We start from the raw sequence: 144,179 nt of genomic DNA, 5'->3' as shown, positions 1-144,179 counted from the left end.
AGCACCTTTCGGATTTCACAGGTCATTTTTTACACATTTTGATTTCAAACTACTTACCACACATTAGGGCCCCTAGAATGCCAGGGCAGTATAACTACCCCACAAGTAACCCCATTTTGGAAAGAAGACACCCCAAGGTATTCTGTGAGGGGCATGACGAGTTCCTAGAATTTTTTATTTTTTGTCAAACGTTAGCGGAAAATGATGACTTATATATATTTTTTTTTTCTTACAAAGTCTCATATTCCACTAACTTGTGACAAAAAAATAAAACATTCTAGGAACTCGCCATGCCCCTCACGGAATACCTTGGGGTGTCTTCTTTCCAAAATGGGGTCACTTGTGGTGTAGTTATACTGCTCTGGCAATTTAGGGGCCCTAATGTGTGCGAAGTAGTTTAAAATCAAAATCTGTAAAAAATGGCCGGTGAAATCAGAAAGGTGCTCTTTGGAATGTGTGCCCCTTTGCCCACCTAGGCTGCAAAAAAGTGTCACACATGTGGTATCACTGTACTCAGGAGAAGATGGGGAATGTGTTTTGGGGTGTCATTTTACATATACCCATGCTGGGTGAGATAAATATCTTGGTCAAATGCCAACTTTGTATAAAACAAATGGGAAAAGTTGTATTTTGCCAAGATATTTCTCTCACCCAGCATGGGTATATGTAAAATGACACCCCAAAACACATTCCCCAACTTCTCCTGAGTACGGCGATACCACATGTGTGACACTTTTTTGCCGCCCAGGTGGGCAAAGGGGCACACATTCCAAAGAGCACCTTTCGGATTTCACAGGTCATTTTTTACACATTTTGATTTCAAACTACTTACCACACATTAGGGCCCCTAGAATGCCAGGGCAGTATAACTACCCCACAATTAACCCCATTTTGGAAAGAAGACACCCCAAGGTATTCCGTGAGGGGCATGACGAGTTCCTAGAATTTTTTATTTTTTGTCACAAGTTAGCGGAAAATGATTTTTTATTTTTTTTTTTATTTTTTTTACAAAGTCTCATATTCCACTAACTTGTGACAAAAAAATAAAACATTCTAGGAACTTGCCATGCCCCTCACAGAATACCTTGGGGTGTCTTCTTTCCAAAATGGGGTCACTTGTGGTGTAGTTATACTGCTCTGGCAATTTAGGGGCCCTAATGTGTGCGAAGTAGTTTGAAATCAAAATGTGTAAAAAATGACCTGTGAAATCAGAAAGGTGCTCTTTGGAATGTGTGTCCCTTTGCCCACCTAGGCTGCAAAAAAGTGTCACACATGTGGTATCGCCGTACTCAGGAGAAGTTGGGCAATGTGTTTTGGGGTGTCATTTTACATATACCCATGCTGGGTGAGATACATATCTTGGTCAAATGCCAACTTTGTATAAAAAATGGGAAAAGTTGTCTTTTGCCAAGATATTTCTCTCACCCAGCATGGGTATATGTAAAATGATACACCAAAACACATCCCCCAACTTCTTCTGAGTACGGCAATACTAGATGTGTGACACTTTTTTGCAGCCTAGGTGGGCAAAGGGGCCCACATTCCAAAGAGCACCTTTCGGATTTCACCGGTCATTTTTTACAGATTTTGATTTCAAACTACTTCTTACGCATCTGGGCCCCTAAAATGCCAGAGCAGTATAACTACCCCACAAGTGACCCCATTTTGGAAAGAAGACACCCCAAGGCATAGTGAGTTCATGGAAGTTTTTATTTTTTGTCACAAGTTAGTGGAATATGAGACTTTGTAAGAAAAAAAATTATAATTTTCCGCTAACTTGTGACAAAAAATAAGAAAATTCTTTGAACTCACTATGCCCATCAGTGAATACCTTAGGGTGTCTACTTATCGAAATTGGGTCATTTGTGGGGTGTTTGCACTGTCTGGGCATTGTAGAACCTCAGGAAACATGACAGGTGCTCAGAAAGTCAGAGCTGCTTCAAAAAGCGGAAATTCACATTTTTGTACCATAGTTTGTAAATGCTATAACTTTTACCCAAACCATTTTTCTTTTTTACCCAAACATTTTTTTTAAATCAAAGACATGTAGAACAATAAATTTTGCAAAAAATTTATATATGGATGTCGTTTTTTTGCTAAATTTTACAACTGAAAGTGAAAAATGTCATTTTTTTGCAAAAAAATCGTTAAATTTCAATTAATAACAAAAAAAGTAAAAATGTCAGCAGCAATGAAATACCACCAAATGAAAGCTCTATTAGTGAGAAGAAAAGGAGGTAAAATTCATTTGGGTGGTAAGTTGCATGACCGAGCAATAAACGGGGAAAGTAGTGTAGTGCAGAAGTGTAAAAAGTGGCCTGGTCATTAAGGGGGTTTCAGCTAGGGGGGTTGAAGTGGTTAAAAGTAAAAAGCAGGCACTCAGCATCTGTTAGGCTTCTTTCACACTTGCGTTGTCTGGATCCAGCATGTACTCCACTTGCCGGATTTACACGCCGGATCCGGAAAAACGCAAGTGTACTGAAAGCATTTGAAGACGGATCCGTCTTCAAAATGCGTTCAGTGTTACTATGGCAGCCAGGACGCTATTAAAGTCCTGGTTGCCATAGTAGGAGTGGGGAGCGGGGGAGCGGTATACTTACAGTCCGTGCGGCTCCTGGGGCGCTCCAGAATGACGTCAGAGCGCCCCATGCACATGGATGACGTGCCATGCGATCACGTCATCCATGCGCGTGGGGCGCCCTGACGTCACTCTGGAGCGCCCCGGGTGCCGCACGGACAGTAAGTATGCCGCTCCCCACTACACTTTACCATGGCTGCCTGGACTTTAGCGTCCCAGCAGCCATGGTAACCATTCAGAAAAAGCTAAACGTCGGATCCGGCAATGCGCCGAAACAATGTTTAGCTTAAGGCCGGATCCGGATCAATGCCTTTCAATGGGCATTAATTCCGGATCCGGCCTTGCGGCAAGTCTTCAGGATTTTTGGCCGGAGCAAAAAGCGCAGAATGCTGCGGTATTTTCTCCGGCCAAAAAACGTTCCGTTCCGGAACTGAAGACATCCTGATGCATCCTTTTTTTTTTTTTTTTATTATATTTTTATTGAAAATTTTCCAAGTATAACAGAAGGTAACAGGGAGTACCAAGGTATATGCTCGCAGGCTACATCAGAATACAATCAATATTCAGAGTGACATCATATCAGTAAGACAGTACAACACATCAGATGGGTGAGTGTACATGACCACAATGGAGAATAAGACTATCCAGTTACAGATGATAGAGGTAGTTTGTAAAGAGCGCAATGTCCGACATTCAAAAAGATAATAACATCAGAAGCCAGAGAATTTTGTCCACACTTATGCTGAGGTCTGATAGTCAGAACATGGAGTGCATTGAGAGGATGTTGAGGAAGGTTGCTTGTGCCCAACAAAAAATCTAGACACCAGCAGTGCTCAGAGATTTAGGGGCTCTATAATTGGACCATTTGTTCCATTTTTTGAGGAACTTTATGTGTGTACGAGTCTCCCAAGCAGAGAGTTCCTCAAATCTGTGAATCTGGTCGATCTTTTGGATCCACTGATCTATAGGGGGAGTTGTCGATTGAAGCCAGAATTTAGGGAGTTGGAGACGGGCCGCCAGTATCATTTGTGAGAATACAAATGGCTGTTTAAGGGTCTCCTTTCCCTGGGAGAAGGAGAGAAGTGCAATTTGAGGGGAAGGTTGGATCGAGGAACCACAGACCTTGTTGGCAGTTGAGAACACCTCGCACCACCATTTATATATAGGCGGGCACGTCCACCAAATGTGTAAGAAAGATCCCTTTCCCCCCTGGCACCTCCAGCAGGTATCTGACATGGACCCAGTATATTTTGCTGTCCTATCCGGTGTGTTGTACCACCTAGTTAGAATTTTGTACCCGTTTTCTTGAATCCTGACACATCGGGAAACTTTGTGTGGGGATTCTAATAATTTAGGCAGGGACGCATAGGGAATTGTGATGTTTAAGTCCGATTCCCATTGCCTAATAAAGGATGGCTTAGCTATCATGGGAGGTAGGCGGAGCTTACCGTATACCAGTGAGATGATCTTTCTGGGTAGAGCTTGTGAGGAAATCAAAGCCTCCAGCCAAACTAGAGGGCGGAATAGGTCGCCCGCTGCGATGTGCTGCTTAAGATATGCTCTAAGATAAGCTACAGAGAGAAAATCTCTTGGATGAGGGTTTAGCAGAGCGTTGGTGTCCTCCAAGTCCATCCATATTCCATCGGGTAGGGCGAGGGATATTATTGGGATTGAGGAGGAAATCAATTCTTGGGAAATTGAGCCTCTTAAGGGGGGGTTAGCTGTATTGATGACATCAGTTATGGACAGTAAGGGCGAAGGGAATGGGATCGAACAATGTGTGGATGATAACCATTTCCATGCCTCCAGAGTGGCCCTAATAATTGGATAGTGAGACATGCGGCCAGGGAAGACCGCCTTATGTCCCAAAATAAGTGCTCTAGGTGGACTATTCAAAATGTCCAATTCCATCTGGACCACAGCGGAAGCAGGGGAGGGGCTCAACCAGGCAATTGCGCGCGAGAGAAGAATAGCTTTCCCATGCAGCTCTGGATTTGGAAGGCCTATACCCCCTGCATGTCTAGGCTTGGTAAGGAGGGCAAACGAGAGTCTCGCCTTTTTTCCACTCCAAATAAATGCTCTAAATTTTTTCATAAGTTCTTCATAATAGTGTTTAGGGACAGGAATGGGAAGGGCCTGCTGTAGGTAGGTCAGCCTGGGGAGGATTAAAGAGGAAAGGAGGTTTTTTTGACCGAACCAAGAAAGCGTAGGGTTTGTACGGGCTAGATTATCGATTGATTCGATGAGCAACTTTTTCAAGGGAGTATAATTTAGAGAAAAAAGGTCATCTATATCAGGGCTAATCCTGACCCCCAAAAACGTAATGTTAGGAGAGGACCAATTGAATGGGAAGTCGGCCATCAATCGACTTTTAATTGTCTGTGAAATCCCAGAGCAAAGGGCTAGTGTTTTGCTAGCATTAATTTTGAAATCTGATATGGCACTGTATGCATTAAGGTGAAGTTGAATTCGCGGAAGGGATATTTTCGGGTTAGTCATCATCATAAGTACATCGTCCGCAAAAGCGGCGACCTTTTGTTCCTTACCCCCGACACATAGACCCACAACCTCTCTGTCTAGTCTTATAGTTGCTAGCAGTGGCTCAAGAGCCAAAATAAATAAGAGGGGTGAAAGTGGGCAACCTTGGCGGGTCCCATTTCCAATAGCGAAGGGAGCGGACAAGCTTCCGTTAACTAGGACTGAGGCAGTTGCATGTTCGTACATCGAAAATGTTGCTTTGACGAAAGGATCAGGCAAACCAAAGCTTGGCAAAACTTGCTTTAGATATGACCAGTTCACCCTATCGAATGCTTTCTCAGCATCCGTGCTGAGTAAAAGCAGAGGGGAGGATATCTGTTTAGCGTGACAGAGTGCATTGATCACTCTGGCGGTATTATCTTTGCCTTCTCTGTTTCGTACAAAGCCCACCTGGTCCCCGTGGACAAGTTGAGGAAGCAGTAATGCCAATCTATTAGCTAGCATTTTGGCCAATAGCTTGAGATCTACATTTAGGAGGGAAATGGGCCTATAGCTGGGGCATAATTTGGCGTCTTTCCCTTCTTTAGGGATTAGAGTGATTTGGGCTGCCGTCATATCTCTTGAAAGGGGGATACCCTTCAGGGATTGATTACAGACTTTGAGGAGATGGGGGAGAAGTAGCTCTTGAAATGTTTAATAATATGTCAGCGGAAGTCCATCAGGGCCTGGACTTTTCCCAGTCGGCATTTGATGTATTGCTGTTTTGAGCTCTCTTAGTGAAAAGGGGGCTTCCAAACTCGATTTTTGGTTTACGGAGATGTTAGGTAGTTTGGCGGCTACTAGAAATGATGATGTGAGTGAGGCTCGAACTTCGGGGTTCATTGTTGTGGGAAGATTGTAAAGATCCCTGTAAAAGGAGCGGAATTGGGCTGCAATTTGGTTGACCGAAAATATTGGGGTCCCATCATCTGCGGAAAGCTGGTGGACGTAATTTGCCGACCTCCTCCCTTTAACCCTGTTCATCACAAACTTGGTGGCCCTGTCGCCGTGCGCAAAAAATTTATGTTGGGCGCTCATGTAATATTTGGCCGCTCTAGACGCTAGAAGGGTTTTAAGTTTGGCCCTATATTCTGACAACTCCTGAAATTTGGTGCCCGAGGGGGAATTTTTGTGCTGAGATTCAAGTCGCCGAATATTTCCTAGTGTGTCGTCTATTTCTCTTTCCCTCAATCTTTTGTGATACGTGCCTATGTTAATGAAATGTCCCCTAATCACAGGTTTGTGAGCATCCCACATGGTATTGACTGATAATTCGGAGCTTTCATTTAGGGAGAAATATTCAGCCAGATGTTTGGAGATTTGTTCAACTGAGTCCTTGTAGCCCAAAAGGGATTCGTTTAATCGCCAGTTAAAACACTTAGGCGTTTCGTTAGGGGCCACAACCTTAACATAAATTGGGGAATGATCTGACACATGTATTGAGCCAATAGAAGGCTCCCTGCACAGGTGGATGTGTTCTTTGGAAATGAACAGATAGTCCAATCTGTGGTAGGTGCCATGTGTTGGGGAATAGAAAGTGAAATCTATGGTGTTAGGGTTGTGAGATCGCCACACATCCACCAAGTACAGATCCCAGAAGACATTTCGAATATGTTTGAGAGATTTCTCAGAGTGGACTGATTTGTGTGTGGAGATGTCCAGCCGCGGAAAAAGTGCCACGTTTAGATCACCCCCAGCTATCACCACCCCCTCTTTAAAGGATTCTATTACAGGGAAGATGTCAGAGAACCAACGGGAGTGGTTAGAGTTTGGGCGTATATGTTGATAAAAGTATATATTTGCGGCCCTATAGTACCTTTGAGCAAAATAAACCTACCCTCTGGGTCTAAAGTTTGGCTAATAAATTTAAAAGGGATTTTCCTTTGAAACCCTATGCTAACTCCACAAGAAGCAGAGGAGCTGCTTCCACAGTGATACCAATTGGAGTAGTGAGAGAACCGCATGTCAGGATAGTGGTTGAAGCGGAAATGTGTCTCTTGTAGGAATAACACTCCGGCCCCAGCTTTCCTCAGAATGGCAAAGATTTGGCTCCGTTTTGAGGGGGAGTGAAAACCTTTGACATTGTAGGAAGCAACTGACAAATCAGCCATTTGCTGTGGTGTGTGTTAATTTACCTTGCGGCTGGTGCTGCTTTAACTGAGAGATAATGTCAGGTTTGTGATGGTCAGTTGTTTTGTGCGTCAAAGAAGTTGAATAAGAAAAGCATTCACTCCATATCGGTGAAGTAAGCGGACACCTTGGATTAAAAGAAGGGGAAGGAAAAGGAAAAAAGGGGAACAGAACATAACTGGTTAAACAAACGGTAAATAATAGAACATACAGCATAGGATGCTCTATAATCCTAATCAAGGAGAACGTATAACGCCTAGAACAAGGTTATGCTAAGGCGAAAATGGAAAGGCTCTATGAGCAATGAAGCAGGCTATATATGCGGGAACAAATTAGCAAAGGAATCTCGTGATCTAGTTTAACATTATAACGTGTCATTCGACTGTTATCGTAGCCTAAACCTATAAGAAGACAGGCATGTAGGACCATCTATTGATCCTGAGAGAGACTTCTTGGAGTGAGCTGAAGACTTCTTTTCTTGGAACGAGAGGACTTCGGGGTACGCGGCGCCTCAAAGGGGGTCACTTTGGGAATATCCGGCAGTGTACATAGATCTTGAAAAAGTTCCCAATTTTCGATCGGCATAGGGGGTATTTTCAGAAGATCATAGGCGACTGTAAGATCTGTAAATGAGGCAATATTAACTCTTTTGCCCTCATAGGTGAAGGACAGGCCAAATGGGTAGGACCACCTATACAAAATTTTTTGGGACCGAAGCCAATCTGTTAAGGGCTTGAGGGACCTGCGTTTTCTCAATGTTGAAGGGGCTAAGTCCTGATATATGTCAATCTTGGACTCCTCAAACAAGAGGTCAGGATGGTTGCGTGCAGCATCCAATATAGCCGTTTGAACTTGAAAGTTGAGGAACTTACAAATTATGTCCCTGGGTGGGTCAGCTGGCTTGGGCTTGGGCCTCAGGGCTCTGTGCGCTCGTTCTATGATCACTTCTTGTGAAAAGTTAGGGCCCAGCAATAGCCTGCAAATTTCAAGTATGGAAGCTGCGATGTCACCGGTGGGGACTGATTCGGGAACACCCCTGAATCTCAGGTTGTTTCGGCTCCCCCTATTTTCCTGGTCTTCTAATGAGTTATGGAGGTCATTCAAATATACTGCGCACCGACGGAGGGAGTCCGATACCGCAGTCTGGTGGTTCAAGATCTCCGTCTCATGCAGCTCCAGGCTTTCTACCCGGTCTCCTATCTGTCTCACTTCGTGCCTGCACGCCGACAGCTCTGCGAGGATTGGTTCCATTACTCTGTTCAGAGCATTGTCAAGGTATTTCCTCGTGATCGGGAGTTCTGCTCTGGGTTGCGGATCTTCTGCATCGCTATCTTCCTCCGCTTGTGCTGACGCGCGCTTCGGAGCCTTTGCCTGTGGTGACGGCGCCATCTTAGATTCCCGTGCAGCCACCGTTGAGGCGGCTTTTTTCAGGAATTTCTCCATGTCTCCGCTTGTAATTTGATTTCTGGAGGGAGCAGGGGTGTCTCCATGCCTGGCATTCCCGATCTTTACCATTTTCGCCACTGTTAGCTTATGTTAGCTGGCGTTAGGGACGATTCTCTTTACAGAGCCGAGAGCTATGCGTCCATTCTCATCCGGCGCAAGCTCCGCCCCCATCCTGATGCATCCTGAACGGATTTCTCTCCATTCAGAATGCATGGGGATAATCCTGATCGGGATTCTTCCGGCATAGAGCCCCGACGACGGAACTCTATGCCGGAAGAAAAGAACGCAGGTGTGAAAGAGCCCTTAGTAGCATAGTAAGTTTAGTTTTTAAAACATCACATTTATTAACTAAAAATGTAAATATGTAAACGAATATAAGTGAAGAGATATAGATAAGATACTTTATAAAACAAAATATCCCCTTAAAATAAATATTTAAAATTGAGAAACTTGCAAACATATGCGGATTCCATCACATATTCAATGATAGTTAATGATGGTTAGTAATCAGTATACAGTAATGTTTCCGTATAAGTGAGACTGAGCGATCTTTGTTTCAGCTGTAGGTAACAACAGTCTTTGTTTATAACTTCTACTGTAGCAATTATTTAGTCCGCTGCAGACTGACCACTTTCATATAAGGAAGCAAAGTTCAGCTTAATCGACCAAAGTGACTTGTGAATGCGGAACAAAGTCAGTTAGTTCAAAATAACAAATAAATACATAGTTGAATTCATATACAACTTGTGGAAGCCTAAATTTATCTTGAATCAGTTTGTCTCCATATAGTGGATGATCAAGAATGCACTTTGAGAATTGATAAATCAGAGATAGCCACTAAATAGCAGAATTCATATAGTGTATTATGTTATTAAGTCCTGGACTGCTGCAGAACCTATACTGGGGGAGGCAGGGTTTGGTAACTATATTAATAGTTGTTAGTATATTTCTACTCACTTGAATGTTGTATACATTTAGGCTAACATCAGTGGCATCCCACTTGATGTTTAGCTACTCACCCGGCTTCTGCTCTGATTCCCTTGTTTGGAAGGCCGGCGTCACGCTGACAAGTCTGGCCGTGATGGGTTGTGTGCTTAGGTCAGTGTCCCACGTGGTTCTCAGGATGTCACGTGGTTTCCCGTTGAGGGATTGAAAGCTGTTCATCCGCTTGTTGCAGCTGGTTGCTGTTGCCGCTCCTATGCCCAGAATGTGCAATATTGATATTATTAAGTCTGAGGTGTGGGCAAGTGATTGTTTGAATTTTGATGGGCAGTCCAGTCTGTATGCTTGCCAGATGCGTTTCGAGGTATCCCCACCTCTTCCTCAGTGGCCATAATGAAAACTGTGACCTACCTACTTTTATATCCATGTTAATTGGACTACCACCAAAACCCAAAATGGATCATCTCCAAATGATAAAGAAAGTGATTTTCAAAAGTCTTATGTTATAATATCTCAGACAAAAAGGTTCTCACATACATATATTTCTATTATTCATCAAAAAATGTGCATAAGAATCCAAAAATATGAAAAAAAACGCATCTGTGATTCTTCTGCGTTTTTAATGCGTTTTTTGCCTATTAATGCATATTTTTTTGTTTTTCATTATCATTATGCATTTACAACCTAGTCTATACCTTTTATTAAGTCACTAAAACCTAAACAATAAAAAACACAGCAAAAACGATATATCTTCCCCAAAGTATTATTATATTTGTGAATAAAGGTTTTGAATAAAGGTTTACATCTCCATGGGACCCGAAGAGATTACAATAATGCTCCCACGTCTATAATTCCTCTGTCTTCCATATGTTTTTACCCAACCTAATGTATTTAATTTGTATTTATTTTCTTTTTCTTTCATTATTGCACTTGTTCCCCCTAATAATATTATTCTTATATTTTTATATATATATATATATATATATTATTTTTTTTTTTTTTTTTTTTTATTATTATTATTTTTTTCATGACTATGAAAATTGTAGATTCACACTGAAGGCATCAAAACTATGAATTAACACATGTGTTAATACATAATTATATACAAGAGTAATTATATCAAGAGAATGCCAAGAGTGTGCAAAGCAGTAATCAAAGCAAAAGGTGGCTACTTTGAAGAACCTAGAATATGACATATTTTCAGTTGTTTCACACTTTTTTGTTATGTATATAATTCCACATGTGTTAATTCATAGTTTTGATGCCGTGTGAATCTACAATTTTCATAGTCATGAAAATAAAGAAAACTCTTTGAATGAGAAGGTGTGTCCAAACATTTGGTCTGTACTGTATATATATACTATATATATATATATATATATATATATATATATACATATATATATATATATATATATATATATATGTTGGTAAGGCTGATTAGTCAGCCTGCATTTGTGGGAGGGGCGGAGGCTCTTCATATACGAGCCACAGCCTCACTCACAGGCGTGTGTTTTTAGGTGCACAGCTGCCGCTGGGTGTCATTAGCAGACTAGCTTCTCTGGTGGTAGGAGTCTTTCTTTGCAGCATTGAGCTTGTTATTTTGCTCTCTGCTTCCGTAGCATGCACGCGCCATACTACGTAAGTAGGTTGGTCCGGAGCCGTCTCTCCTGGCCGGTCGGAACCGACTTTGCTAGCGAACGGGAGGCTTTGCCTCAGAATCTGCTACCTCAGGTTTGCTTGTTGGGGCTAAATACTTCTATTTCTTTTCAACTTTGTTCATTGGTAATAGGAGTTAGTTCCTATAAATCTTACAAGTTTTACTTCGCTTTGTTCGTCTCGTACGAAAATTCAGCCGGTTTGCTGTAAAGGAAGAGTTACCCGGGCTGCACGTGACGTCATGTTTGGAGATCGGATGCAGCGTTTATTGTTTAGGCCTCTTGCTGTAGCTGTTCCTTGCCACGTGTCTCTCCCCTCCCCCGCTATCACCATCTTTAGACTTCACGTATTTCACTGCTCCATGTACTTAAAAACCCTGCCGCACTTTCATGCTCTGCTGTTATCCTGAGCGGCATTTACACTTTCGGCTTTTATTTCATGTCTTATGCTGCATCCGCACGTCCTTACTGTCCTTCACTTTCCTACTCTTGGTTCGTATTCACTCAGATTGGTCTCTCATTCAAGCTGCGTTCACCTGTTGGCTGTTACATCTCATTCCGTACCCAGCCGACAGCCAGATCCGTATTACACGCCTGTTACTACATGTTGTATACTCGCCTTACAGCCATAGCTGCTACTGTTACTCCGTTTTCATGCTCTGGATGCACCACCCTGGTGTTCACACCTTGCTCCACTCACAACCAGAGCTGCGTTCATGCGTCGACTGGTATACCATGTTTGCTCTGCTCACTGTGAGAGCTGTTTTTACACGTCCGCTGTCGCAACATGTTCATACTAGGCTTGTTTCAGAGCTGCATTCAAGTTCACTATTACATCATGTTTATGCTTCACTCACATTTAGAGCTGCTATGCTACCAATTTCATTCTCTGCCACACCCAGAGGTGCATTCACACTATGCTGTCAAATCATTTTTTACACTACAACCCACGAGCAGAGTTGCATTCATACGTCTATCGGCATATCATGTTTGCTCTACTCGCACCCAGAGCTGCGTTCACACGTCCTGTGCTACTACAGGTTATTTCGAGGCCCATTTCAAGAACTGCATTCAAGTCGCTGTTACATCTATGTTTTGCTCTGTTCACAACCAGAGCTGCTGTTATACCAAATGTAATGCTCTGCTTATACCCAGAGCTGTGTTCACACTTCTACTGCTACGCCAGGTCGTATACCCCACTCACCAAACCCGCTTTCCACGTCTGCTGTTGCATCAAGTTAATATTCCGTTCACATCCAAAGCTGCATTCGCGTGTCTGCTTTTACATCTTGTCCTATACTCCATTCACTACTAGAGCTGCGTTCACGTGTCTGCTTTCGCATCACGTCAATACTCTGCTCACTTTCAGATTGCATTTTTACGTCTGCTTATACCATGCTTTTCATGCACTACCCATACTCGGAGCTGCGCCTATACCATGTTTTTTTAGGTACCACTCACATCCAAAGCTCCATTCACCCATTAGTTGTTACATCACGTGTTGATACTCTGCTCCCACTCAAAGCTGCATTCTCCTGTTCATTGCTACTGTACGTCATGGTTTTACTCAAAAATCTCACAGGGGCAGTCTGCACCCACCACTCTGGTACCTCTCTCCCGACAAACATAATTGCGTTTTTTTCAGGCTTACGCTCCTTTCCTCGGTGGTCTATTACATTCCATAGGCCTACTTTTCTGTTCACCTTAGTGAGACTTTTTTTTATTTTTTTGTCTTCTTTAATCCTGGTTCATGATCACTCAGACTGGTCTCCTTTTACTTCTGGTTCGTATTCACTCAGATCAGTCTCCTGCCCCAGTTCACCAAACAGCTCCTCAGCGGAGGCCAGTGAGCCAATAGGAGTAAGTTTCCTGCTATGTTTTCACAAGCTGTTCATTTGTTTGTCGCGATAAGAGACTTCTCTTAGCGAACTTGCAATGCCTCAGGCTTTTGCTTTTCTCCCATCTCTGTTTCAATTTCATGTTTACATTTTATGGTTCGCGGTGGTTAGTGTTATATATGCACGTGCTTCGGATTACTAATGTCTTTATTTTCAATGCCTGTTGGCAGTTATGTTCCTTAGACCACCTTCTAGCCAATCCAATCATTCAAGTTGCTGCATATCCCATCAGGTCCGGCTTACGTTTTAATTACTTATCGTCACCGCAACGTCATCCATCTGGCTTCGGGGGCCCCTATGACTGATCCAGCCTCATGGCTCCGGGGGCCCCATGACCGTTTTTCATGTTTTGTTTGTTAGGGGTACGACATGGCTGTAGGCTGGTTAGTGTCCCAGGTTTGTTGTTGGAGGGGGTCATGGTTATACGAGTCCCCAAGGCATTCTGGTGCTGCATAAGTGGTTTATAAAAATCATAAGAGGCTCGCATGAGTGGCTCTTCGCTTATAGGACCTCACAATTGGCACCGACACTTGTAGTTCTCACGGCCATCCGAAACTTTTTTCCGCCATAAGAGTCTCGCACGCATGGTTCCTGCCATAAAAGACTCGCACGAGTGGCTGTTCGCTTATAGGACCTCACGACTGGCATTGTCATTCGTAGTTCGCACGACCATCTGATACTTTTTCCCGCCATAAGAGACTTGCACGCATGTCTCCCGCCATAAGAGATTTGCACGCATGTCTCCCGCCATAAGAGACTCGCACGCATGGCTCCCACCATAAGAGACTCACACGCATGGCTCCCACCATAAGAGACACGCACGCATGGCTCCCGCCATAAGAGACACGCACGCATGGCTCCCGCCATAAGAGACTCGCACGCATGGCTCCCGCCATAAGAGACTCGCACGCATGGCTCCCGCCATAAGAGACTCGCACGCATGGCTCCCACCATAAGAAGCTTGCAGGAGTGGCTCTTGGCTTAGAGAATTTCACAATTGACATTGACATTGGTAGGTCATACGGTCATCTGATACTATTTTCCATGGCACACCTTTCAGAAGTTTTCTTTTGTTCATTTATATTTTACAGATTAGTATTTGTGGTTCATTTCAGCCTTATTTGATTAAGAAGCTTTACCCCATGTCTTTGTCTTTCTAGGTTATCGAGTCCCGATTGATTACTAAACCCATCGGGTTAAGCCCCAATCTTTTCCCCAGCCGTCCTTAATTCTTAAGGTTTAAATCCCGGCGGCTGCCCGGCCCATGGGCCCCTGGTGGTTGCTTCGGCCCCATGGCTTCAGGGGTCTTACCAATAGAGTTGAGCGGACACCTGGATGTTCGGGTTCGAGAAGTTCGGCCGAACTTATCGAAAATGTTCGGGTTCGGGATCCGAACCCGATCCGAACTTCATCCCGAGCCCGAACCCCATTGAAGTCAATGGGGACCCAAACTTTTCGGCACTAAAGAGGCTGTAAAACAGCCCAGGAAAGGGCTAGAGGGCTGCAAAAGGCAGCAACATGTAGGTAAATCCCCTGCAAACAAATGTGGATAGGGAAATGAATAAAAAAAAAAAAATTAACCAATATCAACTGGAGAGAGGTCCCATAGCAGAGAATCTGGCTTCACGTCACCCACCACTGCAACAGTCCATTCTCAGATATTTAGGCCCCGGCACCCAGGCAGAGGAGAGAGGTCCCGTAACAGAGAATCTGTCTTCATGTCAGCAGAGAATCAGTCTGCATGTCATAGCAGAGAATCAGGCTTCACGTCAGCCACCACTGCAACAGTCCATTGGCATATATTTAGGCCCAGCACCCAGGCAGAGGAGAGAGGTCCCGTAACAGAGAATCTGGCTTCATGTCACCAGAGAATCAGTCTTCATGTCATAGCAGAGAATCAGGCTTCACGCCACCCACCACTGTAACAATCCATTCTCAGATATTTAGGCCCTGGCACCCAGGCAGAGGAGAGAGGTCCCGTAACAGAGAATCTGGCTTCATGTCAGCAGAGAATCAGTCTGCATGTCATAGCAGAGAATCAGGCTTCACGTCAGCCACCACTGCAACAGTCCATTGTCATAAAATTAGGCCCAGCACCCAGGCAGAGGAGAGAGGTTCCGTAACACAGAATCTGGCTTCATGTCACCAGAGAATCAGTCTTCATGTCATAGCAGAGAATCAGGCTTCACGCCACCCACCACTGTAACAGTCCATTTTCATAAATTTAGGCCCAGCACCCAGGCAGAGGAGAGAGGTCCCGTAACAGACAATCTAGCTTCATGTCAGCAGAGAATCAGTCTGCATGTCATAGCAGAGAATCAGGCTTCACGTCACCCACCACTGTAACAGTCCATTGTCATAAATTTAGGCCCTGGCACCCAGGCAGAGGAGAGAGGTTCCGTAACACAGAATCTGGCTTCATGTCACCAGAGAATCAGTCTTCATGTCATAGCAGAGAATCAGGCTTCACGTCAGCCACCACTGCAACAGTCCATTTTCATAAATTTAGGCCCAGCACCCAGGCAGAGGAGAGAGGTCCCGTAACACAGAATCTGGCTTCATGTCACCAGAGAATCAGTCTTCATGTCATAGCAGAGAATCAGGCTTCACGTCACCCACCACTGTAACAGTCCATTTTCATAAATTTAGGCCCAGCACCCAGGCAGAGGAGAGAGGTCCCATAACAGACAATCTGGCTTCATGTCGGCAGAGAATCAGTCTGCATGTCATAGCAGAGAATCAGGCTTCACGTCACCCAACACTGGAACAGTCCATTGGCATATATTTAGGCCCCAGCACCCAGACAGAGGAGAGGTTCATTCAACTTTGGGTAGCCTCGCAATATAATGGCAAAATGAAAATAAAAATAGGATTGAATGAGGAAGTGCCCTGGAGTCCAATAATATATGGTTAAGGGGAGGTAGTTAATGTCTAATCTGCACAAGGGATGGACAGGTCCTGTGGGATCCATGCCTGGTTCATTTTTATGAACGTCAGCTTGTCCACATTGGCTGTAGACAGGCGGCTGCGTTTGTCTGTAATGACGCCCCCTGCCGTGCTGGATACACATTCAGACAAAACGCTGGCTGCCGGGCAGGCCAGCACCTCCAAGGCATAAAAGGCTAGCTCTGGCCACGTAGACAATTTAGAGACCCAGAAGTTGAATGGGGCCGAACCATCAGTCAGTACGTGGAGGGGTGTGCACACGTACTGTTCCACCATGTTAGTGAAATGTTGCCTCCTGCTAACACGTTGCGTATCAGGTGGTGGTGCAGTTAGCTGTGGCGTGTTGACAAAACTTTTCCACATCTCTGCCATGCTAACCCTGCCCTCAGAGGAGCTGTCCGTGACACAGCTGCCTTGGCGACCTCTTGCTCCTCCTCTGCCTTGGCCTTGGGCTTCCACTTGTTCCCCTGTCACATTTGGGAATGCTCTCAGTAGCGCGTCTACCAACGTGCGCTTGTACTCGCGCATCTTCAGGAAGCAGGAAGTAAGGTGGGCACATTGTCTTTGTACCGTGGATCCAGCAGGGTGGCAACCCAGTAGTCCGCACACGTTAAAATGTGGGCAACTCTGCTGTCGTTGCGCAGGCACTGCAGCATGTAGTCGCTCATGTGTGCCAGACTGCCCAGGGGTAAGGACAAGCTGTCCTCTGTGGGAGGCGTATCGTCATCGTCCTGCCTTTCCCCCCAGCCACGCACCAATGATGGGCCCGAGCTGCGTTGGGTGCCACCCAGCTGTGACCATGCTTCATCCTCATCCTCCTCCATCTCCTCCTCATCCTCGTCCTCCTCGTCCTCCAGTAGTGGGCCCTGGCTGGCCACATTTGTACCTGGCCTCTGCTGTTGAAATAAACCTCCCTCTAGGTCACTTCAAAGAGACTGGCCTGAAAGTGCTAAAAATGACCCCTCTTCCTCCTCCTCCTCCTCCTCCTCCTGGGCCACCTCCTCTTCCATCATCGCCCTAAGTGTTTTCTCAAGGAGACATAGAAGTGGTATTGTAACGCTGATAACGGCGTCATCGCCACTGGCCATGTTGGTGGAGTACTCGAAACAGCGCAACAGGGCACACAGGTCTGGCATGGAGGCCCAGTCATTGGTGGTGAAGTGGTGCTGTTCCGTAGTGCGACTGACCCGTGCGTGCTGCAGCTGAAACTCCACTATGGCCTGCTGCTGCTCGCACAGTCTGTCCAGCATGTGCAAGGTGGAGTTCCACCTGGTGGGCACGTCGCATATGAGGCGGTGAGCGGGAAGGCCGAAGTTACGCTGTAGCGCAGACAGGCGAGCAGCGGCAGGATGTGAACGCCGGAAGCGCGCACAGACGGACTGCACTTTATGCAGCAGCTCTGACATGTCGGGGGTAGTTGTGAATGCAAGGGATGTGCGTCAAACTGGCTAGTCCCAGAGCTGCAACGAGATTTCGCCCATTATCGCACACCACCAGGCCGGGCTTGAGGCTCACCGGCAGCAACCACTCGTCGGTCTGTTGTTCTATACCCCGCCACAACTCCTGTGCGGTGTGGGGCCTGTCCCCCAAACATATGAGTTTCAGAATGGCCTGCTGACGTTTACCCCGGGCTGTGCTGAAGTTGGTGGTGAAGGTGTGTGGCTGACTGGATGAGCAGGTGGAAGAAGAGGAGGAGGAAGCTGAGTAGGAGGAGGTGGCAACAGGAGGCAAACAATGTTGCCCTGCGATCCTTGGCGGCGGAAGGACGTGCGCCAAACAGCTCTCCGCCTGGGGCCCAGCTGCCACTACATTTACCCAGTGTGCAGTTAGGGAGATATAGCGTCCCTGGCCGTGCTTACTGGTCCACGTATCTGTGGTTAGGTGGACCTTGCCACAGATGGCGTTGCGCAGTGCACACTTGATTTTATCGGATACTTGGTTGTGCAGGGAAGGCACGGCTCTCTTGGAGAAGTAGTGGCGGCTGGGAACAACATACTGTGGGACAGCAAGCGACATGAGCTGTTTGAAGCTGTCTGTGTCCCAGCCTAAATGACAGCATTTCATAGGCCAGTAGTTTAGAAATGCTGGCATTTAGGGCCAGGGATCGAGGGTGGCTAGGTGGGAATTTACGTTTTCTCTCAAATGTTTGTGAGATGGAGAGCTGAACGCTGCAGTGTGACATGCTTGAGACGCTTGGTGACGGAGGTGGTGGTGTTGGTGGTATATCCCCTGTTTGCTGGGCGGCAGGTGTCAACGTTCCTCCAGAGGCGGAGGAAGAGGAAGAGGCCGAGGCGGCAGCAGTAGAAGAGGCCGAGGCGGCGGCAGCAGCAGAAGAGACCGAGGTGGCAGCAGCAGAAGAGGTAGCAGGGGGAGACTGAGTGACTTCCTTGTTTTTAAGGTGTTTACTCCACTGCAGTTCATGCTTTGCATGCAGGTGCCTGGTCATGCAGGTTGTGCTAAGGTTCAGAACGTTAATGCCTCGCTTCAGGCTCTGATGGCACAGCGTGCAAACCACTCGGGTCTTGTCGTCAGCACATTGTTTGAAGAAGTGCCATGCCAGGGAACTCCTTGAAGCTGCCTTTGGGGTGCTCGGTCCAAGATGGCGGTGGTCAGTAGCAGGCGGAGTCTCTTGGCGGCGGGTGTTCTGCTTTTGCCCACTGCTCCCTCTTTTGCTTCGCTGTTGGCTCGGTCTCACCACTGCCTCTTCCTCCGAACTGTGAAAGTCAGTGGCACGACCTTCATTCCATGTGGGGTCTAAGACCTCATCGTCCCCTGCATCGTCTTCCACCCAGTCTTGATCCCTGACCTCCTGTTCAGTCTGCACACTGCAGAAAGACGCAGCAGTTGGCACCTGTGTTTCGTCATCATCAGAGACATGCTGAGGTGGTATTCCCATGTCCTCATCATCAGGAAACATAAGTGGTTGCGCGTCAGTGCATTCTATGTCTTTCACCGCTGGGGAAGGGCTAGGTGGATGCCCTTGGGAAACCCTGCCAGCAGAGTCTTCAAACAGCATAAGAGACTGCTGCATAACTTGAGGCTGAGACAGTTTCCCTGGTATGCATGGGGGTGATGTGACAGACTGATGGGGTTGGTTTTCAGGCGCCATCTGTGCGCTTTCTGCAGAAGACTGGGTGGGAGATAATGTGAACGTGCTGGATCGGCCACCCAATTGACTAATGCCTGTACCTGCTCAGGCCTTACCATCCTTAGAACGGCATTGGGCCCCACCATATATCGCTGTAAATTCTGGCGGCTACTGGGACCTGAGGTAGTTGGTACACTAGGACGTGTGGATGTGGCAGAACGGCCACGTCCTCTCCCAGCACCAGAGGGTCCACTAACACCACCACGACCATGTCCACGTCCGCGTCCCTTACTAGATGTTTTCCTCATTGTTATCGTTCACCACAACAACAAAAATATTATTTGGCCCAATGTATTGTATTCAATTTCAGCTGGATATAAATTTGAGGCCTAGTATTTAGGCGCTGGATGACAGGTATGGGTTTACTGACAGAATTAGACTTGGAAATGCACAGCAGCGGGTGTGTGAAGTTATTCTGAATGACCCTATGTGCACCTTCAATATGATCTACCCTTTTTGGGATAGATTTCAAATAGCTCTGATACAGCAGAAACCACAAAATTTTTAAATTGCTAAATTGGGAATTGTATTTCAACCCAGAAAAGGAAATGTGCTTGAACGGACACTAAATAACTTGCCCAGCTACAGCACTAACGACAGATTTAGCTGGATATAAATTTGAGGCCTAGTATTTAGGCGCTGGGTGACAGGTATGGGTTTAGTGACAGAATTAGACTTGGAAATGCACAGTAGCGGGTGTGTGAAGTTATTCTGAATGACCCTATGTGCACCTTAAATATGATCTACCCTTTTAGGGATAGATTTCAAATAGCTCTGATACAGCAGAAACCACTACATTTTGAAATTGCTAAATTGGGAATTGTATTTCAACCCAGAACAAGAAATGTGCTTGAACGGACACTAAATAACTCGCCCAGCTACAGCACTAACGACAGATTTAGCTGAATATTTGAGGCCTAGTATTTAGGCGCTTGGTGACAGGTATGGGTTTACTGACAGAATTAGACTTGGAAATGCACAGTAGCGGGTGTGTGAAGTTATTCTGAATGTCCCTATGTGCACCTTCAATATGATCTACCCTTTTAGGGATAGATTTTAAATAGCTCTGATACAGCAGAAACCACTAAATTTTTAAATTGCTAAATTGGGAATTGTATTTCAACCCAGAACAAGAAATGTGCTTGAACGGACACTAAATAACTCGCCCAGCTACAGCACTAACGACAGATTTATCTGGATATAAATTTGAGGCCGAGTATTTAGGCGCTGGGTGACAGGTATGGGTTTACTGACAGAATTAGACTTGGAAATGCACAGTAGCGGGTGTGTGAAGTTATTCTGAATGTCCCTATGTGCACCTTCAATATGATCTACCCTTTTATGGATAGATTTCAAATAGCTCTGATACAGCAGAAACCACTAAATTTTGAAATTGCTAAATTGGGAATTGTATTTCAACCCAGAACAAGAAATGTGCTTGAACGGACACTAAATAACTCGCCCAGCTACAGCACTAACGACATATTTAGCTGGATATAAATTTGAGGCCGAGTATTTAGGCGCTGGGTGACAGGTATGGGTTTACTGACAGAATTAGACTTGGAAATGCACAGTAGCGGGTGTGTGAAGTTATTCTGAATGTCCCTATGTGCACCTTCAATATGATCTACCCTTTTAGGGATAGATTTTAAATAGCTCTGATACAGCAGAAACCACTAAATTTTGAAATTGCTAAATTGGGAATTGTATTTCAACCCAGAACAAGAAATGTGCTTGAACGGACACTAACTAACTCGCCCAGCTACAGCAGTAATGACAGATTTAGCTGGATATGAATTTGAGGCCTAGTATTTAGGCGCTGGGTGACAGGTATAGGTTTACTGACAGAATTAGACTGGGATATGGCCAAAAAATAACCACACTATTGATGGTTAAATGCACTTGGTGTGACAGCTTGACAAACCACACTACTGAGGGTTAAATGCACTTGGTGACAGGCGCAGCTTGCCCCTGATGTAGTATATGGCCAAAAAATAAACAGACTATTGCTGGTTAAATGCACTTGGTGTGACAGCTTCACCCTGATGTAGGATTTAGCCAAAAAAACAACCACACCATTGAGGGTTAAATGCACTTGGTGACAGCTTGCCCCTGATGTAGTATATGGCCAAAAAATAAACAGACTATTGCTGGTTAAATGCACTTGGTGTGACAGCTTCACCCTGATGTAGGCTTTAGCCAAAAAACAACCACACCATTGAGGGTTAAATGCACTTGGTTGCAGCTTGTGCTAGCACACCACAAGACACAAAATGGCTGCCGATCACCCCAGTAAAAAGTGACTGACAAACGGTCTGGGCAGCCTAAAAACAGTGAGCAATTGAATTTCAGCAGCTCAATGATGCACAGCTGCAGATCGATCGATTAATCAAGTCCTTTGGAGGAGTTAATCTGCCTAATCTCGCCCTACTGTCGCAGCCGCAACCTCTCCCTACGCTAATCAGAGCAGAGTGACGGGCGGCGCTATGTGACTCCAGCTTAAATAGAGGCTGGGTCACATGGTGCTCTGGCCAATCACAGCCATGCCAATAGTAGGCATGGCTGTGATGGCCTCTTGGGGCAAGTAGTATGACAATTGTTGATTGGCTGCTTTGCAGCCTTTCAAAAAGCGCCAAGAAAGTGACGAACACCGAACCCGAACCCGGACTTTTACGAAAATGTCCGGGTTCGGGTCCGTGTCACGGACACCCCAAAATTCGGTACTAACCCGAACTATACAGTCCGGGTTCGCTCATCCCTACTTACCAATGGTTGTCTGTCCACCTGTGCAGCCATGCTTTTGGTTTTGAATGACTCACATATTTACCTGTTTGCCAGCTTATGTTATTTAGGTTTAATTTTGGTTAATGTCCGATATCTCCATTTTCTGTCACGTTTCCCTTCGTCTTTTCAGGTCATGCAGTTGAATTCATGTTGGGGGTCACCTTCCACGTCAGTCAGGTCTCGTTCCTAATAATATTTTGCCTTGCATGTTATTCAGGCCACGTAGTTTATCTTAGGTATCGCCTGCAACATCGGTCAGGCTCATGATTTAATTTCACCTGCACCATATTCAGGTCACAAATTATAGTTATGATTTCTTGATAAAAAAAAAAACGGACTCGGCCAGATGACGGCTTTGGCCCCATGGCTTCGGGTGCCCGAATACGGCTTTGGCCCCATGGCTTCGGGGGCTCGATGACAGCTTTGGCCCCATGGCTGTTTTCAGTCCTGCTGGGCTGATTGCCTGGTTGGTGTCCATCTGTGCATCTGGGCTGATTTGGCCCGTATGTATCACATATATACCTGCTTCCCTAATTTCCTAATAATCCATGTTGATCGCTCACTTTATGTTTTGACTGCAAACTGGTCTGGTTCGCCCTACAGCATCATTGTCATGTCTTACGCAGATATTTTGTCTTTCTTTAATTGTTCATGCTTTCGTTCAGGTCCTGTCAGGGGAGGAACAAGTAGGGTAATTCCCTCAAGCATTTCAGTCTCTGATCATAGTCGATCATATCTTGTCAACCAGGTCCCCGCGCAAAGTCTTTGCCTTTTTACCACGACCAGGAATTCATGTTCGCCTGTATCTTCATTGCAATTGCATTCCCTCACTCCTGGGAGGGCATATATAGAATCTTGCATGATATGGCTTCGTAGCTTCTTGCCGCACTAACCTCAGACTCCCTACAACCACTTTGAATCAGGTTTTAGACAAGGTCCAGCATTTCCTCACGGTAGAAGATTCAGATAGTAGGTCGGTCTTCACGTCTCAAGCGTTAAAACAATTCTCAGGGGCGCACAGTAGAACAACGCGCGGACCACGACTAGCAGATAGCTGTTGTCTGGGGAACTATTCAAGGATTATCTTCCTATCTACATAGTTCTTTTTGGCCCTCAATCCTGCATAGTCCAGGCAGTTAGGTTTTGGTCCCATGATCTCCTGAGGCTAGGGCATTGCTAGTACTCGCACTAGAACGAAAACTTTACAAGGTTCAGTTGGTTTTCATGATCCATTTCACAAGGGATTTTGTGTGACGAATAGGATGAATTAGTGGGTGGGGGCCTCCCACCAAGGGGAGATCGGGGTTCTGGTAGAACAGGGATGGAACTGAGCATTTGCGACTACCTCAGTAGGTGGATATGCACATAAATATACAGATTGAACACAAGGCAATGCCATTATAATAAAGTAAATTTAATATCTTACAACTAGAGTGTTTTGATACAGAAAGTACATTTCATAAGTAGTTTTTCATGCTGAGTTATATTTAAATAGCATTTAATAGTGACACAACCTGCTTAGATGATTTTTTATGTGTATTGTATATTGACAGTTCATATTCTCTGTACCAAAAGGTATCTTGCTAACGAGAAGCCAGTCCTGTGATATTTGCTGTATAATCCTTACAATTATATGCTTTAAGTTTAGTACACTTGTATATAGATATGATAAACATTATCTTACATGAGCATAGACGAGAAAAGCATACAGATATGATAATGGAATATATAAGATTGAATTGCCTAATTGAATACACTAGTGAAAAAAAGAAGCAGCAGACCTTTCTAAACAGTTCTATCAAATCATCAGCAGTAATGTGCGGAAAGCACATGCATTAATCAAATAATTAAAAAGGCACAAGGGAGATTTATTTGTGTAAGTATTTCAGAATGTAAACCATAATCAACTTTTGTCTGGTGCCTCTTTGGAGACTATTTATTAGTGTCTCCCAGTAGTCTAGAAAGGATTTGAGAGCAAAAAATAAATAAAAAATCTAGATACTACTGAAGTTTAGTGTTATTTTCCATCACAAAGAATAACATTAGACTGACACCAATGTGTCACGTCTGCTACTGGGCAACATTCCCTATTCTTCTAAGGTGCGAGAAAAACAATACAAATACACAGACAACACAAGGACAGGACAGTACAGAAATGGGTCAGAATCAGGAGAACCAGAAAGTACCAAATTGAGACACAGAAGGAAATCCAAAAACCAAGCCAAGATCAGAAGTAGATGGGAAACTCAGTACCAATACACACTAAGACAGAGAGTGGTCAAAAGTGAAGCCGAGGTCAGTAACCCGAACAATCAAAAAGCACACAGAATTGAAATCGGGAGCATAGCTAGGGAGTTAGAGACTATTACTGGCAAAGCTGCATAACTAGGAAGGACTTCATATAGAGCACTGAGTCCCGGACCCAGAACCTGATAGATCCATTAGTTCAGCACTGATTAGAACATGGATTAAAGTAAAGCCAGAATTATCATAGCTACCAATTGGAAATCACATGGCCCTATACCCGAGACACTCTGGTTTCTCAAAGTTGGCTCAATTTCCAGACTTGAAGAACTGTCACACTGGGAATTGAGATCACATCATAAATACAAAAAAATCTGGTCTCCTTGGCGCAACTGGAGTTCCTCTTTACCTTAATCCCCATTTACGGCCCAGACCTGACAGACCACATACTCTGACTCTAGTTAAAAGGATATTTCCCTCGGACTATAGGATGTAGTTTACTACTTCCCTTCCATCAGACACATGTGTATCTTGCTCTTGCTATATTAAGGGTACCCCCCTCCCCCTCCTCTTCCCTATCTTCTACCTGTTAAGTTCCTTTTTGTTCTTATCAATGTAACTTGCTGTTGATGTCATTGCCTCATATCGGTCATTACATATATTACATATATTGTCTCCTGATATAAGTCAATAGACGAATTACCATTGTTTAATTACACATTGCGGGCGTAAAAGTCCCATTTATCTATTCTAGGCGACTAGGGTTCATTGATTGATATGACTCTGGATATGATTTTTGTATGCACAGTATCTCTGTTACTATTCATAATGCATCTGTAACGATTCAATGTATTAAGGAGAAAGACCATTGATAGCTCGATTTACAGACTGTTTGTAATCCCCTATATGTTTATCTTTGAAAATAATAAAAAGATATTAAAAAGAAAGAGAACATGGATTAAAGAGTAACTAAACCTTTATGTAAACGTTTAATATGTTGTCCCTAATGCCCTAATAAAATGATCTCTAATATACTTTATTAATCAATTTTATATTTTTACTACACTTTTCTCTGCCTGAAGCGCAAAATTCACTGTGTGCTTAAAACTCTGTTCTCTGTACACCGCTGACAGCTCAGCAGTGTACGAAGTACACATTTTATCAATTGTGCCGCAGCAGCGCTATGAGTATGGGCAGGAGCGCATATTGCTGCTCCTGCCCGTGCTCCCCGGTGCATTACTAACTCCTGGTATAGCACATGGGTTTCCATGTACTATGCCAGGATTAGCTGAGCAGAGAGGACTCCTGCTTCTGCCGGCTCCGCTAAGCTAAGAGCCGTCATGCAGTTCTCTTAGCTTAGTGGAGCAGACAGAAGCAGGAGCCCGCTCCGCTCAGCTAATCCTGGCATAGTACATGGGTACAGAGTACACAATACAGAGTACCCATGTGCTATGCCAGGAGTTAGTAATCCTCCAGGGGGCACGGGCAGGAACAGCAATATGCGCTCCTGCCCGTACTCCCTGCACTGCTGCGGCCCCATTGATAAAATGTGTTCTCCATACTCCGTACACCATTGAGCTGTCAGCAGTGTATGGAGAACTGAGTTTTAAGTGCACAGAGAATGGTTAATAAAGCATATTAAAAATAGTTTTATTAGGGTATTAGGGACTACATACTAAAAGTTGATATAAAGGTTTAGTTACTCTTTAAACTATAAACCTGATTGGTGAGCTGGGCTTTAATTCAGCTTATCTCCCCGAGTGTGAGTACGCTGCAGGGAGAGAAAGAGCATTGCTCTGCTACCAAAAAGACAATGTCACTGAGGATGTGGCCTGGAAGCTTGTCTCGCACGGCATAGCCATGCCGAAGCCAGAGACCGCAGCACTGAAGTAAATTTGTGACAGCTTACATGTCTCAAATGTATAAAAATTTAAATTGATCCCCACAAATTTTACTTTTGTGAGGAGGACAGTGATATTTTGAAATGTCCCATTTTTCAACGAGAATTTTTTTTATTTTATTTCTGTTCACATAAGGGTCATGGAACTTCAAAATAGCATTCATGATGGGTCTTAAAGGTGGTTTATCCAGTTTTCCTATTATATTAGATTTTGGGGTACACTACCACGTTCAAAAATGGCTACATCTGACAAGGAATAACATCAAGTCACTGGTGGACTCCCAGAAGTAGCAACTGGTTGCATCTTACTAAAGAGTTGGCAGCCTTCAAGTGTCTTATTTTTTTGCACAGTTGTCTGTTGTAAGTGTCAAAGCAGGGTTCATTGGACCACAGAAAGAAAAAAGATCCTGTAGTGCAAGGCATTTCACAAGAAGCTTAGAGTTGAGCGAAGTATTGAAAAATTCGATTTGGCCACTTTGTTGAATTTTCCAAAAACATTTTTGTAGTGAACTACTTCATCACAAAAGGCCTTTCTTTGTAAGTTGTGGGTACAATGACAGGGAGCGGAGATTGTGCCGCTCCCTGTCATTGTACCCCTCATATGCCGCATTTATAGCTGAGGCATTATATGTTGAATCTAGTTTCAACTTACAGTACAGACCAAAAGTTTGGACACACCTTCTCATTCAAAGAGTTTTCTTTATTTTCATGACAATGAAAATTGTAGATTCACTCTGAAGGCATCAAAACTATGAATTAGCACATGTGGAATTATATACATAACAAAAAAGTGTGAAACAACTTAAAAAATATGTCATATTCTAGGTTCTTCAAAGTAGCCACATTTTGCTTTGATTACTGCTATGCACACTCTTGGCATTCTCTTGATGAGCTTCAAGAGGTAGTCACCTGAAATGGTCTTCCAACAGTCTTGAAGAAGTTCCCAGAGATGCTTAGCACTTGTTGGCCCTTTTGCCTTCACTCTGCGGTCCAGCTCACTCCGAACCATCTCGATTGGGTTCAGGTCCGGTGACTATGGAGGCCATGTCACCTGGCGCAGCACCACATCACTCTCCTTCATGGTCAAATAGCCCTTACACAGCCTGGAGGTGTGTTTGGGGTCATTGTCCTGTTGAATTAATAAATGATGGTCCAACTAAACGCAAACCGGATGGAATAGCATGCCGCTGCACGATGCTGTGGTAGCTATGCTGGTTCAGTATGCCTTCAATTTTGAATAAATCCCCAACAGTGTCACCAGCAAAGCACCCCCACACCATCACACCTCCTCCTCCATGCTTCACGGTGGGAACCAGGCATGTAGAGTCCATCCATTCACCTTTTCTGCGTCGCACAAAGACACAGTGGTTGGAACCAAAGATCTCAAATTTGGACTCATCAGACCAAAGCACAGATTTCCACTGGTCTAATGTCCATTCATTGTGTTCTTTAGCCCAAACAAGTCTCTTCTGCTGGTTGCCTGTATTTAGCAGTTGTTTCCTAGCAGATATTCTACCATGAAGGCCTGATTCACACAGTCTCCTCTTAACAGTTGTTCTAGAGATGTGTCTGCTGCTAGAACTCTGTGTGACATTGACCTGGTCTCTAATCTGAGCTGCTGTTAACCTGCGATTTCTGATGCTGGTGACTCGGATGAACTTATCCTCCGCAGCAGAGGTGACTCTTGGTCTTCCTTTCCTGGGGTGGTCCGCATGTGAGCCAGTTTCTTTGTAGCGCTTGATGGTTTTTGTGACTGCACTTGGGGACACTTTCAAAATTGTCCCAATTTTTCAGACTAACTGACCTTCATTTCTTAAAGTAATGATGGCCACTCGTTTTTCTTTACTTAGCTGCTTTGTTCTTGCCATAATACAAATTCTAACAGTCTATTCAGTAGGACTATCTGCTGTGTATCCACCTGACTTCTCCACAATGCAACTGATGGTCCCAACCCCATTTATAAGGCAAGAAATCCCACTTATTAAACCTGACATGGCACACCTGTGAAGTGAAAACCATTTCAGGTAACTACCTCTTGAAGCTCATCAAGAGAATGCCAAGAGTGTGCAAAGCAGTAATCAAAGCAAAAGGTGGCTACTTTGAAGAACCTAGAATATGACATATTTTCAGTTGTTTCACACTTTTTTGTTATGTATATAATTCCACATGTGTTAGTTCATAGTTTTGATGCCTTCAGTGTGAATCTACAATTTTCATAGTCATGAAAATAAAGAAAACTCTTTGAATGAGAAGGTGTGTCCAAACTTTTGGTCTGTACTGTATGATGAGTTGTATGTTAGAAAATATTGTATCCAGCAGCCATTGTATCTTGAGGGATCACTGTAGATGGTATTAACTCAAGACCATACAGACTATCTAAAAAGCCAGAAAAGAAAGGCAGCAATGATGAGCCAGGGATGGAACGATTGCCTAAATGGGAGAGTTCAACCTTATAACCTACTATGTAGGTACCACCCTGTAACGATTACTAGGGAAATGTATCTGCAACACTATAGCAGTATAAAAGTCCTTAAATCGTAGAGGAGCAGCTATACAAATTAATGTTGACAATAATAAGAACATGAAAAAACTGTGAGTTTGCAGTAAAAACGCAGGCACGGTGTTCATTTGCTTATCATCACACCTTGGCCACACCATGGCTGCTACATATGTCTATACTTTATGAGGAGATTTATCAGAATTGATGTAAAGAAAAACTGGCTTAGTTTCCCATAGCAGCCAATCAGATTCTACCTTTCACTTTCCAAAAGAGCTCTGAAGAACAAAAGATGGAATCTGATTGGTGGGTATAGGCAGCTAAGCCAATTTTCCTTTTCACCAGTTTTTTATAAATCCCCCCCTATGTCTCCTTTTTTAAATTGCAGGCGCTACTATTGTTGCTCCAAAGACTGTTGCAATTAAATCAATAAAATAGAGTGGGCTTTCAAAAAGGATTTAGCATCCTTTTTGAGCATATTTTCATTTGGCCTCATATGAATGCTGTAGACATTTAAATGTTCTTTTCAGAAACAAATATATTTCTAAAAACAAGTATTGATTACATGGATACTGACTAATGAGCTGAACGAAGTAGTGATGAAAGTCATTAATTGCTTATCTGCCTCCTTTGGGTTTCCCCCAAGGGACTCTATATGGGATGAATAATTCAGCAATAAATAACACTTTTCCACCCCCATTCTGCAATCATTCTTTACTGAAAATAATGGCAGCAGCACATAAGAATCATCGAGGACATTAATACTATGTAGATTTAATGCAGATGACATTTTAAGAATGCTTAGTACAAAATGAGTAAAGACAAGCCCGCTTTTCATCTAGTGCACATCCATTGTTTATGGCGCTGAAGGTAAAGCTGTTTTGCTGCTGGCAATTCACATATTCTGCTGTCATTAACAGAGAGGCAGAGATTTTTGCGCGGATGCTGACAGTTCATAGAACTCAATGTGGGAGAGTCAATTTCATGTACTATCAAATGTGTTATATGTGGTGCTTGATTGGCCCCAGAAAGCGTACAGTAATTTGTATGTTATAATAAGTTGAATGTGATTTTAATTTGCATGTGCAAGGAAAGAAAAAGAAAAAACAAATAAGTGATCCTATAATGAATCATTCCAAGTACATTTACATAAGTCATTTGGTAAGTTAAGAAAGTAATTTATTTCATGCATCCAAAGCAACTCGGAATTTAAGGTCAGTTTACTGTAGTTTCAGAAACAGCGCTGTTCTTCTGAGAATGAGGGACTATACCAAGAACAGACCAAGGACAGAAATGGCACTGACTCTAGGGAAAATATTTATTTTTAAATCCTTTTAATGAACTGGTTACATCATGATAGTGATGTACACTTAGGGGGTCATTTATTATCGTTTTAATCCAGAAATCCCGGCACTTCGCTATCTTCATTTAGCAATTATTTTTTTTATCAAACAAGGATACGTTTCAGCCGGTCCTGAGCTCAGGATGGGCCGAAACGCATTCTTGTTTGATAACAATAAAAAATAATTGCTGAATAAAGATAGCAAAGTGCTGGGATTTCTTGATTATCCTATTTGGGCTTTACCTGCCACATGCACTGCTACAGCCTCTGAGTGGCAACCGGAACTGCTTGTTGTATTTATTATAGTTTTGACACCACTTTTTGACATATTGTCGTAGCAGATTTTGTCGCAAAGCGGGTTTTGCGTAAAAATCTGTGACTTTTCCTCTCTAACAAGATGGCGGAAAAGGGGACATGGAGTTCATTCATCATTTTCCATGACAGTTTCCCCCTTAATTACAGCTTTATTTTAACCCCTACAATATGAGGATCTTCTCAAGATGGATCCTTTGTCAGTTATCAGAGGTCAAAACTACCTTCCCTCACTTCACATACATACTTCCTTTATCCAGCAGCTTCCTGCCAGCCAATCAGATTAAATTACTGAGAGACACACCTCATCTTCTGTTTATACTAAAGTGAAGACATACATGCCATAGCAACTAGAGATGAGCAAATTTTTTAAAAATTTGATTAGTCGGTTTGCCGAATCTTTTGGGAAAAAATTGGTTTGATATGAATTGATTTGCAGCGAATTACATTTAAAAAAAAGGCTATTTCCTGGCTGCAGAGAGCCTTTAAAGTGGAGTAGAACACTGTGTTGTGCAGCTCATTTTTCCTTTCTTCTGACATATCAGAAGAAAGGTCAAATAAATGATTATGTAAGCCAGGCCGAAACCAAAATAGTGGACCAGTCATGAAGTGGGGAGGGTGGGACCAGCATGAGAAGTCTACAGAGTGGACCTAAGACATAGTGGTGAAGTGGAAGCAGCATGAGGAGACCACAGAGTGGCCCAATGACAGGGTCTGGAGGTGGAAACAGTATGAGGAAGCTACCGAGTGGCAAAATGACACAGTCCGGAGTTGGCAGCATCAAGAGAAGGCCACCGATTGGCACAATAACAGAGTCTGGAGTTGGCAGCAGTATGAGGAGACCACCAAGTGTCACAATGACAGAGTCTGAAGTTGGCAGCAGTATGAGGAGGCCACCGAGTGGCACAATGACAGAGTTTGGAGGTGTCGGCAGCAGCAGCATCAGGAGAAGGCCACCGAGTGGCACAATGACAGAGTCTAGAGTTGGCAGCAGTATGAGGAGACCACCGAGTGGCACAATGACAGACTTTTGAGGTGACAGCAGTATGAGGAAGCCACCGAGTGGCACAATGACAGAGTCTGGAGGTGGAGGCAGTATGAGGAGGCCAGCGAGTGGCAGAATGACAGAATCTTGAGGTGGCGGCAGCATGAGGAGACCACAGAGTGCCCAATAACAGAGTGTGGAGGTGGCATCAGCATCAGGAGGATACCACAGAGTGGCAAGGTGACATAGTGTGGACATGGCAAAATCATCATCAGGATACCTCAGAGTGGCAAGGTGATATAGTGTGGAGATAGCAGCAGCATCAGGATACCACAGAGTGGCAAGGTGACAAACTGGGGAGATGGCAGCAGCAGCATCAGGATACCACAGAGTGACAAGGTGACATAATTTGAAAATGGCAGCAGCAACATCAGGATACCACAGAGTGGCAAGGAGACATAGTGTGGAGATGGCAGCAGCAGCATCAGGATACCACAGAGTGGCAATATGACATAATGTGGATATGTCAGCAACAGCAGCATCAGGATCCCACAGAGAGGCAAGGTGATATAGTGTGGAGATAGCAGCAGCATCAGGATACCACAGAGTGGCAAGGTGACATAGTGTGGAGATGGCAGCAGCATCAGGATACCACAGAGTGGCAAGGTGACATAGTGTGGAGATGGCAGCAGCATCAGGATACCACAGAGTGGCAAGGTGACATAGAGTGGAGATGGCAGCAGCAGCATCAGGAGACCACAAATTGACCAGGTGACAGAGTGGGGCGGTGGGTGGCAATACCAGTACCCGCTGACGAATGTGGGTGAAAGAATGCACACTTGGTATCAGATGTGTGGCATCAGGCAGGTAGCCAGAAGAAACTGGTCTCTTTTTTTTCAAGGTTTAGGTTAGGCGGCATGGATGATCTAATCATATCAATCAGGCATTGGTGGGTGGAAATCCTGGCTGATCCACGCCTGATTCGTCTTGACAAAGGTCAGTCTCTCTACATTTTGGGTGGACAGGCAAGTTCTCCTTGGGGTAACTATGGCCTGCGCTCACTAAACACCCACTCTGATGCCACACTACTGGCCGGGCAGGACAGCTTTTCAAGGGCAAACTCTGCTAGTTGCGGCCACAAATCCAGTTTGGCTCACCAGTAGTCCAGTGGATCTTCAATGTGGGTTGGCAGGGTGCTGTACAACTATGCCACCACCTGCTGGTTCAGGTCCTGCTCCAGGTCTACCTGCTGCTGCTGCTGGTGAGTAGTTTCTTCACTATGCGGGTGAAGAAAGCTACTCATTAGTGACTGTAGACTCAGGCTGATGCTGATGAAGGTGGTACTGCTCCTGCCATCCCACCCCTCCCAGCAGCCATGGTAGTGGAATTTGAGCACAGAGGGCCCCTCGGTCAGACATGCAAGAGGATGGACGATGGCGCAGATAGATGTGGCTAACTAACTACATAAGATGTCTCTATAGTAGTTCAGTTTGTCCTCCTTCTCAGAGGGTGCAAAAAAGGCCCCCATTTTGGGCCGATAGCGAGGGTCCAGCAAGGTGGAGAGAGAGAAGTCATCCCTCTGCCGAATGGTGGCAATTCGGCTGTTATTGCCCAAACAAGTGAGCATGCAGCTAGCCATTTGAGCAAGTGACTGGGAGGGACTCCCTGCCTCCATCTCCACTGCATACCCAATGTGTCTGGGTCATCTGCCTCATCTACCTCATTGCCTTGTCACCTGTGCAGCAATACCACCCATTTCGCTAGATATTGCTTGTGCTCCAATGTCCTTCTCCTCCAGTTGAGCCACCATAGGGCTCATGTGGCCATGAGATCTAGGTGCCACTTCTCCAGTCCCCTGACCAGCCATATGTAGCAGCATCTGTTTAAGAACATGAAGCAGTGGAATGATGTGGCATCCTCAAAGGGCCTGAGCAAACGGCAGGTGTCATGCATGAGCTGCCACTGGCTGACATCGAAGTTACACAGGGGAGTATTCCTGTCCACTTGGATCAACCGGATATTGTTGATGGCCTTTCTCTGTTCGTACAGTCTGTCCAACATATGGAGAGTGGAATTCCAACGGGTGGAAACGTTGCATATCAGCCTATCTTGGAAAAAGCTGTTCTGCAGCTCAAGGAGGGTGTGCTTTGTGGTGTACGAGCGGCTGAAGTGCATGCACTTTTTAGGATGCCCATTTTTAGGATGTCTTGCAGATGGGTGGAAGATTTAGGGAACTGCTTGGCAACCAGATTGAACACGTGTGCCGACACAATGTTCTTCCAGTTGTCGGTCATTATGGTTCTGATTTTGAGTTGTCGGTGAGAAAACCAGGATTCGATTTCTTGCTGAAGAACACGGAGCAGTTCCTCCCCTGTGTGACTCCGTGACGAGATCAAGAACAGCATGACACGCTGTGGTATGCTGGAGGGGCACTGTGACTTGTCCCTGCAGTGGAGGCTGAGGACATGGTGGAGGATGAGGAGGCAGAGCCGGACAATGTCGCAGGACCAATGGCGTGACAACGTGGAGGCGGAAGCGGCATGACATGGCCAAGTTGCTGGTGTTGCTGTGCAGGAAACACATTCACCCAGTGGGCCGTAAAGGACATGTTTTGTCCCTGACCGTAGTTACAGCTCCACATGTCGGCGGTGCTGTGCACTTTGGCAGACACCGACAGGCTCAAGGACTGGCCCACCTTCTGTTCTACATATTTGTGCACGGCTGGAACTGCCTTTTTCACAAAGAAATGACGGCTTGGGACTCTCCATCTCGGCTCGTCAAAATACATCAGTTCTCTGAAAGGTGCAGAACCCACCACTTGAAAAAGGAGGGACTGCGGCACCAGCAACTTGGACAGGAGCACTTCAGCTTCTGCACTGTTGGATGAGTGCACAGATTCTGTTGTCGCTTTGGTGATCGATTGCTGATGGAATGACTGATGAGGAATAAGAGGAGCAGGAGCATCTGGACCAGCAGAAGATGGGAATGACAGACAGCTCCATTTGGCTGAAGTGGTGGAGCCTTTACTGCCTGAAACCGGTTGCGTGCCACTGGGTGATGCAGCGGTTGCTACGGCAGGCTGGATCACCACATCGGAGCCATGGTTCTCCCAGGCCACTTTATGGTGACGCTGCATATGTTGACGCAGGGCAATGGTGCCAACATTGGCACCCTGGCCACGCTTAACCTTCTGCCCACATATTCTACATATGGCCATGTTAAACTCATCCGGCGGCTTAACAAAAAACTGCCACACCGTGGAATAGGTGATTTTGCCCCAACTGTCTGCACTGACTGACTGCTACCACCACTGCCTCCATGAACCCCTGCACCACTACTTTCCGGGCAGGTAGACTGCTGCGAAGCAGGTGGTCTATCCTGGGCATGTTTGGCTCCCAACCTCCCACTGCTGCCATCCATCTGACTCCCAGCAATGCTACCACCTTGCTGGCTCAGCCACTGCCTCATGGGCAAGCTGCCCCTTCTCCTGATTATGATGAAGCCCCTTCTGTATCCGGCTCCCATCGTCATCGAGTACTGTCTGCAAGTTACTGATGTCCTCCTCAACGGTTTATGGGTCAGGAGCCTGACCGCTTGCAACACCACTTCCCATGTCACTCTCTTCATCACTACTTGCCTGCCTAGCGGAGGAAGTAGCGAATGTCTCTTCTAGATCTTGGCTAGGCAGTAGCTGCTGAATGTCCTCTAATAGCTTGTCCTTGCCCAATCAGCTGCACCCCTGCTGTATGCACAGGCATCGGTGAAAACACTGATGCCGGCGCATTAACCCTCACTACGCAGCGGTCACCACTGACTGCAGCATGTGCCGGGTGTGTGGAGGGAGCTCCATCCTGCGGGGACCCGATGGCAGGGAAGGCTGTGATGGGGACCCGATGGCAGGGAAGGCAGCCCGATGCCTTCCTTAGGCATCGTGGCTGCCTTCCATGTAAGCCCATTAGATCCAGCCCCCTGGATCTTACAGGCAGGAAGGCTGTAAGTGTATTACACTGGTAATACACTTACAGCCAATGCATTACAATACAGAAGTATTGTAATGCATTGTAAAGGGGATCAGACCCCCAAAAGTTGTGGAGAAAAAAAGTTTAAAAATAAAGTAAAAAAAAAAACAATGTCACGTTTCAAGTTAAAAAAAAAATGCATCCTTTTCCCAAAATAAAGTAAAAATATGGGGAATTGCAGTATTCAGGAGAAAATGGGCAACACATTATGTGGTGCTTTTTCTTCTGTTACCCCTTGTGAAAATGAAAAGTTTGGGGCTAAAGCAACATTTTATTGGAGGAAATTAAACTTTTCATTTTCACAGCCAAGTGTTTTTTCTGTAAACCGCTTAAGGGGTCAAAGGGCTCAGTACCCCCCCCCTTATATTATATTATTTGAAGGGTGTAGTTTCCAAATCAAGGTCACTTTTTGAGGGTTTCCACTATACGGGTACACCGGGGTCTCTTCAAATACAAAATGGTGGCCAAAAAACATTCTAGCAAAATCTGGCTCCAAAATCCGTATGTCGCTCCTTTCCTTCTCACCATTGCCACGTGGCCATAGAGCAGTTTACCACCAAATATGAGGTACTGTATTTTTCGCCCCATAAGACGCACTTTTTCCCCCCAAAAAATGGGGGGGGGAAATGCCCCTGCATCTTATGGGGCAAATGCTGACATTTTTACATCGCAGGCTGCGATGTATGAGCGAGCGGGGAGGGACTGGGAGGAGGAGCTGGGGGCCGGCAATTGTGGCGGGGCCGCTGCAGTCACTGAACTCCGTCCCTGCAGCTCCAGTGTTGCACTATACAAATATTAAATGTCTCATTCAATTAAAAGTGATTAAACATGCCCCCCCACTTTTAATATTACCGTACACCCTAACAGCTTCTGTAGAATGCAGACAGGCAGGCCGGATGGGGGCGGCAGCGTAACTCCCTGATATCACGTGCCTGCGCCACCTACTTTATGAATTAAGCAAGCGGCGCAGGCACGTGACGTCAGTGAGTTACAAACCTGCCTGCCTGCGTTGTACAGAAGCTGTTAGGGTGTACGGTAATATTAGGAGTGAGAGGGCATGTTTAATCACTTTTAATTGAAGGAAACATTTTTATGTTTGTATACTGCAGCACTGGAGCAAGATTATTTCATCTTGTGTAGGATATTTTTGTGGTGCATGTGGTCCGCTGCCGGCATCCTCCACTTTTTGTTGGGGATTGCCGTTAGGAATGGATCACTTGGAAAGGAATTGCTCCCCCGAATATAAACACGTTACAGTGTTTGGGGTTGAGGATTTCCTCCCATTTAGGCCACTTTATTCAGTATTTTTTTTTTTTTTTTTTGCTGTTTACCCTCGCTGTGTTGCAAGAAAAAAATGATTAACATAAAAAATTTGCATATAATACTTTTTTTTTACATTTAGCCTCCATTTTTCTTTAATTCTTGTGGAATATCTAGAAAGATTGTAACATCTTTTTTGAATAATTTGAGGGGTGTACTTTCTAAAATGGGGTCATTTATGGATTGTTCCATTATGTAATCCCCTCAAAATCACTTTATAACTGAATTGGTGCTTAAAAAAAGTGGTTTTGGAAATTTTGTTCAAAATTAGAAAAATGGCTTCTAAACTTCTAAGCCTTCGAACGGCCTACAAAAATAAAATGACATTTACAAAATGATGCCAACATAAAGCAGACATATGGGGAATGATGACTGATAACTATTATATGGGGTATTATTATCTAGAGATGGCCTTGCGGTTTGCCCGCTAGTCGTTTTGCGGCAAACTTTGCTCGTTCGCGATTCGCCGAACATGCAAAAATAGGTGATGTTCGCATGCGCCATATTATTTTGCATTGCGCTGAAATTTGACCCATGACACATCCATCAGGTGGTACAGGACAGCCAATTGAGATGTTTCAGCACTTGGACACACCCCCACCCTATAACAGAACCCTATCTGGCAGCCATTTTACATTCTGTGTTTTGCCAGTGTAGAGAGGTTGCTTTGTGGAGCAGGGACAGATTGCTAGGGACACCAAATTATAGCTAATATGGCTACAAAAGTCCTTTTAACTGGTATAGGTGTGGTATCGATAGGTGTGATTTAATGTGGGTGTGATATACTTATAATATACTTTCTAACATAGAAAGTATATTATAGTGCATTTGTATTGTGCAGCAGTTGTGTGCAGTTCTGCTGCGATACTGCAGGTACAGTACAGACCAAAAGTTTGGACACACCTTCTCATTCAAAGAGTTTTCTTTATTTTCATGACTATGAAAATTGTAGATTCACTCTGAAGGCATCAAAACTATGAATTAACACATGTGGAATTATATACATAACAAAAAAAGTGTGAAACAACTGAAAATATGTCATATTCTAGGTTCTTCAAAGTAGCCACCTTTTGCTTTGATTACTGCTTTGCACACTCTTGGCATTCTCTTGATGAGCTTCAAGAGGTAGTCACCTGAAATGGTCTTCCAATAGTCTTGAAGGAGTTCCCAGAGATGCTTAGCACTTGTTGGCCCTTTTGCCTTCATTCTGTGGTCAAGCTCACCCCAAACCATCTCGATTGGGTTCACGTCCGGTGACTGTGGAGGCCAGGTCATCTAGCGCAGCACCCCATCACTCTCCTTCATGGTCAAATAGCCCTTACACAGCCTGGAGGTGTGTTTGGGGTCATTGTCCTGTTGAAAAATAAATGATGGTCCAACTAAACGCAAACCGGATGGAATAGCATGCCGCTGCAAGATGCTGTGGTAGCCATGCTGGTTCAGTATGCCTTCAATTTTGAATAAATCCCCAACAGTGTCACCAGCAAAGCACCCCCACACCATCACACCTCCTCCTCCATGCTTCACGGTGGGAACCAGGCATGTAGAGTCCATCCGTTCACCTTTTCTGCGTCGAACAAAGACACGGTGGTTGGAACCAAAGATCTCAAATTTGGACTCATCAGACCAAAGCACAGATTTCCACTGGTCTAATGTCCATTCCTTGTGTTCTTTAGCCCAAACAAGTCTCTTCTGCTTGTTGCCTGTCCTTACCAGTGATTTCCTAGCAGATATTCTACCATGAAGGCCTGATTCACACAGTCTCCTTTTAACAGTTGTTCTAGAGATGTGTCTGCTGCTAGAACTCTGTGTGGCATTGACCTGGTCTCTAATCTGAGCTGCTGTTAACCTGCGATTTCTGAGGCTGGTGACTCGGATGAACTTATCCTCCGCAGCAGAGGTAACTCTTGGTCTTCCTTTCCTGGGGCAGTCGGCATGTGAGCCAGTTTCTTTGTAGCGCTTGATGGTTTTTGTGACTGCACTTGGGGACACTTTCAAAGTTTTCCCAATTTTTCGGACTGACTGACCTTCATTTCTTAAAGTAATGATGGCCACTCGTTTTTATTTACTTAGCTGCTTTTTTCTTGCCATAATACAAATTCTAACAGTCTATTCAGTAGGACTATCAGCTGTGTATCCACCTGACTTCTCCACAAAGCAACTGATGGTCCCAACCCCATTTATAAGGCAAGAAATCCAACTTATTAAACCTGACAAAGCACACCTGTGAAGTTAAAACCATTTCAGGTGACTACCTCTTGAAGCTCATCAAGAGAATGCCAAGAGTGTGCAAAGCAGTAATCAAAGCAAAAGGTGGCTACTTTGAAGAACCTAGAATATGAAATTTTTTCAGTTGTTTCACACTTTTTTGTTATGTATATAATTCCACATGTGTTAATTCATAGTTTTGATGCCTTCAGTGTGAATCTACAATTTTCATAGTCATAAAAATAAAGAAAACTCTTTGAATGAGAAGGTGTGTCCAAACTTTTGGTCTGTACTGTATATAGGTATATAGAGGGATATGCATTATTGGAACAACTATTTGCAACGGGTGTGATATACCTGTTCCCCCCCAAAAAAAATGACTGAGGGGTGCAATATAAATACCTGCTTCCACAAAATACTGATTAAAGGGTTTGATATACCTGCTTCCACATAATACTGATTGAAGGATGTGATATACCTGCTTCCACCAAATATTGATTCAGGGGTACTATATATCTGTTTCCACAAAATACTAATTGAGGGGTGCAATATAACTGCTTCTACAACATACTGATTAAAGGTTCTATATACCTGCTTCCACAAAATACTGATTGAGGCCTGCGATACACCGGCCTCCACAAAATACTGATTGAGGGCTGCAATATACCTGCTTCTATAAAATACTAATTAAGGGGTTCTATATACCTGCTTCCTCAAAATACTGATTGAAGGGTTCTATATACCTGTCTCCACAAAATACTAATTGAAAGGTGCGATATACTGTACCTGCTTCCACAAAATATTGATTGAGGTCTGCGATACACCGGCTTAAACAAAATACTGATTGAGGGGTGCAATATAACTGCTTCCACAAAATACTGATTAAGGAGTTTGATATACCTGCTTTCACAAAATACAAATTTAGGGGTGCAATATACCTAGTTCCACCAAATATTGATTCAGGTTTTCTATATACCTGTTTCCACAAAATACTGATTGAGGGGTGTGACATACCTGCTTCTACAAAATACTGATTAAGGGGTTATATATACCTGCTTCACAAAATGCTTATTGAGGGGTGCGATATACCGGCTTCCTTTAAATACTGATTGAGGCCTGCGATATACCTGCTTCCACAAACACTGCTCTTCTATAGGACTTTGGCATAGGGTCATTTTGAAAATGACAGGAAGAGGAAAAGGTAGGCTGTTCCGCTGGGGTTTTAGGGGTCGGGCAGGTGCACCAGGCTGGAGCCTATCTGGGAATTTGGAGAAGGTGCAGACGCACCAGATTTGATTGAGTGGCTCACTTAGCCTTCCTCTTCTGCACCCTCCTCATCCTCTGTATCTACACCCTCCTCACTCTCTGCTGTGTGCACCCCCAATAACTCACAGTGCACAGGAGTCAAAAAACCGAAAAATGTATCTGGAGCGATCCATCTACCATGCACGGTCACATCTTGTGCTCCCAGGACGCCGGCACATGGCTTTGCAGTTTGGGCTTTTTTTAACATGTCTGCTGCTGACAATAGTGTTACCATCAGCAGCCTGTGCTGTCAACGCATAAGTCGCGGTAAGCCAAACACTCACCTAGAGACGACCACCTTAAGAAGGTGCCTGGCCTCCCATCACTGTGCCCAGTGGGAGCAATGCCCACAGAACCCACAAAGCCACACTCCCAGCGTTCCACATCCTGCCTCTTCTCCTTCTCCTCCCATTTGTGCTCCACTCTACCTTCCACTGTGCCATCGCCGCATTCACCTGGCAAAAGGCATGTTTGAGCGTAAAAAATTGATGATGCCGGATAACCCTCTTGCCTAACAGCTTACCTAAGCCTTGTCGGAACTGCTAGCCCACCAACAACTGCCATATAAACTGGTGGACTTGGAGGCCTTTAGAAAATTTGTGGCCATTGGCACACCGCAATGGAGGGTCCCCGGATGGAAATATTTCCCAGAGCTATATGGCCACAGTCAGCGGCAGATGAATATGTCTCTGGCACACAGTGTCGATGCCAAGATACATCTGACCACAGACTAGTGTTAAGCGTGAATATTCAAATTATGAATATTTATCGCAAATATTGCAACTTCGAGAATTAGCGAATATTTTGAATATAGTGCTATAATATAGTGCTATATATTAGTTTTTTACTCAAAAAATCTGGAAAGTAATGATCGCGTAATATGCAAATATTACGTGATCAATACAGGCATTGGTCAAAAACAAATATATAGCACTATAGAAGATAGTGCTATATATTTGTTTTTTAGAATATTTGGAAAAAAAAAATTCTGAAGTTTTGAATCCTACTTGCTTAAGTTGCTTGTCAAGCAACTTAAGCAGGGAGGAATAATGACTTCAGATCGAAAAAAAATGACAAATATTCTAAAAAACAAATATACCGTATATCACTATATCAAATATAGTGCTATATATTCATTTTGACCCACGCCAGTTTTGATTGCGTAATATTCGCATATTACGAATCATTACCTTGCCGATTTTTTTAGTAAAAAAATGTAGGATATAACATATATTCGAATTCGCAAATATTAGATTAATATTCTACAAAATATTTGCGAAATTCGAATATGACCCCTGCCACTCAACACTACCATAGAGGCGTGGTCTAGAAAACACGGGCAGGGAAGGTACATAACTTTTACTGCCCACTGGGTGAACCTTCTGATGGCTGTCAAGCATGTAACGGGTTGGCACCCGTGTGGATTTGGTGTTACTGACACGGATTGCATGCAGGCCTGCCTCTACTTCTCCTCCTCCTACTCCATCCTCCGTCTTCTCCTCGGCTGACTCCTCCTTTTCCACTGCTACAGCCTCTTCATCTGCACCCCCCAAGTTCCCCAGAACCTATTCAATGTGCCAGGTGAGCCACACCGGTCCTGCAGTGCTTTCAGCTCTGCGGTCACAGGCCGATCAGTGGCTAACCCTGCCCAATTTGACAGTTGGTAAAGCGGTGTGTGACAACGGTGCCAATCTGCTGAGCGCACTGAAACAGGGCAAAATGATACACGTGCATGGCACACGTCCTGAACTTAGTCATGCAGTGATTCATTGTCAAATACCCCGGGGTCCAGGATGTCTTGCGGCAGGCCATTTTCGAAGATCTTACACGGCCATGGCTTGTCTTGTTGACGTTCAGTGGCGACACCACCTGTGACATTGTACATTAGGCATTCTTTCTGGAGCATGCATTGTGTCTTGTCATTAATCAAGCCATCGAGAAACAGGAGCTGGAAGATGAGGAAGTTGCAATGTTGAATGAATTCCCAGGGGGAGCTACTCCATCTGAGACAAGTCAACAGGAATCTGAAGAGGAGTCAGAGAAGGATGTTGGCTGGGGGAAGGAGGAGGAAGTAGAGCAGGCTTTGAGGGAGACTTTAAGCTTTTCTTGCATCCCTGGTGTTGTCCATGGATGGGGGGGAGGAGACCAAAGATGACATTCTCCTGGGTGATGAGCAGGAGCCAGGCTGCTCCACTGCTTCTAATTTAGTGTAAATGGGGGCCTTCATGCTCCAGTGTTAAAAGATAGACCCCCGTATAAAAATCGTAAATGGCAAGGACCAGTACTGGGTGGCAACAGGTGCAAACACAAAATGGTGGACATGTTACTAGCATCACAGAGGGCTGTCAGAATGCAGCATTTCCAGGCCTTGCTGTGAGATATGCTGCATTCTGCTGTTGTGGGCGCTGGCAGAGGAATTTCCACCCACAGCGAAACAGGTGCGGGTACCAATCCTACCACGCCTGCAAGAAGAGGGTGGTTTGAAGTTTTGTTGGTCACTTCAGTTATGAGATCATTCTTGCAGCAGACCCATCGAAAGCCGCCCTCCAGATCCAGCCTCAGGGAACACCTAGACCAACAGGTGTCCGACTACATCGGCCGATGTTAAAGGTCGGTTAACGGCCAATGTGGATGCTATGAGAAGTAAGGAAACCCTGGACTACTGGTTGTGAAGGCTTGACCTATTGCCAGAGCTGGCACAACTCTTGGCTTGCCCCTCATTGAGTGTCCTGTCCAAAAAGACATTCAGCGCTTTCAGGGGGGATCGTAACAGTGTGGACTACCTCACATTTCTAATTGACGTCAGAGGAATTTAACATCTGTGACAACCATGTGTAATTCAATTTCCTCATGCCAGCCCACAAATATCCTCCACCACCCAGAACTAAGAATGGTCCTTGTCTTATGTATATACAGCGGCATGAAAGCATTTTCTGTCAGGTGAATGCCTAACTTTTGGGGCCTGTACTGGCCTACAGTAAAATTATTATTCACTGACCGTGTAATATACCTCCAGACGCATAATCACTTGTTCTTTTCTGTAAGGTAAGTACCAAATTTTTGGGGCCTGTACTCCACTGGACTACCGCTTAATTTCTATTCAGTGACTTCTTAATGTACCTCCAGCCACATAATCACTTATTATTTTCTGTCAGGTGAATACCAAATTTTTGGGGCCTGTCCCTCCACTGGCCTACAGTAAAATTGTTATTTAGTGCCTGCCTAATGTACATCAAGCCACATAATCACTTGTTATTTTCTGTTAGGTGAATGCATGATTTTTGGGGCCTATACTCCACTGGCCTGCAGTAAAATTGTTATCCACTGGTCGCCTAATATACCTCCAGCCACATAATCACTTGTTCTTTTCTGTCAGGTCAATGCCTAATTTTGTGGGCCTGTACTCCACTGGCCTACAGTAAAATTGTTATCCACTGACCACCTAATATACCACCAGCCACATAATCACTTGTTCTTTTCTGTCAGGTGAATGCATCATTTTTGGAGCCTCTACTCCAGTGGCCTATAGTAAAATTTTGATCCACTGACCGCCTAATGTATCTTCAGACACATAATCACTAGTTCTTTTCTGTCAGGTGAATGCCTAATTTTTGGGGCCTGTACTGGCCTACCGTAACATTTTTATTCAGTAACCGCCTAATGTACCTCCATCCACATAATTACTTGTTCTTTTCTGTCAGGTGAATGCCAAATATTTCGGGCCTGTGCCTTCACTGGCCTACAGTAAAATTGTTATTCAGTGACCACCTAATGTACCCCCAGCCACATAAATTACTTTTTCTTTTCTGTCAGATGAATACATAATTGCTGTGGCCTGTATTCCAGAAGCCTTCAGTTAAATTGTTTTCAGTTACCGTCTAATATAACCATCTAATATACCTTTCTTTCAGATGAATGCCTAATTTTTGGGGCCTTTACTCCACTGGGGCATGTACTGGCCTACAGTAAAATAGTTATCCACTGACCGCCTAATAAGACTCCAGCCACATAATCACTTGTTCTTTTCTGTCTAGTGAATGCATAATTTCTGGGGCCTGTACTCCACTGGCCTACAGTTAAATTGTTATCCACTGACAGCCTAATACAGTTCTCATCAAAAGTTTAAGACCACTTGAAAATGGCAAAAAATCATATTTAGCATGGCTGGATCTTAACAAGGTTCCAAGTAGAGCTTCAACATGCAACAAGAAGAAATGGGAGTGAGACAAAACATTTTTTGAACATTCAATTTAATGAAAACAACGAATAAACTGAAACAGGCTGTTTTTCAGCTGATCAAAAGTTTAGGACCACACCTCCCAAAAAAAACTAAAACCCCCCAAAACAGAAATCCAACTTCCAAACATGAACTCAGTAATGAGGAGCTCCGCCGTTATTGTTTATCAGTTCCAAAATTTGTTTTGGCATGCTTGATGCAAGCGTTTCCATGAGGTGAGTGGGAACATTTCTCCAAGTGGTGAAGACGGCCTTACAAAGGCCATCTACTGTCTGGAACTGTTGTCTATTTTTGTAAACTTCCCTTGTCATCCATCCCCAAAGGTTCTCAATTGGATTTAGATCAGGGCAACACGCAGGATGGGCCAAAAGAGTGATGTTATTCTCCTGGAAGAAGTCCTTTGTCCTGCAGGCATTGTGTACTGTAGTGTTGTCCTGTTGAAAAACCCAGTCGTTACCACACAGACGAGGGCCCTCAGTCATGAGGAATGCTTCTGCAACATTTGGACATAGCCAGCGTCTGTTTAACGCCCCTGCACTTCCTGAAGCTCCATTGTTCCACTGAAGAAAAAAGCACCCCAGACCATTATGGTGCCCCCTCCACTGTGGCGTGTATAAAAAATCTCAGCTGGGATCTGCTTGTCATGTCAGTAACGTTGGAAACCATCAGGACCATCAAGGTTAAACTTTTTCTCATCATGTCCTATGTTTGGTGCTCTCTTGCAAAGTCCAAACAGGCAGTTCTGTGGCGTTCAAGGAGACGAGGTCTTTGAAGACGTTTTATGTTTTTGAAGCCTTTCAGTATCAGATGCCGTCTGATGGTTATGGGGCTGCAGTCAGCACCAGTAAGGGCCTTAATTTGGGTCGAGGATCGTCCAGTGTCTTGACGGACAGCCAATTGGATCCTTCGACTCATTGCTGATTACATTTTTTTGGGTCTTCCACTTGACTTTTTTGTTCCATAACCCTCAGGATCATTTAAGAAATTCCAAATGACTGTCTTACTGTGTCCCACCTCAGCAGCGATGGCGCGCTGTGAGAGACCCTGCTTATGCAGTTCAACAACCCAACCACGTTCAAAAAGAGAGAGTTTCTTTTTTGCCTTTGCCATCACAACGTGTGACTACCTGACAGAAAATGACAATGAATCCACATCTTTGCACAGATTTGGCCTTTTAAAGGCATGTGGTCCTAAAATTTGGATCAGCTGAAAAACAGCCGGTTTCAGTTTAATCGTTATTTTCAATTAATTGAATGCTCAAAAAATGTTTTGTCTCACTCTCATTTTTTCTTGTTGCATGTTGAAGCTCTACTTGGAACCTTGTTAAAATCCAATAATGTAAAATATGATTTTTTGCCATTTTTCAAGTGGTCTTAAACTTTTGATCAGGACTGTATAACTCCAGCCACATAATCTCTTAATCTTTTCTGTCCGGTGAATGCATAATTTTTGGGGCCTGTACTCCACTGGCATACAGTGAAATTGTTATGCACTGACCATCTAATATACCTCTTGCTATATAATCACTTGTTCTTTTCTGTCAGGTGAATGCATAATTTTTGAGGCCTGTACTTTACTGGCTTACAGTAAAATTGGCACATTTTTAAGCATAGCAATTTTTTGAGAGTTTCCCTTTAAGACTCATAAAATAGCCCCTGATTAAAATATATATTTTTTGTGGGAATTTTTGCCATTGATCCCCCTCTGGTATGTCACTGTCCATGTGGTGGGACTATTTGTGCACTTCTAGTAAGTATTTGGTGGCTGCAAATATGACCTAAAGGTTTTTTAGGTTCACCTCCTATTAAAGTGAATGGGGCCCGCCGCAAACGCGCAGTTCACAAACATTTAATCATGAATGCGCGTTCACGAAATGTCCCGGCCAATGTTTGTCCATCACTATTACTATCTGTCTTAAAAGTAGAGAAATTAAAACTTAGAAAATTTTGAATTTAAAAAAAAAATTTGTAAAGAAAAAAATATATTGACTCAAATTTAGCACTGTCGTAAAGTACAATGTGTCACGAGAAAACAATCTTAGAATGACCTGGATAAGTAAAAGTGTTCAATTATTATTACCATTTAAATTGACATATATCGGGTTTGCAAAAAATGGCCTGGGCAGGAAGGTGAAAACTGGCCCAGGGTAGAAAGCTTTAAATTGTGCAGTGAAAAAACACAATTTGTCCTACAACAAACAAACACTAATCCAGCTATGTAAACAGAAAAAGAAAAGAAAAGAAAAGAAAGAAAGAAAGAAGTTATGGCTCTTGATATTTAAGTAGAAAACTAAGTTATTTTATAGTTTTTATAGTAAAAAAAAAATACTGAAAATTTGTACAAAATGGAAAAACCAACAAAGGATATAACATTAATACAAATCATTACCTAACACTGGTGGGTTCCAAGAGCAATATAATAATCTAATAACTAAATTTGTACTTAAAATTACTTGATAAACCATTTCCAGCTGCATTTAAATCTCAAAGTGAGCTGTGTTTAAATTCTTTATTGATTCAAGTGGAAAATTTGACCAATTCATTCAAGTAATTGAAGAAAATTGATTCATCTAGATCAGCAGGACTTCAGTCAAACTGAAGAGGGACTTAAATGTAGCCTACCCACACAGAATATGGCTTTAACAAACAGCAGAGAAGAAATACTGTACAAGCCTGGTAATGTTATTTCTAGAGATGAGCAAATTGAAGCTGACAAAGTGGAATTTGTTACGAATTTCAGGAATAATTTTATTTGCACTGAATGTGAATTTCCTTGTGCTTCGTAGTAACAAATCACATTTTTCCTAAAATGGCGGCTGCACGTGTGAGGACATGGAGAAAGGAAGTCTGGGAAGACGGGATCACCCATACTGACATGCATGCAGCCAATCAGCAGCCAGCCAGCCCTGTGATGTCACAGCCATATAAATACGGCAGCCATCTTAGATTCTGCCATTCACCAGCGTACTTTGTACAGGGAGAGACGTGTCTGCAGGTGTTAGGGACAGTGATAGAAAAAACATTATTGTGATAAAAAATAACTATTTACAAGTGCAGGGAAAGATTATTCAAGATGTAGGGAAAGGATAGGGAAGAATTATTCTACAGCATTTATGTTGAACAGGGTTCAGTCGGGAAGGTGACGGCCTGGGTAATAGGAACACTCCTATTACACCTTGCAGCACTGACAGAGAATAGAAATTGCCATTATACAGCTCTGTAATTCCAGCAAACCGTTCTTATTAGGATGCAAGTGATTTTTGGTACCGGCATTAACAGGGTTCATTACAAGGAAATATTTCTACGTTTTATTTGCCCTAGTGCGGTGCAGTTATATGTTCTAAAATATTTTTTGGGCTTTTATTAGACATTGTGTAGTGAAGTGTGAAAATTACAGCCCTTTTTGTCATGTAATAGTGGCAAAAGTAAAATATATTTGCCTCCTAGCGGTGCAGTTATCTGTTTTATAAGCCTTTTTTCCTTGTATCAGTGGAAAAAGGAAAAATATATTTGCCGCTTAGCAGTGCAGTTATCTTTTTTAAAGCCCTTTTTTGCGTGTATAAGTGGAAAAAGGAAAAATATCTTTGCCACTCAGTGGTGTGGTGAGATATTTTACAGCCCACTTTGCAGTGTATTAGTGGCAAAATAGAAATATATTCGCTGTTCATAGTTGTACTTATCTGTTGAAAAGCCTTTTGTGTAAAAATAGAAAAAAAATTGTGCCTATTTGCCGTTCAGCGGTGCAGTGAGATATTTTACAGCCCACTTTGCCTTGTATTACTGGAGAAATACAAATATATTTGACGTTCATAGTTGTACTTATCTGAAGAAAAGCCTTTTGTGTAAAAATAGTATAAAATTTGGGCCTAATTGTCGTTCAGCCGTTCGGTGAGTAGTGATGGATGAACATCAGTCGGGACGGAGCGGCAGTCCGGGGGCACACGTGAACTATCCGACAGGCTGTTCACCCACCGGAACAGCCTGCTGGAGTCCCCTACCACTAATGTGAAAGTACCTTTAAAGGGAAACTCTTGTGCCCTGCTGGAGCATAGAAAAATTTTATTTTAGGCCACGGGTGTACAGGCCCCAAAAATTAGGCATTCACCAGACAACAAAGAACTTGTCATGATGTGGCTGGAGGTACATTAGGCGGTCACTAAATAAAATAAAAAATTACTGTAGGCCAGTACAGGCCCCAAAAATTAGGTATTCATCTGACAGAAAAGAACTTGTGATGATGTGGCTGGAGGTACATTGGGCGGTCAATGGATAACAATTTTACTCTAGGCCAGTACAGGCCCCAAAAATTAGGCATTAACCTGACAGAAATGAACTTGTGATTATGTGGCCGGAGGTACATTAGGCGGTCACTAAATAAATAAAAAAAATACTGTAGGCCAGTACAGGCCCCAAAAATTAGGCATTCACCTGACAGAAAAGAACAAGCGATTACCTGGCTGGAGGTACATTAGGCGGTCACTGGATAAAAATTTTACTGTAGGCCAGTACAGGCCACAAAAATTAGGCATTTACCTGACAGAAAAGAACTTGTGATTATGTGGCTGGAGGTAGATTAGCGGTCACTGGGGAAAAAAAATACTATAGGCCAGCACAGGCCCCAAAAATTAGGCATTCACATGACAGAAAATAATTTGTGTTTATGTGGATGGAGGCACAATAAGCGGTCACCGTATAAAGATTTTACTGTAGGCCACTGGAGTATAGGCCCCAAAAATTAAGCATTTACCTGACAGAAAAGAACTTGTGATTATGTCGCTGGATGTACATTAGGCTGTCACTGGATAAAAATTTTACTGTAGGCCACTGGAGTAGAGGCCCCAAAAATGAGGTATTCAACTGAAAGAAAGGGCCTTTTATGCCGCTTATATACAATACAAAAAACATTCTTTGTTCTGAGTGGTAAAAGATATGTGTGGGCTGGCAGGAGGAAATTCAATTACATGTGGTCATCACAGATTAATTGAATTCATCCGAGATCCATGCCTCATTAATTTTTAGAAATGTGATGTAGTCCACACTGTCGTGAGCTAGACGAGTGCACTTATCGGTCACGATCCCCCCTGCTGACTGAACGTCCTTTCAGACAGGACACTCAACGAGGGGCAAGCCAAGAGTTCCATGGCAAATTGTGCTCTAGCCACAGGTCAAGCCAGCACACCCAGTAGTCCAGGGGTTCCTATCTTTTCAGAGCGTCCACATTGACCATTAACTCGATGTAGTTGGACACCTATCATCTAGACATTCCCTGAGGCTGGATCCGTATGGCGGCTCTCGATGGGTTGGCTGCAAAAATGATCTCATAACTGAAGTGACCAACAAACCTTCAAACCGCCCTCTTCTTGCAGGCGCAGTAGTATTGGTACCCGCACCTGTTTCGCTGTGGGTGGAAATTCCTCTGCCAGCGCCTGTAACAGCATAATGCAACATTTCTCGCAGCAAGGCCTGGAAATGCTGCTTTCTGACAGCCCTCTGTTATGCTGGTAACATGTCCGCCATTTTGTGTTTGTACCGGGGGTCTAAGTACGTTGCACCCAGTACTGGTCCATTCCCTTTATGCTTTTTTATACGGGGTCCCTCTTCAAATTCTGGAGCATGAAGGCCCCCATTTGCACTAAATTGGAAGCTGTGGAGCGCCCTGGCTCCTGCTCATCACCCAGGAGAACATCGTCCTCTGTCTCCTCCCTCAGCCACGGACAACACCAGGGATTCAAGAAAAGTTTAAAGTCCCCCTCAAAGCCTGCTCTTCTTGCTCCTCCATCTTCCCCCAGCCACCATCCTTCTCTGACTCCTGCTGACTTGTCTCAGATGGACTAGCCCCCCTTGGAATTCATTCAGCATTGCAACTTCCTCATCTTCCTGCTCCTGCTCCTCGACGACTTGATCAATGACATGATGCAATGCATGCTCCAGAAAGAAGGCGTAAGGTACGATGTCACCGATGGCGCCCTGGCTGCAATTGACCAGTTTGGTGATCTCATCAAATGGCCGCAGAAGTCTGCATGCATCATGAATGAGCAGCCACTGGCGCGGTGAAAAGAAACCAAGCTCCCAAAACCTATCCTGCTGTAGAGTTCGTACAGGTAGTCGTTAACGGCACGTTGCTGCTGGAGCTGCCAATCAAGCATATATAAGTGTTTCTTAGCTCTATGTTTTGTACAAACCGGATTCCAAAAAAGTTGGGACACTATACAAATCGTGAATAAAAACTGAATGCAATAATGTGGAGGTGCCAACTTCTAATATTTTATTCAGAATAGAACATAAATCACGGAACAAAAGTTGAAACTAAAAAAATGTACCATTTTAAGGGAAAAATATGTTGAATCAGAACATGGTGTCAACAAATCCCCAAAAAGTTGGGAAGAGGCCATTTTCACCACAGTGTGGCATCTCCCCTTCTTCTTACAACACTCAACAGACGTCTGGGGACCGAGGAGACCAGTTTCTCAAGTTTAGAAATAGGATTGCTCTCCCATTCTTGTCTAATACAGGCCTCTAACTGTTCAATCGTCTTGGGCCTTCTTTGTTGCACATTCCTCTTTATGATGCGCCAAATGTTCTCTATAGGTAAAAGATCTGGACTGCAGACTGGCCATTTCAGTACCCGGATCCTTCTCCTACGCAGCCATGATGTTGTGATTGAAGCAGAATGTGGTCTAGCATTATCTTGTTGAAAAATGCAGGGTCTTCCCTGAAAGAGATGACGTCTGGATGGGAGCATATGTTGTTCTAGAACCTGAATATATTTTTCTGCATTGATGGTGCCTTTCCAGACATGCAAGCTGCCCATGCCACACGCACTCATGCAACCCCATAACATCAGAGATGCAGGCTTCTGAACTGAGCGTTGATAACAACTTGGGTTGTTCTTGTCCTCTTTGGTCGGATGACACGGCGTCCCAGATTTCCAAAAAGAACTTTGAATCGTGACTCGTCTGACCACAGAACAGTCTTCCATTTTGCCACACTCTATTTTAAATGATCCCTGGCCCAGTGAAAACGCCTGAGCTTGTGGATCTTGCTTAGAAATGGCTTCTTCTTTGCACTGTAGAGTTTCAGCTGGCAACGGCGGATGGCACGGTGGATTGTGTTCACTGACAATGGTTTCTGGAAGTATTCCTGAGCCCATTCTGTGATTTCCTTTACAGTAGCATTCCTGTTTGTGGTGCAGTGTCGTTTAAGGGCCCGGAGATCACGGGCATCCAGTATGGTTTTACGGCCTTGACCCTTATGCACAGAGATTGTTCCAGATTCTCTGAATCTTCGGATGATGTTATGCACAGTTGATGATGATAGATGCAAAGTCTTTGCAATTTTTTCGCTGGGTAACACCTTTCTGATATTGCTCCACTATCTTTCTGCGCAACATTGTGGGAATTGGTGATCCTCTACCCAACTTGGCTTCTGAGAGACACTGCCACTCTGAGAAGCTCTTTTTAGACCCAATCATATTGCCAATTGACCTAATTAGTGTTAATTGGTCTTCCAGCTCTTCGTTATGCTCAAATTTACTTTTTCCAGCCTCTTATTGCTACTTGTCCCAACTTTTTGGGGATTTGTTGACACCGTGAAAATTTGAATCAACGTATTTTTCCTTTAAAATGATAAATGTATCATTTACTTGGATTAAACATTTGATCTTTCATCTACGTTCTATTACAAATAAAATATTGACATTTGCCATCTCCACATCATTGCATTCAGTTTTTATTCACAATTTGTTTAGTGTCCCAACTTTTTGGGAATCCGGTTTGTATATATATATATATATATATATATATATATATAATGGTGTGCAGCCATTTTATTTTTTGCATACATAAGTGTAGCTACAGCGCATCTGGCTGTCAGAACTCAGACATCTACCGGGCAGGTGGTGTCGCCGCTGAACGTCAGCAAGGCGATCCATGGCCTTGTAAGATTTTCTTAAATGGCCAGAGATCTTCCCCTCCTGCTGCAAGACGTCCTGGACCCCGGGGTATTTGACACCGAATCGCTGCACGATTAAGTTGAGGATTTATTCAGGATTGTGTGTCATTTTGCCCTGTTTCGGTGCTCAGCAGAATGGCACCGTTGTCGCACACCACTTTAACAACTGTCAAATTGAGCAGGGTTAGCCACTGATCAGCCTGTGACCGGAGAGTTGAAAGCAGTGCAGGACCGGTATGGCTCTTGGCTTCCAGGCAGAACAGCCGCAGCACAGCATGGCAATGTCTCACCTGGCACGTCAAATAGGTTCTGGGAAGCTTGGGGGGGGGGGGGTGCAGCGGAAGAGGCGGTAGCAGTGGAAAAGGAGGAGTCAGCCGAGGAGAGTAGGATAAGGAGAAGAAGAGGCAGGCCTGCATGCAGTTCGTGGTGGTAACATCAAATCCACACAGGTGCCACGGGTAACATGCTTGACAACCGTCAGAAGGTTCACCCAGTGGGCAGTAAAAGTTATGTACCTTCCCTGCCTGTGTTTGCTAGACCATGTGTCTGTGGTCAGATGTATCTTGGCAATGACACTGTGTGCCACAGATATATTCACTTGCCGCTAAACGTGGTCATATAGCTCTGGGATGCCTTTCTGTGAAAAAAAAAATTCCTTCTGGGAACCTTCCATTGCAGTGTGCCAATGGCCACAAAATTTTCTAAAGGCCTCTGAGTTTACCAGTTTATTTGGCAGTAGTTGGGGGCTAGCAGTTCCGACAATCCAGAGGTCAGCCGTTGGGCAAGAGGGTTTTCCGGCACCATCAATTTTTTGCACTCAAACATTTGGGCCACGGAAGCCTGCCTTCTGCCAAATGAATGCGACGACAGCAAGGTGAAGTGGAGGACGGAGAAAAGGCAGGACGTGGAGCGCCGGGAATGTGGCTTTGTGGGTTCTGACAGCGCTGCTCCCACTGGGCTTGGTGATGGGAGGTCAGGTGCCTTCTTAAGGCTGTCGTACCTAGGTGAGTGTTGGGCTTACTGCGACTTATGTGTTGACAGCACAGGCTGCAGATAGCAACACTATTGTCAGCAGCTGACACGTTAAAAAAATCCCACACTGCAGAGCAATGTTCCGTCGTCCTGGCAGCTCCAGAAGTGAATGTGCATGAAGGATGGCTTACTCCAGATATAGTTGCAGTCTGCTTTTTGCCTCCTGTGCCTTGTGAGCTGTGCCTGCTTCTCCTCCTTCTCCCTCTCTGCTGCTCGGTCTTTCCCTCTAAACTCCCCTCCTTTTCCTCTCTTGTGGGCACCCATGTGACATCCATTGACACATCATTATCGTCACCTTCACCACGACTGACCTTTGAAATCTCAGAGTAGGCAGCAACAGCGGAGACCTCCCTCCTTGGGCTGATCTGGGTACTTTTGTCAGACCGCTTGGTGGCGGTTGTTGCTATCTCCTCTTAATCATTCGATGTCAAGAATGGCTGTGCACCGGTAAGGTCTGGGAATTGATGGCAAAATAATTCCTCGGACTCCATAGATGGGCTATGGTGGTTGTGGTGGTGTCTTTGGAGGTGCACACAGCAGAGTGAGGAGGGTGCAGATACAAAGGATGAGGAGGGTGCAGAAGTGGAAGGCTGAATGAGGCACTCAACCAACTCTGGTGCGTCCTTTGAAGTAATCACATACGCCTTCTCCAACTTCCCATTTAGGCTCCGGCCTGGTGCAGCTGTCCAACCCCTACCACCCCTGGGGGATGTACTGCATCTTCCTCTGCCGGTCATTTTCAAAATGACCCTGCACCTAAGTGCCTAGAGAAGAGCAGTATTTGTGGATGCAGGTATATCACAGGCCTCCAATCAATATTTGGTGGAAACAAGTATATCGTATCCCTTAACCACTACAGGACCGCCGCACGCAGGATCGCGTCCTGGCGGCAACCCTGTTATTCCTCCTGGACGCGTCGGTGTGTCCTCTCGCGAGACGCGAGATTTCGGGCAGAGCAGGCCCGCGCATGCGCATTGCGGGCCGGCAAAAGTTAAAGGAGTATTTCGTCACCAGCCTGCCAGCCAATGATCATCGCTGGCAGGCTGGTGATTTTCAAAAATACGAATCAGAATCCATTTAACACCTTATATTTATAAATATAAGGTGTTAAATGGCTTCTGTGCTTCTCTGCTGGTCCTTTTCGTCGGTTGGTCCCAGCAGAGGAGCACACATCACAGTGAGTACACACCAAACACTACACTTAGTCCCAGATCACCCCCCATCACCCCAATTAACCCCTTGATCACCCCTGTCAATCACCTAGTGAAAGGGAAAAAAGTGATCAGTGTAAACTGTCACATTTTTTTTTCCACTAGTATTGACGGTTAGGTTTAGGATAGTTTAGGCCCCTTTGTTATGCAGTTAGCGTCGGCTAGCGCCCAGCCCACCGCACCGCAGTCACTGATTCGCTGATTAGCATATCGGTAATCAGCATTTGTACTTTTATAGTATCTGTGAGTGATCAGAACTGATCACAGTCAGATCTATGATAGTATTAGTGTCACCTTAGCTCGCCCTCCACCCAAAACGCAGTGTTTGCCCGATCAGGCCTGATCGGTCGCCCACACTGTGCGTTCCTTTCCTTCTGCGCCCTGCCGTGTGGCCATACAGCAGTTTATGACCACATATGGGGTGTTTATGTAAGCTAAAGAATCAGAGCAATAAATATCAAGTCTTGTTTGGCTGTTAACCCTTGCTTTGTTACGGGAAAAAATGGATTAAAATGGAAAATTTGCCAAAAAATATCTGTTTTGGCACCGTTTTCATTTTTATTATTTACAACGTACATCTGACAGATTAGATCATGTGCTATTTTTATAGAGCAGGTTGTTACGGATGCAGTGGTACCTAATATGTTTACTTTTTAAAATGTATTTAAGTTTTACACAATAATATCATTTTTGAAACAAAAAAATCATTTTAGTGTCTCCATTTTCTGAGAGCCATATTTTTATTTATTTTTTGGGCGATTTAATGGTATGATTTTGGGGTGCGTATACCTTTTTGATCGCTTGCTATTACACTTTTTGTGATGTAAGGTGACAAAAATTATGTATTTTTTTACACCATTTTTATTAATATTTTTACGTTGTTCACCTGAGTGGTTAGATCATGTAATATTTTTTATAGAGCAGGTTCTTACGGACACGGAAATACCTAATATGTATACCTTTTTTTATTTATTAAGGTTTTGCACAATAAGATCATTTTTGAATCAAAAAAAAAAACTTGTTCTAGTGTCTCCATAGTCTGAGAGCCATATTTTTTTTTTTTTTTAGGCCATTGTCTCATGTAGGGGCTCATTTTGTGGGATGAGGCGACAGTTTAAATGATACTATTTTGGCGTACATACAACTTTTTTTTTCACATTTATTACCTTTTTTGGAAAGTAAGGTGGGCAAAATTTATTTTTATCATAGTTTTTATTTTTTTATTTTTTATGGCGTTCACCTTGCAGGGAATGTAACATGACGGTTTTATAGATCAGGTCGTTATGACGCAGTGATACATAACATGTGTAGGGAATTTTTTATTTTATTTTTAATCAGGGATAAATGTTTTCTTATTTTTACTTTTTTTCACTTTTTTAACATTTTTTTTTTTTACCCAGACCCACTTGGTTCTTAAAGATCCAGTAGGTCTGATGTCTGTATAATACAGTACAGTACACGATATAGTGTACTGTACTGTATTTAAGTTACACTTTGTCTGAGCTGATCTCTGCCTTTAGCACAGATCTGTTCAGCACCATGGACAGCAGGATACCTGAGAAGGTGTCCTGTTGCCATGGGAACCTTCCCCGTCTGCCACAACTGAGCAGACGGGGAAGGGGAGGGAGAAGGGCTCCCTCCCTCTGTGACCCCATCTTGTCCAAGGGCTGCAAAGGCACAGCAGCCCCCCGATGGGAGAGGGAGGGAGCTCCCTTCCTGTTAACCTCTTCTATACCTACGGACCGCAGCATGGAAGGGGTTAAAATGGCTGACATTTGCACAGATGTCAGCCGTTTGAATTAGAGTGTCAACTGCTGAGAATAAATGGGGGGCAGGTGCCCGCCCCCCCCACACTGCCACCCACCTCCCGCACCGCCCGCAATCCTCCTCCCCGCTGCGCCCGCAGGCACAAAAACACAGAGGGCTGCAGGGGAGGGGGTTAACTTTGAAATACAGGCACTTCGAGGTTTCTGATCCCTGCTGTCACGGACCGCAGGGATCAGAAACTTGCATAAGCGCTACAAATCTCAGGTCTGAATTGACCTGCAGTTTGTAGCGATCGGCAATGCGCGGGGGGGGGGGGGGGTACCAATGTATTTTCAATACAAGATGTTGGCAGATTGACTGGGTCAATTATAGAAAGTGACCCAACATTTTGCTAAGCGAATCAGTCACTTATTTATGTTTCCCTTAGTTAGAACACCATAAAACTGGTGACAGGTTCCCTTTAAATACCAGGAAATTCACCAATTTTTGGGTGTGATTATACTACTGCTACACTTAGTAGACAGGTAAAAAAAAAAACTAATTTGTCTGTTACATTTTCGGGTAAAATTTACAAATTTTTGGGTGTGATATACCCCTGTTTTACCTAGTTGACAGCTTAATAAATTTCACTAATTTTTCTGTTACATTTTCAGGTGACATTCAATAATTTGTGGCTGTGATAGACCCTGTTTTACCTAGTAGACAGGTTAATAAATTTCACAAATTTTTCTATTACATTCTTAGGTTGACATTTTACAATTTTTGCTGTGAATAAACCTCTGCTCTGCATAGGTGACAGGGACCAACATTTTTAAAAATAATCTGTTCCATTGGTGGGTGACATTAAACCATTTCTGCAGATGAAAAACACCTGCTCTGCACAGGTTACAGGGACTTAAATTTTAAAAAAAAGAATTATTTGATCCTTCTGCTTTAATAACTTGTCCCACATTTCCGCTTCATCCCATTGCAGCCATTGACCTCCCTTGCATGAGGTCTCCCTTTCTTATGCTCCCACTCCGGCGTGGTAGGCTCAGAAAAGAACATCGAAAGTCGATAGAGAAGATATCCAAATGGATCGTGGACGTCACAGGGATGTGCGATCAGGCAGAAGTTATCTAGAGTCAACAAAGCGGGAGCAGGGCCTCTCCTGGCTAAAGTTTTCAAATCCAAAATACCCCTGTGATTAAGGCCTCAATCAATATTTGGTGGAAATGGGTATATCAAAGCCCTTTGTCCAGTATTTTGTGGAAGCAGGCATTTTGCAGGCCTCAATCAATACTTTATGGAAGCAGATATATCAAAACCCATAATCAGTATTTTGTGGAACCAGGTGTATTGCAGGCCTCAATAAACATTTGGTGAAGCAGGTATATCAAACCCTTTAATCATTATTTTGTGGAAGCAGGTATTTTGCAGGCCTCAATCAATATTTTGTCTAAGCAGGTATATCAAACCCATAAATCACAATTTTTTGGAAGCAGGTATCTCGCAGGCCTTGATCAATATTTGGTGGAAGCAGGTTTATCAAACCCCTTAATAAGTATTTTGTGGAAGCAGGTATATCGAAGGCCTCACTCAATATCTGTTGGAAACAGGTATATAAAACCCCTTAATTAATATTTTGAGTTAGCACATATATCGCAGGCCTCAATCTGTATTTGGTGGAAGCAGGTATATCAAATCCCTTAATTAATATTTTCTGGTAGCAGGTATATCGAAGGCCTCACTCAATATCTGTTGGAAACAGGCATATAAAACCCCTTAATTAATATTTTGAGTTAGCACGTATATCGCAGGCCTAAATAAATATTTGTTGGAAAGAGGTTTACTAAAGCCCTTAATCAGTATTTTGTGGAAGCAGGTTTATTGCAGGCCTCAATTAATATTTTGTAGAAGCACAAATATCAAACCCCTTAATCAATATTTTGTGGAAACAGTTATATAGCAGGCCTCTATCAATATTTTATGGAAGCAGATATATTAAACCCCATCATCACTATTTTTTTGGAAGCAGGAATCTCCCAGGCCTCAATCAATATTTTGTGGAAGCAGGTTTATCAAACCCCTTAATCAGTAGTTTATGGAAGCAGGTATATTGCAGGCCTCAATCAATATTTGGTGGAAAAAGGAATATCGTACCACTTAATCAATATTTGGTAGAAGCAGGTATATCGCAACCCTTAATCAGAATTTGGTGGAAGCAGGTATATCAAATCCCTTAATCAATATTTTATGGAAGCAGGTATATCGAAGGCCTCAATCAATATTTGTTGGAAACAGGTATATCAAACCCCTTAATTAATATTTTGTGGAAGCAGGAATATTAAACCCCTTAATCAATATTTTGTGGAAACAGGTATATAGCAGGCCTCAATCAATATTTAATGGAAAAAGGAATATCGTACTACTTAATCAATATTTGGTGGAAGCAGGTATATCACAGCCCTTAACCCCTTATGGACCCATGACATACCAATACGGCATAGTTCCCGAGTTCTTAAGGATTTATGATGTACCGGTACATCATGTATAGTTCCGATCACCGCCACCCGGCCGGCGGTGATCGGAACCCGGTGCCTGCTCAAATCATTGAGCAGGCACCTCGGCTAAATACGCGGGGGGTCCCGTGACCCCCCCGTGTCGGCGATCAAAAAGGCTTTTGCCCACCAAAATAGTACCAATCTAACTGTCACCTCATCCCGCAAAAAATAAAAAAACTACGGCTCAGAATATGGAGACACTATTTTTTTTTTGTTTTAAAAAAGCTGTTATTGTGTAAAACTTACATAAATAAAAAAAAGTATTCATATATGGTATTTCCGTGTTCGTATCGACCGGCTCTATAAAAATTTCACATGATCTAACCCCTCAGATGAACACCGTAAAAAATAAAAACTGTGCTAAATAAACCAAAGCCCTTTAATCAGTATTTTGTGGAAGCAGGTATTTCGTAGTCCTCAATCAATATTTTGTGGAAGCAGGTATATCAAGCCCCTTAATCAATATTTTGTGGTAGGAGGTATATCAAACCCCTTGATCAATTTTTTTTGGGAAGTAGGTATTTTGCAGGCCTCAATCAATATTTTGTGGAAGCACGTATATCCAACCCCTTAATTACAATTTTTTGGAAGCAGGTATCTCGCAGGCCTCAATTAATATTTGATGGAAGAAGGTTTATCAAATCCCTTAATTAGTATTTTGTGGAAGCAGGTATTTCGCAGGCCTCAATTAATATTTGGTGGAAACAGGTATATTGTACCCCTTAATCAATATATAGCGGAAGCAAGTATATCTTAGCCCTCAATCAGTATTTGTTGAAAACAGGTATATCAAATCCCTTAATTAGTATTTTGTGGAAGTAGGTATATCACAGGCCACAATTAATATTTGGTGGAAACAGGTATATTGTACCCCTTAATCAATATTTGGTGGAAGCAAGTATATAGTAGCCCTCAATCAATATTTTCTGGAAGCAGGTATCTCGCAGGCCTCAATCAATATTTGGTGGAAGCAGGTATCTTAAACCCCTTAATCAGTATTTTGTGGAACCAGGTATATCGTAGGCCTCAATCAATATTTGGTGGAAACAGGCATATTGTACCCCTTAATAAATATTTGGTGGAAGAAGGTATATCACAGCCCTCAATCAGTATTTGGTGGAAGCAGGTATATCAAATCCCTTAATCAATATTTTCTGGAAGTAGGTATCTCGCAGGTCTTAATCAATATTTGGTGGAAGCAGGTATATCAAACCCCTAATCAGTATTTTGTGGAACCAGGAATATCGTATGCCTCAATCAATATTTGGTGGAAACAGGTATATTAAAGCCCTTATTCAGTATTTTGTGGAAGCAGGTATATTGCAGGTCTCATTTAATATTTTGTTGAAGCTGGTATATCAAACTCCTTAATCAGTATTTTGTGGAAGCATGTATATCGCAGGCCTCAATAAATATTTGGTGGAAACAGGTTTATCAAAGCTCTTAATCAATATTTTGTGGAAGCAGGTATATTGCAGGCCTCAATTAATATTTTGTGGAAGCAGGTATATCAAAACCTTTATTCAGTATTTTGTAGAAGCAGGTATATCGCAGGCCTCAATCAATTTTTTGTGGAAACAGGAATATCAAACCGCTTAATCACTATTTTTTGGAAGCAGGTATCTTGCAGGCCTCAATCTATATTTTGTGGATGTAGGTCTATTATACCCTTTAATCAGTATTTTGTGGAAGCAGGTATATTGCAGGCCTCAATTAGTATTTGGTGGAAGTAAGTATATCAGAAATATGAATCAAAAATCTAAATCTGTTCAGGCTTTACTAGCACTCCAATGATAAATAGGCAAAGAAAGGGCCCCCTAAGGGGGGAGTATAATTATATTAAAACATAACTTTTAATGTGATCTAGAAATGAAAGAATAATATGACTCACTTTAATACACAAACATACATGCATTGGGGGACCAAACTTATGGTACCCTGGTTGCTGGTAGAGAAAACAAATCTGCTCCACCTAATGAAAGGTGTGAGCAGTCTTACCAGACCCTTATAGACAATGGGATCAGTCAGGGAAGGTATTCATGAAGCGATGGATGTATACCACATGGGGAGTTGCGATCTTGCTTGGTTTCTGTATAGTAGATGCAGAACTTGCCCTATATAGCCCTACCAGTCAGGAAGGGGGCTATTTTACTTCTACCTACCTATACAGAGCACCCGCCCCGAAAAGGGCGACCCTGTCCGGATACCTGCCCCTATCTTGGACCTGATCCCTGAGTCTAAAAAATTGCCAGTGAAAAAATGCTTCCAATGACCTCCCGACGTGGCACATTTCTGTCAGTGTCGACTCTTCAGGGGAGTAAATGCAGAAGATGGAAAAGACGGATAAATAACTGCAGGTATGTAGCCTGTGGCTAGAAAAACACTAGAAAAAGCAAAAAAGCTTAAAAAGCAAAAAAGCTTTTATCCGCTATCCCAAGATGGTGGGATGCAGTATTGCAGAGGAGGGGTGGTCCTATGCTGGACGGTCAGGGGGATACAATGATCCAGTATCTAGTGGATCCCCAATGGTTGGGGGAAAAAACGATATCTACCAGCTGCAGTTGTGTACCTGATTAGTGGACTTTAAATCATTGTGCCTTTCCTTTGTCATGCTTCCTCTCCACATGCGTCGTCAGGCAGGAGCGCTGCAAGTCTCCTAAGCACGAGGCCCATGCCTGGGATCAGGCGCAAGCCGAACGTCACCCAGGCACAAACATTGCGCCCGAGATCCAGCGCGGGTGCAGCGCATGACGTCATCAGCCGGTGACGAAGTCACGTGGGAGGGGCGGTACTAGAGCCAATGTGGAGAGGCGGAACAAAAGATTGCCTAGCCATTCAGGTAGGCCGGCAATCACGTGGGATGCATAGTGTATGCATCTCTATGGTAACAATTAGAATACATTGCCGTAACAGGCTAATGGCATTTCATGCAGGGGAGGAAGCAACAGGCCATAAGTGATGCATATATGATAGGAGCAATGCGCAATCCTAGCACTCCATGGACAATATTCAATAGAACGATGCGCAGTAGGTATATCAAACCCCCTAATCAGTATTTTGTGGAAGCAGGTAGATCGCAGGCTTCAATCAATATTTGGTGGAAACAGGTAAATTAAACCCCTTAATCAGTATTTTGTGGAAGCTGGTATATCGCAGGCCTCAATTAATACTTTATGGAAGCAGGTATATCAAACTCCTTAATAAATATTTTGTTGAAGGAGGTATATCAAACCCCTTAATCACTATTTTTTGGAAGCAGGTATCTCGCAGGCCTCAATCAATATTTGATGGAAGAAGGTTTGACAAATCCCTTAATTAGAATTTTGTGGAAGCAGGTATATAACAGGCCTCAATCAATATTTGGTGAAAACAGGTATATTGTACCCCTTAATCAATATTTGGCGGAAGCAAGTATATCTTAGCCCTCAATCAGTATTTGGTGGAAACAGGTATATCAAATCCCTTAATTAGTATTTTGTGGAAGCAGGTATATCACAGGCCTCAATTAATATTTGGTGGAAACATGTATATTGTACCCCTTAATCAGTATTTTGTGAAACCAGGTATATCGTAGGCCTCAATCAATATTTGGTAGAAGCAAGTATACACAGCCCTTATTCAGTATTTTGTGGAAGCAGGTATATTGCAGGCCTCATTCAATATTTTGTTGAAGCAGGTATAACAAACCCCTTAATCAGTATTTTATGGAAGTAGGTATCTCGTAGGCCTTAATCATTATTTGGTGGAAGCAAGTATATCAATCCCCTTAATTAGTATTTTGTGGAATCAGGTATATTGCAGGCCTCAATCAATATTTTGTGGAAACAGTTATTTTAAACCCCTTAATTAGTATTTTGTGGAAGCAGGTATATCGCTGGCCTCAATCAATATTTGGTGGAAACAGATATATCGAACCCCTTAATCAGTATTTTGTGGAAGCAGATATATCGCAGCCCTCAATTATTATTTTGTGGAAGCAGGTATATCGCAGGCCTCAATCAATATTTGGTGGAAGCAGGTATATCGCAGGCCTCAATCAATATTTGGTGGAAGCAGGTATATCGCAGGCCTCAATCAATATTTGGTGGAAGATGGTATATCAAAACCCTTAATCAGTATTTTGTGAAAGCAGGTATATCAAACTCCTCAATCAGTATTTTGTGCAAGAAGGTAGTGATGGATGAACATCCGCTGGGAAGATTCGCAAATACGATAGCGCGAACACGATCAAATGTTCATGAACCGCAACTACGCAGTGGGCCCAATTAACTTTAATGGCAGGCCAACCTGAAAAAAATTCAGGTCATTATTGTAGCCACCAAATACAAGAAGTGCACAAATCATCCCAAAACATGGACAGTGACATACCATAGGGGGGATAAATGGCCACAATTCCCCCCAAAAAAATATTATTTTAATTAGGGGTCATTTTTATGTTTTATCTTAAAGGGAAAATGTCAAAAATGTGGCCTGCTGGAGCCTAGAAATTTTTTATTTTAGGCACCTCGGGAGTACAGGCACCAAATATTAGGCATTCACCGGACAGAAAACATCAAGTGATTATGTGGCATGAGGTATAATAGACGGTCATTGGATAACAATTTTACTTCAGGCCAGTGGAGTACAGGCCCCAAAAATTATTCATTCAATGTACAGAAAAGAACAATTCATTATGTAGCTGGAGGTATATTAGACGATCATTGGTTATCAATTTTACTGCAGGCCAGTACAAATAAATGTCAAATACATATGTTTAAAGAACAAAAAAATATAAAATTTGATAAAAAAACATGGCTAACAAAATCCCCCCTCTTGTATAATCCCCAAATGATAATAGATGAAATTCGATAACACGTGGTCGTCAAGGGTGTTGAATTCCTCCGAGGCCCCAACAATTAGGCATTCACAGTACAGGAAAGATCAAGTGATTTTGTGGCTGGAGGTATATTAGACGGTCAATGGATATCAATTTTTTGCAGGCTAGTGGACTACAGGCCCCAAAAATTATTAATTCACCATACAGAAAAGAACAATTGATAATGTGGCTGGAAGTACATTAGGCGGTCACCGTATAACAATTTTACTGTTAACCAGTTAGATTACAGGCCCCAAAAATGATGCATTCACCGTACATAAAAGATCAAGTGATTATGTGGCTGGAGGTATATTAGATTGTCAATAGATATTAATTTTACTGCAGGCCAGTGGACTACAGGCCCCAAAAATTATTAATTCACCGTGCAGAAAAGATCAAGTGGTTATGTGGCTGGAGGTATATTAGACAGTCATGGGATATCAATTTTACTGCAGGCCAGTGGACAGCAGGCCCCAATATTATTCATTCTCCGGACAGAAAACATCAAGTGATTATGTCGCTGGAGGTATATCAGACGGTCATTGAAAATCAATTTTACTGCAGGCCAGTACAAATATATGTCAAACGAATTCCCCCCCTCTTGAAAAAAAAAACTAATAATAATAGTTGAAATTCGATAACACGTGGTCGTCATAGGTGTTGAATTCCCCCAAGATCCATTCTCAGCTAGGCGAGTGCGCTTATCGGTCACGATCCCCCCTGCTGCGCTGAACGTCCTTTCAGACAGGAGACTCGACGAGGGGCAAGCCAAGAGTTCCATGGAAAATTGTGCCAGCTTGGCCACAGGTCAAGACTGCACACTCAGTAGTCAAGGGTTTCCTCGCTCAGAGCGTCCACATCAGCCATTAACCCAATGTAGTCAGGCACCTGTCGGTTTAGGCGTTCCCTGAGGTTGGATCCGTCAGGCGGCTGTGGATGGGTTGGCTGCAAGAATGATCTCATGTCCAAAGTGACCAACACATCTTCAAACCGCCCTCTTCTTGCGTGCGCTGTAGGATTAGTACTCGCAACTGTTTCTCTGTGGGTAGAAATTCCTCTGCCAGAGCCCGCAACAGCAGAATGCAGCATTTTTCGAAGCAAGGCCTGGAAATGCTGCATTCTGACAGCCCTCTGTGATGCTGATGCTGGTAACATGTCCGCCATTTCGTGTTTGTACCGGGGGTCTAAGTACATTGCCATACAGTACTGGTCCTTTCCCTTTATGCTTTTTATACTGGGGTCCCTCTTTAAACACTGGAGCATGAAGGCCCCCATTTTCACTAAATTGGAAGCGATGGAGCGGCCTGGCTCCTGCTCATCAACCAGGAGAATGTCGTCCTTGGTTTCTTCCCCCCATCCAAGGACAACACCAGGGATCCCAGAAAAGATTAAAGCCTGCTCTTTTTGCTAATCCTCCTTCTCCTCCCCCCAGGCACCCTCCTACTCTGACTCCTCTTCAGACTCCAGCTGTCTTAGATGGAGTAGCCCCCCTGGGAATTCATTCAGCATTGCTACTTCCTCTTCTTCCTGCTCCTGCTTCTCGACAGCTTGATCAATGACACAACGCAATGCATTCAAAAAGGGCATAAGGTACGGGGGGTGGAGCTAGCGCCAGACCGAGATGGCAGCTTAGTCAGGAGCTCTCCGCTACAGATCCTTCAAAGCACCAGCATACATTAGCCGACAGCCAGAGAAATGGTCAAGATAGGCCAAGCAAAGTATGGAGACTCGTCCAGCTCCAACAAAACGGCAAACCCGAGTGGAGAAATGGACAAATTTATCAGAAAAGCAGCCGCCACAGTGGCAGCCCGGGAACCCAAGATGGCGCTGACTCCTCACTTAAGGTCAGTGAGCGCGCTGCAGATCCCTCTGAAGGAGAATCGGATGCTGAAGATTCTCACAACAGAACGGCACTCCCGATCACACGCAGATTCCTGAAGCAGGTGCTTAGCAAAGCGATGGAGCCTGTTCTGATAGAGTTAACAGCCATGCGCCAGGACATGCTGCATGTTGGGGACAGAGTAGTCTCCTTAGAGTCCCACCAGACCGCGATTCTGGCCCACCAAACAGCCACAGCATCCTCCCTGCAAAAATGCCATGCTCACCTGAACGACCTCCACAGCGCTATGGAGGATCAGGAAAATTGTGGACGGAGGAATAACCTCCGATTCAGGGGGATACCTGAGTCAATCCTCGCCGCTGAAATACCAGGTACTCTCATGGAGATATGTCAGTCCCTGCTAGGCCCGGAACATCAGATGGACATTATCATCGAACGCACCCATAGAGCGCTGAGGCCTAAACCGAAACCATCCGAACCCCCCAGGGATGTCATATGCCGCTTCTTAAACTTTCAAGTCAAAACGGCAGTGTTGAAGGCGGCCAGAAATCAGGAAACTATATCGTGCGAGGGATCGCCTGTTACGATTTTCCAGGACCTAGCTCCATCAACTTTGAGAAAACGACGATCCTTGAAGCCCTTGACCGATTGGCTTCGGTCCAACAAGATCTTGTACCGGTGGAATTTTCCATTTGGACTTACCTTCACACATGAGGGTCGTCGTCTCACGATCTCAGCGTTCACTGATTTAGCTGGAGTTTTTGACCATCTTCAGATTCCACACATGGACATTGAGAACTGGGAATTATATTGAGACATCCTGGAGTTACCGGAGCTTCCAGTGATCACTCCATTTGAGCACGGCAAAATCGCAGAAGTCCAAACGTAGAAATATACAGTTTACCCCATAAGGACCCTACACCGTGATATCTTGATTCCTCATTATGCGTTATTCACGTGTCTGGTCTGAGCTCTATTCTACCTACTCTCTTTATACAAGACTCCCATGTTCTCATATTTCTAACCCTATCCTGCCTACTTCCTTCCATCTCCCACTACCCTGTCTCTCCTACTCAGCTATAATACGCGTGTCTAACAAGAGGCCATCCTTGGCATTTCTCATGTGCATGTCTGGGAACCTCACTTGTGAGGCTTCATACAGTGTGTTGGGGATCACAAATGGGTTATTCAACCTTTTACCCCCTACGACCTTTATTTCATTCTGTGATGACCCGCTCTTTAAGGTCTATCTCACAGATAGTTTTCTTTTCCGTTTTTTATTATGTTAATTGTTGTTTTGTTTACCCTGTTATGAAGGTACATGTACTCTGTGCCCCAAGGTCCCATCAGATGCAAGAGCTCCCTCTGGGTCCCACCTTACTCTCCCAATTTTCACCTGGTATTTTCAACAAAGTCGTGCTCTCCTGGAGGAGGATTGACATTGAGAGAGGTAATACGCAATACATTAAATACATTAAACACAATGGCTGACCTATCTTTTGCGTCCTACAATGTCAAAGGCTTTAATTCTCCCTCAAAGCGGAGTCAGGTTTTCTCATGGTTACGCAAACTGGGAGCTACTGTCCTTCTCCTCCAGGAGACGCACTTCAAATTTAACCACTACCCCAATCTTTCGTATGGTCACTATTCACAGTGGTTTCACTGTGGCGGCAACTCCTCTGCCTCAGGGGGGGTGAGTATCGGGTTCCAGAGGAGAGTCCCTTTTCAATACAATTCTCACTTGCAGGATCCTGACGGTCGTTACCTATTTGTTAAGGGCAACATTGGCCCTCAGACCTATACATTTATCAACCTTTACGCACCGAATACTGGCCACCACAGTTGGTTTTCTAAGGTTTTTCCCATTATTAACGCCTTTGCAGAAGGCTTGACCGTAGCAGGAGGGGATTTTAATGCTACCTTAAACCCTCAACTTGATTCCTCAACTTCAAAATCGACCCTAGCCCTTAAAACCTTACGATACATCAGAGAGGGATTGTGGAACCTTCACCTCATAGATGTCTGGCGTACGCTACATCCCACTACAGCAGACTATACTTTTTACTCAAATGTCCACGGCTCGTACCAACGCTTGGACTACCTATTTGTATCTAAAGAGCATCTTCAATACTGTCGTAACCCTCAAATAGGGTCTATACACTTATCTGACCATGCCCCTATTTCCCTATCACTCTCTGCCCCGGGCCCCAAAACATACAAATTTAAATGGCGTCTAAACGAATCTTTATTGGGGAACCAGTACACTAGAGATAAGATTGCTGAACTCCTTGAGGAATACTTTACCTTAAATAAAAACCCTGATATCTCGGCCCTATCCCTATGGGATGCCCACAAGCCCTTTGTTAGGGGACACTTCATAAGTATGGGAGCTCACCAAAAAAGAGAGAGGGCTAAAAAATTAGACTTCCTTTGCCAGAAAATACAAGCCTTGGAATTAGAGTTGAGCGAACACCTGGATGTTCGGGTTCGAGAAGTTCGGCCGAACATCCCGGAAATGTTCGGGTTCGGGATCCGAACCCGATCCGAACTTCGTCCCGAACCCGAACCCCATTGAAGTCAATGGGGACCCGAACTTTTCGGCACTAAAACGGCTGTAAAACAGCCCAGGAAAGGGCTAGAGGGCTGCAAAAGGCAGCAACATGTAGGTAAATCCCCTGCAAACAAATGTGGATAGGGAAATTAATTAAAATAAAAATTAAATAAATAAAAATTAACCAAAATCAATTGGAGAGAGGTTCCATAGCAGAGAATCTGGCTTCCCGTCACCCACCACTGGAACAGTCCATTCTCAGATATTTAGGCCCCGGCACCCAGGCAGAGGAGAGAGGTCCCGTAACAGACAATCTGGCTTCATGTCAGCAGAGAATCAGTCTTCATGTCATAGCAGAGAATCAGGCTTCACGTCACCCACCACTGTAAGAGTCCATTTTCATAAATTTAGGCCCAGCACCCAGGCAGAGGAGAGAGGTCCCGTAACAGAGGATCTGGCTTCATGTCAGCAGAGAATCAGTCTGCATGTCATAGCAGAGAATCAGGCTTCACGTCAGCCACCACTGCAACAGTCCATTGTCATAAATTTAGGCCCAGCACCCAGGCAGAGGAGAGAGGTCCCGGACCCGTAACAGAGGATCTGGCTTCATGTCAGCAGAGAATCAGTCTGCATGTCATAGCAGAGAATCAGGCTTCACGTCAGCCACCACTGCAACAGTCCATTGTCATAAATTTAGGCCCAGCACCCAGGCAGAGGAGAGAGGTCCCGTAACAGACAATCTGGCTTCATGTCAGCAGAGAATTAGTCTGCATGTCATAGCAGAGAATGAGGCTTCACGTCAGCCACCACTGCAACAGTCCATTGGCATATATTTAGGCCTAGCACACAGGCAGAGGAGAGAGGTCCCGTAACAGACAATCTGGCTTCATGTCAGCAGAGAATCAGTCTGCATGTCATAGCAGAGAATGAGGCTTCACGTCACCCACCACTGCAACAGTCCATTGGCATATATTTAGGCCTAGCACACAGGCAGAGCAGAGAGGTCCCGTAACAGACAATCTGGCTTCATGTCAGCAGAGAATCAGTCTGCATGTCATAGCAGAGAATGAGGCTTCACGTCACCCACCACTGCAACAGTCCATTGGCATATATTTAGGCCTAGCACACAGGCAGAGCAGAGAGGTCCCGTAACAGACAATCTGGCTTCATGTCAGCAGAGAATCAGTCTGCATGTCATAGCAGAGAATGAGGATTCACGTCACCCACCACTGCAACAGTCCATTGGCATATATTTAGGCCTAGCACACAGGCAGAGCAGAGAGGTCCCGTAACAGACAATCTGGCTTCATGTCAGCAGAGAATCAGTCTGCATGTCATAGCAGAGAATGAGGCTTCACGTCACCCACCACTGCAACAGTCCATTGGCATATATTTAGGCCTAGCACACAGGCAGAGCAGAGAGGTCCCGTAACAGACAATCTGGCTTCATGACAGCAGAGAATCAGTCTGCATGTCATAGCAGAGAATGAGGCTTCACGTCACCCACCACTGCAACAGTCCATTGGCATATATTTAGGCCTAGCACACAGGCAGAGCAGAGAGGTCCCGTAACAGGCGATCTGGCTTCATGTTAGCAGAGAATCAGTCTGCATGTCATAGCAGAGAATGAGGCTTCACGTCACCCACCACTGCAACAGTCCATTGGCATATATTTAGGCCTAGCACACAGGCAGAGCAGAGAGGTCCCGTAACAGACAATCTGGCTTCATGACAGCAGAGAATCAGTCTGCATGTCATAGCAGAGAATGAGGCTTCACGTCACCCACCATGTCCGACCATGTCCACGACCATGTCCACGTCCGCGTCCCTTACTAGATGTTTTTCTCATTGTTATGGTTCACCACAACAACAAATATATTATTTGGCCCAATGTATTGTATTCAAATTCAGCGGGATATAAATTTGAGGCCTAGTATTTAGGCGCTGGGTGACCGGTATGGATTTAGTGACAGAATTAGACTTGGAAATGCACAGAAGCGTGTGTGTGTGAAGTTATTCTGAATGACCCAATGTGCACCTTGAATATTATATACCCTTTTAGGGATAGATTTCAAATAGCTCTGATATAGCAGAAACCACTAAATTATGAAATTGCTAAATTGGGAATTGTATTTCAACCCAGAACAAAAAATGTGCTTTGACGGACACTAAATAACTTTCCCAGCCACAACAGGACAGCGTTAACGAGAGATTTAGCAGGATATAAATTTGAGGCCTAGTATTTAGGCGCTGGGTGACAGGTATGGGTTTAGTGACAGAATTAGACTTGGAAATACACAGTAGCGGGTGTGTGTGAAGTTATTCTGAATGACCCAATGTGCACCTTGAATATTATATACCCTTTTAGGGATAGATTTCAAATAGCTCTGATATAGCAGAAACCACTAAATTATGAAATTGCTAAATTGGGAATTGTATTTCAACCCAGAACAAAAAATGTGCTTTGACGGACACTAAATAACTTTCCCAGCCACAACAGGACAGCGGTAACGAGAGATTTAGCAGGATATAAATTTGAGGCCTAGTATTTAGGCGCTGGGTGACAGGTATGGGTTTAGTGACAGAATTAGACTTGAAAATACACAGTAGCGGGTGTGTGAAGTTATTCTGAATGACCCAATGTGCACCTTGAATATTATATACCCTTTTAGGGATAGATTTCAAATAGCTCTGATATAGCAGAAACCACTAAATTATGAAATTGCTAAATTGGGAATTGTATTTCAACCCAGAACAAAAAATGTGCTTTGACGGACACTAAATAACTTTCCCAGCCACAACAGGACAGCGGTAACGAGAGATTTAGCAGGATATAAATTTGAGGCCTAGTATTTAGGCGCTGGGTGACAGGTATGGGTTTAGTGACAGAATTAGACTTGGAAATACACAGTAGCGGGTGTGTGAAGTTATTCTGAATGACCCAATGTGCACCTTGAATATTATATACCCTTTTAGGGATAGATTTCAAATAGCTCTGATATAGCAGAAACCACTAAATTATGAAATTGCTAAATTGGGAATTGTATTTCAACCCAGAACAAAAAATGTGCTTTGACGGACACTAAATAACTTTCCCAGCCACAACAGGACAGCGGTTACGAGAGATTTAGCAGGATATAAATTTGAGGCCTAGTATTTAGGCGCTGGGTGACAGGTATGGGTTTAGTGACAGAATTAGACTTGGAAATACACAGTAGCGGGTGTGTGTGAAGTTATTCTGAATGACCCAATGTGCACCTTGAATATTATATACCCTTTTAGGGATAGATTTCAAATAGCTCTGATATAGCAGAAACCACTAAATTATGAAATTGCTAAATTGGGAATTGTATTTCAACCCAGAACAAAAAATGTGCTTTGACGGACACTAAATAACTTTCCCAGCCACAACAGGACAGCGGTAACGAGAGATTTAGCGGGATATAAATTTGAGGCCTAGTATTTAGGCGCTGGGTGACCGGTATGGATTTACTAACAGAATTGGACTTGGAAATGCACAGTAGCGTGTGTGTGAAGTTATTCTGAATGACCCTATGTGCACCTTGAATATTATATACCCTTTTAGGGATAGATTTCAAATAGCTCTGATATAGCAGAAACCACTAAATTATGAAATTGCTAAATTGGGAATTGTATTTCAACCCTGAACAAAAAATGTGCTTTGACGGACACTAAATAACTTGCCCAGCCACAACAGTACAGCGGTAACGACAGATTTAGCGGGATATAAATTTGAGGCCTAGTATTTAGGCGCTGGGTGACCGGTATGGATTTAGTGACAGAATTAGACTGGGATATGGCCAAAAAATAACTACACTATTGCTGGTTAAATGCACTTGGTGACGGGCGCAGCTTGCCCCTGATGTAGTATATGGACAAAAAATGAACAGACTATTGCTGGTTAAATGCACTTGGTGTCACAGCTTGACCAACCACACTACTGAGGGTTAAAAGCACTTGATGACGGGCGCAGCTTGCCCCTGATGTAGTATATGGCCAAAAAATGAACAGACTATTGCTGGTTAAATGCACTTGGTGACGGGCGCAGCTTGCCCCTGATTTAGTATATGGCCAAAAAATGAACAGACTATTGCTGGTTAAATGCACTTGGTGTGATAGCTTGACCAACCACACTACTGAGGGTTAAATGCACTTGGTGACGGGCGCAGCTTGCCCCTGATGTAGTATATGGCCAAAAAATAAACAGACTATTGCTGGTTAAATGCACTTGGTGTGACAGCTTCACCCTGATGTAGGCTTTAGCCAAAAAACAACCACACCATTGAGGGTTAAATGCACTTGGTGACAGGCACAGCTTGCCCCTGATGTAGTATATGGCCAAAAAACAACCACACCATTGAGGGTTAAATGCACTTGGTGACAGGCGCAGCTTGCCCCTGATTTAGTATATGGCCAAAAAATGAACAGACTATTGCTGGTTAAATGCACTTGGTGTGACAGCTTCACCCTGATGTAGGCTTTAGCCAAAAAACAACCACACCATTGAGGGTTAAATGCACTTGGTCGCAGCTTGGATGCACTTGGTCGCAGCACCGCACAAGACACAAAATGGCCGCCGATCACCCCAGAAAAAAGTGACTGACAAACGGTCTGGGCAGCCTAAAAACAGTGAGTGAGCATTTGAATTTCAGCAGCTCAATGATGCACAGCTGCAGATCGATCGATTAATCAAGTGAAGTCCTTTGGAGGAGTTAATCTGCCTAATCTCGCCCTACTGTCGCATCCGCAACCTCTCCCTACGCTAATCAGAGCAGAGTGACGGGCGGCGCTATGTGACTCCAGCTTAAATAGAGGCTGGGTCACATGGTGCTCTGGCCAATCACAGCCATGCCAATAGTAGGCATGGCTGTGACGGCCTCTTGGGGCAAGTAGTATGACGCTTGTTGATTGGCTGCTTTGCAGCCTTTCAAAAAGCGCCAAGAAAGAGTCACAAAAGCGCCAAGAAAGCGACGAACACCGAACCCGAACCCGGACTTTTACGAAAATGTCCGGGTTCGGGTCCGTGTCACGGACACCCCAAAATTCGGTACGAACCCGAACTATACAGTTCGAGTTCGCTCATCCCTACTTGGAATCCCTACATAAGCGCTCCTTCTCTGCTATACAACTCCAGGAGTTGTCTGGCTACAGGGCTGAATTGAAATCCATGTTACAGCAGTCCACAAATAAGCTTTTCTTAAATTTGCAAAACAAGTTTTTTGCTCACGGAGATAAAACATCCAAATTTATGATGAGTAGAATAAGTAATAGAAGAGCAACAAACTATATCCACCAAATATCATCCCCTCAAGGCTCTCCCTTATATTCCTCTAAAGAAATAGGTGCTCAATTTAGAGAGTTTTATGAAGCCTTATAAAACCTGCCCCAAACACTCTCCCCTGAGGCCCATACGTCTATCCTCTCCTCCTTCCTGGACTCACTCTCAATTCCGACCATTCCTGATGACCAGAAACAGAAGCTGGCCTCCCAGTTCACTCTTAAGGAACTCAAAACTGCCTTAAAACAGACACCTTCTGGAAAAAGCCCAGGCCCTGATGGCCTACCGGTACAATATTATAGAACATACCAACAGTGCCTACTCCCCCATTTACTTGAGGTGTGTAATCTAACCCTACAAGGGGTGAAACTATCCAGGGATATGACACAAGCCCATATTACCTTGATCCCTAAAGAGGGAAAAGACCCTAAACAATGTGCCAACTACAGACCCATTTCCCTCCTCAATATTGATCTTAAGCTGCTTACAGGTAGGCTTTATCAAAGGTAGAGAGCGTAGAGACAATACAGCCAGAGTATTGAACGCAGTGCAATTTTCTGCCAACCGCTCCAGACCCATCCTCCTGCTGAGCACGGATGCAGAAAAAGCGTTCGATAGAATTAATTGGCTTTTTCTGAGATATGTCCTTTATAGATTTGGCCTGCCTGATCCCTTTGTACAAGCTACCTTCGCAATGTACGCTCAGGCCTCAGCTTCTGTTTTGATCAATGGCGATCTATCTGACCACTTTTTTATCCAAAACGGTACTAGGCAGGGATGCCCCCTTTCCCCTTTGCTTTTCATACTGGCTTTGGAGCCGCTTCTCCTGAAAATGAGAGCAGACAAAGGTATTCGAGGAGTGATTTTGGGAGGCAAGGACCATAAAATTGCTGCATTTGCGGACAATATCATGATCATGACATCTAACCCTAAAGACTCATTGCATATCATCCAAAAACACTAAGATAGCTACAGGTATTTTTCGAACTTTAAAATTAATAAGCAAAAATCACTAGTAGTATGTGTGGGGATCCCCCAATTGACCCAAAATAGCTTAAAAAGAAACTCCCCTTTCAACTGGTCCTCCCCTTATATAACATATCTAGGGATAAAAATTAGCCCAAATACAACGGATTTGTTTTCATTAAACTATACCCCTTTATTAAATGATATCTCCTCTAGTATAGATAAATTAGATATCCCAACTATATCCTGGTTTGGCCGGAAGAATTTACTAATGTCCTTGATACTCCCCCGCCTTACATACTTACAGCAGGTTTTACCCATCCAGGTTCCCAAAACCTATTATAACTACTAAAGGAAACTATTTCGCTCATTTATATGGAGAGGGAAAAAGCCAAGATTGTCTTATGAACTCCTGTCGCGCCCTAAATGTTTTGGGGGTATTGCCCTACCAGACCCAGAGTTATATGGGAAAGCAGTCCTGCTATCCAGAATAATAGAATGGCTCAGACCTAGTAGCACAAAACCTTGGGTTGCAATGGAGCAAGAATTAGTGAACAAGTCCTTTAGATCCCTATTATTAGGTAACAAAAGCACATGTAATATACCTCCCTCACCATATCCTATCATTCAAGCCACCTTGAATGCATGGAAATGGCTTCAATCATCCCACTGTTCAATACCTTTCCCCTCTCCTCTTCTTTCCATTAGGGATATTCTGGGAACAGCACTGCCCGAGGTAATAGAATGTACCCCCAAGAGATTTGAGGGATTCAGCACTCCCAATTCTAAAATTTTTCGACCACAATGGTTTCTTAGTCCAGCTCAAGGAGTTCCAAACGATTTTTAATGCTGATCGCCGACATATCTCCTCCACATCCTATATACATACATTCCTCTCTCAACACGTATCAATCAGCGACATTCTTAGACCTTTACTTTGGTCTGAAGCCTTAATCTCAAACCCTATCCCCCCTAAGAAATTAATCTCACAACTCTTCAAAAGGCTAAACATTCCACCGATCCCCACTAAGCCAGCGTTTATCCGCCATTGGGAAAGGGATTTAGAATAGGAGCTCTCAAGCACCACAATCCCGGACATATTATCTTCTCCACACTACTCATCCAGATGCGTCCGCATACAGGAAAATGGGAAAAAGATCCTAACCAGGTGGTACAAAACCCCCGATACAACCTCGCTGTATTCGGCAACAGCTTCTGACCTATGCTGGAGGTGCAGTATTAGTAGGGGAACTTTTTTCCACATCTGGTGGGATTGCCCAACTATTAAAGCATGGTGGGAAGAAATATTCCAGATTAGCAATTCAATATGCAAGACCAAGGTGCAAATGTCTGCAAGTAAAGCCCTACTGAACCTTGATTTGGATAAGGCAACTCACTCTATGCCTTTTCTCTTCAAACAGCTTCTGATAGCAGCTCGACTTTTAATCCCAAAATGTTGGCTGTCATCTGCCCCTCCATCCATAGAGCAATGGAAAATAAAAGTGGATCAAATTTTTCGCTTTGAAGAATTATCCTCATGGGAAGCTAGGAATTATCCTAAATTTCAACGCCACTGGCATTTATGGCAAAAGTATAGGCACCCGAGCTACACATAAGGTCTTGCTCTACACCCTGTCAGACAGGGATGTCCTCTAAGGTTTTTCTTGGGCCTACTGCGGAGGAAAATAAACCACACATCATCAGCTCTATACGGGTGAACCCGGTTATGGGTGTTATGTCATTTATGGTTAAACACTAATGTTATAAGTAAATGTAAATCTGATATAATGAGAATGTCAAACATTTGTACCTGTGAATTTACCCTTCATTATTGTATCTGATGTGTACCACATGTATTAACATTTCTATAAGTGCTGCACGCCTTGCAAGGTGTGTAAGCGCGTATTAATGTACCTTGTTACGTTATAAAAATAAAATAAAAAATTTAAATAAAATAAAAAAGGGCATAAGGTACAATGTCACTGATGGCACCCTTGCTGCGACTGACCAGTTTGATGTGTCGCGCATGAGCAGCCACTGGCACAGTGAAAAAACCAAGCTCCCCAGAACCTGTCCTGCCGCAGAGTTCGAACAGGTAGACGTTAACGGCATGTTTTTGCTGCAGCAGCCTATCAAGCATATACAAGGTGGAGTTCCAGCGCGCCGGGCAGTCACAAATCAGACGTCTGATGGGAAAAATGGTGTCGCCACTGAGCTATGGCCATGTAAGATCTTCTAAAACGGTCAGAGATTTTCCTGGCCTGTCCAAGACGTATTGGACACCGTGGTATTTTGCAACAAATCGCTGCACTACAAAGTTCAGGACGTGTGCGATGCATGGCACGTGTGTCATTTTGCCCTGTTTCAGCATGCTCAGCAGATTGGCACCATTGTTGCACACCACTTTACCAACAGCCACATTGAGAGGGATTAGCCACTGATTGGCCTATGGCCGCAGGGCTGAAAGCAGTGCAGGACCGGTGTGGCTCTTGGCTTCCAGGCGCAACAGCCGCAGCACAGCATGGCAATGTCTCACCTGGCATGTCGAATAGGTCCTGCGGGGTGCAGCGGAGGAGGCGGTAGCAGTGGAAAAGGAGGAGTCAGCCGAGGAGTAGATGGTGGATGGAGTAGGAGGAGGAGGAGGAGAAGAAGAGGCAGGCCTGCATGCAATCCGTGGCGGTACCACCAAATCCACACGGGTGCAACCAGTTGCGTGCTTGACAGCCATCAGAAGGTTCACCCAGCGGGCAAAAAACTTATGTACCTTCCCTGCCGGTGTTTGCTAGACCACGTGTCTGTGGTCACATGTATCTTGGCACCGACACTATGTGCCAGAGATACATTCACTTGCTGCTGAATATGGTCATATAGCTCTGGGATGCCCTTCTGGGAGAAATATTTCCTTCCGGGGACCTTCCATTGTGGTGTGCTGATGGACAAAGTCCTCCAGTTTATAAGGCAGTAGTTGGCGGGCTAGCAGTTCCGACAATCCGGACATCAGCAATTAGGCAAGAGGATTATCCGGAGTCATCAACTTTTTACGTTCAAACATTTGGGGCAAGCAATCCTGCCTGTTGCTAGATGAACGCAACGACGGCACGTTGGAAGGTGGAGTGGAGGACAAATGGGAGGAGACAGCAGAAGGAGAAGGAGAAGAGGCAGGACATGGAGCACAGGGAGTGTGGCTTTGGGGGTTCTGATGGTGTTGCTCCCACTGGGATGGAAGGCCAGGTGCATTCTCAAGGCAGTCGTCCCTAGATGAGTGTTTGGCTTGCCAAGACTTATGTGTTGACAGCACTAGCTGCAGATGGAACACTATTGTCAGAAAGCTGACATGTTAAAAAAAAGCCCACACTGTAGAGACATGTGCCAGCGTCCTGGGAGCGCCAGATGTGACCGTGCATGGTGAATGGCTCGCTCCAGATACATTTGCAGTCTGCTTTCTGACTCCTGTGCACTGTTCTGCCTGCTTCTCCTCCTTCTCCTCCCTATCTGCTGCTCAGTCTCTCCCTCTGAACACTCTTGTGGGCACCCACGTGAAGTCAATTGAAACATCAGGCCGAACTTGATAGACAAATGTCTATTTTCGGCCTTATCTACTATGTTATGTACTATGTCATTATTGTCAACTTCACCACTACTGACATTAGTGATCTCGGTTTAGGCAGCAGCAACGTGGACCACCCTCCTTGGGCTGATCTAGGTACTGTCGTCAGACCGCTGGGTGGCGGCCGTTGCTACCTCCTCTTTCTGATCCGATGCCAAGAATGGCTGCGCATCGCTAAGATCTGGGAATCAATGGGAAAATAATTCCTCTGACTCGAGTGAAGGGGCTATGGTGGTGGTGGAGGTTTCTTTGGGGGTGCACACAGCAGAGGATGAGGAGGGTGCAGAAGCGGAAGGCTGAGTGAGCCACTCAACCAACTCTGGTGTGTCCTTTGACGTAATTGCACGCAACTTCTCCAACTTCCCACTTAGGCTCAGGCCTGGTGCACCTGCCCGACCCCTACCACCGCAGCGGAATGCCTGCATCTTCCTATGACTGTCATTTTCAAAATGACCATGTGAAAATGTCACTATAGAAGAGCATTATTTGTGAGTATTTTGCTGGAAGCAGGCATATCATACCCCTTAATCAGTTTATTTTGGGGCAACAGGTATATCACACCATTTGCAATTAGTTATTCCAATTGTGTTTGTATCTCTGTATAGCAGCGGTATCTCAACAGAACCGCACACAAATGCAACATAATACAAATGCACTGAATGGAAAGTATATCATAGGTATATCACACCCCTGCCTCAATCAGATTTTTGGGGGACAACTGCTATATCACACCAGTTGCAATTAGTTGTTCCAATAGTGTTTGTCCCTCTGTATAGATACGGTACCTCATCAGAACTGCACACAAATGCTGCACAATACAAAAGCACTATATAGAAATTATATTATAGGTATATCACACACATGCCTCATTTTTTTTTTTTTAGGGGGGGGCAACTGCTATATCACACAGGTTGTTATTAGTTGTTCCAATAACATTGGTCCCTCTTTATATCTGCGGTATCTGAGCAGAACTGCACACAAATGCTGCACAATAGAAATACACTATATAGAAAATATATTATAGGTTTATCACAATCCTGCCTCAATCAGTTTTTTAGGGGGGCAACGGATATATCACACCAGTTGCAATTAGTTGTTCCAATAGCATTTTTCCTTTATATCTGCGTTATCTGAGCAGAACTGCACAGAAATGCTGCACAATAGAAATGCACTATATAGAAAGTATATTATAGGTATATCACAATCCTGCCTTAATCAGTTTTTTTGGGGGGGGCAACGGGTATATCACACTAGTTGCAATTAGTTGTTCCAAAAGCATTTGCCATTCTTTATATCTGCAGTATCTCAGCAGAACCGCACACAAATGCTGCACATTACAAATGCTGCACATTACAAATGCACTATATAGAAATTATATTATAGGTATATCACACCCCTGCCTTAATCATTAAAAAAAAAATTAGTTGCAATTAGTTCTTAAATATCATTTGTCCCTCTTTATAGCTGCTGTATCTGACCAGAACCGCACACAAATTCTGCACAATACAAATGCTCTATATAGAAAGTATATTATAGGTATATCACAACCCTGCCTCAATCAGTTTTGTTCGGAGGCAACTGCTATATCATACCTATATAGAAAGTATATTATAGGTATATCACACCCCTGCCTCAATCAGTTTTGTTCGGGGGCAACTGCTATAGCACACCAGTTGAAATAGTTGTTCCTATAGCGTTTGTCCCTCTGTATAGCTGCGGTATCTCAGCAGAACTGCACACAAATGCTGCACAATACAAATGTACTATATAGAAATGATATTATAGGTATATTGCACCCCTGCCCCAATATTTTTGTATTTTTTTTTTGGGGGGGGGACAACTGCAATATCACACCAGTTGCAATTAGTTGTTCCAATAGCGTTTGTTCCTCTGTATAGCTGTGGTATATCAACAGAACCGCACACAAATGCTGCACAATACAAATGCACTATATAGAAAGTATATTATAGGTAGATCGCACCCCTGCCTCAATCAGTTTTGTTTGGGGGCAACTGCTATATCATACCAGTTGCAATAGTTGTTCCGATAGCGTTTATCCCTCTGTATAGCTGCAGTATCTCAGCTAAACCGCACACAAATGCTGCACAATACAAATGCACTATAATATACTTTCTATGTTAGAAAGTATATTATAAGTACAGTACATCACACCCCTTCATTATATCACACCTATCAATAGCACACCTATACTAGTGCTTAAAAGTACTTTTGTGGCCAGGGCCGTTGCAAGGATTTTTGCCGCCCTAGGCAAGATAAAAATTGCCGCCCCCCCCTTATCAGATGATCTGCCCATATCATGACATCACATATGTTCCACCCGTTTCTCAGCATTTAAATTAAAAGAGAGTTATATGTTGCAATAAAGCCCTCTATTAAGAATGGTGGAGAATACCATAACTTAAGCCATAGCTAAAGAAACAAGCCTGGGGCGAAAAACAATAAGACCCCCCCCCCCCCCATGAAACTTGATGACTTTTACAGAAGAAACTGTATATTGTGTGGCACAGTGTAGGCTATATGTGTATAACATAAACATATTTCACATGAATACTTACAGTTACTTGGCTTGGCCCTTGGGGATCTCGGACACCACTTCACTAGTTTGGCCGGGGGCTCGGCGGAGCTGATGTTGTGTTTTATCCTAATGAGAAAGATTTCATAATAAGGATTTGGAGAAGGGGCAGAGGGATAGCAGAGCAGGGAGAGGCTGGTGCTGCTACTAGGGGGTCATACCATGGAGGAGTAATAAAGCCCACCATAATGCCCGCCCCAGTAGAAATAATTCTCCTTATAATGTGGCAAAAATACCCCCTTGTAATGCCCCCAGTTGAGCTAATGTCCCCATAGTGCCCCTATAATTTGTAAGTATAAAATACCCCTTCTCAGTGGCCCCGTAGATGACTCCATAGTGCTCCTGTCCCACCTTCCCCATAGTACCCACCATAATGTGTCCCAGTATAAAATTCTACTGTACAGAGCCCCCATATAAAATAACCGTTCTTTGTGGCCTCAGTAGATGCCCCTTTAGTGCCCCCAATAATGTGCCAGTAAGAAGTGCCCCCAATAATGTGCCAGTAATAAATGCCCCATAGATGTCCCCCAATAATGTGCCAGTAAAATGCGCCCTCATAGAGGCCCCCAATCATGTGTCAGTAATAAGAGCCCCCCCACCATCATGTGTCAGTAACAAGAGCCCCCCATATCATGTGCCAGTAGCCAGAGCCCCCCCTATATCATGTGGCAGTAGCCAGAGCCCCTCCTATATCATGTGGCAGTAGCCAGAGCCCCTCCTATATCATGTGGCAGTAGCCAGAGCCCCCCTATATCATGTGCCAGTAGCCAGAGCCCCCCTATATCATGTGCCAGTAGCCTGAGCCCCCCTATCAACATGTGCCAGTAGCCTGAGCCCCCCCATCAACACGTGCCAGTAGCCATAGCCCTCCCCCTATCATGTGCCAGTAGCCATAGGGCCCCCCTATCATGTGCCAGTAGCCATAGGGCCCCCCAATCATGTGCCAGTAGCCATAGGGCCCCCCCTATCATGTGCCAGTAGCCATAGGGCCCCCCATCATGTGCTAGTAGCCATAGGGCCCCCCCTATCATGTGCCAGTAGCCATAGGGCCCCCCTAGCTAGCATGTGCCAGAAGCCATAGGGCCCCCCTATCCCTATCATGTCCCAGTAGCCATAGGCCCCCCCGATCATGTGCCAGTAGCCAGAGCCCCCCATCATGTGCCAGCCCAGTAGCCACCAGTATTGACAACAACAAAAAAAAAAAAATTAAACTTACCTCCATGTCAGCGATACGATGCAGGCCTCTTCCGGCCTGTGTCCCGCGCTGTACAGCTCAGGGCTCAGGCGGCGAGATGACATCATCGCACCGCCTGCACCGGCCTCTGTGCCTGCAGCCTATCAGAAGAGGGGGAAGGGACACACCTCTCCCTCCCCTGCCCTGCTGCACCGCCATCTGTATCGCTGTCCTGAGGACGGCGATACAGATGACTGGAGATCAGCACTTCCACAATGGAAGTGCTCATCTCCGTGTGACACGTGTCCTGCCTATAGTTAGTAGCGGACCGGCGCCCCTAAGGACTCTATGGTAGCATCAGCCGTGGTTACTAGAGCGGTGGCGCAGCATGAGGGGCCACTTATTTTTTTTAAACCTCACGGTTTCGGCGCCCCCTGCTAAATTGCGCCCTAGGCGGCTGCCTAGGTTGCCTTACAGGTGGCGCCGGCCCTATTTGTGGCCCTATTAGCTATTGTTTGGTGTCTCTAACAGCCTGTCCCTGCTCCACAAAGCAACCTCTCTCTACACTGGCAAAACACAGAATGTAAAATGTCTGCCAGATCGGATTCTGTTATAGGGTGGGGGGGGGGTGTCCATGTGCTGAAACATCTCAATTGGCTGTCCTGTCCCACCTGATGGATGTGTCATGGGTCAAAGTTCTGCGCAATGTAAAAGAATATTCCGGCGGTGGACATTGCCATATGTTTGCATGTTCGGCCAATCGCCGTGAAACGACCGCTGGGCGAACCATAAGGTCATCTCTAAAAAAGAAATATTTTATAGCCCACTGTGTATTAGTGGGAAAATACATATATATTTGCCGTTCATTGATGTACTTATCTGTTGAAAATCCTTTTGTGTAAAAATATAAAAAAAATTAGGGCCTAACTGCCATTCAGTGGTCGAGTTAGATATTTTACAGATCAGTTTGCCGTGTATCGCTGGCGAAATAAAAATGTATTTGCCGTTAATAGTTGTAGTTATCTGTTGAAAAGTGTTTTATGTAAAAATAGAAAAAACTTGGGCATAATTGCTGTTCTGCAGTGCTGTGAGATATTTTACAGCCCAGTTTGCTGTGTATTAGTGGCAAAATACAAATATATTTGCCGTTCATAGTTGTAATTATCTGTTAAAAAACCTTATGTGTAAAAACAGAAAAAAACTTGGTCAGAATTGCCATTCATCTGTGCGGTGAGATATTTTACAGCCCAGTTTACCGTGTATTACTGGCGAAATACAAATATATTCGCCGTTCATGGATGTACTTATCTATTGAAAAGCCTTTTCTGTAGAAATTGAAATAAATTAGGGCCAATAAGCTGTGCAGTTATATATTCTAAAGCCCTGTTTGCTGTGTATTAGTGGCAAATTATATATTTTTTTCGATCATTGGGTTATTTGATCTAACAGTATGTCAGGCAGAGAAGTGCGAGGCCCTGCACAGGGCAGAGGCCTAAATGTTTCTGGCGCAGGCAGAGGTTGCAGCAGAGTAAGGGGCCATGTCAGTAGGAGTCACTTTGAGAGGCCTAAGCTACCAGTGTAATCAAGCGGCCGTGTCGTGACCAGCAACCCAGCGATTTTTGAATGGTTGACTCGATCTTCGACTTCATCGCAACTTATATCAGACACCCCCAGCCAAGAGTCAGTGGATTCATCAGACACAATCCTTAGTTGGCATGGACCGGAAGAAGGCCCTGTGCCCTCACCTGTTCTCAACCTGCCTCTGTCGTTTTTCTGTTCCCTCACCGCGAGAAGTATCATATGCTGTAGGCTCTGCTCCCCTTTTTTTAAGTGAGAAAGAGCTACTAGAGGACAGTCAGCAGCTACTGCCCAGCCAAGATGTGGAGGAGACATCCGCCGCTTCCTCCGCTAGGCGGGCAAGTAGTGATGAAGAAAGTGGCGTGGGAGCTGATGTTGAGAAAGGCCAACGTTGGTTGAGGAGGACATCAGTGACTGGCCGACACTACTCGATGATGATGATGATGATGATGATGAAGAAGCTGATCGCACTTGGGAGCCGGGTCTCAAAGGGGCTTCATCACCATCAGGAGAAGAGGGCGGCAGCTTGCCCGTGAGGCAGTGGCTGAACCAGCAAGGTGGTAACATGGCTGGGAGTCAGCAGGGTGGCAGCAGTGGGAGGTCAGGAGCCAAACGTGCCTGGGGTAGACTACCTGCTTTCTGGGAACCTATCTGCCCGGGAAGTAGCAGTGCAGGGGCTCAAGTAGGCAGCAGATGTAGAAGTCAGTCAGTGCATAGTGGTGGAGGTAAAATCACGTACTCAGCGTTGTTGTAGTTTTTTTTTTAAGCCTCCAGAGGAGGTGAATGTGGCTGTATGTAGATACTGTGGACAGATAGTGAAGCGTGGCCAGGGTGCCAATGTTGGCCCTGCGTCAACATATGCAGTGTCACCATAAAATGATCTGGTACAACTGTGGCTCCGATGTGGTGGTCCAGCCTGCCACAGCAACAGCTGCATCACCCACTGGCACGCACCCGGTTTCTGGCAGTCAAGGCTCCACCACCTCAGCCGAAGGGAGCTGTCTGTCCTTCCCATCATCTGCCAGTCCTGATGCTCCTGCTCCTCTTACTCTTACTCCTTGCCACGCATTCTGTCAGCAATCGATCACCGAAGCGATTGCCAACAGACAACAGTATGCGTGCACTCATCCAACGGAGCAGAAGCTGAATGTGCTCCTCTCCAAGTTGCTGGTGCTGCAGTCCCTCCCTTTCCAAGTGGTGGACTTTCAGAGAAATGATGGCTTGTACCGAGCTGATGTCGAGAGTCCCAAGCTGTTATTTCTTTGCCAAAAAGGCAGTACAAGCCCTGCACACAGGGCCGGCTCCAGGTTCATGTGGGCCCTTGGGCGATAAATCCCAGTGGGCCCCCATGAGGCATTTTTTTACATTGACATGTCCCCCTGTGGCTCCCACACGGTATAATGACTACTAGTGGCCCTTCACACAGTATAATGACTACTAGTGGCCCTTCACACAGTATAATGAACCCCCAATTCCCCCCCCCCCCACTGTATTATGACCACCTGTGGCCCTGCATTCAGAATAATAACCCCCAGTCGCCCCCATTCAGAATAATTACCCCCAGTAGCCCCCACACTGGGGGAATACTGTATGGAGTGGGCTCTGGGGGTCATTATACTAAATGGGGGACACTGGGGGTCATTATACTATGTAAAGGGCCCTCACAGTACAGGGAGTGCAGAATTATTAGGCAAGTTGTATTTTTGAGGATTAATTTTATTATTGAACAATAACCATGTTCTCAATGAACCCAAAAAAAACTCATTAATATCAAAGCTGAATATTTTTGGAAGTAGTTTTTAGTTTGTTTTTAGTTTTAGCTATTTTAGGGGGATATCTGTGTGTGCAGGTGACTATTACTGTGCATAATTATCAGGCAACTTAACAAAAAACAAATATATACCCATTTCAATTATTTATTTTTACCAGTGAAACCAATATAACATCTCAACATTCACAAATATACATTTCTGACATTCAAAAACAAAACAAAAACAAATCAGTGACCAATATAGCCACCTTTCTTTGCAAGGACACTCAAAAGCCTGCCATCCATGGATTCTGTCAGTGTTTTGATCTGTTCACCATCAACATTGCGTGCAGCAGCAACCACAGCCTCCCAGACACTGTTCAGAGAGGTGTACTGTTTTCCCTCCTTGTAAATCTCACATTTGATGATGGACCACAGGTTCTCAATGGGGTTCAGATCAGGTGAACAAGGAGGCCATGTCATTAGATTTTCTTCTTTTATACCCTTTCTTGCCAGCCACGTTGTGGAGTACTTGGACGCGTGTGATGGAGCATTGTCCTGCATGAAAATCATGTTTTTCTTACCTTGCAGACTTCTTCCTGTACCACTGCTTGAAGAAGGTGTCTTCCAGAAACTGGCAGTAGGACTGGGAGTTGAGCTTGACTCCATCCTCAACCCAAAAAGGCCCCACAAGCTCATCTTTGATGATACCAGCCCAAACCAGTACTCCACCTCCACCTTGCTGGCGTCTGAGTCGGACTGGAGCTCTCTGCCCTTTACCAATCCAGCCATCTGGCCCATCAAGACTCACTCTCATTTCATCAGTCCATAAAACCTTAGAAAAATCAGTCTTGAGATATTTCTTGGCCCAGTCTTGACGTTTCAGCTTGTGTGTCTTGTTCAGTGGTGGTCGTCTTTCAGCCTTTCTTACCTTGGCCATGTCTCTGAGTATTGCACACCTTGTGCTTTTGGGCACTCCAGTGATGTTGCAGCTCTGAAATATGGCCAAACTGGTGGCAAGTGGCATCTTGGCAGCTGCACGCTTGACTTTTCTCAGTTCATGGGCAGTTATTTTGCTCCTTGGTTTTTCCACACGCTTCTTGCGACCCTGTTGACTATTTTGAATGAAACGCTTGACTGTTCGATGATCACGCTTCAGAAGCTTTGCAATTTTAAGAGTGCTGCATCCCTCTGCAAGATATCTCACTATTTTTGACTTTTCTGAGCCTGTCAAGTCCTTCTTTTGACCCATTTTGCCAAAGGAAAGGAAGTTGCCTAATAATTATGCACACCTGATATAGGGTGTTGATGTCATTAGACCACACCCCTTCTCATTACAGAGATGCACATCACCTAATATGCTTAATTGGTAGTAGGCTTTCGAGCCTATACAGCTTGGAGTAAGACAACATGCATAAAGAGGATGATGTGGTCAAAATACTCATTTGCCTAATAATTCTGCACGTAGTGTATAATGACCCCACAGTGACCCTCCATTCAGAATAATGACCCCCAATCGCCCCCACACTGGGGGTTATACTGTATGGAGGGGGCACGAGGGGTTATTATATTTAATGGGGGCTCTGGTGGTCATTATGCTAAATGGAGGGTCAATGGGGATCATTATACTAAATGGGGGGCACTGGGAGTCATTATACTGTGTAAGGGGCCCTCACAGTGTGATGAATGACCCCCCCAGTGGCCCCCTCACATACCTATCATTGCAGAGGAGCCGGCGGTCCTGTCATTCACTAACCGCAGCTCCCTGCGCTCCTTCTCTCCGGCGGCCCGCTGCAGCAGTGAGCCAGGCCTGGAGGAGAGAAGGAGATGTGCAGTGATGTAGCTAGAACTGACTGGGCCCCACAGCAAATTTTTGTACGCCCCCCTCCCCCCCAATGTGAGTTCACATCACGTTTTTCCTATCGGTTTGATGTATACAAATGTGCAGCACTCCACGTTTTTGTATCCTGCAGAGTCAAGTAAAAAATGCATACGTTAACGTATATGTTTTTCTACCATGGAACTGTACGGTGAACGGACGCCACTGTACGGCATCAGTCTGGGGCATCTGGTAACGCATATATTTTTGGTATACATTAACCACTTCAGCCCCGCTAGGTGAAACCCCCTTCATGACCAGGCCACTTTTTACACTTCGGCACTACACTCCTTTCACCGTTTATCGCTCGGTCATGCAACTTACCACCCAAATGAATTTTACCTCCTTTTCTTCTCACTAATAGAGCTTTCATTTGGTGGTATTTTATTGCTGCTGCCATTTTTACTTTTTTTGTTATTAATCAAAATGTAACGATTTTTTTGCAAAAAAATGACATTTTTCACTTTCAGCTGTGAAATTTTGCAAAAAAAATGACATCCATATATAAATTTTTCGCTAAATTTATAGTTCTACATGTCTTTGATAAAAAAAAAATGTTTGGGCAAAAAAAAAATGGTTTGGGTAAAAGTTATAGCATTTACAAACTATGGTACAAAAATGTGAATTTCCGCTTTTTGAAACGGCTCTGATTTTCTGAGCACCTGTCATGTTTCCTGAGGTTCTACAATGCCCAGACAGTAGAAAACCCCCACAAATGACCCCATTTCGGAAAGTAGACACCCTAAGGTATTCGCTGATGGGCATAGTGAGTTCATAGAACTTTTTATTTTTTGTCACAAGTTAGCGGAAAATGATGATGATTTTTTATTTTTTTTTTTTTTCTTACAAAGTCTCATATTCCACTAACTTGCGACAAAAAATAAAAAATTCTAGGAACTCGCCGTGCCCCTCACAGAATACCTTGGGGTGTCTTCTTTCCAAAATGGGGTCACTTGTGGGGTAGTTATACTGCCCTGGCAATTTAGGGGCCCAAATGTGTGAGAAGAACTTTGCAATCAAAATGTGTAAGAAATGACCGGTGAAATACGAAAGGTGCACTTTGGAATATGTGCCCCTTTGCCCACCTTGGCAGCAAAAAAGTGTCACACATGTGGTATCGCCGTACTCAGGAGAAGTTGGGGAATGTGTTTTGGGGGGTCATTTTACATATACCCATGCTGGGTGATAGAAATATCTTGGCAAAAGATAACTTTTCCCATTTTTTTATACAAAGTTGGCATTTGACCAAGATATTTTTCTCACCCAGCATGGGTATATGTAAAATGACACCCCAAAACACATTCCCCAACTTTTCCTGAGTACGGCGATACCAGATGTGTCACACTTTTTTGCTGCCAAGGTGGGCAAAGGGGCACATATTCCAAAGTGCACCTTTCGTATTTCACCGGTCATTTCTTACACATTTTGATTGCAAAGTTCTTCTCACACATTTGGGCCCCTAAATTGCCAGGGCAGTATAACTACCCCACAAGTGACCCCATTTTGGAAAGAAGACACCCCAAGGTATTCTGTGAGGGGCACGGCGAGTTCCTAGAATTTTTTATTTTTTGTCGCAAGTTAGTGGAATATGAGACTTTGTAAGGAAAAAAGAGAAAAAAAAAAAATCATCATTTTCCGCTAACTTGTGACAAAAAATAAAAAATTCTAGGAACTCGCCGTGCCCCCCACGGAATACCGTGGGGTGTCTTCTTTCCAAAATGGGGTCACTTGTGGCGTAGTTATACTGCCCTGGCAATTTAGGGGCCCAAATGTGTGAGAAGAACTTTGCAATCAAAATGTGTAAAAAATGCCCTGCAAAATCCGAAAGGTGCACTTTGGAATATGTGCCCCTTTGCCCACCTTGGCATCAAAAAAGCGTCACACATCTGGTATCGCCGTACTCAGGAGAAGTTGGGGAATGTGTTTTGGGCTGTCATTTTACATATACCCATGCTGGGTGAGAGAAATATCTTGGCAAAAGACAACTTTTCCAATTTTTTTATTCAAAGTTGGCATTTGACCAAGATATTTTTCTCACCCAGCATGGGTATATGTAAAATGACACCCCAAAACACATTGCCCAACTTCTCCTGAGTACGGCGATACCAGATGTGTCACACTTTTTTGCTGCCAAGGTGGGCAAAGGGGCACATATTCCAAAGTGCACCTTTCGGATTTTGCAGGGCATTTTTTACACATTTTGATTGCAAAGTTCTTCTCACACATTTGGGCCCCTAAATTGCCAGGGCAGTATAACTACGCCACAAGTGACCCCATTTTGGAAAGAAGACACCCCAAGGTATTCCGTGAGGGGCATGGCGAGTTCCTAGAATTTTTTATTTTTTGTCGCAAGTTAGTGGAATATGAGACTTTGTAAGGAAAAAAGAAAAAAAAAAGAAAAATCATCATTTTCCGCTAAATTGTGACAAAAAAAAAAAAATTCTAGGAACTCGCCGTGCCCCTCACGGAATACCTTGGGGTGTCTTCTTTCCAAAATGGGGTCACTTGTGGCGTAGTTATACTGCCCTGGCAATTTAGGGGCCCAAATGTGTAAGAAGTACCTTGAAATCAAAATGTGTAAAAAATGGCCTGCGAAATCCGAAAGGTGCCCCTTTGCCCACCTTGGCTGCAAAAAAGTGTCACACATCTGGTATCGCCGTACTCAGGAGAAGTTGGGCAATGTGTTTTGGGGGGTCATTTTACATATACCCATGCTGGGTGAGAGAAATATCTTGGCAAAAGACAACTTTTCCCATTTTTTTATACAAAGTTGGCATTTGACCAAGATATTTTTCTCACCCAGCATGGGTATATGTAAAATGACCCCCCAAAACACATTGCCCAACTTCTCCTGAGTACGGCGATACCACATGTGTGACACTTTTTTGCAGCCTAGATGCGCAAAGGGGCCCAAATTCCTTTTAGGAGGGCATTTTTAGACATTTGGATCCCAGACTTCTTCTCACACTTTCGGGCCCCTAAAAAGCCAGGGCAGTATAAATACCCCACATGTGACCCCACTTTGGAAAGAAGACACCCCAAGGTATTCAATGAGGGGCATGGCGAGTTCCTAGAATTTTTTTTTTTTTTTGCATAAGTTAGCGGATATTGATTTTTTTTGTTTTTTTTCTCACAAAGTCTCACTTTCCGCTAACTTAGGACAAAAATTTCAATCTTTCATGGACTCAATATGCCCCTCACGGAATACCTTGGGGTGTCTTCTTTCCGAAATGGGGTCACATGTGGGGTATTTATACTGCCCTGGCTTTTTAGGGGCCCTAAAGCGTGAGAAGAAGTCTGGAATATAAATGTCTAAAAATGTTTACGCATTTGGATTCCGTGAGGGGTACGGCGAGTTTATGGGAGATTTTATTTTTTGACACAAGTTAGTGGAATATGAGACTTTGTAAGAAAAAACAAAAACAAAAACAAACAAAAAATGTCCGCTAACTTGTGCCAAAAAAAATGGCTGAATGGAGCCTTACCAGGGGGGGGTGATCAATGACAGGGGGGGTGATCAATGACAGGGGGGTGATCACCCATATAGACTCCCTGATCACCCCCCTGTCATTGATCACCACAGAACGCATGCGGACGTCTGAATGGAGCCTTACAGGGGGGTTATCAATGACAGGGGGTGATCAGGGTAATCAGGGTGATCACCCCCCTGTCACTGATCACCCCCCCTGTAAGGCTCCATTCAGACATCCGCATGATTTTTTATGGATACATGGATACATGGATCGGATCCACAGAACACATGCGGACGTCTGAATGGAGCCTTACAGGGGGGTTATCAATGACAGGGGGTGATCAGGGTGATCACCCTCCTGTCACTGATCACCCCCCCTGTAAGGCTCCATTCAGACGTCCGCATGATTTTTACGGATCCATGGATACATGGATCGGATCCGTAAAAATCATGCGGACGTCTGAATGGAGCCTGACAGGGGGGTGATCAATGACAGGGGGGTGATCAATGACAGGGGGTGATCAGGGAGTGTATATGGGTGATCACCCGCCTGTCATTGATCACCCCCCTGTAAGGCTCCATTCAGACGTCCGCATGATTTTTACGGATCCATGGATACATGGATCGGATCCGTAAAAATCATGCGGACGTCTGAATGGAGCCTGACAGGGCGGTGATCAATGACAGGGGGGTGATCAGGGAGTGTATATGGGTGATCACCCGCCTGTCATTGATCACCCCCCTGTAAGGCTCCATTCAGACGTCCGCATGATTTTTACGGATCCATGGATACATGGATCGGATCCGTAAAAATCATGCGGACGTCTGAATGGAGCCTGACAGGGCGGTGATCAATGACAGGGGGTGATCAGGGAGTGTATATGGGTGATCACCCGCCTGTCATTGATCACCCCCCTGTAAGGCTCCATTCAGACTTCCGCATGATTTTTACGGATACATGGATACATGGATCGGATCCGTAAAAATCATGCGGACGTCTGAACGGAGCCTGACAGGGGGGTGATCAATGACAGGGCGGTGATCAATGACAGGGGGGTGATCAGGGAGTTTATATGGGGTGATCAGGGGTTTATAAGGGTTTAATAAGTGACCGGGGGGGGGGGGGGGTGTAGTGTAGTGTAGTGTAGTGTTTGGTGGGACTGTACTGACCTACCTGAGTCCTCTGGTGGTCGATCCTAACAAAAGGGACCACCAGAGGACCAGGTAGGAGGTATATTAGACGCTGTTATGAAAACAGCGTCTAATATACCTGTTAGGGGTTAAAAAATTCGGATCTCCAGCCTGCCAGCGAGCGATCGCCGCTGGCAGGCTGGAGATCCACTCGCTTACCTTCTGTTCCTGTGAGCGCGCGCGCCTGTGCGCGCGCGTTCACAGGAAATCTCGCGTCTCGCGAGAGGACGCGTATATGCGTCCAGGAGGAGTAAAACAACCACCTCCCGGACGCATATACGCGTACGGCGGTCGGGAGGTGGTTAAATGGATGGCACAAATGGGATGTGAACCCAGCCCTAGTGTCATAATAAGCCCCAGTACACAGTGGAGCAGCGTGGCGGAGAGGGGAGGCCGCCATGTACTGACAGAGCGCTACCTGGTCCTGGTGGTCAGGGATGAGGACTGTGCTTCCCAAGGATCATTTTCTACTGGGAAATACAGGGCACAGTATAATACACTAGAATCTATATAATATAGATATTAGCCCTACCCCTAAATAATAATACAATTAGGGGGTCATTTATTATATATAAATACGTCCATGTTAGGCTACTTTCACACTAGCGTTCGGGGCTCCGCTTGTGAGTTCCGTTTGAAGGCTCTCACAAACGGCCCCGAACGGATCCGTCCAGCCCTAATGTATTCTGAGTGGATGCGGATCCGCTCAGAATGCATCAGTCTGGCAGCGTTTGTCCTCCGCTCCGCTCAGCAGGCGGACACCCGAACGCTGCTTGCAGCGTTCAGGTGTCCGCCTGGCCGTGCGGAGGCAAACGGATCCGTCCAGACTTACAATGTAAGTCAATGGGGACGGATCCATTTGAAGTTGACACAATATGGCTCAATTTTCAAACGGATCCGTCCCCTATTGACTTTCAATGTAAAGTCTAAACGGATCCGTTTTTCATTATCATGCAAACGGATCCGTTCTGAACGGATGTAAGCGTTTGCATTATAGGTGCGGATCCGTCTGTGCAGATACCAGACGGATCCGCACCTAAACGCAGGTGTCAAAGTAGCCTTAGGCGTATTTCTGACTCAGATTGTGGCACAAAGGTCCTTAGCACCGCAATCTGTATCTTTTCCCGCTCATGCCAGGTCTAAAAAAGGATGGCGTGGGCAGGGAAGGGGATACAGTTATGGCCATGCAGTTATTGGATACCACCGCCATATAGTAATAACACTGCCATACAATGATAAAACCACCATACAGTGACCGGATAAAAGGGTATAAGAGGGCACAGTACAGGGAATGACTATGGGCACTGCACAGGGTGTGGTAAGAGGGCACAATGCAGGGAATGACTAAGGGCACTGCACAAGGTGTGGTAAGAGGGCACAATGCAGGGTATAAAGGGGCACAGTACGGGGTGGGGGGCACAGTCACATGACCCTGTGACGTTAGAAGGTCCTTATGGTGAATGCGGTTCAGATGCCACCATAATGAGAGGCAGAGGAGTGAGACAGGGGCCCTGGATGGACAGGAGGGGTGGACACAGCAAGTAGGTTGAAGGGGCTCTGAGGGGGATTCATACAAGAAGTAGGGGCAGGAGGTCTGTGCAGGGCAGCAATAGGAGATAGGAGGGTGAAACAGGAGCTCTGGATACATGAGGGAGGAAAGGAGACAGCAGGGGCCCCATGAGGATGAGATAGGACAGGATATGGGGGGGGGGGGGCATATGTGGGGGGGGGGCAGGTATCATGGAGGCAAACTGCTTAATGAAACAGTAATACAACTAAATAGAATGAAGCAGCAGCAGCAGATCGGAGATTCCCCCCCCCCCTTCTGTCCCACAGACAAGAGACAGTCACAGTGCAGACTCACTCACAGCTCCAGCCCTGCGGTCTCTCTCCGCAGGCAGCGTGTGTCCTGTGTAGAGGGGGCGTGTCCTGTGTAGAGGGGGCGTGTCCTGAGTCTCTGCAGCTCAGAGGGCCCACCAAAGGGGTACTGCGTATGTGAAATGACAGCAGTGAGAGCTCCCATCTGTATTGATGGAAGTGCTCATAGCAGCTCAGTGGCCCCCCCCAGGAGCACTGGGCCCCGGCACTTGCCCGGGGATGCCGGGTTATGACGCCGGCCCTGCCTGCACACACATGTAGAACAGACTGTGAGCCAGTCCTTGAGCCTGTCGGTGTCTGCCAAAGTGTAAGGCAGCGCCGACATGTGGCGCTATAACTACAGTCAGGGACAATACATGTCCTTTACGGCCTACTGGGTGAATGTGTTTCCTGCACAGCCACTCCAGCAACTTGGCCAGGTGACGCCGCTAACGCCTTCACGTTGCCACACCGTTGGTCCAGAAGACAATGTTCGCCTTTGCATCCTCATCCTCCACCCTGTCCTCAGCCTTGTGCCCCTCCAGCATACCACATGTGCAGAGCACGGCGGTGTCACACTGTTCTGCACCTCGTTTGCCTTGGTGAACGGAGTCACACAGGGGAGGAACTGCTCCATGTCCTTCAGCAAGAAATAAAATCCTGGCCTTCTCCGTGACAACTGAAAATCGGAACCATTTTAACCGACAATGGGAAGAACATTGTGTCTGTGCTAGGTCAAGGAGGGCTGAGCCATGCGCCCTGAATGGCACACATGTTCAATCTGGTTGTCAAGCTGTACCTGAAGACTTCCACCCATCTGCAAGACATCCTAAAAATGGCCAGGAAACGTTGCATGCATGTTAGCCACTCGTACACCACAAAGCACGCGCTCCTTGAGCTGCAGCAGCAGAACGGCATCCCGGAACATAGGCTGATATGCAACGTTTTCACCCATTGGAATTCCACCCTCCATATGTTGGACCGACTGTACGAACAGAGAAAGGCCATCAATGATTTCCTGATGATCCATGCGGACTCTGTGTACTCCCCTGTGTAACTTTGATGTCAACCATTGGCAGCTCATGCATGACACCTGCCGTTTGCTCAGGCCCTTTGAGGATGCCACATTATTTGTCAGTCCCAGGACTACAGGATGAACAACGTTATTAATCTCCCTCTTGTTCTGGAACAGATGCTGCTACATATGGCTGGTCAGAGAACTGGAGATGTGACGCCTAGATCTCATGGCCACATGAGCCCCGTGGAGGATGAACTGGAGAAGGAGGAGGAGGATATTGAAGCACAAGCAATGTCTAGCGAAATGGGTGGTTTTGCTACACAGGTGACAGTAGAGGAGGAGCAGGAGGAGCAGCCAGAGGAGCTACAGGGCGATGAGGAATATGAGACAGAGGACCCAGACACACCGTGGCAGTATGCAGTGGAGATGGAGGCAGGAAGTCCCTCCGAGTCACTTGCACATTTGGCCCACTGCATGCTTCTTTGCTTGGGCAGTGGCAGCCGAATTGTCACCATTCAGCAGAGGGATGACTTCTGGCTCTTCACCTTGTTGGACCCTTGCTACCATTCCAAAATGGGATCCGTTTTTACACCCGCTGAGAAGGAGGACAAACTGAACTACTACAGAGACATCCTATGTAGTCAATTGGCCACTGCCAATCATCCATCCTCTCGCAGGTCTGACCTGGGGGGCACTCAAGCTCCACTGCCATGGCTGCTGGGGCAGGGTGGGTTGGCAGGAACAGTACCAGCTCCATCAGCAGCAGCCTGAGTCTACAGTCGCTGATGAGCAGCTTTCTTCACCCGCATAGAGAAGAAACTACTTACCAGCTAGACGTAGAGTAGAACCTGAACCAGCAGGTGGTGGCATACTTGGAATGTACCCTGCCAGCCGACCTTGAAGATCCACTGGACTACTGGTCGAGTTTGTCCTGGCAAAGCTGTCCTGCTCGGCCAGTAGTGTAGCATCAGAGCGGGTGTTTAGTGCGTGGGGGCCATAGTTACCCCAAGAAGAGCTCGCCTGTCCACCAAAAATGTGGAGAGACTGATCTTTGTCAAGATGAATCAGGCGTGGATCAGCCCGGATTTCCATTCACTAATTTCTGATGCATCAGACTAAATCATCCATGGTGCCACACCAACATTTGCCTCAGCTACTATTCTGATGCTGCCACCCACCTGATGCCAAACATCTGATGCCAAGTGCTCCTTCTTTCACCCACCATCCTCAGTGGGTACTGGTATTGCCACCCACCTTCACACTCTGTCACCTTGCCACTCTGTGGTCTCCTCATGCTACTCCTACCTCCACTCTATGTCACCTTGCCACTCTGTGGCCTCCTAATGTTGCCACCACCTCCATACTTTGTGATTGGGCCACTCTGTGGTCTTCTCATGCTGCTTCAACCTCCACTCTATGTCACCTTGGCACTTTGTGGCCTCCTTATGCTGCTGCCACCTCTACTCTGTCATTGTGCCACTCTGCGGCCTCCTGATGATGCCGACACCTCCACACTATGTCACCTTGCTACTCTGTGGCTTCCTCATGCTGCTGCTACCTCTACTGTATGTCACCTTACCCTTCTGTGGTCTCCTCATGCTGCTTTCACCTCACCACAATGTCATAGGGCAACTTTGTGGACTTCTCATGCTGTTTCCACCATCCCTACTTCATTGCTGGGCCACTATTTAGCCTTTTTGGTTTGGCTGACATCATCATTTATTTGACCCTTCCTCTGTTCTGTCGGAAGGAAGGAAAAATGAGACGCACAACGAATCCTGTCTGTGTAGCAGCTGTAAGGCCTGTATGGTTCCATCAGAATTGGCTTGCGATTTGGTAGCCAAAAGCAGGAGTGTGTACAAAACACAAAAGACTTGCAAATATTCTGTTCACGTGTCATCTCTGTTTTGGATCCACTCCTGATTTTTTGGGGCATTAACAATACTGATGGATTACTGACCAAATGCTGACCAAGGGAAGGCGAATGCTCCACAGATAGAATCCATTTTTTTGTGGGTTATTGTTCTGACAGATCAGAGGAAGGGCAAAATAATCAGTGACGTCCACACACACTTACTGCTGACACGCTCTCCACTCTGTTGGGGGGCTTTACTTGTATAAGCGTTTAATAGAACAGGTTCTGTAGAAATCTTTGTGGAATCAGCTGACAACGGTGCAAAAGGAGGGCACTTCTGTTTGGCGCTAACATCAACCTGTGAGGCTGAGTTTATACTTGAGTTATGTGGTCAGTTTTGGCCCCATGTCTGCCCAAATAAGTGAAGTGTGCAGTGATTCTAAGTGTAACGCCTGTCATCTGCATGTCATACGGACTCACAGTATTATTTTACTACCAAAGCAGACTCCCTATGCATGTTACTGCAAGGCACAGTGTTCTGCACCACTAGAAAAGGCTCTGTGCAGCCAAGAAATAGCAGTTTTTTAACATAATTTGCCGCAAATTAATTAGGGTCGATGCTAATTTTTCCCCCCAAAATTGGCAAACCGGTGAATCAATATTTTTTTTTTATTTCCTCATCTCTAGTTATTTTACTACAAAGTTTTGTAAATGTTAACAAACTAAAAAAATAAATGCACAGGTGAATATGTAAATCAGTGCAAGGGTGTTAAGGATTTCAATATCAGTTTGGCCTATTTCGTAATGATATGTTTAGTGCTGTATTTGTGGAATACAGGTCTAGAAAATGCCCTCATCAACCTTCCCTTCATTCAGAAACAACATTAACTGACCAATTTAATGGTATTGTTAAATGTGTAATTTCTGCATTAGCTAAGGTACACGTGCTGGAGCTCTCAAAACTGAACTCTGAATCAATTGCTATTACACCACTACCCAGCGAGTAATCTGTTTTTCCATCAATGTCATCAAACTAGCGCCCTCCTGAACCAAGTGATAATCTTATTGACTCAAGAACTCTGGAGCATCTCTTGTGATTAGCAAAGAGAAAGCAAATTAAATTCACCTGGAGCCTGGCATAAACTGAAACTTTCCTGGCCTCGAAATAAAATCCATTTGACGAAAAAAGTATTAGAATGAATTGGCTTGTACCTGTATATACAGTGTATAGAGTGTATATAAATGTTGCCTTGTACCTATGTTTGTGGAGCATAACTAAGGGCTCATGCACATTGTCATTGCCATTTTGCCGGGAGCTATTAGAGGTTTCCATGAGGGGTGGACTGGGAATGTCTGTACAAATCAGGAAAAAGAATATCTGCGGATGGATATCTCTATACACATGGGGGAAAGTTATTCAAGGCTGGCATTTCATACAATAATCTTAAACTGAAGTGTGATGGAGTACAATGCACCAAATGTATTAAGATGCACCTAACCAATAATAAATTTGGTGCACCTTGGGATTTCATTTTGCCGAATATTCAAATCTTTGCTTGCTCGCACAAATGTCTGGTGAAAGTTATAATAAATCTGTAGATTTAGCAAAGCCCCATTTTCTCAACATATTTAAAAGGTAGTCAGTAGTGTTAAGCGAATAAAAGTTGAAGTGGAATTTAATCAGAATTTCTGGAAAAGTTGATTTGCCACAAATCCGATTTTTGTTGGCACTGCAATGGCAGTGAAAAAAATAAATAAAAAAATACTTATCTCATCCATTCCATCGCAGAGAGGCCATCGCGGTCACCTTGATTGAAGAAATTGAGCAAATCTTGTGCACGTTAACGTGTGACGTCACCACGTCAACGCTCTGGCCTCTCCACGATCAAATGGATGAGTATGGTTTTTTTTACCGCCATTTCAGGAAAAATTGATTTGTTACCACGAAGCCCCAAGAGACTAGTAAAGATTTATCTAATTAAATGTACACTTAATTTTTCCTAAGTATATATAAAGGTAGGCAGGGTTGGCATTAGCACCTGGCAAGTTAGGGCAAAAACCACCACTTTAAACTGCTGTCTAAATTTTCACCCTGTGTAATTTATTTGATACAGGACATGGGAGGAAGGATGTTGCCTATATTTATTGATTTTTTAGGTTCTCCCCTGATTTTTTTTTTTTTGGGGGGGGGGGGGGTCTTGAACACGAGCAGTGAGCCACAAACTACACTGCTATTACTGAGTGGATAGTGGATATAGAGTAAATTAAAGGTTAAAAAATTCCCTAATGTGAAAGTTTTTGACATTTTTTTCAGTAAAGGTAATGGGGAACATTTATCAAACCTGGCATAAAGGAAAACTGGTTTAGCTCCTAGCAACCAGATTCCACCATTCATTTTTCAGAGCCCTTTTGGAAAACTTCCCAATTCGTTTCTAAAAATGGAGGCTGCCCATAATATTCTAATAAATGAAGTTTAATACACTTAAATACATGTCACAAAACAAGAACTAACATATGTATAAGGCCTCATGCACGCGGCCGTTGTTTTGGTCCGCATCTGAACAGCACTTTTTGCGGCTTGGATGCAGACCCATTCACTTCAATGGGGCCGCAAAAGATGCGAACAGCACTCCGTGTGCTGTCCGCATCCGTTGCTCCGTTCCGTGGTCCGCAAAAAAATATAACCTGTTCTATTCTTGTCCGAGTTTTGTGGCCAAGAATAGGCAGTTATATTAAAGGCTGTCCATGCCGTTCCACAAATTGCGGAACACACACGGATTCCATTCGTGTTTCGCGGATCCGCGATTTGCGGACCGCAAAACACACAACGGTCGTTTGCATGAGGCCTAAATAAAACCTTTGCAACCATTTCAACTCACAGAATACAGTGCAGTAAATATCCTCGATGATGAAAGTTAAAGGGGTTTCCAGGGCTACAGAAATTGAAGACCTATCCTCAGGATAAATCATCAATGTCAGATCAGTGGGGGTCTGACAATCAGCAACCCCATTCATCAGCTGTTTTGGGCTGTTACGGTGCCAGAAAAAGTGTACAGACAGAAGCAAAGGCCTCTGAGCGCTGTGTTGTTTCTGGCACCAGCATTCTGAGGCTTGGTTCCCCCAGCAGTGCAACTGAGCAATGTATTTAGCTATCTTCCTCCAGCTCCATACACAGTATTTTTTCCAGCACCGTGGCAGTCCAAAACAGCTGAACAGTAGGGATGCTGGGTGTCCAGAGGACAGATCATCAATATCTGTAGCCCGGGGATCCCCTTTAATATAGAACTTTTGTATATCAAAAACAAGATAGCTTACATATTTGTATAGCTTTGTTGACATTAGAAAATAAAAACAATATGGATGCAGCCCTTTAAACCTGGGCAGATGTCATGGCCTGCAAGTCAACTAAAGGGGACAGTAGACTCAGACCCAAAGAGGCTCTGTTATCTACAAGCCCATCCACACTGGAAGCCAATCCTGACAATAAGGTGCATGATTACAGTGTAGAAGCAACAAAGTAGCTAAATCTCTGTAAGCTATTTTAGATTTTACTTAGATATATGTGTTATTATTAATATTAATATTTTCCTCCATAACTAATACTATATATTGAATAGAGGAATCATCTTTCATCAAATAGCTATATAACTTCTATGATTCTTGTATTTCCTTAGATTATCACATTTTTGTGATCATGTAATACTTCCCAAGGGTCCTATTTCCCTCATGTTGTGGTCTAACACAGAGGAGACGCTCATTCTGTAAAGGTTGACAGAACTTGAGACCTTTTCTCCAGAGGGATTTTGTGAGTCTGCAGTTTCTCTTATTATGACTTAACAAATCGAGGACTGAACTTACTGTCAAGAAGCTCCGGACCCTGTTGTCTTTTTCTGTTCTGTGCATCCCCCATGGGGCCTCAGCAGACAGCTAGCAGCACAAATCTACAAGTGACAGAAATTCAATAAGAAGTCTATTAAACCCATAGAGCATTTTTATTATATGGTCATGACCATATTCATTTCAGTTGTTAATGCTCCTATTGGTGGTTATATAAGATTCAGACTAGCATGTATTGTCTTTTATAGGTGTAAATAGTCATGTAAAGTTCTGAAATATGTGTTACTGCACGTCATTTTGTGCTGTGAAATAATCTTCATCCATAGCATACAATATGTTACCAATTGATCAGTGCATGTGCTTTAACCACTTAACGACAAGGCCTGTTGGAGCCTTAAGGACCAAGGATTTTTGTTTATTTTTTTGCATTATCGCATTCAAACAGCCATAAACTTTTTTTCTGTTGACATGCAGGATACAGTATGTTTGCTGTCCACTTTTGCACTATTCACTATGCAGCATGTCATTTTTTTTAAAATGGGAATCAGTACGATTACTGCAATACCAAATACATTTTACTACTTTTGCATGGAAAAACACTTTAAAAAATTGCCTCTATTATATATATATATATATATATATATAAAAATAAGAAATTCCGCAGCACATCCAGGTTGTAAGAAAGTAAAAAAAGACTTTATTCACCAAGCATGCGACGTTTCAATCCTCTCAATGGGATTTTCCTCAGGCAGTGACATAGTAAGCAGTGCAATGTGCGTATTTAAACGCTTTCACATCATTAAACAATCAAATGATCAAAGTACATCCATTTAAAGAAAATACATTTAAAAATAGTGATACAAACAGTATTATCAACATCCTGATACATTCACATTGTATCCCCGAATTCAATTCAATGATGCAGTGTTAATCATTCCCATAACCAATTCGGCATATCATGTACAGCATAAAATATTTTAATTATGACAATTATCAATCCAGGTGCATATCTTCTGTGAAAATTAAATGTGCAGGTGTACCTTCAGCAGAGTGATGAGTCCGCTCATAGGAGTGTGCGATGGGGCCGATACACATGGGTCCCGGCGTCCCGGGTATACTACTGCGCATGTCGCAGGACCTTCCTAGGGGTTCCGATCACATGACCATCACAATGTGCTGATGGTTGAAGTGCGCATGTCCAAGGACCTTCCGACATGTGACCGCAGTCCGCACTAAACCCTCCGGTCACGTGATTAGATATATCACATGCTCTGGGCTAGATGATGTTGCTTGAGTGTATCACATGATCGGAACTCCATGGTAAGGCAATAGAAAAGTATGATAATATTCAGGACACGCAATGTAAATGTAAATGTGTCATGAAACATCTACATCTCGAAAATATGGCTATATCTACATCATCATTTACGTCCTAAAAGGCAATAACTCATCAAACAATAAAAAATAGACATACAGATATGTTTAATGATGTGAAAGCGTTTAAATACGCACATTGCACTGCTTACTATGTCACTGCCTGAGGAAAATCCCATTGAGAGGATTGAAACGTCGCATGCTTGGTGAATAAAGTCTTTTTTTACTTTCTTACAACCTGGATGTGCTGCGGAATTTCTTATTTTTATACGTTTGGAGGTGGATCGCCTACCCAGCCGCTGGCACTCCGCATATACTTTACAGATAGTGGTGCTGCCCACACTTTCTCTCTCTATATATATATATATATATATACAGGTCCTTCTCAAAAAATTAGCATATTGTGATAAAGTTCATTATTTTCTGTAATGTACTGATAAACATTAGACTTTCATATATTTTAGATTCATTACACACCAACTGAAGTAGTTCAAGCCTTTTATTGTTTTAATATTGATGATTTTGGCATACAGCTCATGAAAACCCAAAATTCCTATCTCAAAAAATTAGCATATCATGAAAAGGTTCTCTAAACGAGCTATTAACCTAATCATCTGAATCAACTAATTAACTCTAAACACCTGCAAAAGATTCCTGAGGCTTTTAAAAACTCCCAGCCTGGTTCATTACTCAAAAAAGCAATCATGGGTAAGACTGCCGATCTGACTGCTGTCCAGAAGGCCATCATTGACACCCTCAAGCAAGAGGGTAAGACACAGAAAGAAATTTCTGAACGAATAGGCTGTTCCCAGAGTGCTGTATCAAGGCACCTCAGTGGGAAGTCTGTGGGAAGGAAAAAGTGTGGCAGAAAACACTGCACAACGAGAAGAGGTGACCGGACCCTGAGGAAGATTGTGGAGAAGGACCGATTCCAGACCTTGGGGGACCTGCGGAAGCAGTGGACTGAGTCTGGAGTAGAAACATCCAGAGCCACCGTGTACAGGCGTGTGCAGGAAATGGGCTACAGGTGCCGCATTCCCCAGGTCAAGCCACTTTTGAACCAGAAACAGCGGTAGAAGCGCCTGACCTGGGCTACAGAGAAGCAGCACTGGACTGTTGCATGTCATTCAGAAATCAAGGTGCCAGAGTCTGGAGGAAGACTGGGGAGAGGGAAATGCCAAAATGCCTGAAGTCCAGTGTCAAGTACCCACAGTCAGTGATGGTCTGGGGTGCCATGTCAGCTGCTGGTGTTGGTCCACTGTGTTTTATCAAGGGCAGGGTCAATGCAGCTAGCTATCAGGAGATTTTGGAGCACTTCATGCTTCCATCTGCTGAAAAGCTTTATGGAGATGAAGATTTCATTTTTCAGCACGACCTGGCACCTGCTCACAGTGCCAAAACCACTGGTAAATGGTTTACTGACCATGGTATTACTGTGCTCAATTGGCCTGCCAACTCTCCTGACCTGAACCCCATAGAGAATATGTGGGATATTGGGAAGAGAAAGTTGAGAGATGCAAGACCCAACACTCTGGAAGAGCTTAAGGCCGCTATCGAAGCATCCTGGGCCTCCATAACACCTCAGCAGTGCCACAGGCTGATTGCCTCCATGCCATGCCGCATTGAAGCAGTCATTTCTGCAAAAGGATTCCCGACCAAGTATTGAGTGCATAACTGAACATAATTATTTGAAGGTTGACTTTTTTTGTATTAAAAACACTTTTCTTTTATTGGTCGGATGAAATATGCTAATTTTTTGAGATAGGAAATTTGGGTTTTCATGAGCTGTATGCCAAAATCATCAATATTAAAACAATAAAAGGCTTGAACTACTTCAGTTGGTGTGTAATGAATCTAAAATATATGAAAGTCTAATGTTTATCAGTACATTACAGAAAATAATGAGCTTTATCACAATATGCTAATTTTTTGAGAAGGACCTGTATATATATATATATATATATATATATATATATATATGTATGTATATATTTCTGTTACCGTTTACATAAGACTTTTTATTCCCTTTTGGGAGAAAGAATGAATAAAGAAATAATTCCGTTGTTGTTTCTTCTTCTTTTGTTTTACTGTGTGTTAGCTAAGTAATATGATAATTTAATCTCCCAGGGGCGTTGCTAGGGTCTCAAAATATCCAGGGCCCAAGCACCAATGCATATGGCCCAATTCTCTAAGTTGAAGAAATGCATCCCCCCCTCCCCTGCAAACACTAGCACTGAAGGCATTTTACTGTACTTGCTATACAGCAGCATACCTCTCACATCCAGGGCCTCCAGGTGACATCTCCTACAATGTAGATCTTCTCTGTCATCATCTTCTCCATTCCGTCCGGAAACTTCTCTCAGCCACCTTGTCTCTGCAGAGTGAGACGCACAGACATCATAGCTTCCTTACTTTTCTGTACCCCCAAATACTATCCTGAAGAAAAATGAGTGCCCCCCCATAGTAACAGTACTCCTCATAGTTCCACGAATAGTAATTCTCTTCTAGAATGCTCTCATTATAAATACTGCCCCCTACTGGACCCAACAGTGATAATGCTCCACAAGAGTGCCTCCATTAGTAGAAGAGCCCTCCGGTATTAATAATGTCCTTACAGAGCCCCTAGTAGAAATAGGGACCCCCTATTGTTATCCCAGTGGTAATAAAGCTCTCTACAGACCTTTAGTAGTAATAAGGCCCCCATAGTGCTCTTAGTAGAAATAAGGCAGATCTATAAGTCCCTCCTATAGAGCCCCCAGTAGTAATAAGAACGCCTAATGTCCCCTGGACTTAAAATGCCCCTACAGAGCCCCCAGTATTTATACTGCCCCCTACTGTTATAATGCTGCCGGATCCGTAAATCTGTATGCAAACGGATATCTTTTTTTTCTGGATCCGGATCCGTTAGACTTATGCATTGAAATACTGGATCCGTCTTTCCGGTATCATCCGAAAAAATGGATCCGGTATAAAAAAAAATTTCTAAGGAACAAAGAAATGAACATGTGCAGACCAGAAAACTGGATCCGACGATGTGGCAATTTCTGGAACACTTGGTACCCGATCTGGCATTAATACATGTCAATGGAAATTAATGACGGATCCGTCAAGTACGGTAGTGTTCCGGGATTTTGGCCGGAAAAAATTATGCAGCATTTTGCAGTATTTTGTCCAGTCAAATACCATACAAGGGACAGAACAGAAAACATCCTGATGCATACTGAACGGATTGCTTTCAATTCAGAATGCATTGGGACAAAACTGATGTGTTTTTTTTTTTTTCCGGTATTGAAACCCTTTACCCAATTTTAATACCGGAAAAGAATAACGCTAGTGTGAAAGTACCCTTATAGATACAGAAATCAAAATCTTTTACATGCAGTAGTCCTACAGTGAAATCTTGAAATCCTGTTTGCCTACAGCCACAAATTTGGAGATACTGTACTCTGTTTTACTAATGAGTTCAATATAAAATTAGTGGTGAACTTTCTGCAGGGGATTTGGAGCGCCAGATGAGAAAAATGGATTTCTAATCATTATTAGAATAAAATAAATTAAAATAAAAAGTTCATTAATTTTTCTTATAATCCCTATCCGGGGGGTTCTACCGAAACTCCAAAGATTGAACATTGGCTCAATAAAGTTGACCAGATATATCGACTTGAAGAACTCTCCCATTGGGAGTTAAATACTAGGACCACCTTTCTATCCATTTGGTCCCATTGGAAAGAATACAGGCACTTTGTATGACACCTATTACTTTTTGTAACTATTTTCAAGTAGACATGACTGATCATCCCTCCCCCTGCTTCCTTTTTCTTTCTTATTCTTTTTGAGTTTCATGTTTACCTAACTGTTCTAACTGTAATTCCATATACATGATTACCTGTTGTCAGATATATGCCTATTGTACACCTTATGGTAATCTGTTGACATTCTCATGTATATTGCTGACCTAAAACAATAAAAATTGTTAAAGAAAAAAAAAAAAGTTCAATAATTTTGACCTATATTATAATAAAAGAACTGGTGCACATGGGGGGACTTTCACACACATTAAGCAGTCTACAGATTGGTTTCAAACTGAATATATTCTCTCTTTATAAAATGGTTCCCATTAACAAAATTTAGTGTATAAACTGTTTATGTAATAATCAGGCAAAAAAAAAGATAGGCATCACAAATAGCAGCCATTTTAATTCTAGTACACTAAGCCAATTCAGTTTTCAGCTGCTAGGACTTGAGGGTGAACAAAAAGGGATTGACAATTGTAAATCAGGATGTATGGGATCCCAAATTAAACCATTCCTCTTGAGGGATTGTAGTATCTCCTAAGGGCAGTAAGGTTAATCTGTTCCGCATCATAGTTAACTCAGCATTTATAGAAACAGAGGGAATACAGAAGACCTTCCCTGGTAGAATTACTGAGATACATTATTCTGTACTGCATTTTTTAAAAATTATACCCAGTCATATTCCCATTTCATAGATGTCAAAGTAAAATGAATGAGCTTTTGTTAGGACATAACACTGTAATGTATGATGTTCTATGCACAATTACTTGCCTATTCATGAGTGTATCACGTACCTCAGTAAAATGGAAGCCGTACAATTAATCACAGCCTTAATCATCAAACACACTGTGCATGCACATGTCAATTTTCCCTCTTATTAATTAATCTCCATACTGCGTTACATCAAACAGAGCCAGGCCGCACTATCAACATTGTTTAATCAATAATGTGCCTATAAGTGGAAGATAAGTGTAATGTTTCTTTGCTGTATGTGCATATGTGAAGGCAGAAACATCCCTCTGCATTTGTCTGCCAAATGTCTAATCAGGTTATTATTCTTTCATTGAATAAGAGATGTTGTTCTCTTTTATGACTTTTTGTATTAATTTACATGTTTAATTTTACATAGTGCTTGAAAAATGGAATACAGTCATGCTTTGGTTTTTCGTTAGTGCTTACTTGGATGATTGACATAAACCTTGACATAAGCCTATGTATCACACAAATCTGCCACAGACACACAGCCTGGAACCCATGCACGAGTGCTGCTGTCCACAAGAACATAAACTGACACAACCCACACCACACATCACACAGGAACCCAGGACCATAAGCTGCAATAAAGATAAAGACACCACTAGACATATAATAATACAAGAACAATAATGTCTAACATAACTTATGACCACAAGGGTGGCCCTCAGTGGAAAGTTGGAATAATACCAGGAGGATGACTCCAGCAACCGCATGGCTGAAGTACCCCTTAGCTTCTGGCATCCAGCAGGAGCTAAATAGTCCCAAGTAGCCACACCCACACAGAGACACACCCAGTGTTCACACACTAGGAAGGGAATTAACTCTTCCAATACCAGGCAAGGGATGTAAGCTACTTAAAGGGGAAAAGCACAAACAAGCACACACTCCACCTGTTACCGTCGGCAACGGCATGCCAGAAGGCCGAGACACTGCCACCACATGCACACAACACCACACGTTGCCACGGGCAACCACAAGTGAATGAAAGTGTCACTAAACACACCATAGGCCGTGACAGAAGGAGGAGAGTGAGGCCGGTGGGTCACAACAGATCAGCAGAGCGGTGGCGGCCAATTTTTCTGTATGTACAAATAAAAACGTTCATTGGGGTGCAAAGAGTGTTGGGAATTTTTCTGAATGAAGGAACCATGTACTGAGAAATAATGTAAAAAGGTAGGCTAAAACGAAATACAGGTAAATAATTTAAGGAATGTAACAGACCTGCCTAAAAAGACTAGTTTTATGGGCATGCTTAAAATTTTGAATGTTAGAAATTAGTCGCTCGACTAATAGCAATTTTTTTTATTTTATTTTTTTCACAGTGCAGGTACACTAATATCAGAATCATTTTTCTGTTAATTCATGCCTATTCTCACTCTATTTGCTATCACTATTCATGTATGTGTTCCCAAAGCTGTCTTTAGGTTTCACTGTTTAGTCAATTATAGTGTTGATCACAAATTTTTATCGCGAATATCGGCACTTCGAGAATTTGCAAAGATTTTGAATATAGTGCTATATTTTCGTAATCACAAATATTCTAGATTTGTTTTCATCAGTACCCTCACTGCTTCTTGCTTGTGGGCCAATGAGAAGACTGCAATATCTTTGTCTGAGCTTGGCAATAGCAACATCCCTAGCAAACAGTAGGAAAGCCTACCCCTTACTATATAAAAAAAAAACTAATTTTCTGCTGTTTTTTGCAGTTCTGAGAGAGAGCAGTGACATTGCTGTGTTCTGTGCTTTGCTTTGTCATTTACATTGCTAAGTCAATTACATTAGATAGTTAATTAACTCATATACAGTACAGACCAAAAGTCATTCAATGAGTTTTCTTTATTTTCATGACTATGAAAATTGGAGATTCACACTGAAGGCATCACAACTATGAATTAACACATGTGGAATTATATACATAACAAAAATGTGCGAAACAACTTAAAATATGTTATATTCTAGGTTCTTCAAAGTAGCCACCTTTTGCTTTGATTACTGCTTTGCACACTCTTGGCATTCTCTTGATGAGCATCAAGAAGTAGTCACCTGAAATGGTCTTCCAACAGTCTTGAAGGAGTTCCCAGAGATGCTTAGCACTTGTTGGCCCTTTTGCCTTCACTCTGCGGTCCAGCTCACCCCAAACCATCTCGATTGGGTTCAGGTCCGGTGACTGTGGAGGCCAGGTCATCTGGCGCAGCACCCCATCACTCTCCTTCATGGTCAAATAGCCCTTACACAGCCTGGAGGTGTATTTGGGGTCATTGTCCTGTTGAAAAATAAATGATGGTCCAACTAAACGCAAACCGGATGGAATAGCATGCCGCTGCAAGATGCTGTGGTAGCCATGCTGGTTCAGTATGCCTTCAATTTTGAATAAATCCCCAACAGTGTTACCAGCAAAGCACCTCCACACCATCACACCTCCTCCTCCATGCTTCACGGTGGGAACCAGGCATATAGAGTCCATCCGTTCACCTTTTCTGCGTCGCACAAAGACACAGTGGTTGGAACCAAATGCATTGGTATTGGAATGCATTGTAAAGGATTAGACCCCCAAAAGTTCAAGTCCCAAAGTGGGACAAAAAATTAAGTGAAAAAAAAGTTGAAAAAATAAAGTCCCCCCCCCAAAAAAAAATAAGTTTCAAGTAAAAATAAGCAAAAACGCAATTTTCCCCAAATAAAGTTTTTAAAAAAACGAAGTAAAAAATAGGGGGGGAAGAAAAAGTATACATATTAGGTATTGCCGCGTCCGTATCGACCGGCTTTATAAAGCTATCACATTAGCTAACCCCTCAGATGAACAATGTAAAAAATAAAAAAATAAAACTGTGTTAAATAAACAATTTTTTTGTCACCTTACATCACATAAAGTACAACAGCAAGCGATCAAAAAGTTCACCAAAATAGTACCAATCTAACCGTCACCTCATCCCGCAAAAAATGAGCCCCTATCTGAGACAATCGCCCAAAAAATAAAAAAAACTATGGCTCAGAATATGGAGACACTAAAATATCATATTTTTTTTGTTTTAAAAAAGCTGTTATTGTGTAAAACGTACATAAATAACTAAATAAGTAAACATATTTGGTATCGCTGAGTTCGTATCGACCGGATCTATAAACATATCACATGACCTAACCCCTCAGATGAACACCGCAAAAAATAACAAATAAAAACTGTGCTAAATAAACCATTTTTTGTCACCTTGCATCACAAAAAGTGTAATAGAAAGCAATCAAAAAGTCATATGTACCCCAAAATAGTGCCAATAAAACCGTTATATCATCCTGCAAAAAATGATACCCTACCCAAGGTAATCGCCCCAAAACTGAAACAATTATGGCTCTCAGACTATGGAAACACTAAAACATGTTTTTTTTGGCTTAAAAAATAAAATCATTGTGTAAAACTTACATAAATAAAAATAAATGTATACATATTAGGTATCGCCACGTCTGTATCGACCGGCTCTATAAAAATATCACATGATCTAACCCCTCAGATGAACACCGTAAAAAAAATTAAATAAAATCTGTGCTAAATAAACAATTTTTTGTCACCTTACATCACAAAAACTTGTAAAACTTACATAAAATAAAAAAGTAAGTATACATATTAGGTATCACCGTGTCCATGACAACCTGGTCTATAGAAATACCACATGTTTTAACCTGTCAGATGAATGTTGTAAATAACAAACAATAAAAACGGTGCCAAAACCGCTATTTCTTGTTATCTTGCCTCACAAAAAGTGCAATATAGAGCAACCAAAAAATATATGTACCCTAAACTAGTACCAAAAAAACTTCCATTCTATCCCGTAGTTTCTAAAATGGGGTCACTTTTATGGAGTTTCTACTGTAGGGGTGCATCAGAGGGGCTTGAAATGGGACATGGTGTAAAAAAAAAAGTCTAGCAAAATCTGCCTTCCAAAAACCGTATGGCATTGCTTTCCTTCTGCGCCCTCTTGTGTGCCCGTACAGCAGTTTACGACCACATATAGGGTGTTTCTGTAAACTACAGAATCAGGGCCATAAATATTGAGTGTTCTTTGGCTGTTAACCCTTGCTTTGTAAAAGTAAAAAAAATATTAAAATTGAAAATCTGCCAAAAAAGTGAAATTCTGAAATTGTATCTCTATTTTCCATTAATTCTTGTGGAACACCTAAAGGGTTAATGACGTTTTTAAAATCAGTTTTGAATACCTTGAGGGGTGTAGTTTTTGAGATGGGGTCTATTTTATGGAGTTTCTACTCTAGGGGTGCATCAGGGGGACTTCAAATGGGACATGGTTTTTCAAAAAACAGTCCAGCAAACTCTGCCTTCCAAAAACCGTATGGCATTGCTTTCCTTCTGCGCCCTGCCATGTGCCCGTACAGCAGTTTGCGACCACATATGGGGTGTTTCTGTAAACTACAAAATCAGGGCCATAAATGGTGAGTTTAGTTTGGCTGCTAACCCTTGCTTTGTAACTGAAAAAATATATAAAAATAGAAAATCTACCCAAAAAGTGAAATTTTGAAATGATATCTCTATTTTCCATTAATTCTTGTGGAACACCTAAAGGGTTAACAATGTTTGTAAAATCAGTTTTGAATACCTTGAGGGGTGTAGTTTCTAGAATGGGGTCATTTTTGGGTGGTTTCTATTATGTAAGCCTCGCAAAGTGACTTCAGACCTGAACTGGTCCCTAAAAATAGTTTTTTTGAAAATTTCTGAAAAATTTCAAGATTTGCTTCTAAACTTCTAAGCCTTGTAACATCCCCAAAAAATAAAATATCATTCCCAAAATGATCAAAACATGAAGTAGACATATGGGGAATGTAAATTAACTATTTTTGGAGGTATTACTATGTATTATAGAAGTAGAGAAATTGAAACTTGGCAATTTGAAATTTTTTACTTCATTTTTGCTAAATTTGGCATTTTTTTTATAAATAAAAATGATTATTTTTTACTTCATTTTACCAGTGTCAGGAAGTGACGAAAAAACAATCTCAGAATGGCCTGGATAAGTCAAAGTGTTTTAAAGTTATCACCACTTTAAGTTAGACTGGTCAGATTTGCATAAAATGATCTGGTCCTTAAGTTGAAATAAGGCTGTGTCCTTAAGGAGTTAATTGTTTTCTGATGAAAGCGTATAGTGGCCTATTTCAGTTCAACAAAAAAAAAAATATTCTTAGGTCACTTCTGCAGTTTTTTTTGGGTGAAAGCATATAGGGGCGTATTTCAGTACTATAACAAAAATATATTCTCAATTCACTTCTGCAGTTATTTCTGGTGAAAGCTTTTAGGGCGTATTTCAGTAATACAAGAAAAATATATACGCTCTTCACTCTTTAATTGTTTTCTGGTGAAAGCGTATAGTGGCCTTTTTCAGTCCAAAAAGAAAAGTGTATTCACACTGCACTGATGCAGTTATTTCTGTTTAAAGTGTATAGCAGCGTATTACAGTAAAAAAAGGAAAATATTTACGCACTGCGCTGTTGCAGATATTTCTGGTGAAAGCATATACGGGTGTATTACATTAAAAAAGACAAATATATTTGCACTAAACTGTTGCAGTTATTTCTGGTGACAGCGTATATATACGCACTTCACTTTTTAATTGTTTTCTGGTTAAAGTGTATTGTGGACTATTTCATTACAACAAGAAATATATATTCTCAGGTCACTTCTACAGTTATTTCTGGTGAAAGCGTATAGGGGCGTATTTAAGTAGAAAATAAAAATATATACGCAATGCACTGTTGCAGTTATTTCTGTTGAAAGCGTGGTGATGGATCACCATGGTGATGGATCATGTGATGGACCATGTGATGAGCGCAGTGACGTAACCAAATGTCCTTTTCCTCCCAGGTCATCAAAGAAGAAGAAAGAAGAGAATCCGGGCTGCGCGAACAAGTGGATGGGGTGAGTTTAATTTAATTTTACTTTTTTTAACCCCTCCATCCCTATTTTACTAAGCACTCTGAATTAAGAAGGCTATTATTTACCCTTATAACCTTGTGATAAGGGAAAATAATAAAGATCGGGTCCCCATCCCGATAGTCACCTAGCAACCATGCGTAAAAAAATCGCACTGCATCCGCAATTACTTCCATGGGGCCCGCGTTGTGTGAAAAATGCACAATATAGAGCATGCTGCGAAATTTCACGCAACGCACAAGTGATGCATGAAAATCACCTCTCATGTGCACAGCCCCATAGAAATGAATGGGACTGGATTCAGTGTGGGTGCAATGCGTTCCCCTCACGCAATGCACCCGCGCGGAAAACTCACCCGTGTGAAAGAGGCCTAACAATTTTAGATAAATCAATAGAGAACCAAGTCAAAAACATAATTTTAAACCCTTAGAGATGAGCGCCCTGAGGAACCTACAATCCAATACTGACATCATAATCAGAAGTGCTGATAAACGAGGTGGCATTGTTATTCAAAACAGAGATGATTATATCAAGGAGGCTCTTAATATAATACATCATAATATTAAAAATACATCATGCCTTTTACCGATAAACCATCAGTAATAGACAGGGAAGTTTTTGAAGCCCTTATTAAGTCAGCAGGGTCGATGCTAAGCAGAAGGACGTCATCATCAGAGGCATAGAGTTTATTCTCACTCATAATATGTTTTTTTTCCATGACAAAATATTTAAACAGATACGGGGGACCGCCATGGGGAGGCGCATTGCGCCAAGTTTTGCAAATCTATTTATGGGGATCTTTGAGGAGATTTTCATCCACCAGACGATCTTCTGGTCCACCAATATTGTCTTCTTCCGTAGATATATAGATGACCTGATTTTCATTTGGAACGGAGACCAATCAGCTATAGAAAATTTCATTACTCATCTGAATACTAATGACTGGAGTACAGGAGCATACAACAACAGTAAAATACATTTTCTGGACCTTGAAATCTTCATCCGAGATGGCAAAATCAGAACACAAACTTTTTTTTTTTTTGGATAGTATCAGTTATCTCGATTTCAGCAGTACACATTGCAGGTAATGGAAAGCAAATATTCCCTTTAGTCAGTTCAAGCGCCAGAGACAAAATTTCACATTGGACGAAGACTTTACCCAACAATGTGACAAACTTGTCTCGAGGTTCAGTCAAAAGGGGAACCCAGCAAGCATTATTTCTGATGCAAGAGAAAAAGCCGTCGGGCTTGCCCAAACAGAAAGCCTCACCCCCCTACAAAAACAGGAAGAAAACACCAGTAACAATCTTTATTCCTGCAATTTTATTACAAAATACAATCGAAATCTGACACATCAAAATAATCTTTTTAAAAAATTGGCATTTTTTAAAAAGAGATCCTATACTCACCAACATAATCCCAGAGACCCCTGGTCTAACATACAGAATAGCGCAAACTCTGAAAAATACAAACCGGATTCCAAAAAAGTTGGAACACTAAACAAATTGTGAATAAAGACTGAATGCAATGATGTGGAGATGTCAAATGTCAATATTTTATTTATAATAGAACGTAGATGACAGATCAAACGTTTAATCCGAGTAAATGTATCATTTTAAAGGAAAAATACGTTGATTCAAATTTTCACGGTGTCAACAAATCCCCAAAAAGTTGGGACAAGTAGCAATAAGAGGCTGGAAAAATTTGAGCATAACGAAGAGCTGGAAGACCAATTAACACTAATAAGGTCAATTGGCAACATGATTGGGTATAAAAAGAGCTTCTCAGAGTGGCAGTGTCTCTCAGAAGCCAAGATGGGTAGAGGATCACCAATTCCCACAATGTTGCGCAGAAAGATAGTGGAGCAATATCAGAAAGGTGTTACCCAGCGAAAAATTCCAAAGACTTTGTATCTATCATCATCAACTGTGCATAACATCATCCGAAGATTCTGAGAATCTGGAACAATCTCTGTGCGTAAGGGTCAAGGCCGTAAAACCATAATGGATGCCCGTGATCTCCGGGCCCTTAAACGACACTGCACCACAAACAGGAATGCTACTGTAAAGGAAATCACAGAATGGGTTCAGGAATACTTCCAGAAACCATTGTCAGTGACTACAATCCACCGTGCCATCCGCCATTGCCAGCTGAAACTCTACAGTGCAAAGAAGAAGCCATTTCTAAGCAAGATCCACAAGCTCAAGCGTTTTCACTGGGCCAGGGATCATTTAAAATGGAGTGTGGCAAAATGGAAGACTGTTCTGTGCTCAGACGAGTCACTATTCAAAGTAATTTTTGGAAATCTGGGACGCCATGTCATCCGGACCAAAGAGGACAAGGGCAACCCAAGTTGTTATCAACGCTCAGTTCAGAAGCCTGCATCTCTGATGGTATGGGGTTGCATGAGTGCATGTGGCATGGGCAGCTTGCATGTCTGGAAAGGCACCATCAATGCAGAAAAATATATTCAGGTTCTAGAACAACATATGCTCCCATCCAGATGTCATCTCTTTCAGGGAAGACCCTGCATTTTTCAACAAGATAATGCCAGAACACATTCTGCATCAATCACAACATCATGGCTGCGTAGGACAAGTATCCGGGTACTGAAATGGCCAGTCTGCAGTGCAGATCAATCACAACATCATGGCTGCGTAGGACAAGTATCCGGGTACTGAAATGGCCAGTCTGCAGTGCAGATCTTTCACCTATAGAGAACATTTGGCGCATCATAAAGAGGAAGGTGCAACAAAGAAGGCCCAAGACGATTGAACAGTTAGAGGCCTGTATTAGACAAGAATGGAAGAGCATTCCTATTTCTAAACTTGAGAAACTGGTCTCCTCGGTCCCCAGACGTTTGATGAGTGTTGTAAGAAGAAGGGGAGATGCCACACAGTGGTGAAAATGGCCTTGTCCCAACTTTTTAGGTATTTGTTGACACCATGAAATTCTGATTCAACATATTTTTCCCTTAAAATGGTACAGTGGGATGCAAAAGTTTGGGCAACCTTGTTAATCGTCATGATTTTCCTGTATAAATCGTTGGTTGTTACGATAAAAAATGTCAGTTAAATATATCATATAGGAGACACACACAGTGATATTTGAGAAGTGAAATGAAGTTTATTGGATTTACAGAAAGTGTGCTATAATTGTTTAAACAAAATTAGGCAGGTGCATAAATGTGGCCACTGTTGTCATGTTATTGATTTCAAAACCTTTAGAACTAATTATTGGAACTCAAATTGGCTTGGTAAGCTTAGTGACCCCTGACCTACATACACAGGTGAGTCCAATTATGATAAAAAGTATTTAAGGGGGTCAATTGTAAGTTTCCCTCCTCTTTTAATTTTCTCTGAAGAGTAGCAACATGGGGGTCTCAAAACAACTCTCAAATGACCTGAAGAAAAAGATTGTTTGCCATAATGGTTTAGGGGAAGGATACAGAAAGCTGTCTCAGAGATTTCAGCTGTCTGTTTCCACAGTTAGGAACATATTGAGGAAATGGAAGACCACAGGCTCAGTTCAAGTTAAGGCTCGAAGTGGCAGACCAAGAAAAATCTCAGATAGACAGAAGCGACAATTGGTGAGAACAGTCATAGTCAACCCACAGACCAGCACCAAAGACCTACAACATCATCTTGCTACAGATGGAGTCACTGGGGGTCTCAAAACAACTCTCAAATGACCTGAAGAAAAAGATTGTTCGCCATAATGGTTTAGGGGAAGGATACAGAAAGCTGTCTCAGAGATTTCAGCTGTCTGTTTCCACAGTTAGGAACATATTGAGGAAATGGAAGACCACAGGCTCAGTTCAAGTTAAGGCTCGAAGTGGCAGACCAAGAAAAATCTCAGATAGACAGAAGCGACAATTGGTGAGAACAGTCATAGTCAACCCACAGACCAGCACCAAAGACCTACAACATCATCTTGCTGCAGATGGAGTCACTGTGCATCGTTCAACCATTCGGCGCACTTTACACAAGGAGATGCTGTATGCGAAAGTGATGCAGAGGAAGCATTTTCTCCGCCCAAGGCACAAAAAGTGCCGCTTGAGGTGGGCTAAAGCACATTTGGACAAGCCAGCTTCATTTTGGAATAAGGTGCTATGGACTGATGAAACTAAAATTGAGTTATTTGGCCATAACAAGGGGCGTTATGCATGGAGGAAAAAGAACACAGCATTTCAAGAAAAACAACTGCTACCTACAGCAAAATATGGTGGTGGTTCCATCATGCTGTGGGGCTGTGTGGCCAGTGCAGGGGCTGGGAATCTTGTCAAAGTTGAGGGACACATGGATTCCACTCAGTATCAGCAGATTCTGGAGACCAATGTCCAGGAATCAGTGACAAAGCTGAAGCTGCGTCGGGGCTGGATCTTTCAACAAGACAACGACCCTAAACACTGCTCAAAATCCACTAAGGCATTTATGCAGAGGAACAAGTACAACGTTCTGGAATGGCCATCTCAGTCCCCAGACCTGATTATAATTGAAAATCTGTGGTGTGACTTAAAGAGAGCTGTCCATGCTCGGAAGCCATCAAACCTAAATTAACTAAAGATGTTTTGTAAAGAGGAATGGTCCAAAATATCTTCAACCAGAATCCAGACTCTCATTGGAAGCGTTTAGAGGCTGTAATTTCTGCAAAATGAGGATCTACTAAATATTGATTTCATTTCTTTTTTGTGGTGCCCAAATTTATGCACCTGCCTAATTTTGTTTAAACAATTATAGCACACTTTCAGCAAATCCAATAAACTTCATTTCACTTCTCAAATATTACTGTGTGTGTCTCCTATATGATATATTTAACTGACATTTTTTATCGTAACAACCAGCGATTTATACAGGAAAATCATGACGATTAACAAGGTTGCCCAAACTTTCGCATCCCACTGTACATTTTCTCTGTTTAAACTTTTGTTCTGTGATTTATGTTCTATTCTGAATAAAATATTAGAAGTTGGCACCTCCACATCATTGCATTCAGTTTTTATTCACGATTTGTATAGTGTCCCAACTTTTTTGGAATCCGGTTTGTATTCTAGCACCCAGCAAACTTAAACCATTTGGTAGCACAATTAAGGATCCAGATGTTTCCTTTTTAAAAGGCAGTTTAAAATATGGCCACCGAAGATACCTCTGCTGCACGACCATTTGCCAAAGGTCAACCTTCCACAGTCAAAGCGGTGAAGTTTTTTTCCATTTTGAGTTCCTTGAACTGCGATTCCACCCATGTTATTTACCTACTGGGGTGTCCATGCCATTTACAATATGTGGGCCGCACCATCCAAACATTGCGCAACAGATTTTATAAACACCGGCCCAATACTTCAAGCACAACGTTTCAAGACACACAGGGGAACACCTCGACAGCAGCCCATCTGGTTTTACTGTAACCCAAATCAAACAAATCCCAATGCATTTAAGACAAGATATACAATACATCAGACGTAGGGAAATGTATTGGAATTTTAAACTGAACAGTTTAAATCCCTATGGCCTTAACGAGGCCTTTGAGATCAACTTATATACGAAAATACAGTGTACTTTTTCCGTAGACGGTGTCCCCTGCGGACAGTGACATTACCAGTGCCGCATCTCCAGTGTAAAGTGTGTGATTCAAAAATGTATCTGTGACATACAGTGTGCTGTTTTGCAGAGATGCTGCGTACAGTGTCATTACCGGTGGTACCTCTCCTGTATAACTTTTCCTCACCCCAAATACCTGTGGCATTCCCTGTAATTTTTGCATTAGCCGTTGGTGACAGCGTTGACATTATCTGCAGGATATCGCCTGTGTGACGTTTCCACATCCCAATTTTTTTTTTAAATTTGTTTGCGCATACACTTCCAAATCCTACACTACTGTACGTGTGAGAGACTTTCAATCATAAATACCACTAGCTGATGACTCAGCGTTGATCGGGTATTTATTTATTGCAATTTTATATTAAATAACAGTGTCTTTCACAATGGCCACCCCTTTAACAGTGACCGCCCCTTTAACAGTGACTTTCACAGTGGCCGCCCCTTTAGCGGTGACCGCCCCTATAACAGTGACTTTTACAGAGGCTGTCCCTTTAACGGTGACCGCCCCTTTAACAGTGACTTTTACAATGGCCACCCCTTTAACAGTGACCTCCCCTTTAACACTGACTTTTACAATGGCCGCCCCTTTAATGGTGACTGCCATTTTAACGGTGACTTTTACATGTGCTGTCTCTTTAACGGTGATAGTCCATTTAACAGTGACTTTCACAATGGCCGCCCCTTTAACGGTGACCGCCCCTTTTACAGTGACTTTCACAGTGGCTGCTTCTTTAATGATTACTGCCCCTTTAAAGGGAACCTTTCACCAGGATTTTGCGTATAGAGCTGAGGATATGGGTTGCTAAATGGCCGCTAGCACATCTGCAATATCCAGTCCCTATAGCTCTGTGTTCTTTTATTGTGCAAAAAAAACATATGCAAATTAACCTGAGAAAAGTCCTGTCTACGACTCATCCAGGTGACAGTGACTTTCACAATGGCTGCCTCTTTAACGGTGACCGCCCATTTAACAGTGACTTTTACAGTGGCCACTCCTTTAACGGTGACCGCCCCTTTAACAGTACCTTTCACAATAGCCGCCCCTTTAACAGTGACTGCCCCTTTAACAGTGAATTTCACAGTGGCCGCCCCTTTAACAGTAACTGTCCCTTTAACAGTGACTTTTACTTTGGCTGCCCATTTAACAGTGACTTTGATAGTGGCCGCCCCTTTAACAGTGACTGCCCCTTTAACAGTGAATTTCACAGTGGCCGCCTCTTTAACAGTAACTGTCCCTTTAACAGTGACTTTTACTTTGGCTGCCCATTTAACAGTGACTTTGATAGTGGCCGCCCCTTTAACAGTGACCTCCCCTTTAATAGTGACTTTCACAGTGGCCGCCCCTTTAACAGTGACCGCCCCTTTAACTGAGACTTTCATTGTAGCCGCCCCTTTAATGGTGATCGCCACTTTAACAGTGACTTTTAAGGTGGGCACTCCTTTAACGGTGACCGCCTCTTTAACAGTAACTTTCACGGTGGCCGCCCCTTTAACAGTGACTTTAACCGCCCCTTTAACAGTAGCATCCATGGTGACTGCCCCTCTAACAGTGACTTTCACAGTGGCTGCCCCTTTAACAGTGACTGCCCTTTTAACAGTGACTTTCACAGTGTATGCCCCTTTAGCAGTGACTTTCACAGTGGCCGCCCCTTTAACAGTGACCGGCCCTTTAACAGTGACTTTCACAGTGACCGCCCCTTTAATAGTGACCTCCACGGTGTCCACCCCTTTAACAGTGAACTCCACAGTGCCAGCCTTTTTAATAGTGAACTCCACAGCGCCCGCCCCTTTTCCAGTGAACTCCACAGTTGCCATCCATTTAAAGGGGTTGTCTGGTTTCAGAGCTGAACCCGGACATACCCTTATTTTCTCCCAGGTAGCCCCCCTGAGGCTAGCATCGGAGCATCTGATGCTCCAATGAGCTCCCTTGCCCTAAATCGCACAGGGCACGGGAGCTTTTGTTTTCAATAACACACTGCCGGGCGGAAAATTCCGGCAGTGTGTTTGGTAATGTCACCGGCTCTAATAGGCGGGCTTTAGCGCTGACCTAGCCAGTAAAACAGAGCTAAATACCAACCCATCAGTGCCGGTGACGTCACCGGGCTTCCTGGCAGCCCCATGGAGAGCCCCGGTATGTCACGGATCTCCAAAAAATGCCTTTGTCCTACGCGATTTAGCGCAGGGCAAAGGGGAGCACCCCTTTAATAGTGGCAACTGCCCACCATGCATGTAGCAGTGTAGTTGCGCCGTCATACGTAATATGACTGAATATTTCAGGACCTGCGAACTCCTAAAACCTGTGATCGGTTGTTTTGGCAACCTGGAGTTGGACCTGTGAGCTTCTTTTGGCTGAAAAGGGACATGTGACCGTGTGTATGGATATTTAAGTGAAAATCTGACAGGCTTGTATTGGATAATGCAGGTAATTTCTTTGGAAATATCTGGGGAACGGTACGTCCTAGAGAGATGAGACCCCCATAAGATTTATTTGCAGGTAGCAAGGGATGTGTATACCAAGTTTTGTGGAAATGGATAGTTGTGTTTTTGAGTTTTCACAGAACATACATACATATATACATACCCACATACGTCCTTTTTATATATATAGATTTAATATAAAGAAGGCGAGCAGTAAGGGATGGGGAAGTGGCCGTGATGCTGACGGTGCACGCAGAGGCCGTGGCCCTGGGCGCGGTGAAACTGTGTCTGCTGCCAGAGCACAAGAAAAGCAATCATCCACGATACCTAGCTTCATGTCTCAGTTTTCAGGGCAGCGCAGGACACCACTCTTGAAGTCAGACCAGGTGGTCGGTTGGATTGCAGCAGATAATGCTTCCAGTCGGTTAAGCACCCCCCCCCCCTGTCCTCCACCAAGTCCATTCTCAGTAGCCAAGAGTCTGCTCAACCTAATCCTCACCCTGATCCTCCTTGCTCCCACCATAGAGAGTCTGGGCAAACAAGTGATACCTCACTTGAATATTGCAAGGAGCTCTTTTCAGTGCCATTCCTTGATTTGGCCCTCTTGCCAAGCAGGCTTGAAAAGGGACAGATCTTGTGCCCTGATTCCCAAACTCTTGAGCATCCACAATCACAAGAAGATGATGATGGGGAACGGCAATTACTGTTTATTGAGGTGGTTGATGATGAGACACAGTTGCCAATAATGGAACAGCAATTACTGTCTCAAGAGGTTGAGGAAGAGGATGAGACAGAGTTGTCAATCACTGAGGTAGTGGTTAGGTCAACAAGTCAGGAGGATGAGCAGAGTGAGGAAGTGGAAGAGGAGGTGGTGGACGATGAAGTCACTGACCCAACCTGGGAAGGTGGAAAGCCAAGCGAGGACAGCAGTACAGAGGGGGAGGGATATGCAGCACCACAACAGGCTGGAAGAGACAGTGGAGTGGCAAAATGGAGAAGGCGGGCCACACCAAACAGGCCCACAACTGTTCCCCGGAGAACCCCCTTGCAGAAATCTCCCTTGCCAAGGGGTAGGTGTTCAGCAGTCTGGAACTTTTATGAGAAAAGTGCGGTCAACAAAAGAATTGTAATTTGCAATCTGTGCCTTACAAAAATGAGCAGGGGTGTGAACAATAGCAACCTTACCACTACCAGCATGATCCCCCACATGGCATCAAAGCACTGTAATAGGTGGGTCGAATGCCTGGGTCCACAATCTGTGTCTGCGGGTCACACCGCTGCCTCCTCTTCCCCTGTATTACGTGCTGGCCAATCCCCTGTCGAAGGTGAAGTCCTGGATTCCTCCCGCCCTGCACCTGGACCTTCACAAGTACCATCAGCGACCACATCCACTTCCATCTCCCAGAGCAGCGTACAAATGTCCTTACCCCCGGCATTTGAACGCAAGCGCAAATACCCAGCCACCCACCCACAGGCCATAGCACTAAATGCGCAGCTTTCCAAATTTCTGGCCCTGGAAATGTTGCCATTTAGGCTTGTAGACACTGTGGCCTTCCGCAGACTCATGTCGGCGGCCGTCCCGCATTATGCAGTCCCCAGCCTCCACTATTTTTCAAGGTGTTCCATGTCCGCCGTATACCAACATGTGCCCCTTAACATCACACGTGCCCTGACCAATGCAGTTACTGAGAAGGTCCACTTAGCCACGGACACATGGACAAGTGCATTTGACCAGGGATGCTACATTTACCTGACGGCACACTGGGTGAATGTTGTGGAGGCCGGGAGCCTCATTTGAAATATGCAGTTCAGTTCTGTGCACCAGTACATAGAAAGGAAATGCAGCTGGAAAAAGAAGAGAGGAGAGCGACTAAACTGATAAGGGGAATGGAGGGTCTTAGTCATAAAGAAAGATTAAAATAATTGAATTTATTTAGTCTTGAGAAGAGACGTCTAAGGGGGGACATGATTAACCTATAGAAATATTTAAATGGGCCATACAAAATATACAGTGAAAAACTGTTCCATGTAAAATGCACTCAAAAGACAAGGGGGCACTGCCTCCGATTGGAGAAGAAAAAGTTCAGTCTCTAGAAGTGTCAAGCTTCTTTACTGTAAGAACTGTGAAGCTGTGGAATAGACTTCCTCACAACTTGGTCACAGCAGGAATAGTAGACAGTTTTAAAAAGGGTTTAGATGAATTTCTAAAAGTAAAAAACATTAATGCTCATGAAAATGTGTAGAAATCTGAGTCTCAATTCATTTTGGGATTCGCATCCCCACCTATACCTTGGTTGAACTTGATGGACTTATGTCTATATTCAACCGTATTAACTATGTAACTCGCTGGCTCCACTCCTGGTGGTGCCCTTCCCTCAATTCCTTTAAGTTTCAGCTTTGCAACCATACTCCCCCCGGAACCCAAAGACTTTGGTTTTCTTGAATATGCTCAGCGGGTCATAGGAATAACGCCGCCGGATCGCCGGTCGTCATCATTTATGGTCGGAACAACGACGGTATCTGATCGTCTTCAAACCTCTGACTTTCATTTTAAATTAATGAAAACATTTTTGGCAAATGCTTTCACTTTGGTTCATCTTGCACCTGTCCAAGAATTTCCCCTCTAGCGGCGCAATACGGATGCCCATTGCCACCCCTCTTAATCATTGCCCCAGTTCCGAAAAACAACAAAATAGAACCCTATAATAGAACCCTATTCTATTTTTCCTTGCTGAAGTATTCAGGAGACCCTGCCCGCTTTGAACACTGTCAATTTTTTCAATGGTCAGCTAAGCAGCACTCTTCCATAATTTTTTTAATAGTCAGGTCAGCAAAAGGCCCTCAACCATAATGTTTTAGAGGGTCAGCTCAGCAGCAGGCCCTTGCATATAATTTTTTAGAGGGTCAGATCAACTGCAGGCCCTCGCATAAAATGTTTTAGAGTGTCAGCTTCCCTGCAGGCCCTCACCTACAATATTTTAGAGGGTCAGCTCACCAGCAGGCCCTTACCTACAATCTTTTACAGGGTCAGCTCACCTGCAGGCCCTCACCTAATTATAGACAATAGGTAATTTGTGCTCATTCTGCCTTGCTTGGAAATGGTAGCCAAACCCTGATTCCCCGTTAACCATGGTCACCGTGGGTCGCGCTGAAAATAACATTGCAAGTTGATAGGGCAGAGATCCGAATGGATTGTCGCCATCACAAGGATGTGCATTCGGGCCCAGGTTATCTAGAGTCACCAAAGCGGCAGCAGGCCTTCGCCCATAATGTTTTACATGGTCAGATCTGCAGGACCTTGCTCCTAATGTTTTTGAAGGTCACCAGCAGGCCATCAATCATAATTTTTCAATGCTGTGTATGATGCCCTCCATTTTGTGTAACAAAGGGTGTATTGTAGTGGCGATTCCTTGTAATTTTTGGTAGCCCTTTCACTTAGTGCATAGGCTTTATTAGTGTATGAGTCCCACTACCTGAACAATTGTACCACAATGTGAATGAGGCCCTCCTTTATGTGATATACAGATTGTATCAGAGTGCCTCTTCCTTGTAATTTTTGTCAGCACTTGCACTTTTTATACAAGTAAATATACAGGAAAGAATGTGTCCTAACAATTTTTCCTCTAAAATTGATTTTATCTTCGGTTTTCTGTGTATTATTGTAATTCTGTAAAAGTGGCGTAGTACTATGATAACATTGTTCCCAGCAGCGACCTGGGAGTCCAAGATTCATCCAGACATCCTGTCTGTACAGCAGCTATAAGGCCTGTATGGACCCATCAGAATTGGCTTATGATTTGGTAGCCAAAAGCAGGAGTGGGTACAAAACACAGAAGACATGCAGATATTCCATTCATGTGTCATCTGTTTTAGATCCAGTCCTGTTTTTTTGTTTTTTTTTTGTTTTTTGGCATTAGCAATACTGATGGATTATTAAGCAAATGCTGACTGAGTCAAAGTGTATGCTCCACAGACAGGATCAGTGTTTTGCGGGTTATTGTTCTGACTGATTAGAGTAAAGGCAAATTAATCAGTGACGTCAACACAAACTCACTGCTGACACCCCCTCCACTCTGTCAGGGGGGCTCTACTTGTATAAGCATTTAATTGAACAGGTTCTGTAGACATCTATGTAGAATCAGCAAGGGTGTAAAAGGACTGTGGTTCTTCTTGACACTAACCGACCTATACGGCTGAATTGATACTTCTGTTATTTGGTCAGTTTTGGCCCCATGACTGCACAAATGTAGTGATTCTAAGAGTGACGCCTGTCATCTGTATGTCATATGGACTCACAGTATTATTTCACTACCACAGCAGACTCCCTATGCGTGTTACTGCAAGGCACAGTGTTTTACACCACTATAAAGGCTCTCTGCAGCCCAGAAATAGAAAATGTATTTGTATAGATGCAAATTTTTCAGAAAAAAAATTGGCGAACCGGCAAATCAAGTACTTTACAAAATTTGCTCATCTCTAATGGGTAGAACTGAATCCCTAAGTCCAGGGATTGCAGAGCAGATTGTGAGACTTTTGCATGTGGATTGTTTGTAGTCTCTGGTACTTACCACACTATCTTGCTACTGTATGTGTGAATAGTTTGTAGACTGGAACATCTACCATATTTTTGAGAGTTTTGCATGCTTGTGATCATCTTGGAAAGGTTGCAAAGTCATTAGAAGAAGCTCAGGGACTACTACTTCTGTTATCATCATTTTGTTTTGCTTTGCCCTGGAATTGTGCCTTGATATTGTTGGATGTACTACCGCAACTCCCATTTGGCACCTTAGTAAAGAAAAACTTGTTTATTTTCTACATTAAGCCTGCTTTCTGATTCTGGCAACATTCACCAGCCACAGTAGCTGCATCTCCTGCCTTACAACACACATAAATCCAAGGGCATCCCTCCCAACTGCCCCCAGACAGGAGCCCCAACTTCAGGGTGTGCCCTCCTATCGCTGCTCTGGTCCTAGGGAGGATTTCCACTGTGAATAATCATTGCAGCCAGAGCCACTACCACTGCCACCCACTGTTCCATACCAGCAGGCTTTATTTTTATGGTGGAAGAATAATGAGTCAATGCTTTAAGCAATGTTTTAAGCCACATGTAATGTGACCTTTACAGCAGCACAAGGAATCCCCATGGCTCTGTATGACAGAACTGTATACCTTATTTTTTTCTACTGTATGGCACCTCTCTATTACATTAAATTTTTTTCCCTAAAAGGAATGATTATATAGTGAGAATAGCTTTGAAATATGATATCTAATAAAACATTCCACAAATTAATTATCAGTCCAGATTTCATATGAATCTTTAAGGATATAAATCTTGATATGCCTCAGCTCAGTAAGAAATCAGAATCAAATGCAGGGGCATACATATAAATCATTAGGTCCCATAGCAAGAATCTTAATTGGGCCTCCATGTCATGTCCCTGGCCTTTCCTATTGCCCACCCCTGTTCTCTCCCACTACCTGCACTGGTCCCTTCCACTACCTCTCCTGCATCACCCTTGCTCTGCTCCATTTCACCTACAATTTTTATTTTATTTTTACCATTTAATCTTATCAAGTACCTAACAGCAAATCATGCACTTCAAGTGTGAACTCTTATCAGCAAACTGCCCCTACCTCATCATGGACTGCTACAAACCTACCACCCCCTTCCCCTCATCCACCATCAGAAACTATTGCAATCTCAGTCTACATGCACATGAGAACTAGACAGGTCACTTGCATGACCTTGATTCCATGTGGGGTTTAGTACCTCATTATCCTCCACATCATCTTCCACCCACTCTTTACCCCTGCCCTCCTTGTCAGTCTGCAGACTGCAGAAAGCCTCAGCTTTCATCAGAGACGTGCTGCAGTGATCTCCCCATGTCCTCATCCTGAAACATAAGAGGTTGGGCATCAGTGCACTCATGTGGATGGCCCACAGAAACCCTGCCAGCAAAGTCATCAAAAAGCATAAGAGACTGCTGCATGACTTGGGGCTCAGACTGCTTGCCTGATTTGCAAGGGGGTGAGTTGAAAGACAGATGGCCATGGGCTGTAGGTGCCACCAACTAATCTTTCAGCAGGGGACTGGGTGGGAGACAATGCTAAGGAACTGTAGGCACTGTCAGCCCCCCCCCCCCCCCCAATCTACTATAGTCTGCACTTGTTCTGGCCTCACCATTCGTACTGTCCTTAATGCAGTGTAAGCCGCAAATGTACTTTCTAGCGCAAAAGATGAGCATTTGTCACCCAACAATGTAACAGACGAATGTATTTCCTTGTCCACTAGGTAGAGCAGGGGTATATCACAGCCAAAAATTGGTGAATGTCACTCAACAATCTAACAGACAAATTAGTGAAATGTATTTCCCTGTCTACTAGGTTGAGCAAGGGTATATCACAGACAAAAATTTGTGAATTTCACCCGACAATGTAACAGACAACTTAGTCAAATGTATTTCCCTGTCCACTATGTAGAGCAGGGGTATATCACAGCCAAAAATTGGTGAATTTTACCCGACAATGTAACAGACAAATTAGTGAAATGTATTTCCTTGTCCACTAGGTAGAGCAGGGGTATATCACAGCCAAAAATTGGCAAATTTCACCCAACAATGTAACAGAAAAATGTGAGAAATGTATTTCCCTGTCTACTAGGTAGAGCAGGGGTATATCACAGCCAAAAATTGGTAAATTTCATCCAACAATGTAACAGACAAATTTGGGAATGTCTCCCAACCATGTAACAGACAAATTTGTGAAAGGTATTTCCCTGCCCACAATGTAGAGCAGGGGGATATCACAGCCAAAAATGTGGGATATGTCACCCAACAATGTATCAGACAAATTAGAGAAATTACTTAAAATAAAATACATAAAAATTCAAAATAATAATCTTTAACTAGGAGGTGGAGGTCCATATGCAGTAGTAGGTTGAGGAGGCGGTGGACGTTGCGGTGTAGTAGGAAGCAGCGGAGAAGGAATAGGAGGTAGCCAACACTGCTTTTTGGTTTTAATTTTTATTATTTGATTTTTTTAATTTAGGGTACACCCAAAAGAGTGGGAAATATCAAAAATACAACAATGAGCAAGTGAGCTGGAGTATAACAATGGCTGGGTAAGGCCGGTATACATGTCTATTCTGCACAAGGTATGGACAAGTCCTGTGGGATCCATGCCTGGTTCATTTTAATGAACGTGAGATTGTCCACATTGGCTGTGGACAGGCGGTTGCGCTGGTCTGTGATAACGCCCCCTGCCGTGCTAAACACACGTTCAGACAATAGACTAGCTGCAGGGCAGGCCAGCATCTCCAAGGCGTAAATGACAAGCTCAGGACATGTGCCCAATTTGGAGACCCAGAAGTTGAAGAGGGCAGACCTGTCATTCAGTATGTGTAGGCGTGTGCACACATACTGCTCTACCATGTTTCTGAAATGCTGCCTCAGGCTAAGACTTTCCATATCAGCTGGTGGTGCTGGTTGTTGTGGCGTCCTGACAAGGCTTTTCCACATTTCGGCCATGCTAACCCTGCCTTCTGAGGTGCTGCCGGTGCCCCAGCTGCGTTGGCGACCTCTTCATCCTCCTCTGCATTCGCCTTGTGCTTCCACTGTGCCCCCGCTGTCAGGTGGGAATGCCACCAGCAGCGCATTTACCAGCATGTGCTTGTGTCTGAAGTTATGCTGTAGCGCTGACAGGCAAGCAGCAGCAGGGTTAGAACATTGATAGCGCACATAGACTGCCCACACTTTCTGCAGCAGCTCTGACATATCAGGGTAATTTTTAAGGAACCTCTACACCACCAAATTAAGCACATGCACCAGGCCAGGGATGTGCGTCAAGCCGGCTAGGCCCAGAGCTGCTACGAGATTTCGCCAATTATCGCACACCACCAGGCCAGGCTTGAGGCTCACTGGCACCAACCACTCATCGGTCTGTTGTTCCATACCCGTCCACAGCTCCTGTGCGGTGTGGGGTTTGTTCCCCAAACAGAAAAGTTTTTAAACTGCCTGCTGTCGTTTACCCCTGGCTGTGCTGAAGTTAGTGGTGAAGGTGTTATGCTGACCGGATGAGTAAGCGGAGTAGGAGGAGGTAGCAACAGGAGGCAAAGAGAAGTACCCTCCAACCCTCGGTGGTGGAAGGACATGCGCCAAACTGCTATTTCGCCTCAGGCCCAGCCGCCATTGCATTTACCCAGTGTGCTGTTAGGGAGATATAACGTCCCTGACCGTGCTTACTGGTCCACGTATCCGTAGTTAGGTGGACCTTGCCACAGATGGTGTTTGCACAGTGCACACCTCATTTTGTCCCCCACTTGGTTGTGCAGGGAAGGGATGGCTCGCCTGGAAAAGTAGTGGCGGCTGGGCATGACGTACTGTGAGATGCCATAAGACTTTTAAAACTCTCCATCCCCACCAGACAGAATGACAGCATTTCAAAGCCAGGAATTTTGAAATCCTGGCATTCAGGGCCAGGGATTGTGGGTGGGTAGGGGGGTACTTCCTCTTTTGGGAGATAGAGGGCTGAACGCTTCCATGGGACATTGTGGAGATGCTTGGTGACCCAGGTGGTGGCGTTGCTGGCAGATCCTCTGTTTGCGGGGTGGAAGGTGCCACTGTCACTCAAGAGGTGGGTGAAGAGGCCGAGACTGAAGCAGAAGAGGAAGAAGGAGGAGCCAGAGATCTTTCTTTTTTTAGGTGTCTACTCCACTGCAGCTTATGCTTTGCACTTAGATGCCTAGTCATGCAGGTTGTGCTCAGGGTTAGAACGTTTATTCCTTGCTTCAGGCTCTGATTGCACAGCGTGCAAACCACTCGTGTGTTGTCGACAGCACATTGTCTGATGAACTGCCACGCCAGGGAACTCCTTGGAACTGGCTTTGGTGTGCTCAGTCTCTTGGTGCGGTGGGCAGTAGCAGGCATACTGTCTAGGGGAATTCCACTCTGCTTTTGCACCCTGCTCCCTCTTCTGCTTTACTGGTGGCGCTGTGCGACCACCGCCTCTTCCTCCGAACTACACAGGTCACTCGCATGACCTTGATTCCATGTGGGGTTGAGGACCTCATCGTCCTCTACATCATATTCCACCCAGTCTTCATCCCTGCCTTCCTTGTCGGTCTGCACACTTTCGAAAGCCACAGCAGTTGACACCTGTGTTTCGTGTTCATCCGAGACATGCTGCAGTGGTCCTCCCATGTACTCATCCTGAAATATAATTGGTTGGGCATCGGTGCACTTAATCTCTTCCACTTCTGGGGCAGGGCTATGTGGATAGCCCTGGGAAACCCTGCTAGCAAAGTCATCAAAAAACAGAAGAGACTTTTCCATGTCTTGGGGCTTAGACTGCTTGGCTGATTTGCAAAGGGGTGAGGTGAAATACTGATGGCCATGGGCTGGAGGTGCCAACTCTGATCTTTCAGCAGGATACTGGGTGGGAGACAATGTGAAGGAACTGGAGGCACTGTCAGCCACCCAATCTACTATCACCTATGCTTGTTCTGGCCTCACCATTCGTAGAGCCGCATTCGGCCCCACCAAATAACTCTGAAGGTTCTGTAGCCTACTCGCACCTGAGGAAAGTGTCTCACTTGTGCGTGTAGCTGGCACAGATCAACCACGTCCTCTCCCTGCAACAGGTGCCCCATGACCAGGGTGACGTCCCTTATTTGACGCTCTCCTCATTCTTTGTGTTCACCCATTAAACTAACAGATGATTTATGTCAGGCGACAATGTAACCACCAATAGTCAAAAATTAAGTTCACTGCCATAAAGAGGAAAATTTTCTTGAGGTCACACAACAGTGTGACAGGTGAATTATACAATTACTTCACGGTCAAAATTTGTTTTATTTGTCAACCAACAATGTAACTGCAGTATTGACTGGTTGTATTTGACTTTGACAAATGCAGCAAAGGCCCCAAATGTAGTGTTTTGCACAAAATGGGTGTTTTTTTTTAAAACCATAATATAACAGCAGTATCTAACGCTTGTATTGGACTCTCAGAAATGCAGCAAACGCTGCAAATGTATTATCTTGCCACAAAATGGGTGTTTTTTTTTAATACCAGAATATAACAGCATTATCTAACGCTTGTTTTGGACTGGCACAAATGCAGCAAAGGCCCAAAATGTATTATCTTGCACAAAATGGGTGTTTTCTTTTAAACCAGAATATAACAGCAGTGTATAATGCTTGTATTTGACTGTGTCAAATGCAGCAAAGGCCCCAGATGTAGGGTCTTGCACAAATTTTTTATTTTTTTTTGTATACCCAGAATATAATTGCAGTTTTTAAAGCTTGTACTTCACTATCACAAATGCAGCAAAGGCTGCAAATGTATTATCTTGCCACAAAATGGGTGTTTTTTTAATACCAGAATATAACAGCATTATATAACGCTTGCATTTGACTGTGTCAAATGCAGCAAAGGCCCCAGATGTAGGGTCTTGCACAAAATGGGTGTTTTTTTAAACCCAGAATATAATTTCAGTATTTAAAGCTTGTGTTTGACTGTCACAAATGCAGGAAAGGCCCCAAATGTAGTGTCTTGCACAAAATGGGTGTTTATTTAAAACCAGAATATAACAGCAGTATCTAACGCTTGTATTGGACCGTCAGAAATGCAGCAAAGGATGCAAATTTATTATCTTGTCCAAAATGGGTGTTTTTTTAAAATCAGAATATAACAGCAGTATCTAACGCTTGTATTGGATTGTGACAAATGCAGCAAAGGCCCCAGATGTAGGGTCTTACACAAAATTGGTCCTTTTTTAAACCCAGAATATAATTGAAAATACAAACTACAAATTGGCGTGGTATTAAAAAGCAGGAAGTGCTCAACCCCATATGCAGTGGTGCATCTATACCGGAGGGGCAGATCCTGCACTTGTGGTCCGCTGCTAATGGCAATCCCCAGCAAAAAATGCATACAATGGAGGATGTCTGCAGCGGACCACAAGTACCACAATGGACATCCTACACAGGATAGCAAATGTGTGGATGCGATAAACAGTATATATAATATAACAAAAACAAAGACAGGTGCACTCTGTGGTCTTACTAAGCCCTCAAACTGGTGTTAAAATTGAGAGATTAGCCAACATGTCCTACGTGAGGACATGTTTGAGCCCGAGCACCATGCCAAGGTTTCTCAAGTAGCTCGGGACTTAGCGCTACCTGGGCTGTATGGGCAATACCAGGAGCCACTGAGCGAATTACAGTAGCGCAAGGTCCGACTCAAAGTAATCTCCCAGTAACTAGGTGCTCTGGCTCAGACATGTCCTTACGTAGGACATGTTGGCTAACCTCTAAATTTTAACACCAGTTTTAAAAGACCGCAGAGTGCACCTGTCTTTGTTTTTGTTATACCAGAATATAATTGCAGTATTTAAAGCTTGTATTTGACTGTCACAAATGCAGCAAACACCCCAAATGAAGTGTATTGCACAAAATGGGTGTTTTTTTAAAACCAGAATATAACAGCAGTACATAATGCTTGTATTTGACTGTCACAAATGCAGCAAAGGCGCTAAATGCAGTGTATTGCACAAAATTGGTGTTTTTTTTTAAAACCAGAATATAACAGCAGTACATAATGCTTGTATTTGACTTTGACAAATGCAGGAAAGGCCCCAGATGTAGTATCTTGCACAAAATGGGTGTTTTTTTTTAAACCAGAATATAACAGCAGTAAGTATCTAACGCTTGTATTAGACTGTCAGAAATACAGTAAAGGCCACAAATGTAGTTTCTTGCACAAAATGGGTGTTTATTTAAAACCAGAATATAACAGCAGTATCTAATGCTTGTATTGGACCGTCAGAAATGCAGCAAAGGCCCCAGATGTATGGTCTTGCACAAAACGGGTGCTTTTTTAAACCCGGAATATAATTGCAGTATTTAAAGCTTTTATTCGACTGTCACAAATGCAGGAAAGGCCCCAAATGTAGTGTATTGCACAAAATGGGTGTTTTAAAAAAAACAAAACAGAATATAACAGCAGTACATAATATTAGTAGTAAAAAACATTATTTTCAAAGAAAAAGAAAAAGAAACAATACAGGTCCTTCTAAAAAAATTAGCATATTGTGATAAAGTTCATTATTTTCTGTAATGTACTGATAAACATTAGACTTTCATATATTTTAGATTCATTACACACCAACTGAAGTAGTTCAAGCCTTTTATTGTTTTAATATTGATGATTTTGGCATACAGCTCATGAAAACCCCAAATTCCTATCTAAAAAAATTAGCATATCATGAAAAGGTTCTCTAAACGAGCTATTAACCTAATCATCTGAATCAACTAATTAACTCTAAACACCTGCAAAAGATTCCTGAGGCTTTTAAAAACTCCCAGCCTGGTTCATTACTCAAAACCGCAATCATGGGTAAGACTGCCGACCTGACTGCTGTCCAGAAGGCCATCATTGACACCCTCAAGCAAGAGGGTAAGACACAGAAAGACATTTCTGAACGAATAGGCTGTTCTCAGAGTGCTGTATCAAGGCACCTCAGTGGGAAGTCTGTGGGAAGGAAAAAGTATGGCAGAAAACGCTGCACAACGAGAAGAGGTGACTGGACCCTGAGGAAGATCGTGGAGAAGGACCGATTCCAGACCTTGGGGGACCTGCGGAAGCAGTGACTGAGTCTGGAGTAGAAACATCCAGAGCCACCGTGTACAGGCGTGTGCAGGAGATGGGCTACAGGTGCCGCATTCCCCAGAAACAGCGGCAGAAGCGCCTGACCTGGGCTACAGAGAAGCAGCACTGGACTGTTGCATGTCATTCGGAAATCAAGGTGCCAGAGTCTGGAGGAAGACTGGGGAGAGGGAAATGCCAAAATGCCTGAAGTCCAGTGTCAAGTACCCACAGTCAGTAATGGTCTGGGGTGCCATGTCAGCTGCTGGTGTTGGTCCACTGTGTTTTATCAAGGGCAGGGTCAATGCAGCTAGCTATCAGGAGATTTTGGAGCACTTCATGCTTCCATCTGCTGAAAAGCTTTATGGAGATGAAGATGTCATTTTTCAGCACGACCTGGCACCTGCTCACAGTGCCAAAACCACTGGTAAATGGTTTACTGACCATGGTATTACTGTGCTCAATTGGCCTGCCAACTCTCCTGACCTGAACCCCATAGAGAATCTGTGGGATATTGGGAAGAGAAAGTTGAGAGACGCAAGACCCAACACTCTGGATGAGCTTAAGGCCGCTATGGAAGCATCCTGGGCCTCCATAACACCTCAGCAGTGCCACAGGCTGATTGCCTCCATGCCACGCCGCATCGAAGCAGTCATTTCTGCAAAAGGATTCCCGACCAAGTATTGAGTGCAGAACTGAACATAATTATTTGAAGGTTGACTTTTTTTGTATTAAAAACACTTTTCTTTTATTGGTCGGATGAAATATGCTAATTTTTTTAGATAGGAAATTTGGGTTTTCATGAGCTGTATGCCAAAATCATCAATATTAAAACAATAAAAGGCTTGAACTACTTCAGTTGGTGTGTAATGAATCTAAAATATATGAAAGTCTAATGTTTATCAGTACATTACAGAAAATAATGAACTTTATCACAATATGCTAATTTTTTTAGAAGGACCTGTACATGGTACATGATATAAGCAAGACGCCGAAACATGGCACATTTACAGGTGTATACACAGTACATGCGTTATATTATCCATACTATGGGATTCCAAGTACTAGGCATTGAGGATAGGAAGTATACAAAGCAGTGAGGATAGGAAGTATACAAATGTGGAAACCTGGGGCTAATCATACTTTCCAACACCTAACCCTTGTAAAGAAAGATTAGGTATGAGTTATAGTTTTCTAGGCAAAAAGTCAAATTAAGTAAAAGTTGTTATACCCGGTGAATCTACAGAGGTCCACTCTAAGGTAGTAGAACGTGAGAATGACCACTAGTAAATTTAAATTCTTTCCATCCCCGCCATTGTTTTACAAATTTCTGATGGTTCCTTGATTCCCATGCGGAAAGTTCCTCAAAACGGTAGAGCTGATCAATCTTAGTTTTCCACTGCTCTATGGATGGGAGAGTGGTTAGTAACCAATATTTTGGGATCAAAAGGCGGGCTGCTATGAGCAGCTGTCTAAATAAGAAGGAGGGGGGGCGATAGTCGTTTGCCTCCTTTGACTCATAGTAGTTGAGCAAAGCTCCAAGAGGAGACATTGCTATTGAGGAACGGCAAATGAGATTGCTTATTCGGAAAATTTCTTTCCACCATTCCTTCAAAGGGGGGCACGCCCACCAAATATGAAAAAAGGTGCCTCTATCGCTCAAGCACCTCCAGCATCTATCTGAGGCGGATTCAAAGAAAAGGCAAGTGATTTCTGGTGTCTTATACCATCTGGTCAAAATTTTATACCTATTTTCCTGAATACGAACGCACCTAGATGCGGTATGAGGAGTTAGTAAAAGGTCTGATATCTTATACGGGGAAAAGGTTTGTCCCAGATCTTTTTCCCAATGGCGGATGGGGGCAGGTTTTACAAGTAGAGGGGGCGAGTTCAGTCTGTGAAAAAGTTGGGAAATTAGTTTTTTTATTGGGTTTTTGTTAATGATGAGTGCCTCAATCCAGACTAAGGGACGGAGAAAATCACCTCCAGAAATATGTTGTGATAAGTATGAGTGGAGATACGATATTGGAGAGAGGTGTAGATGGCTGGGAGACATTAAGTTTCGAAACTCTGCGATGGATAGTACCTGGCCCTCCGAGTTAAAAAGGGAGGAGACTGGTAATTCTGAGTCTCTCAACGATCTAGGTGTACTCTCGTATACCGTGGATAGAGCAGTGCCCAATACGTCGCTTAAGGACAGGAGAGGGTAAGGGTAAGGTATTGAGCAGTGGGTGTTTTGGAACCATTTCCATGCCTTCAATGTGGCCTGGATAATTGGGTATGGTGAGGAAGGTATGTTTATATAGCAGGAGTTGCCCAATAGTGTGGAACGGAGTGGTTTCCCCAAAAGTTCCTGTTCTATAGCTACCCAAGGTTTAGGATTTGTGGTCCTCAGCCAGTCCACCACTCTAGATACCAGAACTGCCTTTCCATAAAGTTCGGGGTCAGGAAGAGACATACCCCCGTCCCTTTTGGGGCGAGAAAGAGTATCGTAAGAGATTCTGGTTTTTTTATCATGCCACAAAAATGTGCGGAATAATTTCTTAAAGGAGTTGTAGTATGACTTAGGTACTGGAATGGGGAGGACCTGTTGTAGGTAGGTGAGGCGTGGAAGGATTAAAGACATTAGGAGGTTTTTTTCTGCCAAACCATGATATGATGTGGTTGTTCAAGCTATTTAAGCTTGAGGAGATGGATTGTAGGAGAGGTAAGTAATTAAGATCAAAGAGGTTGGCTATTTTGGGGCTAATCTTAATCCCCAAGTAGGTGAGGAATGGGGATGACCAATCAAAGGCTGAGTTGACCTTTAAGCGAGTCTGTGTAGTTTGGGAGATGCTGAAGCAAATGATGAGCGACTTTTGTTTGTTGATTTTGAAATTTGAGAGGGCACTATAACTGTCTAAGCGGCCTTGGATTGCCTGTAAGGATGTTTCTGGGTTTGTGGTCATAATCATGATGTCATCAGCAAAAGCAGCAAGCTTATGCTCCCGGCCCCCCAGGGTAACTCCTTTTATTAGGGGGTCTGCTCTCAAGCAAGTCAGAAGGGGTTCAAGGGCTAATACGAAAAGTAAAGGTGACAAGGGACAGCCCTGGCGCGTGCCGTTCCTTATGGTGAAGGGATCCGATAAATCTCCGTTTACTAAAATCGAAGCTGAAGCCTAGTGATACATTGTGAATGTGGCTTGTAGAAAGGGACCAGGCAGGCCAAATCCCCTCAAGACCAGTTCCAAGTAGGACCATTTGATTCTATCAAATGCTTTCTCCGCATCTGTGCTCAGTAAAAGGAGAGGTTTGGAACGTAAGGCTGCGTAATATGTGATATTCAGGACTCTGGAGGTGTTGTCTCTCCCCTCCCTTCCCCGGACAAAGCCTACCTGGTCCCCCTGCACCAACGGTGGGAGAACCGCGGCCAGACGATTCACCAGCATCTTCGCCAGTAATTTGAGGTCAATATTGAGGAGTGAAATGGGTCTATAGTTAGCACATTGGTTTGGGTTTTTTCCTTCTTTTGGGATTATTGTTATGTGAGCTAGTGTCATGTCCTTTGAAAGCTGGTTCCCTTGTAGGGTCAAGTTACAAACTGAAAGTAAATGAGGGATTAAGATTTGTTGGTAAGTTTTATAATATGAGACAGTTAATCCGTCTGGTCCCGAACTTTTGCTAGGTGGTGCTTGTTTTAGTGCTGCTAAGATTTCTGTCGTAGTAAAAGGGGTGGATAACTGTTTTTGAGAGTCTGGGGAGAGAGAGGGGAGATCCAGCGTGTCCAAAAAAGATGAGGTTAGCGAGGAGTGAGTTTCTGGACTTAGAGATGGGGGAATATTATATAAGGATTCATAGAATTCCTTAAAGCGGGAGGCAATTAACTTGGCGGAGTAGAGTGGAGTACCCTGAGGGGAGTCTATCTGGTGTATGTAGTTTGCAGCTTTCCTTTTTTTAATCCTGCTCATCATAAATTTTGAGGCTTTGTCCAAGAATTTGTGTTGGGAGTTTAGGAAATATTTTGTGGAAGTGTGATGGAGTAATGACTTTATTTCTGCTCTATAGTTGGAGAGTTCCTGCAAGTGTGAGTCTGAGAGAGAGTGTTTGTGTAGGGATTCCAATGTTTTAATCTTTTGGCAAAGGGCCTCTAATTTTCTACCCCTCTCTTTTTTAAGGAAAGATCCCAAACTGATAAAATGCCCTCTAATAAATGGTTTGTGTGCATCCCAGAGAGATTGGGCTGATGTTTCAGGGTTATAATTGAGGGTAAAGTATTCTTTTAGCATTTCCGAAATTTTGTCACTGGATGTTTTGTCTCCTAAAAGGGATTCATTCAGGCGCCATCTAAATTTGTTTCTGGTCGGAGTTGGGGCTAAAACCTTCAGGAAGATAGGGGCGTGGTCAGAAAGGTGTATGGAGCCTATTGATGTTTCCTTACAAAGCTGTAGATGCAACTTAGAAATAAATAGATAATCCAGTCTTTGATATGAACCATGAACATTGGAAAATAAACTATAGTCTCTTAGATCAGGATGGAACGTGCGCCATACATCAATAAGATGCAGGCTCCATAGACCTTCCCTTATTCCACGTAGGGTATTGCTGGATAAAGCGGATCTTTGAGTAGATGAATCAAGTTGTGGGTTCAGTGTAGAGTTTAAGTCACCTCCCAATACCACTAGGCCCTCCGCAAATCTCTCAATAATTTGGAAAATTGCAGAGAACCACCTGGATTGTCCAGAGTTAGGAGCATAAAGATTAATAATAGTGTATACATGAGGACCTATACTGCCCTTGATCATGATGTATCTCCCATCTACATCTAACATTTGTGATATAAATTTGAATGGGACATTCCTCCGAAATCCAATGCTCACTCCCCCAGACGCAGATGAATTTCCTCCACAATGATACCATTGGGAAAAGTGAGCAAAGGAGAGATTGGGGTATTTGTTAACTTTGAAGTGTGTCTCCTGTAGGAGAAGGACACTGGCCCCCGCTTTGCGTAACAATGTAAAAATCTGGCTCCTCTTAGAGGGAGAGTTGAAGCCTCTCACATTGTAAGATGCAAAGGATAGGTCAGCCATGTCTTTTAAAGCAGTAACAATTACTTAGCTGGAGCTTGTCTCTCTCCCAGAGAAGCATCTCGCTTCCATGTGGACTCTGGCCTATCAGGTGAGGCAGATTGGATGTCAGAGGAGTCCCCAGTTTTCTCTGTATCCTGGATAAGTATGGATCATGTACCTTAAACATAGTAAGAACAATAGCAAAAACATAAATAAAAGCATGTAAAACAATAATGAAGTCAAACAAGAAAAAAGACCCGCCGAGGAGGATCAGAACAATGTGAATAGAGAGGATCGTAAGGGGGGAAATGGTTGATCAACCCAGTTACGATCCCCACAGAACCAGCCTGGGCCTCTGTGGAGAGGCTATCCATCATAAGAAGGAGAGAGGTCATAGAAATCTTGAAGAGGAAGATACAGTAGACAGCGTTTTAGATTTGCCTAAAGAGTAAACAGGGGGGTGGGAGTGTGTATCAAGTAGAGGGTTGAAGAGAGGAGTGATAGATAATGAGTGTAGTTTTGGGAGTGGGACTAGAAGAAGATTAGATCAAACAGTTTCCACTGGCAGGGTGTCAAGAGACAATGGTAGTTCAGAACTAGGGATGAGCGAACTCGAACTGTATAGTTCGGGTTCGTACCGAATTTTGGGGTGTCCGTGACACGGACCCGAACCCGGACATTTTCGTAAAAGTCCGGGTTCGGGTTCGGTGTTCGTCGCTTTCTTGGCGCTTTTGTGACGCTTTCTTGGCGCTTTTTGAAAGGCTGCAAAGCAGCCAATCAACAAGCGTCATACTACTTGCCCCAAGAGGCCATCACAGCCATGCCTACTATTGGCATGGCTGTGATTGGCCAGAGCACCATGTGACCCAGCCTCTATTTAAGCTGGAGTCACATAGCGCCGCCCGTCACTCTGCTCTGATTAGCGTAGGGAGAGGTTGCGGCTGCGACAGTAGGGCGAGATTAGGCAGATTAACTCCTCCAAAGGACTTGATTAACTGATCGATCTGCAGCTGTGGATCATTGAGCTGCTGATCCTCAATTGCTCACTGTTTTTAGGCTGCCCAGACCGTTTGTCAGTCACATTTTTCTGGGGTGATCGGCGGCCATTTTGTGTCTTGTGGTGCGCCAGCACAAGCTGCGACCAAGTGCATTTAACCCTCAATGGTGTGGTTGTTTTTTGGCTAAAGCCTACATCAGGGTGAAGCTGTCACACCAAGTGCATTTAACCAGCAATAGTCTGTTCATTTTTTGGCCATATACAAAATCAGGGGCAAGCTGCGCCTGTCACCAAGTGCATTTAACCCTCAATGGTGTGGTTGTTTTTTGGCTAAAGCCTACATCAGGGTGAAGCTGTCACACCAAGTGCATTTAACCAGCAATAGTCTGTTCATTTTTTGGCCATATACAAAATCAGGGGCAAGCTGCGCCTGTCACCAAGTGCATTTAACCCTCAATGGTGTGGTTGTTTTTTGGCTAAAGCCTACATCAGGGTGAAGCTGTCACACCAAGTGCATTTAACCAGCAATAGTCTGTTCATTTTTTGGCCATATACAAAATCAGGGGCAAGCTGCGCCTGTCACCAAGTGCATTTAACCCTCAATGGTGTGGTTGTTTTTTGGCTAAAGCCTACATCAGGGTGAAGCTGTCACACCAAGTGCATTTAACCAGCAATAGTCTGTTCATTTTTTGGCCATATACAAAATCAGGGGCAAGCTGCGAGTGTCACCAAGTGCATTTAACCCTCAATGGTGTGGTTGTTTTCTGGCTAAAGCCTACATCAGGGTGAAGCTGTCACACCAAGTGCATTTAACCAGCAATAGTCTGTTTATTTTTTGGCCATATACTACATCAGGGGCAAGCTGCGCCCGTCACCAAGTGCATTTAACCCTCAGTAGTGTGGTTGGTCAAGCTGTGACACCAAGTGCATTTAACCAGCAATAGTCTGTTCATTTTTTGGCCATATACTACATCAGGGGCAAGCTGCGCCCGTCACCAAGTGCATTTAACCAGCAATAGTGTGGTTATTTTTTGGCCATATCCCAGTCTAATTCTGTCACTAAATCCATACCGGTCACCCAGCGCCTAAATACTAGGCCTCAAATTTATATCCCGCTAAATCTCTCGTTACCGCTGTCCTGTTGTAGCTGGGAAAGTTATTTAGTGTCCGTCAAAGCACATTTTTTGTTCTGGGTTGAAGTACAATTCCCAATTTAGCAATTTCATAATTTAGTGGTTTCTGCTATATCAGAGCTATTTGAAATCTATCCCTAAAAGGGTATATAATATTCAAGGTGCACATTGGGTCATTCAGAATAACTTCACACACACCCGCTACTGTGTATTTTCAAGTCTAATTCTGTCACTAAACCCATACCTGTCACCCAGCGCCTAAATACTAGGCCTCAAATTTATATCCTGCTAAATCTCTCGTTACCGCTGTCCTGTTGTAGCTGGGAAAGTTATTTAGTGTCCGTCAAAGCACATTTTTTGTTCTGGGTTGAAGTACAATTCCCAATTTAGCAATTTCATAATTTAGTGGTTTCTGCTATATCAGAGCTATTTGAAATCTATCCCTAAAAGGGTATATAATATTCAAGGTGCACATTGGGTCATTCAGAATAACTTCACACACACCCGCTACTGTGTATTTTCAAGTCTAATTCTGTCACTAAACCCATACCTGTCACCCAGCGCCTAAATACTAGGCCTCAAATTTATATCCTGCTAAATCTCTCGTTACCGCTGTCCTGTTGTAGCTGGGAAAGTTATTTAGTGTCCGTCAAAGCACATTTTTTGTTCTGGGTTGAAATACAATTCCCAATTTAGCAATTTCATAATTTAGTGGTTTCTGCTATATCAGAGCTATTTGAAATCTATCCCTAAAAGGGTAGATCATATTGAAGGTGCACATAGGGTCATTCAGAATAACTTCACACACACCCGCTACTGTGTATTTCCAAGTCTAATTCTGTCACTAAACCCATACCTGTCACCCAGCGCCTAAATACTAGGCCTCAAATTTATATCCCGCTAAATCTCTCGTTACCGCTGTCCTGTTGTAGCTGGGAAAGTTATTTAGTGTCCGTCAAAGCACATTTTTTGTTCTGGGTTGAAGTACAATTCCCAATTTAGCAATTTCATAATTTAGTGGTTTCTGCTATATCAGAGCTATTTGAAATCTATCCCTAAAAGGGTATATAATATTCAAGGTGCACATTGGGTCATTCAGAATAACTTCACACACACCCGCTACTGTGTATTTTCAAGTCTAATTCTGTCACTAAACCCATACCTGTCACCCAGCGCCTAAATACTAGGCCTCAAATTTATATCCTGCTAAATCTCTCGTTACCGCTGTCCTGTTGTAGCTGGGAAAGTTATTTAGTGTCCGTCAAAGCACATTTTTTGTTCTGGGTTGAAGTACAATTCCCAATTTAGCAATTTCATAATTTAGTGGTTTCTGCTATATCAGAGCTATTTGAAATCTATCCCTAAAAGGGTATATAATATTCAAGGTGCACATTGGGTCATTCAGAATAACTTCACACACACCCGCTACTGTGTATTTTCAAGTCTAATTCTGTCACTAAACCCATACCTGTCACCCAGCGCCTAAATACTAGGCCTCAAATTTATATCCTGCTAAATCTCTCGTTACCGCTGTCCTGTTGTAGCTGGGAAAGTTATTTAGTGTCCGTCAAAGCACATTTTTTCTTCTGGGTTGAAATACAATTCCCAATTTAGCAATTTCATAATTTAGTGGTTTCTGCTATATCAGAGCTATTTGAAATCTATCCCTAAAAGGGTAGATCATATTGAAGGTGCACATAGGGTCATTCAGAATAACTTCACACACACCCGCTACTGTGTATTTCCAAGTCTAATTCTGTCACTAAACCCATACCTGTCACCCAGCGCCTAAATACTAGGCCTCAAATTTATATCCCGCTAAATCTCTCGTTACCGCTGTCCTGTTGTAGCTGGGAAAGTTATTTAGTGTCCGTCAAAGCACATTTTTTGTTCTGGGTTGAAGTACAATTCCCAATTTAGCAATTTCATAATTTAGTGGTTTCTGCTATATCAGAGCTATTTGAAATCTATCCCTAAAAGGGTATATAATATTCAAGGTGCACATTGGGTCATTCAGAATAACTTCACACACACCCGCTACTGTGTATTTCCAAGTCTAATTCTGTCACTAAACCCATACCTGTCACCCAGCGCCTAAATACTAGGCCTCAAATTTATATCCTGCTAAATCTCTCGTTACCGCTGTACTGTTGTTGCTTGGAAAGATATTTAGTGTCCGTCAAAGCACATTTTTTGTTCTGGGTTGAAGTACAATTCCCAATTTAGCAATTTCATAATTTAGTGGTTTCTGCTATATCAGAGCTATTTGAAATCTATCCCTAAAAGGGTATATAATATTCAAGGTGCACATTGGGTCATTCAGAATAACTTCACACACACCCGCTACTGTGTATTTTCAAGTCTAATTCTGTCACTAAACCCATACCTGTCACCCAGCGCCTAAATACTAGGCCTCAAATTTATATCCTGCTAAATCTCTCGTTACCGCTGTACTGTTGTTGCTGGGCAAGATATTTAGTGTCCGTCAAAGCACATTTTTTGTTCTGGGTTGAAATACAATTCCCAATTTAGCAATTTCATAATTTAGTGGTTTCTGCTATATCAGAGCTATTTGAAATCTATCCCTAAAAGGGTATATAATATTCAAGGTGCACATTGGGTCATTCAGAATAACTTCACACACACCCGCTACTGTGTATTTCCAAGTCTAATTCTGTCACTAAACCCATACCTGTCACCCAGCGCCTAAATACTAGGCCTCAAATTTATATCCTGCTAAATCTCTTGTTACCGCTGTACTGTTGTTGCTGGGCAAGATATTTAGTGTCCGTCAAAGCACATTTTTTGTTCTGGGTTGAAATACAATTCCCAATTTAGCAATTTCATAATTTAGTGGTTTCTGCTATATCAGAGCTATTTGAAATCTATCCCTAAAAGGGTATATAATATTCAAGGTGCACATTGGGTCATTCAGAATAACTTCACACACACCCGCTACTGTGTATTTCCAAGTCTAATTCTGTCACTAAACCCATACCTGTCACCCAGCGCCTAAATACTAGGCCTCAAATTTATATCCTGCTAAATCTCTCGTTACCGCTGTACTGTTGTTGCTGGGCAAGATATTTAGTGTCCGTCAAAGCACATTTTTTGTTCTGGGTTGAAATACAATTCCCAATTTAGCAATTTCATAATTTAGTGGTTCCTGCTATATCAGAGCTATTTGAAATCTATCCCAAAAAGGGTATATAATATTCAAGGTGCACATAGGGTCATTCAGAATAACTTCACACACACGCTTCTGTGCATTTCCAAGTCTAATTCTGTCACTAAATCCATACCGGTCACCCAGCGCCTAAATACTAGGCCTCAAATTTATATCCCGCTGAATTTGAATACAATACATTGGGCCAAATAATATATTTGTTGTTGTGGTGAACCATAACAATGAGAAAAACATCTAGTAAGGGACGCGGACGTGGACATGGTCGTGGTGGTGTTAGTGGACCCTCTGGTGCTGGGAGAGGACGTGGCCGTTCTGCCACATCCACACGTCCTAGTGTACCAACTACCTCAGGTCCCAGTAGCCGCCAGAATTTACAGCGATATATGGTGGGGCCCAATGCCGTTCTAAGGATGGTAAGGCCTGAGCAGGTACAGGCATTAGTCAATTGGGTGGCCGACAGTGGATCCAGCACGTTCACATTATCTCCCACCCAGTCTTCTGCAGAAAGCGCACAGATGGCGCCTGAAAACCAACCCCATCAGTCTGTCACATCACCCCCATGCATACCAGGGAAACTGTCTCAGCCTCAAGTTATGCAGCAGTCTCTTATGCTGTTTGAAGACTCCGCTGGCAGGGTTTCCCAAGGGCATCCACCTAGCCCTTCCCCAGCGGTGAAAGACATAGAATGCACTGACGCACAACCACTTATGTTTCCTGATGATGAGGACATGGGAATACCACCTCAGCATGTCTCTGATGATGACGAAACACAGGTGCCAACTGCTGCGTCTTTCTGCAGTGTGCAGACTGAACAGGAGGTCAGGGATCAAGACTGGGTGGAAGACGATGCAGGGGACGATGAGGTCCTAGACCCCACATGGAATGAAGGTCGTGCCACTGACTTTCACAGTTCGGAGGAAGAGGCAGTGGTGAGACCGAGCCAACAGCGTAGCAAAAGAGGGAGCAGTGGGCAAAAGCAGAACACCCGCCGCCAAGAGACTCCGCCTGCTACTGACCGCCGCCATCTGGGACCGAGCACCCCAAAGGCAGCTTCAAGGAGTTCCCTGG

This window comes from Bufo gargarizans, chromosome 3, assembly GCF_014858855.1.
Source record: "Bufo gargarizans isolate SCDJY-AF-19 chromosome 3, ASM1485885v1, whole genome shotgun sequence".
NCBI classification, from domain to species: domain Eukaryota; kingdom Metazoa; phylum Chordata; class Amphibia; order Anura; family Bufonidae; genus Bufo; species Bufo gargarizans.
The sequence above is the reverse complement of the archived record's forward strand: the minus strand, read 5'-3'. Positions refer to the sequence as shown.